This window comes from Triplophysa rosa, linkage group LG14 (genome assembly GCF_024868665.1).
Source record: "Triplophysa rosa linkage group LG14, Trosa_1v2, whole genome shotgun sequence".
Lineage (NCBI taxonomy): Eukaryota > Metazoa > Chordata > Actinopteri > Cypriniformes > Nemacheilidae > Triplophysa > Triplophysa rosa.
This window is the reverse complement of record NC_079903.1, coordinates 4,947,086-5,091,264: the sequence shown is the minus strand read 5'-3', so window position 1 is coordinate 5,091,264 and position 144,179 is coordinate 4,947,086. Positions and strand designations below refer to the sequence as shown.

The 144,179-nt window shown below is 38.7% G+C and overlaps 8 protein-coding genes and 1 long non-coding RNA gene across 17 annotated transcripts in view; 6 read left to right on the top strand and 3 right to left on the bottom strand.

Moving 5' to 3' along the window:
• The window catches only part of LOC130565046 (uncharacterized), a 2,170-nt gene extending 1,493 nt beyond the window's left edge, over positions 1-677 (bottom strand). Inside the window, exons 1-2 of one of the 4 annotated variants that reach the window (XR_008964332.1) lie at positions 594-677; positions 188-246 (exon numbers count right to left, since the gene is read on the bottom strand). This is a non-coding gene — a long non-coding RNA (uncharacterized LOC130565046). Of the gene's footprint in view, positions 1-182; positions 247-593 lie in introns of all 4 variants that reach the window. The other 3 variants (XR_008964331.1, XR_008964333.1, XR_008964329.1) reach the window with 3 other exon arrangements.
• Positions 678-6,729: 6,052 nt separating this feature from the next.
• panx1a (pannexin 1a) lies at positions 6,730-26,277 on the top strand. Its single transcript, XM_057351900.1, has 7 exons — positions 6,730-6,810; positions 6,922-7,135; positions 10,825-10,949; positions 13,549-13,757; positions 21,411-21,912; positions 22,204-22,351; positions 24,620-26,277. The coding sequence occupies exons 2-7, from the start codon at positions 6,952-6,954 to the stop codon at positions 24,694-24,696; spliced, it is 1,245 nt and encodes a 414-aa protein (XP_057207883.1). The 5' UTR covers positions 6,730-6,810; positions 6,922-6,951; the 3' UTR covers positions 24,697-26,277.
• Positions 26,278-30,726: 4,449 nt separating this feature from the next.
• Positions 30,727-41,992, bottom strand: LOC130565348 (G-protein coupled receptor 83-like). The gene is made up of 4 exons (XM_057352001.1): positions 41,140-41,992; positions 40,204-40,329; positions 36,470-36,603; positions 30,727-32,984 (listed from the first exon to the last, which is right to left on the bottom strand). Exons 1-4 carry the CDS (start codon positions 41,524-41,526, stop codon positions 32,309-32,311), a joined length of 1,323 nt encoding a protein of 440 aa, XP_057207984.1. The 5' UTR covers positions 41,527-41,992; the 3' UTR covers positions 30,727-32,308.
• A 3,323-nt stretch (positions 41,993-45,315) lies between these two features.
• Positions 45,316-104,029, bottom strand: mre11a (MRE11 homolog A, double strand break repair nuclease). Of its 2 annotated transcripts, none has more exons than XM_057351592.1 (20): positions 103,952-104,029; positions 103,642-103,694; positions 103,288-103,420; positions 103,020-103,180; positions 102,741-102,828; positions 102,100-102,241; positions 80,455-80,569; positions 77,909-78,094; positions 77,489-77,660; positions 70,989-71,069; positions 69,533-69,662; positions 69,190-69,293; positions 62,976-63,149; positions 59,406-59,465; positions 58,903-59,092; positions 54,277-54,357; positions 53,508-53,569; positions 48,743-48,810; positions 48,223-48,310; positions 45,316-46,815 (listed from the first exon to the last, which is right to left on the bottom strand). In XM_057351592.1, the coding sequence occupies exons 2-20, from the start codon at positions 103,662-103,664 to the stop codon at positions 46,777-46,779; spliced, it is 2,097 nt and encodes a 698-aa protein (XP_057207575.1). In that variant the 5' UTR covers positions 103,665-103,694; positions 103,952-104,029; the 3' UTR covers positions 45,316-46,776. The 2 variants fall into 2 exon arrangements, with proteins under 2 accessions (XP_057207575.1, XP_057207576.1); XM_057351593.1 differs by having other exon boundaries at positions 103,932-104,013.
• A 94-nt stretch (positions 104,030-104,123) lies between these two features.
• ankrd49 (ankyrin repeat domain 49) lies at positions 104,124-109,320 on the top strand. Of its 2 annotated transcripts, none has more exons than XM_057351598.1 (3): positions 104,124-104,194; positions 105,012-105,217; positions 106,886-109,319. In XM_057351598.1, exons 2-3 carry the CDS (start codon positions 105,014-105,016, stop codon positions 107,336-107,338), a joined length of 657 nt encoding a protein of 218 aa, XP_057207581.1. In that variant the 5' UTR covers positions 104,124-104,194; positions 105,012-105,013; the 3' UTR covers positions 107,339-109,319. The 2 variants fall into 2 exon arrangements, with proteins under 2 accessions (XP_057207581.1, XP_057207582.1); XM_057351599.1 differs by lacking the exon at positions 104,124-104,194 and adding an exon at positions 104,203-104,496 and having other exon boundaries at positions 106,886-109,320.
• An 859-nt stretch (positions 109,321-110,179) lies between these two features.
• Positions 110,180-113,446, top strand: LOC130565058 (alpha-(1,3)-fucosyltransferase 4-like). Its single transcript, XM_057351594.1, has one exon. It carries the CDS (start codon positions 110,279-110,281, stop codon positions 111,383-111,385), a length of 1,107 nt encoding a protein of 368 aa, XP_057207577.1. The 5' UTR covers positions 110,180-110,278; the 3' UTR covers positions 111,386-113,446.
• Positions 113,447-113,888: 442 nt separating this feature from the next.
• amotl1 (angiomotin like 1) lies at positions 113,889-127,853 on the top strand. Of its 3 annotated transcripts, none has more exons than XM_057351591.1 (12): positions 113,889-114,068; positions 117,587-118,598; positions 119,553-119,874; positions 120,015-120,159; positions 120,478-120,558; positions 122,030-122,175; positions 122,853-122,984; positions 123,215-123,405; positions 125,011-125,127; positions 126,481-126,674; positions 126,755-127,123; positions 127,243-127,853. In XM_057351591.1, exons 2-12 carry the CDS (start codon positions 117,652-117,654, stop codon positions 127,344-127,346), a joined length of 2,748 nt encoding a protein of 915 aa, XP_057207574.1. In that variant the 5' UTR covers positions 113,889-114,068; positions 117,587-117,651; the 3' UTR covers positions 127,347-127,853. The 3 variants fall into 3 exon arrangements, with proteins under 3 accessions (XP_057207574.1, XP_057207572.1, XP_057207573.1); XM_057351589.1 differs by having other exon boundaries at positions 113,890-114,068; positions 122,853-123,002; XM_057351590.1 differs by lacking the exon at positions 113,889-114,068 and adding an exon at positions 116,090-116,235 and having other exon boundaries at positions 122,853-123,002.
• Positions 127,854-132,189: 4,336 nt separating this feature from the next.
• Positions 132,190-134,574, top strand: her8.2 (hairy-related 8.2). The gene is made up of 4 exons (XM_057351601.1): positions 132,190-132,330; positions 132,410-132,505; positions 132,636-132,714; positions 133,725-134,574. Exons 1-4 carry the CDS (start codon positions 132,265-132,267, stop codon positions 134,075-134,077), a joined length of 594 nt encoding a protein of 197 aa, XP_057207584.1. The 5' UTR covers positions 132,190-132,264; the 3' UTR covers positions 134,078-134,574.
• Positions 134,575-142,329: 7,755 nt separating this feature from the next.
• Positions 142,330-144,179, top strand: part of her13 (hairy-related 13) — a 3,414-nt gene continuing 1,564 nt past the window's right edge. Inside the window, exons 1-4 of one of the 2 annotated variants that reach the window (XM_057351597.1) lie at positions 142,330-142,729; positions 142,830-142,916; positions 143,051-143,126; positions 143,212-144,179. The exon at positions 143,212-144,179 is cut by the window's right edge and continues 1,564 nt beyond it. In XM_057351597.1, coding sequence (XP_057207580.1) covers positions 142,649-142,729; positions 142,830-142,916; positions 143,051-143,126; positions 143,212-143,627 — 660 coding nt within the window. In that variant the 5' untranslated portion in view covers positions 142,330-142,648 and the 3' untranslated portion in view covers positions 143,628-144,179. Of the gene's footprint in view, positions 142,730-142,829; positions 142,917-143,044; positions 143,127-143,211 lie in introns of both variants that reach the window. The other variant, XM_057351596.1, reaches the window with a different exon arrangement.

The window sequence follows — 144,179 nt, the reverse complement described above, 5'->3', positions numbered from 1 at the left end:
TACAAGTGGGTTTTTAAACTACGAAGTAGTTTATAAACCTAAAAACTTTTAACTTTAAATTATTGGTATGAATCTTTTGAAATTGCACATTTATTACATGTTAAAAGCTGTAGTGTGGACCATTATTAGTATTTTGACAAAATAGCTGGCTAAATCAAGTTTAAAACAGTATCAAATCTTACTTTACTCGGTTGTTTGGAAAAGATGAAATACTGCAAGACCAGTGGCACTTGAATGAGCTGTAAGCTGCAAATACACACACCAACAGAACACACACGCGCGCACACACACACACCACACACACACACACCACACACGCACACACACACACACACACACACGCGTATCATAATATGATTAATATCTTAATATGACATGAAATAATTAGTCTACCAGAACTAAAGTTTACTGATACAAGTGGGTTTTTAAACTACAAGTAGTTTATAAACCTAAAAACTTTTAACTTTAAATTATTGGTATGAATCTTTTGAAATTGCACATTTATTACATGTTAAAAGCTGTAGTGTGGACCATTATTAGTATTTTGACAAAATAGCTGGCTAAATCAAGTTTAAAACAGTATCAAATCTTACTTTACTCGGTTGTTTGGAAAAGATGAAATACTGCAAGACCAGTGGCACTTGAATGAGCTGTAAGCTGCAAAATAACACACACACAACAGACACACACACGCCGCACGCAGCACGCACACACACACACACACACACACAGTATTTTAAGATTTAATATGATATGAAAATTATCTGAAACAACATTACATGGGGAGGTGGAGAATATATGTCAAAATATTAACAAAAGACTCAAACTATACCAGAAGTTCAGTGTAAAAAAAACAGGTAACGTTAACGTTAGGCCTAACATCAGTTTATCTCGCCTGCTATTTTACTGGAAAGGGGAGAAAACATGCGCTCAGGGTTGGATTAAAATCCGATTGAATCACCCCACCTCCTAGAAGATAAAGACATTCATAAAGTACTCAAAAAGCTTTTACTCAACAAACGCTAATGACAATGTGCTGAAACTTGGCTTGCAAAAATCACTTCAGAATTAAAAACATCAAGCAAAGCAATCAACGTAATGTTACTGGCTACGTAACTGTACAAATAAAGCATTTTGAACTATTCTTACCATGTTCCGTCCTCACCGACCTACCAGCTCCAGCGTTTCCACTGTGTGAGGATATGGATTAAGTTATGGAGTTTAAATGACCCAAAACTCACGCGCATGGAATCCGCGCGCGCACGCGCTATGCAAACGCGCATAATGATAACCACGCGCGGAAAGCTGCTCCGCGAGGGCGCATTTAAACTCCGCGAGCGAGCAGAACAGTATCCGCAAGCGGAAAAGAACCTCGCGCGGGCGCATTTCTGCTCCGCGAGCAAAAACTCAGTCCGCGAGCAGAGGCTTTGACGAGCGCGCGCGCGATTCTCTCTTGCTCTCGCAACTGCTCAACACTTGCTCGCTCGTTGAGTTGACTTCTGAGACTTTGGAGGCGGGACAATGCATGTTAAAAGTTGCCAATCAAATTCATTTGATTGGTAACTTTTAACATGCACTCACCTACATGCAGTCACCTACAGATTACATGTCTTACTACCGAATGATTAGTGTATTACCTTGCCTTAGCTATGTGTTAGTATTTTAACAAGTGACATTTTGATTTCTTACATCTGTCAACAAAAATTATGCTATATAATATAGCAGTTAAACTTACATGTCATGTATGACCTATTTAAAACATACTATAATAATATAATTAAATGTCTCCTGTAGTCATTAAATTTGAGTTATCTAATATCTGTTTACTGGCATAGCCCGTTTTAATATTTTCAAAACAAATAAAGCAAAACAAATAAATTATTTAAATTAAATTTTAGAGAGTACATCATATTGTAATTTATAATAACTTGTGCTTTGAGTTATACTGTTGTAGCCATTTATTAATTCTCATTTTATAACAATTTCATGAAAATTATTAACAATACAAAAGCAATTATGAATACACATACCAAACTATTTATTTCTAACTTCCTGTCAAGATGCCAAATATGTAAATCCAAAGCCAAGGGCATACATAACACTGTAACCCAAGTTTAAAAACGGAAAAAAGTATCGTGTTATGCCAAATTAAGACGTCTGTACAACGGGTAAGATACATGTCGGAGACTGTAGGTGAGTGCATGTTAAAAGTGACCAATCAAAGGATCAGAAAAGTCTGCCATTGTCCCGCCTCCAAAGTCTCAGAAGTCAACTCAACGAGCGAGCAAGTGTTGAGCAGTTGCGAGAGCATAGAGAGAATCGCGCGCGCGCTCGCTCGTCAAAGCCTCTGCTCGCGGACTGAGTTTTTGCTCGCGGAGCAGAAATGCGCCCGCGCGAGGGTTCTTTTCCGCTTGCGGATACTGTTCTGCTCGCTCGCGGAGTTTAAATGCGCCCTCGCGGAGCAGCTTTCCGCGCGTGGTTATCATTATGCGCGTTTGCATAGCGCGTGCGCGCGCGGATTCCATGCGCGTGAGTTTTGGGTCCATTTAAATTCAATACTGGCAGGCTCTGTAAGAACATAACTCACAATGGCGTGTAAGTTGCACCCCTGGGGTGTAAGAGCCCCCCAAAATTCCCCATTGACTTATAATGGGACAGGAAATGTGCCCATATAAGGCGTCATAACTGTCCCATGTTGAATAACTTCCCAGTACAACCACTTAGAGACAAGGAGGTGGTCTTATTTTACTCAGACAACCAATCAGTCTTTCAAGATCATCATGACGCTATGAAGCCACGCCCATAGCAACCATTTACAGGAACCTAGCAACCGTTCCCATAGACTCCATTATAAAAGAACCAGGTGGATATATTTGCAGTACAGTGTCGTAGAGACAAGGGGGTGGGCTCATTTGACTCAGGCAACCAATCAGTATCCCTGAAACTTCAATAAGCTACGAAGCCACGCCCATAGCAACAAAACATGTTAACTTAGCAACCATTTACAAGACCTATAACTCTACATCAGAACATCGTAGAGACATGGGGGTTGGTTTGTTTTACTTGGGGCTTGAAGCATCATCAATTGGCTTCGGCTAAACCACGCCCATAGAAACCAAACAGGTTAGTCTAGCAACCATTTAGCAATGCCTGTGTCTCTGTGTCAGAACATTGTAGAGACACGGGGGCTGGTTCGTTTCACTCATAGCTTAGAGCAGTGGTTCTCAACTCTTGCCCGCGAGATCCGTTTTCCTGCCGAGTTCAGCCCCAACTCTGATATAAAACACCTGAACAAGCTAATCAGCGCCTTTAGGAATAGATGTGTTCAACTTAATGCGGTGCTGCGCAAATCTATCAGCGTATGACCAGTGTTTCATGGCGTCTCCTGATTGTCTAATATTGATGTCCAGTCTGTACAAAGTAAAAACTGGTTGAAATTTTGAGTTTACACATGGAAATAAATTAAGTGAGACGCTTTGAAATAAACTGAGTTGAATGATTTGAGTGCAGTAAGATAGCAAGCAACCATTGAATCAAGGTTAAAAATTGATGATTTGTCAATGTTCACTGCATTGAATCAGTATCACTTTTGTACCTGCAAAAATCACCATTAGTGTGATCTTTTTTAGCTTTAGTTGAGCTCTTGGCTCTTCTATTTTAATGTTAAATTAGGTTTCCTTCAGCCATAACTGTGTGTTAAAATAAATTAGTTGTGGCAAAGAGATGACTACTTCTGAATGGTAATGCATGCATTTTGAAATAGTTTAGATCACTGTTAATAATTGGGTTTGGTTTATTAATGTGTCAACTCTGTGGATCTGTAGTTTGATATACTGTGATTTTTTAGGAATGAACATATTCGCAATCTGTTAAACCACTTTAACACACAACGACATCAAGAATCTGCATATGAAACTCAACAATGATGACAATCAACAAAAGAAAGCTTCATGCTGCAATGCATGCTGGGTGATCTGTTTATCTGAATTATTTTGACGATTGTCATTATTGTTGAGGGTTGTATGATGAGGGTTGATGTCAGTGAAATATGTTTGTTTATTTTCTCTCAATACTTGTGCATTGACTAGCCAGAGTCAATCAATTGACCAGTCATCAATTGATCAATAATGTTTAAAACTAATGCATTTTATTACAGCCTGACAATTTCCATGAAAACAACCCCAACTTTTGTAAAAGCATGTCTGTCTTTCACAGTGCACAAGTGTTTTTATAACACTATTACATGACCTGAACGAATTAATTTAACAAAAGTCAAGGATCAAGAGCCCAACTAAGGCAAACACTGATCACAATAATGGTTATTATTGTGGGTACAAAACTCATTACACAGAGTCTCATTTCATTTATTTCCATGTGAAAACTTAAAGTAGTCTGATAAACTCCAGATTTGAACCAGTTTTTACATTGTACCAAGGTCCCCTGTACGTCAATATCAAACGTTCAGAAAACGTAATAATGGGCCAATAAAGGGACGTCTTTTTCAACATCGGAAGATGCAGAAAAGACGTCTTTTGGACATATCTTTGGTCAGGGGGAAGTCATAATTGTAATAAAATTACATTTACAACACTCAACACAGGGCCTTTTTTACCCTCAGCTAATAATATTTTTAAACTAATATCAGTCTAAGTAAATAAAACACAGTGTACATGCCATGGTATATTTAATGCACTGAGCACTCTATGAGCTAGCTGATTGATGTTATGCTAACCTCGTGTAACACAACAGGACACAAACAGTTTTATTGTTTCCACCAAACATTTAACATATTCTTGAAGATTTCTATAGGTCTCGTCTCAGATCTCTTGTCCTAGGACTCAGACTTGACTTGGACTCGACCCTCTCTGGACTCCGTCTTGACTCAAACTCAACCTACTCTGGACTCGGTCTTGACTCGAACTCGGCCTACTCTGGACTCGGACTTGACTCGGACTCGAATGAGCTGGTCTCGACTACAACACTGCATATGACATTTAAGTACCGCGATAGCGATTCAATTGCAGATTGCTCGGTACGCATTTAAATCGCTCTCGTGGTACTTTAATGCGATATGCCAAACAATCTGCGCAGCCCAACATTAAGTTGATAGCACCTGTTCCTGAGGTCGCTGATTAGCTTCTTCAGGTGTTTTATCAGAGTTGGGGCTAAACTCGGTAGGAAAATGTATCTTGCGGGCCAGAGTTGAGAACCACTGGCTTAGAGTATCATCAATTGGCATATACCAAGCCACGCCCATAGCAACCAAGCAGGTTAGCCTAGCAACCGTTTAGCAATACCTATATCTCTGTATCAGAACATTGTACAGACATGGGGGTTGGTTCATTTCACTCACGGCTTGGAGCATCATACTAGCAACATGCTAATTATGCTAGTAAACATGCTAAACGTGTTAACATTATGCTAGTAAACATGTTAATCATGTTAGCATCATGCTAGTTAACATGCTTAAAATGTTAGCATCATGCTACCAACATGATAAGCACGTTATTCATGCTAGCAAACATGCTAATCATGCTAGTAACATGTTAATCATACTAACAAACATGCTATTCATGCTAGCAAACATGCTAATCATGCTAGTTACATGCTAATCATGCTAGCAAACATGCTAATCATGCTAACAACATACTTAGCCCGGTTTTTACACATTTGGCAGCCTGCCGCCGTTTTCATAATACAAGTTTTAAAGAGGACTAAAGTGATCTTGAATTTTTTAGGGGGGCTAAGCTAGAAATATAGGGTGGCTAAAGCCCACCTAAAAAGGGCCTAGCGACGCTACTGTGTGACACAAAGATTCAAAGCGCGTATCGAGTGCGCAGCTCAATTTCACACGAAGCTCGATCGCTCCCGGAGCGTGTGTTGTTTTCAGAGTAGAGAATGAAAAATCGTGTAGGAATGTTTGAGTGGAGGGGCCGGTTTCATAAACTTCTAAAACTCGTTCGACAAATTGAGAAAAAGTGACAGTAAAGATAATGGTGCAAACATCCATTTCAAATAGTGATATAATATATACAATATATAATAATCAAGAAATCCACAACAAAAACGGGTTTCAACATTGATAATAATAACCAGCATTAACTGAGCACCTTCTCTAGGGAATCTAAAGATATTTTATCTGAGAGTTTTAGGCCTATTCCATCTCTTCAGGCAGCAACACATTCAAATCCCAGTCCCAGAACGGACAATTGATAAAGTAGCCTAATCCACGTGACTCCAGTGGTTTAACCTCAGGGTTATTGCGTCATTATTATCATATTGAATTTATTAAACACAATATGTGAATTATATTATCAGAAAACTTTACATTTAGCGTTGTTGTGCTTTTATTTCTAATGGAAAAAACCGGAGGGGCAACTTTTTGGTGCTACAAACTCTACCTGACACACGATGGCACTGTTTTCGTCACTCCTGATGCTGAAAATGTGAAAAATCCTACTTTTATAAAATTCGTATGTGAATTTTAACATGTATTATATATAATAGTATAATAACAAATATAAATATTTTTTGTAGAAATACAGCTTTTTTCATTTTTTGTAATATGTTTATTTTCCTTCAATAATAAACTTCCCCATATTATGGACTCAAATGTTAGATTTGTGGAGATATTGGGGGATTTTTGTACGAGTGAGTGATTTCCCTAGGGGCGGGGCTCTGGCGTAAAATGATATGCTCTGGCATCTGATTTGTCGCTCAGTTTGTTTGCATCAAACAGGAAGGAGCGTGCGGCTACTCGCGCAAATCACAATGGGATTGGGAGCAAATGTTTAGCAAAATCTTCCAAAAGTTTGTTTATATACTTATACTTACAAAGTATTTCTTTTAACGCGTCAAAGTCTACAGGAGGATGTGTAACGTTACTTTATGAAATATCGCCGTCTTGGTTTCTTTCTCAAGGAATCGAAAGTTGGTTTGTGATCAGTCATCATGGCTATAGCGCACGCCGCCACTGAGTATGTGTTCTCGGATTTCGTGTTGAAGGAGCCTGCAACAGATAACAGATATAAAGGCATCAGGTTAGATTTGGCTATGGATAAAATGGTCACCTGTATCGCGGTGGGTCTTCCTCTGCTGCTCATCTCTCTGGCCTTTGCTCAGGAAGTGTCTGTCGGTATGTTGTTTACTCACGCTTAACGTTAATGATATGTCAAGCACACTCCTCTTCTGTTTACTGCGATATGTTCTCTAACGAACACTGCTTAACTACAGTAACTTTAGTATTTTGGTCTTATATTCATCGGTACGTTTCAAACCTTACCATATGATTAAAACTCATATTCCTATTTTTAACCTTATCGTAGTACATATTAAAGTATACTGCAGTTTATCAGTTCATTAAATACACAAAGTAAGAAGTATAATGTACTACAATATAGTACGGTTTACTATTATATTACTGTTATTTAATTTTTATCGGGGTCGTCTGGTTTTCTACCTGTTGATTTACACACATATGAGTCGAGGGCAGTAAAAGCATATGGCCCTATATTTCATAGTAATAAATGACTCTGATAAAGGGATTGACAGCTGGCACTCAAGATAAACATTGTTTGGCTTTTTTGGCATAAAGCGCATGCATGTTTTTCCTTTTCTGCTTTTGTCACTTTGCTTTAGGCAGAGGTGTGGTGTGTCTCAGATGATTTAAAGGAATAGGTCACCCAAGAGTTATTATATATCCCTGTTCCTATTATATATACAGACGTGCTCAAATTTGTTGGTACCCCTCCACAAAAAAAAATGAAGAATGCACAATTTTCTCTGATATAACTTGAAACTGACTAAAGTAATTGGCATCCACCATTGTTTATTCCATGTTTAATAGAAATCAGACTTTGTTTTTTATTCAACATAATATTGTAAATAATAAAACAAATGAAAATGTCATGGACAAAAATGATGGGACCCCTAACCTAATTAGATTAGATTAGATTAGATTCAACTTTATTGTCATTACACATGTACAAGTACAAGGCAACGAAATGTAGTTTAGGTCTAACCAGAAGTGCAATAAGCAAGTGCAGGATATACAGTTGTGCATAAATACAGGATAAAGCAAAATTATGAAGAATTTAAAAGTGGGAATGTACTATGACCATTATATACAGATGGCTATTTACTGAAAACAGAAATTTACTGATGGATATGTACAATATAAATTAGACTATGCAGAACAGTAGTGCAATGAATATAAAGTGTGCATAAATTATGGACAGCAGCTATTAAGTTAAAGTAAACAGTGCAGTAGATGAGTTATTGCAGTATTCAGTATATAGTACTGGAGTGCAAATGATGCGGTATATGTGTAATAATCCAGTAGTGCAAATAACATTAGTACATAGTACTGGAGTGCAAATGATGCAGTATATGTATAAATAGTCCGGTAGAGCAAGTAAACATGTAGTACATGTGTAGACAGTCCAGTCGTGCACTTGACAGGCCTGTAGTGCAATAAACAAAACAATATAGCAGCATTAAGTAGAGGTATATGAGGGGGTTGTGGAATCAGCGGGGGGTAGAGTTCAATAGGCAGACAGCTCTGGGAAAAAAGCTGTTTCTCAGTCTGCTAGTCCTTGTCCGGAGGCATCTGAGGCGCCTGCCAGAAGGCAGGAGAGAAAACAGTCTGTGGGCGGGGTGAGAGGAGTCCTTAAGACTGCCGCGAGCTCGACGCAGACAGCGTTTCCTCTGGATGTCCTCAATGGCTGAAAGAATGTTTGTGCACAACCTTTAGAGGCAATCACTGCAAGCAAACGTTTTCTGTAGCTCTCAATGAGACTTCTGCACCTGTTAACAGGTAGTTTGGCCCACTCTTCCTGAGCAAACGCTCCAGCTGTCTCAGGTTTGATGTGTGCCTTCTCCAGACTGCAAGTTTCAGCTCCTTCCATAGATGTTCGATGGGATTCAGATCAGGACTCATAGAAGGCCACTTCAGAATAGTCCAATGTTTTGTTCTTATCCATTCTTGGGTGATTTTAGCTGTGTGTTTTGGGTCATTATCCTGTTGGAGGACCCATGACCTGCGACTGAGACAGAGCTTTCTGACACTGGGCAGTACCTTTCGCTCCAGAATGCCTTGATAGTCTTGAGATTTCATTGTGCTCTGCACAGATTCAAGGCACCCTGTGCCAGATGCAGCAGAGCACCCCCAAAACATAACCGAGCCTCCTCCATGTTTCACTGTAGGTATGGTGTTCACTTCTTTGAAAGCTTGATTTTTTCATCTGTGAACATAGAGCTGACATAAAGCTCCAGTTTTGACTCATCTGTCCAAAGAACATTCTCCCAGAAGGATTGTGGCTTGTCAATATGAATTTTAGCAAATTCCAGTCTGGCTTTTTATGATTTTCTTTCCTCCTGTGTCTTCTTCCATGGAGCCCACTTTTGCTCAAAAAGTGACGGATGGTGCGATCAGAAACTGACGTACCTTCACCTTGGAGTTCAGCTTGTATCTCTTAGGCAGTTATCATTAGTTCTTTTTCTAGCATTCGCACGATCCTTCTGTTCAATCTGGGGTCGATTTTCCTCTTGCGGCTACAATTCCATGGACCTTAAACTTCTTAATAATATTTGCAACTGTTGTCACAGGAACATCGAGCTGTTTGGAGATGGTCTTGTAGCCTTTACCTTTACCAGGCTTGTCTATTATTTTCTTTCTGAGCTCCTCAGACAACTCTACCCTTTGCTTTCTCTGCTCCATGTTCAGTGTGGTGCACACAATGATACCAAACAGTCATGTGTGATACTAATTAAAGAAACTAATTAGTTTGAAATATCACTATAATCCAATGATGTATTATCTTTTCTAAGGGGTACCAACAAATGTGCCCTGGCCATTTTAGAATATCTTTGTAGAATAAGCAATAATTCATCTCTTTCCACAGCTTCTTTGCTTTATTCTATGACATACCAAAGGTATGCAAGTATACATGATACAATACCTTTTAATTTCATCACTCTTCAGGAGGAATGAAGCATTAGTTCAATGAGCTGTAAGGGTACCAGCACATTTGAGCACGTCTGTATATAGTTCCTTCTTGTTTAAAGTTCCTTAACAACCTGTATGATTTTCTTTCTTCTGTGAAAACCAAAAAGAATAATTTAGGACAACCTACTTCTTGAATTTTAGAAGAAATGTAGACATTTAGAAGAACCTAATTCTTGACCATCATTCTACATCTGCCATGATTTTATTGTCATGTGACCTCTTCATATTCCTTACTTAACCATGGTCAGTACATTTCTTGTTGTTACCTATAATTAAAAACAATAAGAATAATAACAATAACAATTGGCATTATTATTATTATTATTATTATGATTTATTATTATTAAGTGTAATAAATGATCATGAAAAACACAACATTAAAATAAAATGATGACAAATTCGGTCATATTGAACATAGAACCTTTATTAACAAAACAAATAAGAAAGATGACATGGCAAAGCCGTATAACACAAATATAACACAATCTTAAAATGACCAGGTATTAGCATATTAACTGACCTGGTCACTATAATCTTCCACAAATGTAAAACAGTTTTGAGAAGTAGTCCTGACCTGACCTGAAAATTGTCATTAAAAGACGAAACTCTACTTTCCGTTCACTGACTGTTCCTGTTTTCAGCATTAAGACAGCGGACACGAACATGGATGAATTATGGGTTATCATTGTGGAAAGCATATGATAACGGCAGTAAATAGAAAACGAGGAAGAAATGAACCGGAAATTACAGTGGCATCATTTTACATTGAACTGCTTTTCCTCACAGTCATGTACACACTCTGATGTCTTTTTCTTCAGGTACACAGATTAGTTGTTTTTCTCCCACAAAGTTCTCCTGGCGTCAGGCTGCTTATGTGGACTCGTATTGTTGGGCAGCAGTTCAGACGCAGGACACCGGAGGCCTGCCATTATGGCTACATAAGGTAAACAAATCATTTCAAATCAATGAAAACATTGTCTTTAAAATGGCATTATAAAAGCTATAGAGTGATGTATTGTGTTGAATTTGCTAATAAGAGTTAAATAGAGTTTTAGCTTAAAATGCTCTATGTACACACTAGCGTTTTCTAAGTGCTGCCAATCCACACAGAAACCACAGAAACTTTGAATAGAAACTAAATAAGAGAAAGAAGGGAGAAGCAGAGCATGAACTAAGAACGGCATGATAAATCAGGAAGCAGTAGGCGCGGGGTCAAGACACGAGACAGAGGAGCACATAGGCCACAGAAAGCACATGAACTGACATCCCTCCCCACAAGAACATAAGACCCAGAGCATGAGTTTAGACCCTGACACCAAGACAAGAGTCAGGATCTGTAGACCGTTTCATCGGACGCGTGTGCGCCTGACCCCCAGTTAACTTCTGGTTTGTGTTTGGCTAGTGTCTAATAATATAACTATTTATATTTTATTTAATTTATGTTAATATTTATTTGTATTATTATTTTACTGTATAATAATTGTATTAAATAAACGATTTGTTTGAATTTTGGTGTATGTTCATTTTATTAAATAAACAATTTGTTGAATGGGTCCTGTAGTTCGGTGGCATTTAAAGAAAGCGTATGGTACACTGACATCTAGCGGTTGAGCTTGGTATCGCAGTCTAAATTCAAGATATTGGAGAGACAAGTTTAGCCAAGTAACGGTTCTTCTCGGTTTCTTTTGATTGTTATCAGAAATAATATACAGGCACTCTTTTGTTTGTGAATGTGTACCGGAAGTTCAGTTAAGTTTCACAAAAGGTTCTGTGTGGCAAAAAAAGCTTTTTCAGATTATAAAAAGGCAAGAAAGGATGGTGCTTTGACTGAATTGTTCTTTGTGGAACCAAAAATGATTATTTTATGGCATCGCTGTTAAGACCCTTTTCAGCACCTTTAGTTTTAAGAGTGTACTATACAACACTGATGTCTTCAGTGCTTTTTATACATGTAGAAGTCGAAAAAAAACAGTTTTTTCTCAGAGTGAAAATGTGTGTTGTTTTTTTAACTGTGGTGACAAGCCGTTCTGCAGCCGATGGCAAAATGACAAATTCACTCCTCTTTTTTATCATGCTTTAAAGGGATAGTTCAACCAAAAATGAAAATTCTCTCATGAATTACTCGACCTCAAGTTGTTACAAATGTGTACATTATAAGTTACTTCGTTCTGTTAAACGTAAAGGAAGATATTTAGAAAAATGTTAGCAACTGAGATTTCTGGTGCATCATTAACAACCATAGTAGGAAAAATTATTGTATCATTTTATTGCTCTGTTGAACACAAAATGAGATTTTTTGAAGAATTTAGGAAATCAAACAGTAGGGCTGTCACGATTTTTAAATAATCGTCTCATCACGATTGTTTGACCTCATCGCAATTATTGCACATCTCTATAGAAGACACTAGGGGGAGCTGTAGTGCATCTGCATATTGCATATTTTATTGTATATATTGTAACTAAAGCATGGTAATACTTGTAAAATGTACCACCACAACACAATCACTAAAGCATATACCATAAAAATAACCTGCAGTACAATTTAATATTATTTCAGTGTGAAAACCAGTCTACCAAAATCTCATTAACATAGAAGTAATCTTTTCTTGTAGTCTTGCAAGTGAGAAAAAAACAGACTAGAAGCTTTTCTATGACTGATAGCATTTTAATGGTGGCTTCAATTCACTCCTGATCAATTTACTTAATTTACAAGTATTTGGCGGTTGTGTTATTGACAGGTAAAAGCCTAAACCTTAAGTATGATTGATGACCCAATTTTTACCGATGTATTTCCAAGAAAAAGAACATAGTGTTTATATTCAGAACAATATGGTCGTTTCAAAGCTGAATAAAAAATGTATGAGAATTAAAAGTCAAAGCTCAAAAACAGACAATTAATCGTCATAATCGCAATGATTTATTAGACAATTAATCGTCAGCCAAATTTCATAATCGTGACAGCCCTATCAAACAGTTCTGGGGCACCTATTACTACCATCTTATTTTTTCTACTATGGCAATCAATGGTGCCTCAGAAATCTCTAAATATCTTTCTTTGTGTTTAACAGAACAAATTAATTTATACACTTTTGTAACAACTTGAGGATGAGTAATTCATGAGTGCATTTTCATTTTTGGGTGAACTATCCCTTTAAGATTTTTTTTTAAATTAAGCTGCAATTGACTATTTGCTGCAAACACAGTTTGTTCAAATTGCTTCATGAAATAGACTTCATATAAACACTAAGTATTGTATAGTATGTGACATTTGTTATAAGTCTGTTGACAACTCGGTGTCAAGAAGTTGTCAGGCTGTATTGTTTTTGCAAAATTTTTCGCAACATATGAATTGATACGCATCGGGCTCAGTGTGCAAGGTTTCTGTGCGTGACGAGTTTTTAGGATGACGAATACGAAAATACGTATACGATTACGAACATTTCGGACTGTATGTGCAAAGACCTTCAATCTTAACATTGGAGTCTCAACAACTACTTATCCAAATACAAGAAAATGTAACAAGCCTTCTCTTCTCTCTGCAGTTTTTTCCTTACATCCTGTTGCTGGTGGCAGTGTCTGTGTACATGCCAGCTTTGTTTTGGAGGTTCACGGGCGCCCCTGTCCTTTCCTCTGATTTAACCTTTATAATGGAAGAACTGGACAGTTCTTATAACCGAGCCATCAAACTGGCCAAGAGTCTTCACACCTCCGGAGTACTGGACTCAGAGTCAGCTCGCGTAGACTCGCAAAGGTAAAACACGAACGCACACAGCAGACTCCGTGTCAGTCCTTCTTGTTTGAGTTTTCATGTGTGCACACATGCATAACAACATGTGAGATATTTATCTGTTGAAATTGTTGTACACCCTTGCCTTTATTGCAATGAACGATTGTTCAGGAGTGTTGTTCTTCCTCGTTGTACACTATAGAGGTCATTCTGGAAGGGAGGCATCACTGTCACATGTGGCATTGTCCTGAAGTTGGTGATGGCTTGAATGCCTTCCTTTATGTGCCCCTTCGTGTTGCCGTCTTGTGGAATTTTTTGTGTGCCATTTTCCTCTCTGATGACACATGACCCATTCTCAGGGCTGCTTTGTTGTCTGTTTAGAAGACAGAGTCAAGTGACGTGTGTCAAAATCGCATCTGCTCCGTACACATCTCTGATGGAGTTAGGTTGAGGAAAAGACTAGTAAAGGCCAAAGCTGAACGGTTGGCATACAGGACTGTTCATTTGCATAAAACAATTTACCTAATCCCAAAACATCCAACAGACCATACAAATGTCTACCAGAAGCCTTCATGACATAAAGAGAGAAAGTACTGCCGCTGAGATCTTAATATCCACTGCTGCACCAATAATGTCTAGAAGGTCATCTTTAATTTAGTATTATCTGCTACCAGCCGTGATGCTCTAAAGCCTGATTCATTTTATAAATGCCGTGGCCTTTAGTCGTGAACATCTTCTATTTATATTGAATTGAGATGCACTTCTAATTTCATCTCAAAAGGTCTAATGTTTGCTTGTGAGTCTTTTTTTTAATATACGTTTTTACAATATGTGACCCTGGACGACAAAACCAGTCTTAAGGGTCAATTTTTCGAAATTGAGATTTTTACATCATCTGAAAGCTGAAGAAATAACAAACTTCTATTCTAAATTTGATTAATCACGATTCATCGTTTGGCAGCCGTAATACATTTATTAGTAATAACTTCACTTCAACATGTACTAATACATTTAAAAAGATTACAAGTTGTGTCTGTTCCTGTACAATGCACAATAATTAACATAAACAAACAATGAACAAATGTTTTGTGTTAACTAACATTAACAAAGATGAATAAATGCTGTTCAGTGTTTCCTCTAGGTTTACGGCTTTGGGGGGGGGCTGCGGTCTCTATATTTTTTTTGCGGTGACGGTCCGGACAATACTTTTTTTAATAAATAATGTTAAATCAATCTAATGTTTTATCAGGCCATTTACTTTATATTCTGATAGCCACAGTCTGTATGAAACATAGAAGGTCTGGTAACTGAGAAAATGTGTTGTAGGCTCTGGTGCTGAAGCGAAGTCCCAGTGGTCTATTTTAATATTTAAAAAAACTACTGACAACAAACTGTAACAACTGAAATTAATATATCATGAGCAGGAGTACTTACAAAGTTACTAACAGCCTTTCCATGCCATTCATACTAGAACTGATTCTAAATATTCTTTCCAATTAAAACATGATTCACAATGAAATGCTCTTAACATGCTGATTATTTATGCTATTAATATCATAAATGTTGTATGTAGATACAAGACGTTATGTTTTATAATCTGTCACAAACCTATATAGCAAACAGTAAACTGACTGACAGCTAAAAATACTTTATTACTGCTGCATTTTCGTTACAGAAAAAGTGTCCATTTATTTACCCTGGGAGCGTTTAAAAACGCAATTTTTTATCACATTTCAGGTATGGGTCACCATATCTGACTAATAGGTCACTTTCACTTTATAGGAAAGGTAACCTTGAATGACTTCTCTTGTGATCCAACGCTACATAAAAAATTAAATTAACTTGACCTTCAAGGGGGGCGGGAGGTGCCGTTGGAGGGCCAGGGCGCCCCCCTAAGGTAATGGTAGGGGAAACGCTGCTGTTATCGAGGAACAGCCCTGCAAAAAATAAGCGGAACCCATTGCCAACAAAACACAGACATATGACTCAGTTACACTTTCCGTGTGCGGTTCATGTCCGGCATCTTTTAGCGCTGGGACCGCGAAATCTGTCAGTTTCAAACGATCCTCACGATATGAATCGCGATACATGGCTCACGGTGCCGATAATATCACGGTGCGTGCTACGGTAAGCGGTATATTGCTTGGCAATTCTATAACGGTATATCACGGCATCTGTAAATGACGGGGAAAAAGGCATCAAAAAGTCATATGATGTATTTAACATAGGGGTGGGTGGAATGACCATACATCTATTTCACGGAATGAGTAATTTTATTTCACGGTAACGATATATTTCACATGAATAATCTCCCATTAAAATTCTATATTTTATACCTAATTGTTCTTAGATTGACTTAATTTATTTATTTGTTACAGTTCATTTGCATGCTCACCATAGTTATAATGTAGGCAAAAAGTTATGAAAATGTACTAAAGATATCAAATTAAGTTCTGATAATGAGTAAACAAGTAAAACAATGAAGTATGAATATGCACAAACAATGAGAGTACAGTATACGACTGGTGTTATAAACTGTGTTCATGGTGTCTGTACTGTAGGTCTTCATCTTTCTTTACTCTCTATTAGATGCACATTTTTTATGTGTTGCGACTCTCTGTCTTTGTTTGTTTATTCTCGCGCTTGTCTTTGCACTGTGAGTCTCTTGCTCACATGAGTCTCCCAAAACGGGGATTTGTGGCGCGTCACGTCAAAGCACTCACGTTAAGAGCATCATCGCACATTTCAACGCAAGTTTCGCCTCGGCTCGCCTAAAGTTGAACTTTATTAAAACTATTAACAGTTTACAAAACAATCTGACTTCTGCGGGTGAGAGAGAAAGTGCCAGACTTGAGCGGATCATGAAACTACAGACTGAAAGAAGGTCAAAAGAGTATTTGATTTGTTACTTTGTTATGGGTGCATTAATTCACATGTTTTTTCATCATAACTCCCAAATTGCAGAGCGCCGAGTTAACCACGCCTAATTACAGTGAGGGAAATAATTCTTTGATCCCCTGCTGATTTTGTAAGTTTGCCTGCTTACAAAGAAATGAAGGGTCTATAATTTTTATGGTGGGTTTATTTTAACTGATAGAGACAAAATATTTTTTAAAAATCAGGGGAAAAAATGTATATAAAGGTTATAAATTGATTTGCATTTCAGTCAGTGAAATAAGTATTTGATCCCCTACCAACTAGCAAGAATTCTGGCTCCACAGATTGGTTACGTGCCTATAGGGACGGCAGATTAGTCCTGTCACTTTAATAAAGTACTCCTAAATCAGCTTGTTATGTGTATAAAAGATGCCTGCCAACAGAATCTGTATCTTCCAGTTCAACCTCTCCAACACCATGGTCCAGACCAAATAGGTTTCAAAGGATGTCAGGGACAAGATTGTAGACCTGCACAAACCTTGACTAGGCTACAGACAGAAGCTTGGTGAGAAGTAGACAACTGTTGGTGCGATTATTTGGAAATAGAAGAAATACTAAATAACTATCAAATGCCCTTGTTCTGGAGCTCCCTGCAAGATTTCCCCAATGGGGTAAAGATGATCATGAGAAAGGTTAAAGATCAGCCCAGAACTACACGGAAGAAGCTTGTTAATGATTTCAAGACAGTTGGGACCACAGTTAGCAAGCAAACCATTGGTAACACGCTATACCACAATAGATTGAAATCCTGAAGCACCCACAAGGTCCTCCTCCCCAAGAAGACCCGTCTGGCTCGTCTCAAGTTTGACAATGAACATCAAAATGATTCAGAAAAGGCTTTGGAGAAAGTGTTGGTACTGCTGTGAGACCAAAATTGACTCCTGTTTTTGGAGGGAGAGAAATGCTGAATATGACCCCAAGAACATCATCCCTACAGAGAAGCAGTGTTGGAAACATTCTGCTTTAGGGCTTTTTATCTTTGCCATGGGTATACAGGATGACTTCACCGCATTGAGGGGCTGAGGGACGGGCCAGTGTACCGTAAAATCTTGGACAAGAACCTCCTCCTCTTAACTAGATCACTGAAGATGGGTCGTGGATGTGCCTTTAACATGACAAAGACCCAAAACATATGACAAGACAACCAAAGAGTGGCTTAAGGAGAAGCACATCAAATGTCCTAGCCAGTCTCTAGACCCTAGTCCTATAGAACATCTGTGAAGGAGGTGAAAACTCCAGCCAAGAAACCTTAAAGATTGACAGAGGAGTGGACTAAATGTATCCTGACACATGTGCAAACCTGGTGACCAACTATCAGAAATGTCTGACCTCTGTGCTTGCCAACAAGGGTTTCTCCACCAAGTACAAAGTTATGTTTTGCTCTGGGTTCAAATACTTATTTCACTGACTGAAATGCAAATCAATTTATAACCTTTATATAACATATTTTCCCTGATTTTTAAAAATATTTTGTCTCTATCAGTTAAAATAAACCCACCATAAAAATTATAGACCCTTCATTTCTTTGTAATCAGGCAAACTTACAAAATCAGCAGCGGATCAAATAATTATTTTCCTCACTGTATTTACATTCACTATGAAATCCAAAGTGCGCCCAAACATTTGATTTAAAAGACGCTGGCCAATTGTTGTTGGTCTGCCATTACGCTCATACTTCTTCTTCGATGTGAATAACAGTTTCCATTACGCTCATATTTCTTCTTCGCTGTGAATAACAGTTTCCATTCATCTGACCATCCGGAATCTGGGAGCGCTACCACAAGAAATCTGGGGGTACTGCTGCTCCAGTAAACACAGTGTAGGTACGGATTTAGATCTTTAGTATGTGGAAAAAAATCGATACCTGGTGCCAGAGTATCGACAACGTCTCGCGGGCCAAATTATTGCGATAAATCGCCATATCGATTTTTTGTCCCACCCCTACCGTTTATATAACATTCCTCACCCAAATGCAGTGAACAATAGGGCAGGGCGATGTGACGATGTATCGTATATCGCCGATGTTTTGCAAATATCCCGGTGTCGATTACAACAGACAGATACCAGACGATAATTGATAATAATGGAAAATACGCGTTATAACATTATCATGCGATGTAGGCTTTAGCATGAACGTTAATGTTCATTTGCCCAGGCAGCCAGTAACAGTGACAGAATTTTGGAAACGCTGTTTTGTTCGGTCAGTTGAAAGTGCTGCTGTTTTCTGTCGGTCGCTGCACAGACAGACCAAGAGAAAGACGAGCTGCGTCGGCAAAGCAAAACCTCACGCTCCCAGGTGTTCGAATTGTCCTACCCTGTCAGATTTTCCTACCGCAGGGCAACACTTAATATAATCTGGTAGGAATTAAAAAACAGGTAGGATGATTTTACAATGCGAAATAATCTTAAAATAAACACATAAAATAAATTTACAGCGTAAATACCCTGTTAGATGACATGTAGGATTAATTTACAGCGCAACACCCAATCAAATTGTACTATAGGTGTCAAATAATATGTAGAATGATTTAACAACGAAAATACACTATCATATTACCGTAGCAGTATAAAATAAATGGGTAGAATGATTTTATAGCACAAAAAAATGATGTAGCATTGATTTGCGCGTGCCTGGTAGGATAATCTGACGGGTAGGATGAAATTTCAGGACACCTGCAACATTTTTCTACTGTATAAAAGATATGGTTTATCTACGCGCTTTACCTGATGAAAGAAGTCACTGCAACACTGGTTTGTACGCATGGCGCGCCTGTGTGTGTGTGTGTGTGCGCACGCATCCCTGCATGCGTGTTTGTTTGGCACTTGCCGGATCCGGAACGAATTCCCTCCCAGTCCGTATCCACAGATTGATCGTCTGCGCAACGTTGCATGAAGTCAAACACACCCGATATTATCGGATATCGCGATGATTTTAAAGTCGATTATCAATCTTTTTTTTTTAAACATCGCCCAGCGAACACAGATGAACTTCTCGAACGCAGTGCTCTTTGTCTCTCGCTCCAGCTGGTTGACGTGTGCGCATGCTCCTTCTCCCGCTCTCCTTGGTTGACCCGTGGGCGTGCACTTTCTTCTCGCTCTGGTGGGTTGACGCGTGGGTGTGCTTTTCCGGGAGAATTGTCCAATATAGGACTAAGAAAAGTTGATATGAAACGGATTTTCATGTTAAAAAAAACTTGTTGACCATGTTAAGCATGAGAAGCCAAGCACATGTAACATTGTAAAGAAGTCAGAATGCATGAAACACCGTTGCACAACCCCTTTAAAGAATTTGATATCGTATTGTAATGTTCTCCCATTTTATTTTAATATTGTAAATAAACTGCTTTGTAAAGGTGGAGTTATTATAGTTTTTAGTTTTATTATTTTTTAAATTAGCTTTTTTTTGTTTTATGTTAATTTTTGTTAAAGACGCACTGAATCGCCTTGGAACCCGCAGCATTATTTGATGTGTTGACATAATATATCAACTGAAACATACAGAGAACGTGAGACATATCGAGTGGCCCCTCCCCCTTTTAAAATAACCAATAGCGTTTTGTTTACAGCACAGTCAGCCTGGCAAAGCTGCATTTAACAGTGTAATAGCCATAATGACAGTGGTGTAAAAGTCTATTGAAAACATTAGGGAAGATCAGTGAGACCAGCGATGTGTCATTTCAAGCTTGTTATTTACTTTGGTGAGTGACACTGGCGTTTGTCTTCTCCTTTACTCATCAAGGCTGCGATGTCCGATCTCTTCCATTGAGCCTTAACATTCAACATTTTGTGTAGACTTGAAACGGATCAGATACGTTATGTTTTCTCAGCAGATTTGCACGTATGATCAGTTCTGTGCTATCATGTCTCTGAACCGGAGGACACTCACATGCAACCGCTCGCTCGCGTGACACCAACACGAAATTAAGACTTTAATGTTAATGTTTACACTGTCTGGATTATCCCCATCTAGGGCACTATGCGTCATTAACCATGTAGCACATAATAAATTTGCGAACAAATGGCTGATATGAGGCGCCGCTTCAGCAGCTCTGCTAGTGAAGGGGGCGGGGCTCTTCAGATTCTAAATCGGATTTGATTGGACAAGAAATTTGATGAGTGGCTGAAGTGTAGCGTGATGTCATATAATTTTAGATTTGCTTGAGCGCACGTGCCAGACTGTCAGTTTTGAACGCTTATATCTTCCAAATGTGAATTTTGTCAGCGCTTAATAGCATTTCAGTTTATTGATGTCCTTAAGGCCAACTTATTTTTAATAAAAGCAAAAAAAACTTTCATTTTGATTTTTACTGGGGCTTTAAAGTTTTAGCAATTTTGGTATATGCTTTTGTCTTTTTATAATTTATTTGTTTTTTTATGTTGCTGTATATAAGATAGCTTTTTTTAGTTTTATTTTAGTTTTTGTTTATTAAAATTTTACTGCTTTGAGCATATTTCAGTTTATCTCTTAGCCAACATTTAAATTTCTTCGTTTAGGTTTTTCCAATAATTTTTAGGCAAATATTTGATTTGATTTCAATGAACAGAAAGGTTTTCAAAGTTTTAATTTTAGTAAACTAAAATAACCTTGGTAAAAATGATGGCTTCAGTGTTTTGGGTCATCATGTCAACCGTTGTAGTCAAAGAATCTGATCAAATAAACATCACACATTAACAAAGATTAATTTCTATTGCTTGCATGTCTATTACATACATGTTTTGTGTATTACGTTTTGTTTTTAGCTCTGTGCTGGACCTCACGGAGAGCTGCTTCAAATATCCTCTGGTGGAACAATACTTGAAAACCAAGCGCTACTCCATTGGTTTACTGGTCCGTTACATCATCTGCCGTGCCGTCACCTTCTTGGCCCTCCTGTTAGCCTGCATCTACCTGTGCTATTACATTCGTCTCTCCGTTACAGACGAGTTTCAGTGTAATATCCGTTCGGGTGTGATGGTCAATGACTCCTCAGTACCTCCTCTCATGCAGTGTAAACTGATTGCTGTGGGCATCTTCCAGCTCCTGAGCTACATCAACCTGTGCATGTATTTGCTGCTGTTGCCATTGTGTCTGTATGCCGTGATGGTTCCCTTCAGAATGACGACGGGATTTTTAAAGCCCTTCGAGATGCTGCCTACAATAGGAGTGATGCACTTTGAAAGAATGGCCTGGGATGACCTGGCACTTTATCTGCTGTTTCTGGAGGAGAACCTCAGTGAACTGAAGAGTTACAAGTGCTTGAAGGTGTGTTGGATGGATTTTGTGTTCTATGTTGGGAACGTTTGAGGAAAGCCAGATATAATCTACATTTTAGTAAAAAATTACAATAAGGTTGTATTTGGTAACAATTAGTTCATGTTACTTAATGCATTTACTAATGTTAACAAATAAAACCTTGTTGTAAAGTGTTACAGTTTTTACTATATAAGCATCATAACAAAGTATGGCAATACATTTTATTTAAATATGTCGTACAATGTATTTGATTTCATTTGATTTTTATGACATTATGTTGTAATGTGTTACTTTTTGTAGGTTATAGAGCTGTTAAAGGAGACTGGCGATGAGTCGATCGATACCATGCTGCTCTTACGGAATCTTGCGCAGGTAAAAACAGACGCGGTGGATGGCAGATCACCCAAAGATTTGAAAAACTCCAACAGCGCTGGCACTGAGATGAAAGGTTTGCGTGTTTCTCATTACTGACATGTGTAAATTCGCTATTAAATCACAAAACTCAGCTATGGATTGACAGAAAGTCACAGTATGCTATAAACCTGCATTTATTGATGTGTATAAAAAATCACTACTTGACCTACCCTACTTGACAGTAAAGTCGGATGCTTCCAAATACCTCAAAAAAGCCTAAAATGATATGCCAAACAGGGCTAGTCACCACACCAACATGATCACCAGTTCACATGAACCTACAAATACGTGAAAAGCATTCACAACTACAGTGATGTATAAACCTCAGGCTGTGAACGACCTGAAAGTCAAAGCACAAACACCTTCTTACACTAAAGAGAAGAAGATCTAAGCTGACATCCCATATGGCATCTGACTAAAAGCAATGCCTATCTATTATTGGACCTATTCAACCCTGTGGGTGTGAGGTTTGGAGTATCCTTACAGGTCAAGAGTTGACTAAACGGGGCAAATACCCGATAAAGCGCCTGAAGGCAAAAATATGCAACATGTACAGGGCAAATCCCTAAATGATGTCTGCGGAGCATAATTAGGACTGTACCCACTATTTATTAGAAAAAATGAGCCGTTTAACCCCATGTCCAGGTAAAATGATAACACAAAGTAACACAAAGACCCTTCACTACTATATGTTTAAGCAAAATTTTCAAACAAATAACGCATCCAGAGAAAAAGTTTGTGTTTACATAATATATGTCTGCGCACTGTGCATTTTAATTTTGTATTGTAAACACATACACATACAGGTACGTGTCATAGTTACTATAGTTTGAATTTAGGTTTATTAATATTTTAAAGTAGCTTTTATTTTTATAATTTATATGTTTATTTTTTATGTTGCCATATAAGATGAATTAATTTAATTTTTTGGTTTATTATTGTAATTTTGGTGCTTTAAACTTATTTCGTTTTTTTTTTTGAGACAACATTTCAGTTTTTCATTTAGTTTTAAGTTTTTCCAGTAATTTTTAGTTCAATAGTTTATTTGATTCCAATGAACAGAAACGTTTTCAAAATGTTAATTTTAGTCAACGAAAATAACCTTGATACGTGTATATGTTTAAGAAAAATATATAATATATTTATAATATAATACATTTTTATACATTTTTATATATATGATTTAAATTATATAAAAATATTAATATATACATGCAGATATTTCCTTAATATATACATGTACGTGTTTATAAATACAAAACGAATATGCACAGTACACAGACATATATTATGTAAACACACTTTTATTCTGCATGCTATTAATCGCGATTTATCGTTGAACAGCCCTGGCCAGTGCAGTAGCTTTTTGTCCTTACACAGGAAAGGTGTTGAAACTCCAAACAGCGCATCCATCCATCATAAAAGTAATCCAAGCGTCTCCAGGGGATTCATAAAAGTCATCTGAAGCAAAACCGTTAGCAAGAAAACCATTATTAATCTCATTGGGGTTTTGCATGTCTAGTTGTTGTGTGATGCAATATTTCCTCACAAGACATGCAAGAACCAAAGAGATTTGAAGTCAGATGAATGTATGTGCGCTTCCGAGCCTCAAAACCTAAAAAATGACTAGAAAAAGTCATGACACATTTGAATAAAAAATATTCCGCTAAAAAAAGGAAGTTCTATACATGTCACACGGCTGATGATTTGGAAGCTTTCTGTTTCACATGAACTATTTCTTCAACACACTCTCTTCATTCTGTAAAGATCAAAAGATCTGACTGCTTGAAAACTCTGCTTTAATTGCATAAGGGAATTATACCACATTTAAAATTTATAGCAAGTACAAATAGTCTCCTGCAAATCCCTCGCCCGCTTTGACACCTGCCCATTTAAAACCCTTTTAAAATGAAACTTGAAGAAGTCAAGCATTTTCTTTTTAATGCCAGGTGCTGTTGCCTTCCCCACACATACATACACCTGCTGTCTGTTTAGATGCTTTTTGTTTGCCTGGTAATGACGTCATGTCTGTCTAAATGTTTGGCTGCGTTTGTACACGGCTGTAATGGAAAGTCAAATAAGGAGAAAGCTGAAGAGAGAGGCGAAATGCTATTCAGTTTGTGTATGATGGCTTTTAAGATTTGATTCCATCATTAATTCCACACACACTCATAAAAACATATATCCTAACAAACAAATATATTACAAAATGCAAGGACAGTGTACGTACAAGAATGTGCTAGAAATGTTTGTGTACTGTATATTAATACATGGTGTTTCTCTCTGCCGTTTGTTTTCCCAGAGGTTTCTCCACTCCTGCAGGATGACCGCTTCAAAAAGTGTGAAGATGATAAGGTTGTTCATAAGAGGACCGTCTGAATGGCTGTTTCTATAGGGTACACACTGCCAGCATCCTATAGAGGCTTCCAACATCCGTAAAAGCTGGAGACATACACTTGGGAGGAAAATGACATTGGATAGAAGTCTCTCTTGTGCTATCCTTTTTTAAAAGCACGACTGCATTACTCTGAACACAATCCTCATCTGGAACTATTCACATTTTCTGTGTTTGCTTGTGTGCGTGCGTGCGTGTAACCAAGCTGCCTGAACTGAACGTTTGCTTTAGCACAGTTAGAAATAATATAAGATGGTACAGTCAGATTGTGTTCAGATTGTGTTGAGTTAAAGGATACTTCACCCAAAAATGAAAATTCTGTCATCATTTACTCACCTTCGAGTTGTTCCAAATCTGTATAAATGTCTTTGTTCTGATGAACACAGAGGAAGATATTTGGAAGAATGCTTATAACCAGACAGATTTTGCCCCCCATGGACTCCCATTGTAGGGAAAAAATACAATGGTAGTCAAAAGTGCCCCAGAACTGTCCTACATTCTTCAAAATGTCTTCTTTTGTGTTCAACAGAACAAAACAATGATAAAGTAATTTTTCCTACTATGGGAGTCAATGGGGGAAATTATCTGTCTTGTTATTAGCATTCTTCCAAATATCTTTCTCTGTGTTCATCAGAACAAAGACATTTATACAGAGAGATTTGGAACAACTCGAAGGTGAGTAAATGATGACAGAATTTTCATTTTTGGGTGAAGTATCCCTTTAGTTTCGTTTTGTGTGTATGTATGTGGTGGAAGCTCCAAATTGTGTTATTTACTTTAATTCTCCTACAGTGTGATGCTCGAAACACAGAAAATGAATGAGAAACTATGACTTGAACACTTTGTCGTTATTACTGTAGTAATAACAATTTAGACCTGTTCTGGTACAATTAAAATGTTAGTAGCATTGTTTGTCGGTTATTGCAATTCAGCATAAAGAGTTATAGCTGATCTGTGCTGACAAAATACTTTAAACCACTGCCAAGAATGGACATAAATCACTAGTACATATAAAAGTTTTATATTTCATAGGCATCCATTTTCGTCTGTTTTTTGAACCCTATCCACATTTCACATTGCTTTTGGAGTTGTAAAATAATTATTTATAATATTTTTATGATGACCTACAGGATAAGTTGTACGAAATAAGTGTAGAATTAGAAATGTGAAAAAGCTTTAAGACTGCTGCCCCACTCCTATTTATATATTAACTGTGATAAAAAGAGAAGTGATACGACACGGTCAGTTGACTAAACCTTTTATCTACTTTGATCAATGTGGGTAACTGCAAAAGGTTAAGCTCTTGCAACAAAATCAAGCAGCAGATAATCACATTGCAAGCATCATGGAAGATCAAGTGACTTTAAAAGGAGTGGATTTTTTAAAAGTGATTTCAATGGGGAAATTATGTGTGAAATTACACGGGTGTTGTTACGTGGTGCATGTTTATTATTTTTTGTGTATAAGGAAAACGTGTGTGGGTTTTTTTGAGATATCAGAGGTATGTTCTGCTTTGTATTTGTATGGTCTCTGTGCTGTAGCATTAAAGTGGATTGATTTTTGTACTTCTGCGTTTTCCGAGGTTTTATCTATTATGATGAGAAATCTTAACCATATTATCATATTGTCACACACTTTACAGTTTTTTTCAATTGCTAACAAGCGTTTAACAATACTTTAAGTACTTTCTCTAAACTCTTAACACAGTAACACACCTACATCACACAATTAGCCAAATAGTACATTTTCTTGCCAAAACCACATTTTGTTAAATAAATACTTAGTCTACATTTCAAAAAGCTGAATGCCTTTTTCAACTTTTCTAACTTTTTCAAAACACAGCAGACCCGATTCAAAATCTAGTCATTCAGTCAAAACATTAGCACTAGTTTTCTAACCAACAGGAACATATAGTCAATCATAATGCATAGACTGTCAAAATGCTAACAAATAATGACAAAACAAAAACTGCATTACTTGTCATGTTTCAGTTCGACCTGTATAGAACATACAATATATAGGATGGGTTGCACCAACAAGGATTAGGCTAAGGATTGCACCAAACTGTAAACCTTGTTAAAAAATAATCAGGTTTATATTTAAGATATCATTTGATCCAGGTTTTAATTTTGCAGTAAATCTAGATTCATTTTAATTCTGTTGCTCCATTATTTTAAACTCTGATTTATCTCTCAGTTAGGGGTTATCTTTAAACCAGCTACTGAGGAGGTTTAAATAATTAAAAAACACTGTAGCGAGGAAGGCGGGACGAGAGCCGTGGGGCAGGAAGGCGGGGCCGGTGGCGTACAGCTGATACTCATTATCACTCACGCCACCGGTCCGTCAGCAGTCCTGTCGCTCGTCCTCTTATGCTCCCGAGCTCCCCCGTGAGGCATGCGGGACCGGTGCGCGTACAGCTGATACTCATTATCACTCACTAAATTGATGTTATTGATCTCATCTGTAATAATACTTGGAAATAATAAAAATGTGTTCAAGAATGCATTTTACATATTTACTGCACTTTAAGCCAATAGCTTGTCTAATAAATACATAAATGATTTACAGAGACATATGTGGCAATGTTTTAATGACATCATCAATTTACTTTGCACAGTCCACCATCAGTGGCCAAAAGAAATCAAAGTGGCTTGACATACTTTGCAATCCTTCTGCCAAGACCATGCTTGTGCCTGTGTACGTTGACAATCAGGACCAAACTGATGACCTACTTTCACCTCACTTCATTTCTGGACAGGACACCCACACAGTGACACAATCAAGTTTATTATGGATGTCCTTTTTCCAGAGGGGGGTCCTGTGTTAGCTGTGCTCAGAATTATTTTGTAATTGCTTTAAAAGAAAAATTTGGTTAATGTAGAAAGGACAAAGTTTTGTTGTACAAAAAAAATACAAAATAATTTTGATACTGAAATGATACTACTTGTTTGGGGTGTGACCCATCTTGACTTAACTCTTTCTTTGATAGTCCATCATCTGTTCCCTTGCTGGTTTGGAAAATCTCACCATGCTGGAGGCTGAGGAGGAATTTCTACAAGGGCCTGTCATTGACATAAGGTATGTAAGGATGCTATAAAGGAGAAATGGTCAAGCATGACATCCTGCCATTATTTCCAATAACAATTTTGTCTACAACTTTAAACTTTCGTTTATCAGTGAGCGGGAGCAGTTTGACAGGAGGATTAAGAACATTTTGAAGAAGAGTGGCAAATTGGCAACCCATAGGTGTCATGAATTGAATTGAAAATTAATCGCATATGGCGGTTTAAATACAGGTTAAAGTTTTAATCCACGATTTGTTCATCTCTGTTTAAAATTAAGTGGTGCAACGCAATTTGAATTAAATTAAAACTAGGATCAACAAAAACCCTAGATTAGCTCTAAACTCTGTTTACTTTAATCCTCTCCCTCGTCCAACTTCTCCTCTCCCTGGTCCATCTACTCCTCTCCCTCATCCAACTTCTCCTCTCCCTGGTCCATCTACTCCTCTCCCTCATCCAACTTCTCCTCTCCCTGGTCCATCTACTCCTCTCCCTCGTCCACCTTCTCCTCTCCCTGGTCCATCTACTCCTGTCCCTCGTCCACCTTCTCCTCTCCCTGGTCCATCTACTCCTGTCCCTCGTCCAACTTCTCCTCGCGTTGGTCCAACTTCTCCTCTCCCTCGTCCAACTTCTCCTCTCCCTGGTCCATCTACTCCTCTCCCTCGTCCAACTTTTCCTCTCGCTGGTCCATCTACTCCTCTCCCTGGTCCAACTTCTCCTCTCCCTGGTCCAACTAGTCCTCTTTCTCGTCCAGACATTTTACCTGTGTTGTTCTGTATCCAGAGAGTGCCGTTTACCACATGGTCTATTATGGTGGCTCTTATTTCATCTGTGACAACAGCTCTTACTCTCCTTTGAACTGCACCACGTATTCTTGCTCCTCTCCCCCTACCTCTCATTCTCCCTTGTCCTGGTCCAACAACTCCTCTCCCTCATCCAACTTCTCCTCTCCCTGGTCCAACTTCTCCTCTCCCTGGTCCAACTTCTCCTTTCCCTGGTCCAACTTCTCCTCTCCCTGGTCCATCTACTACTCTCCCCCGTCCAACTTCTCCTCTCCATGGTCCATCTACTCCTCTCCCTGGTCCAACTTCTCCTCTCCCTGGTCCAACTTCTCCTCTCCCTGGTCCATCTACTCCTCTCCCTGGTCCATCTACTCCTCTCCCTGGTCCAACTTCTCCTCTCCCTGGTCCATCTACTCCTCTCCCTCATCCAACTTCTCCTCTCCCTGGTCCATCTACTCCTCTCCCTCTCCAACTTCTCCTCTCCCTGGTCCATCTACTCCTCTCCCTCGTCCACCTTCTCCTCTCCCTGGTCCATCTACTCCTTCCCTCGTCCACCTTCTCCTCTCCCTGGTCCATCTACTCCTGTCCCTCGTCCAAACCTCTCCCTGGTCCATCTCTCTCCCTCCCGATCCATCTACTTCCTCTACCTCCATCCAACTTCTCCTTCTCCCTGGTCCATCTACTCCTCTCCCTGATCCAACTTCTCTCTCTGGTCCAATTTCTCCTCTCCCTGGTCCATCTACTCCTCTCCTTCGTCCAACTTCTCCTCTCCCTGGTCCATCTACTCCTCTCCCTCGTCCAACTTCTCCTCTCGCTGGTCCAACTACTCCTCTCGCTGGTCCAACTACTCCTCTCGCTGGTCCAACTACTCCTCTCCCTCGTCCAACTTCTCCTCTCCCTCGTCCAACTTCTCCTCTCCCTCGTCCAACTTCTCCTCTCCCTGGACCAACTTCTCCTCTCTCTGGTCCAACTTCTCCTCTCCCTGGTCCATCTACTCCTCTCCCTCGTCCAACTTCTCCTCTCGTTGGTCCAACTTCTCCTCTCCCTCGTCCAACTTCTCCTCTCCCTGGTCCATCTACTCCTCTCCCTCGTCCAACTTTTCCTCTCGCTGGTCCATCTACTCCTCTCCCTGGTCCAACTTCTCCTCTCCCTGGTCCAACTAGTCCTCTTTCTCGTCCAGACATTTTACCTGTGTTGTTCTGTATCCAGAGAGTGCCGTTTACCACATGGTCTATTATGGTGGCTCTTATTTCATCTGTGACAACAGCTCTTACTCTCCTTTGAACTGCACCACGTATTCTTGCTCCTCTCCCCCTACCTCTCATTCTCCCTTGTCCTGGTCCAACAACTCCTCTCCCTCATCCAACTTCTCCTCTCCCTGGTCCAACTTCTCCTCTCCCTGGTCCAACTTCTCCTTTCCCTGGTCCAACTTCTCCTCTCCCTGGTCCATCTACTACTCTCCCCCGTCCAACTTCTCCTCTCCATGGTCCATCTACTCCTCTCCCTGGTCCAACTTCTCCTCTCCCTGGTCCAACTTCTCCTCTCCCTGGTCCATCTACTCCTCTCCCTGGTCCATCTACTCCTCTCCCTGGTCCAACTTCTCCTCTCCCTGGTCCAACTATTCCTCTTTCTCGTCCAGACATTTTCTCTGTGTTGTTCTGTATCCAGAGAGTGCCTTTTACTATAGTGTGCATTGTCACATAATGAAAAGACTTGAAACTAATTAAGATTGGAATCAGCTGTTTCTCAATTATTAGCAAATAAAATAATTATTATCAGCTCTTCTAAGCTGCTGTTTTTTGCAGAAGTAGAACCTTTATACTATTTTTTTTTTTTAATTTGGAACATTAGGTCTTGCTGTGCTTAAGCATTTGTAAAAAAGATAAGAAAGATACATAATTTTGGTATGGCATAAGCTTGTGTGAAAAGAAAATGTAAGCATTTTAGAAATATGTTAATCGACTGAGTATTGTGTACAAACAACATGAATTGACTTAATGGTATGGTCACAACAGACAGATGTTGTGCTAATTGTGTTTAGAGTTTTTTAAATGTGACTACAGATTGGTCAAAGGGATGTTAGCAATCGAAAAAACTTTAATACTGCAAGAGACTTGAATTACACATGCTTTGTGATGCTTAAAGATGCTTTACTTAATCCACAAAATAAAAACACTATTTAAAGACCACATCAAACATTTTGAAGAGTGATGCATTAGGAAAGTATAATTCATATATTTTAATATGTTTAAGGGAAATATAAAGGAAATAAACATTTTTGAATTTATTGGCAAATCTGTTCACCATGAAAATATACATGCTATGTGTAGTGTAAAAAAATCTGTAGAAATTACAGTATTACTGGCAGCAGTTTGCCAGTAATTTACTGTAGATTTACATTTATGTAATTTACTGGCAACAGTTTGTTCAAAAATAAATTAACTTTAAACATTAATAAGTCTTTATCTTTACAGAAAAATAAAATAAAATGACAGCCTCGTGCAAAGCATTCTGGGAACCAGAAATCCTCATCAATCTTTTTCTATACAATAATACAATAAACAAATAATACAATAGAACATTCATTTAGAGATTGTTTTCTATAATAAAACCAACAGCAGAATCAAAGTTCAATGTTCACAGCACATGTAATGAACATTAATGTACCTTTCTATTCATAAGGAAAAAAAACATTTTATAGAAACGAAATGCCAAAGCTTTATAAACTACACTTTGACATTTACTTTCTTCACACGTCTCCTGCATGTTTTAGATTTAAATGATGAAGCAGTACAGAGTGAGTCACAGACAAGTCAGAGAACAGGGACATAATAGCGTCATTCACAATGAGCTCTAGTTCAGTAGTCAAGGTGCTTTGATTAACATTTCCATTTTTGCCAGAAAGACAAGAATTTAACAGATTATTTTGATAACTAATCACTTTGCAAATGATGATAAATCAGAACATTTTTCACAATGATTCTTGTGTTTACAATTTAGAAGCAAGAAAGTCACAGGAGTCAATACAATACGCCGGTATTGACAATAACAATAATATTGAAAACTACACTGTAAAAAAGTTAATTTTAGATAAATTTACTGTTATTTTTACAGATTTTTCTACGTGTAACGTAAAAACACTGTAAATTTACAGATTTTACAGTTTTTGTTGTATTTTTTAAATACATGTCAAATGACTGAAAAAGACATAACATTTACAAGAAAAACATGAAGAATATTATTATTTGACATTTTTTACTGGCACCCCAGCTGCAGGAATATTTCAGTTTTTTTCTCTGGGAATTTTTTACAGTATACGATTATCAATATCATGTAAATAGTGTACAGCAAATATTATGATCAATTTAAAATAATTCAGCCCCTGTTTTGCCTTAAGAGACACAATGGTAATAAACTCAACCATTTGAGTTTTAACAACAACCTCTCCCCATCAGAAAGAAAATACAGAGTGAGAAGGAATGTGCTTTTTTTTATATGTATCTAATTTTAAAATGACTCATTATGTAAATAATACTTGAAAATCACTAAAATACATCAAGTAGGCTACCCAAATTATGTTTTTCTTGAAAACAGCTTGTGCCCTAAATGCTAGTTGTGCTGACAAACGTCATACTTTTTAACACAATGTTACTCATTAGTATATTTTTGATCGCTTAATGTTTGTTTGAGAACCTCTAGCTGTTTAGTTTAGATCACATTCAGTGTCATGTCCACGAAGGACCTTCGAGAGCTCAGCTCACAGCAACAATCGGCTCGACCGAGAGAATGTCAGTCTTCCCCGACTGGCCGAGAGAGGTCGAGCGAACAGCGCAAATCTCTTTGGGATTGGACTGCTGCAAGGAAGCGTGGCTCTCGGGCCATGCCGCCCTGTGAAACCCAGCGCTGGGTGGGGCCGATGGCTCAGGCCCCTCCCCCTGACGTCTACAGTGCGTCCGTCTTCCTTGGCCCCGCCTCTGTCCGTTTCTGCACATGCCCAACAGGTAAGTGAGTTCGGCTCTGAAGCTCTGGTTCAGCCAGCAGTAAATGAAAGGATTGTAGCAGGTGGAGCTCATGGCTAACCAGTGGAAGCTGAAGTAGATGGCGTTGTTGGACTGAATAACTTGACTGGACAGCAGAACCACATAGCAATTCAAAGGAAACCAGCAAACGGCGAATATCGCCACGACTAACATCAGCATCTTAATAGTCCTCTTCCTCTTCCTGCGCTGAAGGACGTACTGTTCGCTGGTGACGTCACCGATGGTGTTGCGGCGCCAGAGGCGGCGAGCGACGGCGGAGTATGCGGCCGTGATGACGAGCAGGGGAAGGACGTAAAGTAGAATAAACGTGCCCAAATCCAGATACTGCCAGTATAACTCGGACGGGTCGGGGAAATCAGGCACGCACAGAGAGCGCACTATGTCTTTGCTGTATTCAAAAGATAAAGTGATAAAAGAAGAGTGAAGAAAATAAAAGATAGGGTAAGTAGGGTAAGGTGGATTTAAAATTGAAGATTCTGGGCTACTAGTTGCACCAAGCAAAATTGTAGATGCAATATAGAGGTAATTCAGTGGCTTAAAGGGATATTTCACCTCAAAAAAAACAAAATTTCCCCATATTTTACTCGCCCTCAAGCAGGGGCGGACTGGGAACGGCCCTGGAGTTTTCGGCCCACATCAGCCCTCCACCATTTCTGTCGACGGGGGGATGGGTTGTATGTAACGTGTCATTGCGTTACACGTATACGTTTCCGTCTTGCTAATGCCTTCGCTTGGCGTGCATTCGTGTTAATAACTCCCATACATTAGCGGACCACCGGGAAAAATTCTGATACTCCAGATGGTTGGGCCTCACCTGGTCACGGCCGTATTTGTATATGACTTTCTTCTTTGATAAATCATGCAGTCGGAGTTATAATACCATGTATCCTGGGTCTTCCAAGCTATAAAATGGGAGTGAATTGTGGAAGAGATTTTGAAGCTCCATCGAATGTTATTTTGGTGTCTCCTCTGCACTGCCGCTTTCATCACCAGAACTTACAGTACGACTGGAATGACGACCCTCTTGTTCACGTACGGCCGAGGGATAATGGAAGTTAGACATTATCGTTAATAAAGTTGTCAATATGAATTTTTCTCTTAAACAAAAGATTCACATCAGGGTGGAGCAGTTTTTTGATTGATGGATGCACTTTTTGTAGCTTTAAAATCTCATCCACAATTCACTCCCATTCTAAAGCTTGGAAGACCCAGGATACATGGACGACATTATTCTGAAAGAAGAAAGTCATGTACAAAAGGGATGCCATTAGGGTGAGTAAAACATTGGGAAATTTTGTTTTTGGGGTGAAATGTTCCTTTAATTATTTAAATAAAGTTCAAAAACTCAATTATAACAATTATAACTCAATTGTAACTTTTGCATCTCTGTCGCTATCTCTGTTCAAAATATAAAATTACAGGTTACTTTGGGTACTTTTCTTCATGTAGGTTGAAGTCAACCGATGTTAAATTCACATTTTACACAAAATCATACAGCTCAACTTATAAATCACTATTATAAGCTTACCGTTGTGAATCAGGGGAAAGAAGGCAGATTTTAAACACAAATCTTTCATTACTTGCCCAGTAGCTGAATTTTGGTTCATTTGGTTTACTGGTTAGGTTAACTTTTGTAGCTAAACCAATTAAGTATAGCTTACCTTTCAAGAAAAAAATCGTCAACACTTTACATAGCATATATGTATAATGGATCATACAAGTAGTTTAAATGTGTTAATTATGCCTTGATGCACCTTATAATGCATTTTAATGTCTCATGAACAGCTAATTGTAACTTATAAAACACTTAGCATTTTTAATTTGGTTATAATTCTTTACAACAACATTTAATGTATTAAAACACACATTATGAACTATTATAATGCATCATGCCCTTTAATAACCCTTTATAATGCATTATACATAAAGGCTTTAAGTAAAGTGTTAGCCTACCAAAAAATTTTCAATTTCTTTTAATTCTTTAAAAGCATGCCCATGTTTACTCTGGTTTCATTCTGTTCTGTCTCTTATATAGACCGCTTCTTCGGAAACGTGCACTGGGACTGCAAGTAACTTCCGGTCTGTGTTTGTTTATCGGTCTGGGGTGCGTTTCCTGAACAACGACATAACTCGCTGGTTAAGCACCATAGTACGATGCATCGTTGGGGAAATTAACAATATAGTTACGACTGTTTCCCGAAACCGTAGTAACTCTGTTCAGCAATCTAGTTGATGACGCCACGCAGGTGGTGGAGTAATGACGTCTACTAATAAATAGGTTCAGATCGAATTAATGTCAAATTCTTACTGTAAATAACACGCATAGCATTTAAGGACTACTTTTGTTGCACAATTTTTGTTATCTCTTGTTTTATTTCACAATATTTAATTAATTTATAAGTGTCCTACGTCATTCCGCCCAGGGATTCCCTAGGGTCCTAGAGCACGCATCTACACGCATGTGCACTTTTCAAAAAACAGCACTTGTATTTTCTTGACAAACTAAAAGATGTAAAATTGAATTTGTATATATTTAGAATGATGTATATGGAATGCACTGCATGTTGCTCGCTTACTTTGATCAAAAGCTTGATGCATGTAAGTCTATATGTCATAATCATAAGGGAACGATGCTTCTAACCACAGCTCTAGACCTGTAGTTCCAACCACGCAACTTTGCGATGCTGCTTGTGATTGATCGTTGGAATGAGGGTTTTGGGAAACACTTAAATCGTTGAACTACACTGTAAAACTTTGCTGTAGTTTTGCAGCAGGTTTGCCAGTAATTTACTGTATATTTAATTACTACTTAATATACCTTCCAATTAGTACTGTTTTCAATTACTTTAATCAAAATTAAACCACTTTGACTTTTGATATTCAAAATGAGCAAGAAGAGACTGGAATTAGCACAGCAACACTGCAAAAAATGACATTCTTCCTAAGCAGTTTTCTCTTGTTTTCTGTAAAAATGTTTAAAGCTTCTTAAATTACGATACATTTACATAACAAGAAAAGTGACCCAAGATATTTAGTCTTGTTTTATGAAAGAAAAATATATAAACTAGGTAAGTTTATGCTTAAAACAGAAGTGTACATTAAATCTACAGTAAATTACTGGCAAACCTGCTGCGAAATTACCGCAAAGTTTTACAGTGTATGCTAGAACGACAGAACTTGCGACCATAGTTTGATAACTATGCTTTTGGGAAATGCACCCTAGGCTTGTGTCTAACTATTTATATTTTTAAAAAATTATGTTAATATTAATTTATTTATTTTCTTTCTTACTTATATATGTCTACATATAATAATTGTATTAAATAAATGATTTGTTGAATTTTGTTGTATGTTCATTTTATTAAATAAACAATTTGTTGAATGGGTCCTGTAGTTCGGTGGCATTTAAAGAAAGCGTATGGTACACTGACATCTAGCGGTCGAGCTTGGTATCGCAGTCTAAATTCAAGATATTGGAGAGACAAGTTTAGCCAAGTAACGGTTCTTCTCGGTTTCTTTAGCTTGTTATTAGAAACAATCTACAGGCACTCTGTTATTTGTGAATGTGTTATTTACAGTGTCTGGCAGGCTCAGTGTTTACATTTTTAGGGGCAGTAAACCTCTCTCTTAAGTGTATAAATGAGGTATAATGTGCAAAGGAAAAGTAGAAAATAAATTAAAATGATAAGATGAACTATAGGGAAGGGCCCAGACTAAGAAGTAAAACTAGGGGTTAAAGTAAGCTATAGCATTGTACAAATGTCATGTTGTTCTGTAAAGTTACATTTCTGACATTTATTGTGAAACTACAACAAGTAATTAAAATGTCTTACTCACCTCAGCACTAACACAACACAAAAGTAAAGTGCTTACCTGTACACAAAAGTAAACAGTTTCTGGTAAATGGCATGAGGCAGTGAAAAACAGCTGGCCATGAGCCAGAGAAACACAATGCAAATGGCACCCTGACCCATACACATCCGAGGCTTCAGGGGATGCAGGATTACCTGTGTGAACATGAACCAAAAATTAGCTTTAGCTGTGCATCCCTCTCTCCACACACACAGCACTAATGTGTGGAGGCCGTGCTATTATTGTCAATATAGTCACAATCCTTTCAGCTTTGAAGGGACAGTTCACCCAAAAGTGCAAAAATTCTTTCATCATCTTTTCACCCTCGATTTAGTCTGATTTAGCCCAAAATTCTCCACCAGCACCTTTTCTATAGACCGTTTAATTGGACGCGCGCGTGCGCCTGACCCCCAGTTAACTTCCGGTTTTGTGTTTGGCTACACTGCAAAAAATGACTTTCTTACTTGGGGTAAGAAAAATAATCTTGAATTGAGTGACTAAGAAAAAGGTAAACCTTAATTCAAGATTATTTTTCTTACCCCATTGGCAGATTTTTTGCTTGTTTTAAGCACAAATTCACTGAAATTTCATATTTTTTTTATTAAAATCAAGACTTATTTTCTTAGGTCATTTTGCTCATCAAGAAAATGCATCTTCATTCAAGAATTAGTAGACATTTTTACTGGAAAACAAGAAAAAAAGACTAAGTAAGAAAGTCATTTTTTGCAGTGTAGTGTCTAATAATATAACTATTTATATTTTATTTAATTTATGTTAATATTAATTTCTATTATTTTACTGTATAATAATTGTATTAAATAAACGATTTGTTTAATTTTGTTGTATGTTCATTTTATTAAATAAACAATTTGTTGAATGGGTCCTGTAGTTTGGTCGCATTTAAACAAACCATATGGTACATTGACATTCAATTCATTTCAATTTTATTCACAATGTGCATTGTTCCGAAGCTGCTTTATAGGAGAAAATAAGAAAAACTGAAAAACACAAAAAAGGTAAAACACAGCACAGTGCATGGTGTTTATAGAACAAGCAAGATTATTCTAGTAAATAATATCTAATAAATGCAGGGCTCCAGTGGTTTATTTAGCATATTTTGCATTAAGTGAATGCTTGGCTGAAAAGATGTGTATTTAATCTAGATTTAAATTGGGAGAGTGTGTCTGACCCTCGAATAGTATCTGGAAGGCTATTCCAGAGTTTAGGTGCTGAGAAAGCTCTACCCCCTTTGGTGGATTTAGTGATTCTAGGTGTTATCAAAAGTCCGGAGCTTTGAGATCTTAAAGAGCGTGATGGCTTGTAATAAGATAGAAGCTCTTTTATGTAGGTAGGGGCTTTATAAGTTATTTAAAGAACTTCAAAGTCAATACGATACTTAATGGGTAACCAGTGAAGGGTTGATAACATTGGGGTTATGTGATCATATTTTCTGGACCTGGTTAGAACTCTGGCAGCTGCATTCTGAACTAACTGTAGTTTGTTTATTGATGACGCAGGACAACCACTAAATAGTGCATTACAGTAGTCAAGTCTTAAGGTCACAAATGCATGAATAAGCTTCTCTGCGTCAGCAACACATAGAATATTTCGTAATTTGGCAACATTTCTAAGGTGGAAGAAGGCTGTTTTTGTGACATTTGAGATGTGATTTCCAAATGACAGGTTGCTGTCTAATATAACGCCTAGGTCTTTAACTGTATTTGTTGGAGTAACAGTGCAGCTTTCAACTTGCAGGTTATAATCCGAAATATTCTTCTTATGTGTCTTTGGTCCAATAAGTAATATCTCTGTTTTGTTAGAATTTAAAAGAAGGAAATTACTAGTCATCCAATGTTTTATATCTTTGATACACTCTGCCAATTTGGATAACTGGATGGAATCATCTGGTCTTGATGAGATATATAGCTGAGTATCATCTGCATAACAGTGGAAGCTAATTCCATGTTTTCTAATAATGTTTCCAAGGGGCAGCATGTATATGGCGAATAACAAGGGTCCTAAAACTGAACCCTGAGGCAATCCATAATTTACTTGCGTTAGATTTGATGATTCCCCATTTAAATGGACAAATTGATATCTATCTAATAAGTAAGATCTAAACCATTGTAGTGCCTGTCCCTGATTACCGGTATAATTGTGTAAGCGATCTAGAAGTATTTTATGGTCTACAGTATCGAACACGGCACTAAGGTCAAGCACCTTTATCTGATGCTACAAGCAGGTCGTTTGTAATTTTAACGAGCGCAGTTTCTCAGTACTTTGATGCGGTCTAAAGCCTGACTGAAATTTTTCGTGTATGTCATTATTTTGTAAGAAAGAGCACAACTGATTGGACACTACTTTTTCTAGTATTTTAGACAGGTAAGGGAGATTTGAAATCGGTCTATATTTTCCTAGTTCATTGGGGTCTAAGTTTGGTTTCTTGATAAGAGGCTTAATTACGGCCAGTTTAAAGGGTCCTGGGACATGGCCTAGATTAATTGACCAGTTGATAATGTTATGGGCTCAATTGCAACGGGTAATAACTCTTTTAATAATTTAGTTGGTATGGGGTCTAATAAGCAAGTTGTAGGTTTAGATGTTGCAATAAGTTTAATTAAATCTTCCTGTTTTTTTTAGGTGAAAAACACTGTAGCCTTTCTTTTGGGGCGATGGTTGGTACTAATTTATAGGACAGACTTGGAGGTTGAGTTTTTACTATTATGTCTCGTATGTTTTCGATTTTCTCTGTAAAAACAAATCATGAATTCATTGCTACCAAGGTGCGGCGGAATACCCAGGTCAGGTGAAGTCTGTTTATTTGTTAGTTTAGCAACTGTACTAAATAAAAACCTTGGATTGTTTTTGTTAGTTTCTATGAGGTTACGGGGGTGCTCAGCCTTTGCTGCTTTTAGTGCCTTTTTATAACAGTTTGCACTCTCTTTCCACGCAATTTTAAAGACCTCTAATTGGGATTGTTTTCATTTGCGCTCCAGTTTACGTGTTTCTCTTTTAAGGGTGCGAGTGGTGCTATTGTACATGGTGCTATGTGTTTCTCATTAATCTTTTTTTACTTCATAGGTGCGACAGCTTCTAATGTATTAGAGAAAATAGTGCCCAATTTGCTGGTCATGTCATCGTGCGATTCTGTATTTATTGGTATGGTTATTAAAGGAATCAGATCTGGCAAGCTCTTTGCGAAACTATCTTTAGTAGTCGAGGTAATTGTTCTACCCTGTCGATAACGAGTTAAACGGCTGATTTCTGCAGTGCGCAGTGTACATGTTATAAGATAGTGATCGGTGACATCGTCGCTTTGAGGTATAATATCTATATTGGTTAGATCGGCTTTTTACATGTAGTTTTGGGACCAGTTCAAAATTGATGTTTTTTCACCATGCGTCTTTTCATTTTCTCAGCCTTTCACATTGCAGGTGGGTGACTTTAGGTACTTCCAGAGGTTTGTTTCTGTTGAAATTCAACCAACAGTGGAATGGAATAGACACAATTCATGCAGAAATGAAATGCTGATTAAAGGCAAAACTTAATTGGTGTCTTATTTTTTCCACAGATGTATTTGGAAATTGCAATGCATGGTATTACCATCAGACACTATCACTGTTGTATGGTACAGAAAATATCCACAATATACTCATAAATGTTGTCTGAAACACAAGAGTTGAAGAGGCTGTTCAGTGCTGCTGAAAAATAAAAGAAAGTTGCAGTGTGAAGGTAGTGTGTTTGTGTGTGTTTACCTGGCGTCTGTCCAGAGCGATTGCAGTGAGAGTGAGTGTGGAGACGTGAAGGGAACAGTACTGCACGAACCGACTGATGTGACACATGCCCCTTCCAAAAACCCAGGTGCTGTTTACAAACCTCACCTACACACGCAAAACGGTAAATGCTTTGGATTAAAGCGGCTGGTAAAATAAATAAACATGTATAAAAATACACGTGTGTGTTGTTTGAGGGTGCTCTGAATAAAAACACACCCCTGCTGAAAAAAACCCAATACAAATTTTAATGGTTTCCATTATAAAGACCATAATAAATAAACTTTTTACCATTAAAATCATTACACAGTTCCTTTATATATCGTGTGTTTGGCCCTTATTCCAGTAGATTAATAATAAGACATTTACCCTTACAGAAGAACCACATACTTTTCACGTGTGATCACATGTTTTAATTATTATTATCATTATCATCGTCATAATAATAAATTACCATCGTCTCACTATAGGGACCATTGATCATCATATTTGTAGTTGTAGTAAACAATTGACCAGAAAATATGTTTACTAAACTTGGTTCATTTTCATTCTACTCAATACTACATAATAATTACTACTACTACAACTACTACTTATAATATTACTACTACTAATATAACAATAATACAACACTAAAATAATCAAAATAAAGTAAAAATAAAAGCGTAGAAATATAAATAAACAGTAGCCTACATAACAATAATAATAACAATAGTAATATTAATAACAATAATACTAACACTAAAATAATCAAAATAAAGGAAAAATAGAGGAAAATTTAAAATAAACAGTACAAAATTATTATTATTATAAAATATAAACAAACATGACAAAATAATAGCCTATATAATAATAATAAATAACTTTCACTACTAATGCACAGAATAATAATAAAGCATAAATAAAGTATAGACATACCAGAGTGAAAGGTGTATTTAAAAGCGTAATAAGTATGTCCGCAATAGCCAGATTGACTATGAAGAGACTCGTGGCAGAATGCATGCGCTTGTTTTTAATGACCACATGGCACACGAGGATGTTTCCAAACAGTGAGATGACTATGATGACAGAGTAAGAGAAGATGAGCAGAGCTTTGACAGTGGAGTGCTGGGACTCTTCTCCGTGCCGCTTCTTCCAGAGCAGCGAGCGCCAGTCCGCCAGCGCGCTCTCATCCAGCGCGTAAAGACGCGTGCGGTTCCCGAGCATCTCCTCCAGCAGCACGGACGCGTTGTATCCCAGCGCACAACAACGCTCTGTGTGCACTGTCAGATATGCCAGTGCCATTAACACCCCGCTCCAGAACATGTCTGAGGTAACATACACAATCAAACTATAACTTTAAAGTATGGATCCCCATGAGGACGGCCAGTAGAGCACTGGACAGCTGCCTGAGTACCAGACATGTTGAGATGGTCACTAAGAGTGCTGCTGAGCATCTGCAGTTCACGATGAGATCTCAGCACTGCCATTGGTTAGACATGTATCTGTACTCGTGACGCAAACACAAAAACGTTTCACATTAAAAAAGTCACATTATTTGCATAATTATTTGCGTCTAACTATTAATAATTACCACATAAACCACAATAATGACAAAAAGGGTTGTGAAAACGTAAATAAATAACATTCATATAATGTATTTATGCTGTGGTGTTGAAAACTTGTTACAGTTATAGTTTTAAGTTGAGCTGAAAAGGTTTTTAATTAAAGGAGTCATATGACACGGCTAAAACGATTATTATCGTTTGTTTTAGATGTAATGCAATGTGTATACACGATTTAAGGTTCAAGAACGCTGTATTTTCCACATATCGTGCATGTTTGTATCTCCTCTTTGCCCCGCCTCTCTGAAACGCGCAGATTTTTAACAAAGCTCATCGCTCTGAAAAGCGAGGTGTTGGTTGGTCAGTTAACCAGTGCGTAGTGATTGGTCGAATACTGCAAGCCTGTGACGGAAATGTAACGCCTCTTACCATATTTGGAACATCAGGTTCCAAAGCAATTGTACTGACAGGTGATAAATTGTCATCGGTACTTTCCTTATCAATTCAAGCCGGAATCTGATCCGGAAAATGAAGATGATCACGCCGATATATCAAATTTGCCAGCGCGACTTGAGCAGGATGTAAAGGATTGTTAAGATTTTTTTTTAAATATTATGTTAAATAGCTAACTGTTTTACCTTTTACATACGACGTTATAAAGATTTGCCGTTAGTGATCAACCAGTGTTACAACGTCGCGTTGCGACTCAACAAAGACAATAAACCCCATTATAAACACGACATTTGTTGCCTCTAGTTGGAACATAATTACTGATTATTAGGACTTATGTTGTCTTTTTTCACGTAGCGCGCGTGTCTGCATTTGCAGATCACACAAAGAAACAACATGTGCTACAAACACACGACAAACTCAACTCGCGTTAGTCCGTAACAAAGTCTTTTACAATGAAAATATACTTACAGACTGCGAATCTGAAGCGCCAGACTGTCCTTGCGAAGTTGTAATGGTTGGAATTGCCCCACATTTTAACAAAAGCTTTCATGCACAGCCGGCCTTGATCTCTCCCAGGTTCATGAAACAATCATCTGTGAAATGCGCTGCACACACTTGAATATTCGGATTGTATTGTTCTGTATTGTAAATAAAATGTAACCATTCGTTTTTAGCTGTCTCATCTTTTGGAAGGGCAATCAAAGAGGCTTTCTTTTCGCAACGAAACACACAGCGTCTCCACGACAAGGCTACGGCGGTGACGATACAATGAGATTTACAAGTACGCCCAACTTACTTGCATATAGATTTGGGTGGTCTTAGTCAAATGATACCACGAACTAACGTAGATTTGTGGGGGTGTGGTTACACGAGGCGTTTCAGGCAGGTCTGGGTGAGCATTCGCTTTTAGATAGAATGCATCTTTTGTTCAGACACTTTAGTTTTTGCAATTTTACGTGTCTAATACATGCATGGGCAACTTATAACACACCAAAGACACAGAAAAACATGTATTCGCGCCTTATGACCCCTTTAAGTTTACCAACTAGTCTCAAGTTCAGCCAACGAAAATATGAATAACTGACCTACGGCTATTATATCGATTTCTAAGTCAAACCTACAAGGTCAAATAAAAACTGTGAGAGTCTGAAGATCTCTCCAGAGACCAGACTGAGTTCTAATACTTCATCTACATCAGCTACATATACATGCACGGCCCGAGGGAATCACATGTGCTGCACATCACATAAATCTGCACATTAACTGGCTGAAACGATGAGCAAAATCAATTCAATCAAATGTTTGTTTGCTGCAGGGTCTCTCTCTACCTCCAACAACAGATTCTGAGGTCTTGTGGTACTCTGCTAGGCTTATAAATCAGCCTGCCTTGGATTTTACAAACACATGCAGCTTTACAGCATTAAAATTTAAACGTTTTAAAAGGGACCTGCATGAAGGTCTCATTCGTGAGCTCCACAGGGTCTCTGGCACTTAATGCAACCAAGCATCTAGCCATATCTGTAGCACGGCAGGGATTCATGGCTCATGCTAATGGAGACCAGAGACAAGATTTGGTTTGGTTTTCCCATGTCTTCTGGTTTGGTCTTCACTTGAGGCTTTTTCCAATTGGTGAGAAATTCCATTCTCTTCTCTTCTGTGTGTGTGTGAAATGAATACTTCAGAAAAAGAGGACGAGTCTTCGAAACATCAGTAAAGTGTTGGGGAATACATATTTTGAGAAATGTCTCAGTGGTTTTGTTCACACAATGGAAGTCAGTGGGGTCCAATGTTGTTCGGTTACCAACGTTTTTCAAAATATCTTCTTTTGTGTTCTGCTTAAGAAAGAAAGTCATACAGGTTTGGAATGACACCAGGGTTGATAAATGATTTAAAAAACGATACACATTTCATAAGATCATCCCCATTCTCCGAGTTTAATACAGGCCAAAAGTATTACTGTAATTTCTGCTTATTGAATAACAGTAAGAGATGTAAAACTACTGTAGACCATCACCAACGAATCATTTGAATTATACATCAACAAAACGTCCCATGAAGATGCTGATGCAGAAACAAATCATGTCTTAAATTCAACAGGGAGACTATAGGAGCATTTAGAAAAAAAATATTTCTGACAAACATTTCACCCTGTTGGAAACGCCAAACAAGACACAAGGAAAATGAGCTTTTTCAATCATCAACAGAATATCAATAGATGCGATATTCTTCGGTGGGAAAACAAGTGCCGGGTTGGCCTCAGAAATTGCTTTGTAACAGAAACAGGCTTGTGGGCTTTTTGTAAAATTGCACTATTCTTTCAGTTGAAAGATAATTAAAGATTAAGGGTCTTAAGGTAGGGGTCTTATTTGCATGTCCACAATTTCCGTTAACATGATTTCAAACGTGAAGTGTGTTTTGGTTCCTGTTGAAGGTTCACTTTTGCTTTAACTTTCAGACAGATGGCCTCACATTGTCTTTAAAAGTCTTTGACAATTGACATGATGCAGAATTTCAAGTTGAATCAATGAAAGCTGTCCAGGCCCTAAAGGAATTTTCATCACCGTTCTTCACAGATGTTAATAATGTGTTTTTCCTGAAAAGCTGTTTTTGGTCTGCTTCACTTTATTTAATGGTACAGAAAAGAACAGTTTAAGACATTTTAATTATAAATAAATCTTCATACGGCTTTGGAAAAACAACAGTAAATTTTCTTTAAGATGGCTAATGTCTTTTTGATATTTATAATAACGATATTATTCTTGTCGTCTTTCAACCAGTCAGGTTATTTTTAACCACAATCTGGCACTTGACTTTCACCGCATTCCTCTATGAACTCCAGGGAGGGTCATGTATGAAAATCAATTCTCCAGAAAATACTATATGTTTGGTGTGAAGACTAACAGAGCCAGGAGTTAAGTGAACCTGAATGTAATAACGTGTTAAATACAAGACATTCAAATTCCATATCATAAAACAAAATGTGATTTTTTTTCATAATTCAGAATTTTGCAGATGTTTTCATAGATTACTTGCTGCTATACAATATATATATATATATATATATATATATATATATTTATACATATTATACAAATAAATCGTATGTGTGTCCTATGCTGTGACAGCAAATTCAGATTGATAAATTGAAATTACATTGCTTTATACTAGAGATGCATCAATACTAAATTTCTCCACCGATACAGATTATTTTGAGTGATATCTGCCTATGCCGAAAGTTTGGTGGTGATATTAACGCACATTAACTGAATTCTGAAGATTAAATGATTATTTCTTAGTTTTATCAATGTTATTAATTCATATAATGTCTATTCATATTTTACATATTTGTTGCTGACGCAGAGAAGCTTATTCATGCATTTGTGACCTCAAGACTTGACTACTGTAATGCACTGCTTAGTGGTTGTTCTGCATCATCAATAAACAAACTACAGTTAGTAAAGAATGCAGCTGCCAGAGTTCTAACCAGGTCCAGAAAATACGATAACAACTCCAGTTTTAACTCCAGAGACCTGGCCCGCCCGGCTGAGACTGGTTTCTCCCGAGGTTTTTTTTTTTCCGTTTATTTATCATTGGAGTTTGTGTTCCTCGCCACAGGGCCGTGTTGGCTGGCTTGCTCACCGGGAGACTGCATTTATTAGATATTATTTACTAGAATGATCTTGCTTGTTCTATAAACACCATGCACCGTGCTGTGTTTTACATTTTCTGTGTTTTTCTCCTGTAAAGCTGCTTTGGAACAATCCACACTGTGAAAAGCGCTATATAAATAAAATCGACTTAGTTGCAGTCACACCATAGGACAAATTTGCTTATCAGTCTGTCAACTACCCATTTGTATTTTGTGTCAAGACTAATATAGTATGATAAAACTATAAGTGCTCTACACTTTGGTAAAACCGGAGTAAACCATTTATAAGAATTTATAAGCCTAATTCAGACAGCTCAAACTACACGTATTGAGGTACAACATTCAAACTATTTATTAAACTATTAATTAAAAAGAAATATGATTAGCTGTACTGTACAGTATTGTATTCCCAAGTGCATATTTGAGGCATCTTGAGCAGTCAAGTCAAGAGTGTTTTCCTGTGAGCTTTTTCATTCATCAACAGACTCATAACGAAAGTTATGAAGTTATGATTTGATATTGTTTTGATCATGTAGCTCATCACTAAACAACCTGTGGAGAGGAAAAAAACTGGAAGATTATGTGACTAAAAATCATATTCCCTAGTTATTGTGAGGTAGACAAAAGGAAAAAGGGACAGTCTGTGCTTTTAATATCAAGAAAGATAATCTTGAAACACTTTTGCTCTGATCAACACATAAACGCATGAATAAATCCCTGGGACAACGATGTACTATACTATAAATGACAACATTGTTTAACTCACATTGAAAAAGTTTTTTATACTAAACATATGTTCAAGTTAATCATAAACTTAAAACAAGTTTGTTATTCAAGTCTCTGAACAAACGGCGATATGAACGGCATTAATGAAGAGAAGGTATTTGGATTCAGTCATCTCATCTCATCTCATCTCTGTCGTCTTGAGCCCTTAAACGGATCAAACTCCTGCATGGACGAAAGAAAGTAATGATCAAAGAAAGTAATGATCAAGAAAAGAAATAACTGAGGATGGACTATGTTTCAAAGTAGATGAATTTCTACAGACCTGAGGCCCATTCACACTAAGGATGATAACTAAATTACTAATCGTCTTAAATTGAAAGGGGTCATATGGCACGAATACGTGTTTTTCTGTGTCTTTGGTGTGTTATAAGTTGCCCATGCATGTATTAGACACGTAAAATTGCACAAATGTAAGTGTCTGAACAAAAGATGCATTCTATCTAAAAGCGAATGCTCACCCAGACCTGCCTGAAACACCTCGTGTAACCACACCCCCACAAATCTACGTCAGTTTGTGGTATGATTTGACTAAGACCGCCCAAATGTATACGCAAGTAAGGTAGATGTACCTGTCAGTACAACTGAAGAGGAACCTGATGTTCCAAATATGGTAAGAGGCGTTACATTTCTGTCACACGCTTGCAGTATTCTACCAATCACTACGCACTGGTTAACTGGCCAATCATAGCACACCTCGCTTTTCAGAGCCATGAGCTTTGTAAAACATCCACGCATTTCAGAGAAGCGGGGAAAAGAGGAGATACAAACATGCACGGTATGTGGAAAATACAGCGTTTTTGAACCTTAAATCCTGTTTACACATTGCATTACATCTAAAACAAAGATAATATTAGTTTCAGCCGTGTCATATGACCCCTTTAAGAGAATAGAGTCCACAAATCAATAACAATATCAGAATCTCACAAATGAAAAATGAAGAGAGCATCATATGTAATCATCAATGATGTAATCATCATTTCTACAAGTATTGTGGCCATTCCAGTCCAGTGTCTGATGAATTTCAACAAAATCAAAACTCAGGAGTGACAAAGTCATCCAACAGCAATGTGCAAGACGTAGGACCAAATGTGAGAAAAATCAAGGTTATCACATAAAGAAATCATTTTTTAACTTTTCCTAAATACATGTAGAAATATGACTTGTTTTGCTTAAAAGTGAATATGAACTTGTTTTCTTTGCAGTATTTGAGTCTGAAAAAACACAGAGCATCTTTTCTGTTATTTTCACCTGCTTTACAGCTTTCATTTTCTGCAAATAACAATGTTTTTATTTGAAATTGGGAGGAAATATTGTTATTAGTTCACAGAAAGAACCGACAATGATCACATTACTAAACACATACCTATAAATAGTACATTTTAACATCAGAACAACGGTCTCTGAAATGGTCTCTTAATTTTTTCCCTGGCTGTATAAAATGTGAAACCGCAACGCACGAGTTTAGAACAAACATCTTTATGGTTATCATTCCTGGTGTGAACAAGCCTTCCCTAATACATTATTCTAAATATGTTGGTAGTAACAATAGTAAGTGGATGTTAACCAGACCTCATCGTCGCTGTCATCAAAGCACACTCCTTTAAAAGACTGACTTTGGCTCTGGGAACCTCTTCCTCTGGAGCTTAATGAAGATGTCCTATTGGTTCGATGGAGAGAAATACATACGTCATGTTCAAAATGGGATACTTTTGATAAATACAGTAGACATTATAATAAATATTTCAGACTGCAGTTTGCTACATCGATATCATATAACCTCATTACACTGCAGGTTTATTTCAGAAGTCTCCAATTGTCATCTCAAAAACAAATGATTATTTGGCATTTCTGTCGACTTTCTCTGTTTTTTGGCAGTCCATTATTTAAATAACATGTTAAAAATGTGATGAAATTGTATACACAATATTGTCCAAAGTTTAAAATCTGACTTCAATGCTGTGTCTTCCACTACAGAGGTCTTGATCTCCAAACGAATAAACATCATGAGACTTCAAAGATGCAAACTAAGTATAAATAAATCAAAATGCTCTTACATTTCAAATGAATACGCATGAAAACAACGTCTTACTTATGTGGGGCCCGAGAAGCCTTGCCAAATGATACGTTGTCATCTGAGTCACTGTCCTCTATAGTGATCTGAAGAGAAGATTCCAGACAAATGAAAATGAAAGCAAATTACATGTGAGAACGGCTAGACCACTTTCTCCATCTCTCAGTACTGTGAACTATAAACCTGCTCTCAGTCTCTTTCCTTTCATGTCAACCTCTATTAAAAACTAAGGCATGAATGCAAATGGCTTCTTCTATAGAAAAACATAGAATAAAGGACAAATAATTGACATGCAGCTCCTGGAAACCTCCTCTTGTTATAAAGAGAGATATTCGAGTTCAGGACACGACTAATGCTCTCGAATGACTGTACTAATGTACAACACCAACCAGATTTTCACTACTCAATTCGACCAAACTGTCATAATGCTGCCAAAAAAATGATAACAATATTATTGCAATATGTATTTAAATGTTGTTCATATTAAGATTTGCTGAAAACAAATATAGGGAGGTAGAGCGAGAGAGTTTGTAAGAATAACTCTGGCTCTTAAGGCAAAATGTTAAACGGGTGCAAAATCATTTTTATCGTATTAACATGATCATGTATTTTAATAGCACCGTTTTTGTCAATACCTGTGTATATTGCCACCCCTACATTTGACAGATTTGTAGAAGGAAACGCACTACTACGTTAACTAACCAATCATAAACTGTTATGTTGCATTCACACCAAACGCAAATTAAGCGATTTGCCCGAGTAAATTACACACAAAGTCAATGCAAAGACGGCAATGATGCGAAACGGCCAGCGCGATTGAAAAATTTCAGCGTGAATCCACTCCCCGTCGCACAATGTTTTGCGTTCCAGAATAAACTATTCCCGCGAGTAATAAAGAGCAAGGAACGCGATTGTTTGCGTTTGGTGTGAACACAGCATTAAGCCCATTGCACATTGAGTACGAAATTTGCGTCCGAAATTTTCACACGTTCAAAAATAAATACGACCTCACGTTGTGTCAATCACATTTACACACTGCCTCCGATATTTTCGTCCGTCATAAAAAAATTCGGACCGGGTGCGATTTTCTGCGTTTTTTGCATCCGTCAAGCATTTTGAGTGGCCTTTTTTAACAATTTAGAGACACCGTACAAACGAGAGCCAAATACGAAAAAACGCATACAAAAATTTCAGACTGTATGCGCAAAGACCTTTAGTCTAAAATCAATTAACAGAACCCATGGCCTACAAACTGAGCAACTCTTCATTTTATTTCTACTGTATACTACTTTCCACAATCTCAAATCATTCCTGCAAAGCTGTAAAGATGATGAAGTGAAAGCCGCAAATGTTAAACTGTTGCCATGCCGACCCAATTCAGTAATCCTGACAGGAAGCTGTATGCATACGAGTGTCAATTCAATACAGTTTTATTTCTATACCGCTTTTAACAATGTGTGACGCTAAAACGGCATATCCATATACATGCCAAGTGTCAAAAAACGCTTCATAGTTTGTTTTACCCAGTAAATATACCCATAAACACCTGCCAGAAATTAGCTCAAAGGCTTTTGCAGAAACAACTTTGTCTTGACTTTGATTGTTATGGTTACCTCAGAATTAGATTGTGAGACTTTAACCTAGGAGCTATGGAGTGGATTTACGACCACATTGTGTGATCTGCAGTGAACAAAGCCTTAAACCTTTTAAAATGCGAGGCTGCACACAAAACCACTTGATGTTTTCTAGTGAAAACAGCAGGAGCTGAATACTGAGAACTGAGAGTGTGCTGGTGTTTACTGAAGTACAAGTACAGCCAGGTTCATCATTTCATCTCATCATCTATCCACACTCAACCATCCCACTGAGTGAACCGTCGAACGTCAATGTTTTTGGTATTTTAAAATATGTTTTGTCAGAATTTTGCAAATGTTGCAAAAACATGCATATACAGTTTAAATTTGATTACAAATATTCATGCATGAACCTACAAATGGGCTCTTAACTGGACAATTAGCCCCCAAAAATACATTCTGTCATCATTTACATGCCTGCATGTCACTCCAAACCTCTATGAATTTCTTCTGCAGAACAAAAAAGAAGATATTTTGAAGAATGGCCCATTCACTTTTATTGCACGGACACAAAACCAATGCAAGTCAATGGGGTAACACCGTTGTTTGGTATCATTCTTCAAAATATCTTCTTTTGTGTTCTGCAGAAGAAAGAAAGTCCTACAGGTTTTGAAATGACACAAGAGGGTGAAGGAACGGGGAGCTTTTGACCGGTAGTGTTCTCATTCATTAAATTCTCTGAACCAGCTACACTGCTGTATTTGACATGGCTTTGTAGTTTAGGATAGAAGGAACGTGTGTTTTTTATTAACTAGTGAGCACTAAGCATTAAAGGTAAATCTCCAAAGACCCTGCGCCGATTTGATCATTTAGCCTATAATTTTCAGGTTCAAAAGAAGAGATCAAAAAATTCATTTTCATGATGCACGTCATCTGACTGTTCCACATGTATAAAAAATTAACTGCATGGAGGCAATGAGTTGCATGTCTGAATAATCCAACGTTTTTCTCTGAGAAAATGAATTAAATAGCAACAGCACAGACTTGATTTAAGTTTATTAAAGAAAAATTCAGTGTTAAGTCAAAAATGAGTTCATGTTTTAATAAAATAAATATTGGATAGCAAAAATCACCTTTGAAGATTGTCATGTTGTCTTATTGTATTTTTATCTTAACTTGTGCCTCTTTTAAAATGTAAAATGGATCCGATTCATGTTCAGTCAAATTAATTTAATGCAGAAAAACTATTTTGCGATTGACCAATATCGGTATCGGAATCGTTGTTCGTTAAAATCGGTATTGGCCCAAAAAATCCTATCGGTGCATCCTTAATTCTTCTTTTTTCATGTAATACTATAGTGTTTATGAAGTGATTTATTTGTGCGAATAATCGTGTTCCCTCATATCTTACATATTCTAATCCAAGTCAGAAACTTCTTAAACAACATCTCTTCTCTGTATGACGTATGTCTCGGCCTGAGGGCGGGACTATACTGACTGTCCAATGGCCAGGCTACCAACAATCTAATTAATTCTCAAATCTCTCTCAGCTGTAATATTGCTTTTTTCCAACAATTTGACTCTGAAAAGGTTAATGTGTATGCAAACGCTAAACAGCAGTGTTTCACGCATGATTTCTTTCCTTCACGCAAATCACGCCCCTTATGCAAAAACCCCACCGCACAGCCATGAGTCACGCCTCTGCCTCAATTTCACAGGTCAGCTACATCACAGCGTGGATTGGTCAGACCACGTTAAAACGTTTTCACCCATCTCTTTCCTTTACATGTCTAAATTTCTGTCGGTGCAATTTTGAGCGATGCCTCAAAACTTGTGTGCATAAACAATATGTGCAGAAATAATAATAATACCCTAAATAAACGAAAAATACGCATGATAATAAAATAGTGTTATTGGCTGGCTAATCAGTTGGTCAGCGAAAGATCCATCAAACGGCCTTGATTTGATGCCTAAACTTTTCAAGTGAATACGTAACAGAGTTGACCAAAAAATCAAGACGTGAGTCATGGCTGCGGGGGTTTTAACATAACGGGCGTGGTTTGTGCTTAACGGTTTGAGAAAAAAAAAATCACGTCTGTATCGCAAATATAACAATTCAATCGAAGTCTTCTTCCGTTACTGACAGTCAAGTGAGCCAGACTTGAATTTAAATGCACAGCAATGTTCTGTGCAGCTAAACAAGCTGACATCAATGAGCCCGTACGCGAGAAAAACTTCTTTGAATTTGGAAAAAATTAGAAGAGAAAAATAAGAGGGATGTGGGAAAAGAGAGTGTGTTGCTGGACGTACAAAGAATAAGATCTTTGGGCACTGCAAGGTTTGATCTGAATAAGATGATCAAATGCTAGCCTGATCAAACCCTTGAGAAAAGAGATGATGAAATCATCAAAGATTTTCGTCTTTAGAAAAGAAGCTAAATTAACCCAATATTATTCTAAATAGATTGAATAGCAGAGAAAGTAACGTGTGTTTGTATCAGCAAGAGAGGAAGGCCCAATCCCAATTCTACCCCTTCCCCCTACACTTTCCCCTACCCCTCCGTTTGGCGTGTTCACGTGAAGGGCTAGGGGTTGGTCTCAATTCTCTTTTGGTTGGAGGGGTAGGGGTAAGGGGAAGGGCCAGATAGCCCTCAAACGAAGATTTTTCGGGACCTCACTTCAAACGAAGGGCTAAGAGAAATTTTCCAACATGGCTGCTCACTCGAGCAAACAGACCCAAATGTAAGTCATTTTTGCCATTAATAAGGATTTTTATGACAATTTTTCATTTTATGTATGTTACATTCAATCTTGTGTTTGTATTTACGGTGATGCTCTTTTAACGTTTGCAAAAAAAATCGCTAAAGTTTGCTAGCGGACAGCACTGATTGCACGATTATATTAGAAAATATATTTTTATGTCATATACCCGGTGCATCGGCGCATGTCCTCTGACGTAACGTTAGGAGCTAGCAACGATGTATACCAGTGTAGTAGTGGTGTCCCATTTCTTAGCGGAAAGTTTGTAGCCCTTCCCCTTGCCACTTTGTTTCAAGAGGCAAGGGGAAGGGGTGAGGGGTAGGCGAATGGGTAGAAAATAGAATTGGGATTGGGCCTAAATTCATCTCTCTTTGTACATCCCTGTCTGTAATCCAAACAAACAAAAAAAATATTTTTTTAACACCATCCAAGACATTTAAGAGCACATACCTCTTCAGCATAGGACTTTGGCACGCTCGCACGAGAGCTCCTATGAGTCGGAGCCTGGAAGGCTGTGGATAAAGAGAAAAACACACGGTAAACAAAAAAAACCTTCTTGGACGCTCTTTTCTTTTAATGTGAACTTATTCACTATATGACGGATTATATTGATTTAGCACTTAAAACACCACCAGTGGACTCGAAACAAAGCTGTGGCTCTCACAGCACAGATACGTGAAACAAAACTCCAGGCTAACGCAAGAATAAAAGAAAAATGACAGGAAAGTGAAAAGAGCGGAAAGCCATCAAAAGTCTATTCTTAGAAAAGTTCACATAACCCCCCGTCATTTCCATCAGAGGAGTGTCAAGGTAAGAAAAACCACAGCATCGGAAGATCATAAGAACAGCGAGTAAAATGGCGCTCGGTTGGATCCACAACAGATTTGATTTTCAATTCAACATTGACGTGGCAGGTCGACAGATCCAGTACATTGTGTGAATGTGGGTTGTTTTCTTGAGTCCAACAAAACCCACTTACGCACATTTACGCCAGATGCTTTTATCCAAAGTGACTTGCGGTGCATTCATTCTACACATTTTGTTTGTATCAGTATGTGTGGATGAGTCATACGTTTGACCTCTGAATTAATGAAATATTGTGACAAGCGAGGTACGCGAACACTTGAGAGACGTGAACTTTAACAGAGCTAGCTTGTATTTTCAATTGTTTGTCTGAGACGTTGAGTACAGGAAAAATCTGTATGTGTTATTATCTTACCGTCCATTATTGACTTGGATTTCACTGGACTTGAGAGAGATTTCTGTCCACGTCCGCCCCGGCCCGACTGCGACGCAGCACCTAAAGGACAAAAGAACAGAGCGAAGTTAATAACTGAAAAACTGCGATCATTATGTGTACAGCAGAGCTACAAGTGGGAACAAATATGTTATGAAAGAACAAAAAAAGAACAAAGTGATGTAAGGCCCGATTCACATTTTGCGTCTAAAACTGTGCGGAAAACGCTTTCTCTCTTCAAATGACCCGCGGTGCGCGCGCGGCACTCCAAAAAGTTGAACTATTTCCGTCTCGATGCGGCGCCGACGCGCCTATAAAAATGTGCGCGACGCACATTCGTTCTCCCCTATTTGCGCGCGCCTGCTGCCTACATTTAAAATAAGGAATATGACGCAAAATGTGAATCGGGCCTAAGAATTCTGGTATGACGAGTCACTCTTACATATTTTTTTTGTTTTCATTTCACTAAATATGTTGAAAGACATCCATTTTTTACACACTCTTAATGACATTTCACTGAAGTCCTTTGGATTACTTGAATGACGGATGTCTGTGCTTTTTGGATCGACAACATTTTGGGTCCCATTTCCTCTTATAATAAAGACATACAGAGATTGCATATAAAAAACAACAACATGGAAACCGAATTTGTCTTTGCTCTTGGGTCCAATATTTTGCAACACTGTAAGGGACTCGATACAAAATTATTGGTCAGATAATAAAAAGTCACCGTCTCCCTTGCTATGCTGTGGGACGCACCTAAGGCTACAATCCAGGAATACACTATTTCTTATAGTGCTGCACATGAGAAACCCCCGATATCTAAACGTCAAGAACTAGAAAAGGAGGTTAAAAGACCAGAACGTTGTAGGGCTGTCAAACGATTCATCCTGAAAAATCGCTTGCAAAATAAAAGTTAATTACTTTTTATATATTCATCTACATAAAATATGCGTGTTTACACCAAGAATATTCCAGATGAACTGTTATTTGGCAATAAATAAATAAATAATAATTATGTATATATAAATGCACACACATACATGTATAATTTTAAGAAAAATTATATATTTATATATGAAATAGTTATATTTAGATACAATATAAATTACATATAAATATGTATATACTAGTGCTGTCAATCGATTAAAAAAATTAATCGGATTAATCACACATTTTTTCTGTGATTAATCACGATTAATCGCACATAACTATTATATTTTAAAATATACTTTTACATTTGAATAATTTCACATTTAATCTTCAAATTGATGTAGAAACAACATATTTCTTTAACAGCATCATTTTATGAAAGCTAGCATTTTGATATTAGTACTGTAACTGATGTCTCTATTAAATTGATTATTTTAACATGAATTATAGCCATTCAACAGTATAATTGAGAGCTCATGTAGGAAACATACAGGAATTGAAGGACACTTTACAGTCTTTATTAATGCTAAATTATAAATTAAATGCAGAAGAATTCTCATTAAAGCTACAAAATCACATTGATTTCTTCTTTTATTTTGTTCTTTGATTAACATTAGTGACAGGAGTCACAGCAGCACACGTTTAAGAACGTGACCCCTTTAAGAGCTGTCTCAGTACGCAGACCTGACCGTCACCGCACTCCCATTTTCACAACTCTTTGCATTCATTTAAGATTTTATTTTACACTTTGAAGTCTGTGCTTAAGAAAATGCTAGACAAAACGGACTTTCTGACATAATCTTGTGTGGTTTTATCCATTCAAGCACGAAAGAGAACTTAACACGGATGCGCTGTCTGACAGAGATTCACCGACTGTTTACACCAGACTGGACCTCGCGTTGCGTTTTGCCGCGTCCCACAGTTTAGAAGCTGTCTATCTCCATTGAACGCGTCAAAGCAACTGTTTCAAATCGCGCTTAAGTGGTTTAAAAGCCTGTACACGAATAAGAGTGTGATTACATAATGTAACGCTAGACAAAGGATGTCAAAACAAACGGATGCTGCGTTAATTGCGATAAATATTTTCTCACGCGTTAATTTGAAAAAATTAATCGCATGCGTTAACGCGTTAACATTGACAGCCCTAGTATATACACATGTAAATATTTCTTAAATATTTTTTAAATATATTGTGTGTATTTATATAATACATAATTATTATACACAGCACACACGCATATTTTATGTAAACGAAAACGTTTATTTTGCAAACGATGTCTGCTTCATGCCACGCTAGGGCCAAACTTCATCTCGATCACACTAATCATATCAAAAAATTATTCTTTCTTTCTAAACAATATTTTTATGAGCACGCAAACAAACCTGGCAGACTGTTAGCATATGAGATGAAACAGAAACAGTCTGAGAGAGCAATTAAATCTCTAAAGATGCCAGATGGTATCACTACATACGATTCTTTACTCAGAAACGATACAATTCGAACCTATTATGAATTGCTTTCTTCCTCACAAAACAGTGCCTGACAACTAAAATTTCTAACTTTTTTGAATAATATATCCCTCCCAGGTATTTGCGATGAAGACAGAGATAACCTTAACTCGCCAATACCGTCAGAGGACCAGGACCCTGATTTTCCTTTAACGTTGCAGAAGATTGGTCTTTCAGCCTGGAATTTCTCAAGCAGCTTATCTTTTTTCAGAGGGCACCCTAAAGACTTTCCAGCAGATTGTGGAGCAGATTTTTAATGCTACTGCTAAGTGGAAGTAACGAAAGACCTTCTTGGACTGAACTTTGATATGATCCCAGCTTTCTACTCATTGAATCTTAATGCAAACAGTCTGTTTAAAAAAGATGCAATACAGTCATTTATTGTCCTGGTATATTGAGCTAAAAAATGCATTTTGTTACTTTGGTCTGCATCACAGGCTCCATCGTTTAAGATGTGGATATAAATCCACATGACCCTAAACTCTGGCTGATATGGTTACCCCTATGGGAATATATAGAAGACTTGTCTTGAAGTTAGGGTTGGGTACCGTTCACTTTTTAGCCGGTACCGGTACCAAAACGGTACCTGGAATTCGGTGCCGGTACCAAACGGTACCTTTTTTCGGTACTTTATTTATTTCAGTGAAAAAAAGTCCAAACCTCTCAAACATTTTGTTGAAATTTTACACAAAGACTATAGAAATAACTACAGCATTATTATTACAACCAGCTTATTCTATTTCCTCCTCACACACATAATCATTTATTCATGCAGTGTGATAATTTACCTAAACCATGAGGCCTCCACCATTAACAGACCATTAGATAATATAGTAAAACAAAACTTGAAAAGTCTACAAAACATATTTTTAACAGCATCATTACTGAAAATAACAGATTGATTTGTAATATACATTTTTAACACAGACAATGAAAGAGTTACATATATATATATATAATGTTGATCATACAATAATACATGATGTAAATGTGCATCAGTCTCCTGCGGCGCTGTTCACAGCTTCAAACTGCACCTTGACGGTTGGCCTCACTCACCTCTTTCCATCGACTGCTCTAATCTGTCACTAATAACTTTGTTTCAGGACTTCATGAGATGATTTTATTCATTGGTGGACAGAAAAGACAAAGCGCCTTAACAAACTTAAATGTTCAGCGCAGTGTTATGTGTGTGCGTGCCGGCTGCGCCTGAGCGCGCATTTCCGTAACGCGATTGTATGCTTAATTCTCTAAACAAGAACAAGTAAAATAAATAATATAAATATGATAACCATATGTAGAGTCGAGTGTTTATTTTCATCTTGTACGTTGATAAGGACAGCCTGCTTTATTAGCAGTTTTAGTTTCGCTTTGCGTGAAGTAAAATGTTCTCTCTCTCTCTCGTACCTGCTCACGCGCAGTACCCGATGCGTTCTCAAGTACCGAAATTTGGCACTGATTGATTTAATGTGAATCGATACTCGGTAGTACTGACGTAATTCGGTCGGTGCCCTTAAAAGTACCGAGTCCGGTACCCAACCCTACATGAAGTACAGTACATATAGGATTGTTTTTAATCTCCTTTAACTTTCTTTCAATTTTGCTTTAAACATTGCTCAATGTTGCCATGTTGTGATACTGTTAATGTTAACTTGATACTATGTACAAACAACAAAAAAAAGAAAATTGTCAAATGCATTCTGCTGTTTTTGGATGTGTGAGATCTGCTGGTGTGCGCGGCCGAAAACAACCTTATCTCCGAAAATCTTTTTAAAACTTGCAGCTGGTTCTGATGTCTCTGCTGTGAGTAAACATGAAATGTATATTTTTTGGGGGAATTATCTATCTCTCTGTTTGGGGTTTACCTAATGAATAAATCTAATACTCGTTGCTGAGCAAATTGGTTTGACTGAGAAAAAGTTTAAAACTTCTATATGATACATTTTCCATTTCATCTTAATGCTGTACTGATTTGAACTGGGCTACTTGGTATTAAGAAACAGCTACAGAAACTGAACTTTAACCCTGCCTCTATTTCAATTTAACTGAACACTAGACACTACTTATATAGTGTTCCCGACCCCATAAGGTGAAGTAAATTACCACTGACTCCTTAATTCAAAGAACATCATGTGTTTTAGTCGTTCCATAATAAACGCATCATTATACCTCGCGCTCTTCCTCTTTTGCTCGTACTTTGACCTCTTGCTCCTCTGGAGCCCCGCCCCCTTCCACGGATTGGAGGAGCAGGAGCGGCTTCCTCATCCGTCTCCATGGCAGCAGCATCATCCGATAGATTAAGATCATCATCTCTCACAGGATCACCGCGGTCCCTGTGAGCTTTCGCACGATTTATAGCCTGAAACAGAATGAAGGAGCACTATAAAGGCTGATTTCCAGATTAACGCAACAGCATTTATTCACTTTGACATTGTTTTGCAAATTCTGCATGAATAGCCTGTTTTTCCTGAGATATTACACACAGAATAGGATTTATGTATTGCTGTTTGACTAAAGGCATTTGCTCCCCACTCTTTCAAATCACAATTTCAGTTTATAGCCGATAAATCGTGCAGCCACTAGTTGCTATAGTAGAAATATATGGCAGCGAGTAAAAAAAGTGAATACAAAATGCTCTGAAATTAAAGACAACTGAAAAAAGTGATACAGACCTCTTTTACTTCCTCATCCTCCTCTGCTGTGTTTTTCTTTGATTCTCGAAATCGTCGAATCTGAGGACACAGACGAAGAGAAAGAGACTCAGTAATACTGCCTGTGCCATTATTAATGACACTGAATTACTATCATTTGTGTAATATGGAGATCAATAGATAATTAGATATCCAGACAAAAACACTTTCCAGGTATAGTTTTCAGTCACGTGACCTGTGTGGAGGCCTGGAAGGCAAAAAACAGCAGCGGTTCATTTTCCTTCTCTTAGCATCACCTCTCAACAGAAGAAAACTAAAATATGAACACAAACTGCAAGAATTGGGCATTTGCGATCCATATATAGCACCCGTCGCTGTATAAAAGTCACAAAAAAACACCAGATTCCTGTCAGGGCTCCACTTCAGCGTCTGTGAAATCCAGGCTAAAGTCTCATCTAATTTTAAGAAAACAAGCATCATAGTTTGATTTCAAGCATTAACCTCACTATGATTTCAATCGTTGACATGACCTTTCTCAAATTTCAAGTTTATATTTTTACACAATGTTCTTTACATTATGTATGGTGTTTTATATAGATACGAAAAAGACGCTTTTTGATGAACTGTTTGAACAACTGTACATTTTAATGTAATCAAGGGTGTAACTTTGGTTTGAGAAGTGGGGGGACACAAATGGGGGAAAATGTTTTTGATTTGAATCCTATCACAAATTCAAAATACCTATGTTTTGCATTGTTTTTGATTGTTTAAATTGATTAAACCATGAAACCAAAAGGTGTTTTTATTGTGTAGCAAAAGTTGATGTTCATGAAGGGGGGAAATGCGAGTATTGACTGAGAAACCGAGGAAAAACATGGTTGGTAAACCTGAATCTGCGGTCGGGAGGCGACGAGCCGGATGACTTTCTAAAATGCTTAACGAGGTTTAACGTACCTATACACCGACCAGGTGAGCTCTAATTTCCTGCTCAAGAACCTTGCCATGAACACTAACTGCTGTTAAAAGAACGAGTCCTTGTCAAAAGAAAAAGTCCCAGTATAAGGAAACCCCTTAACCTAGCCTACCGAAACAACGACCACGTAAAAACAAATTTCTATTAAATTCAAATCAAAACCATGTGATTGAAAACAATCTTTCAGTGATCTATTTTTAGTGTGCACGCGACGCGTGCATTGACACAGGCAGACTCTCTGTGTCCTGCTAAGTCCTAGTACTTCTCCGTGGCGATGACGGCATCGTCGGCATGTGGTTAAAAAATCATTACAAACTAATTTGAAAGTGAGGGGGACACGAACGGGATTTTGAAAAGAGAGGGGGACATGTCCCCCCTGTCCCCAGTGGAAATTACGCCCCTGAATGTAACAGTTAATCGAAAAATGAAAATTCTGTCATCATTTACTCACCCTCAAGTTGTTCCAAATCTCCATAAATGTCTTTGTTCTGATGAACACAGAGAAAGATATTTGGAAGAATGCTTGTAACTAAAGCGTTTTTGGCCAACATTGACATCAAATTTCTTTGTAAAAATGTTTTTTGTTCTGTTGAACACAAAAGAAGATATTTTGAGGAATGTAGGAAAGCAAACAGCTCTGGGGCACTTTTGACTACCATTGTCATTTTTCCTACTATTCCTACTCCCTTTCACGGTCATCTCAAATGGATGGAAATCTTGATTCCTTATGATCTGATCTTTGTAAAGGTGATATGTGCGTCATGTGAACGCTCTGCCGTTACCTTGCACACAAGTTTCAAACCTTCAAAATATCATTTGGTGGGATTTTAAAGCAAGCAATGACACAAGGACAAAGCTATAACAGAAACATTTAAACTCTGCTTTAAAGAGAAAAAAGCAATACTGTATTCAGTATTTGTTTTGGTCACGATGCATTTGGAAATGCATAGACATTCAGTGTCATGATGCTGCCTTGAAGAGCAAAGCTATAGTACATACAGTGCCGTATGCAGACAAAACAAAGAACAAGAGAGACGTCTCGGAGTCGGACTACATAAATCGCTTCATAAAAAGCCACAAGGACGGCAAATTGTAGATTGAATTCCACAGTACAAACTTGTTAAGGCTCAAACCCAAGACAATCACTGCCAATAAAATGAATTTCAGTATTTGTTCAGACAGAATTGTACTATTGCCAGACTGCCAGGCAGCGAACCAGGAGACATTCACAGACCACCTGAAGCGTAATGTACAAAAGAATGGCAGGAGATTTCTGAAAAAGCAGCGAACCGGAGATTTCCAGGAGTGAGGGTACACGGCTTAATCCATCACAAATCCATCACATGCTATCAGGACGATGTGCACAGCAGATTTTATTCCTTATCTGAATATACACATTCATACTTTATGATTTATTTCGTACATTATTTTGGTGTTACGTTGTTTATTTATTATGTAATTCAATAAGTCAACGAGTAATTTTATTAATAACCATGATGTCAATATTGGCCAAAATAACCGTGATTATAATTGTTGTTATTATCGAGCAGCCCTAGAAATGTGCCATCAAATCAAAGACATTTTTCATTTAAGCGTCAACTTAAGTCTCAGATGTCCGAAATAAAAACAGCAACAATTGAGACAACTGTTCAAACACATGAGGAGTATAGAGCTGTAAAATGAATGTAGATCAGTTTGGATTTAGGTCAATTTGATGATACGTCTTGGGAGTTCTTACTGAAATCTTCAACCATATTGACTTTTCATTGTGTTGGTCCGAGACATATAAAACGTGTGTCCAGTCTTACTGCTTCCACCTGCTTTAATCTCACCCTTATTTCCTCCTACCTGAGGGTTTTCCTTCCTTCCAATCTCAAGATTTTTAGATCCTCTTCCACTGAAACTCTTTTCATCTCACTCTCTGCTACCTATCTCCTTCAGACATACTGTACCTCTGTTAATGCACCATCTGCTCCCTTTTCACTCTTTTCTTTTTTTCAGTAAACACATTAAACCTTTGGTCAAAGTGCACCGTGAAGTTCGCTCAATTGCTGAGCATGTGTCGTATATGAAGGTTCTTCTGTGAATCATCCTTTGCGTCTAAATGTAGTTTCACGAAACCATCCGTAAATAGTTTTTTAAGGCTCAAATAGCTTATATCAAGTCTTTGATATTGTCTCAATATGTCTGGGCCCTGAAACCACTGACGCATGATTGCAGTAAAGATTTTAATTATAAAACATGTAAATCAGGATCACGAAAACGATCATAAAAAACATAATTGTGCTCTTTACCTGGCACAAAGCACAATTTTAACATAGAAATGAATTATTTATGTATTTATTGCTTTGTCTGCTGAAATTGTCATTACCATAACGCATCCCGATGTGCATTATATGTTGTAATATAAACGGTAAAATTAAAATATTCTGAAAAAACAATTAGATGTTCTACTAGAACAAGCTAGAAAATTGACTGTTTTATATGGTTATGGTAATGAGACTTTTTTGTAAAAAATGTTCAAAACTGACAGTAAACATTTTTTATTTTATGCTTTTGAATGTGTTATCTGTTATTTTTAATGAATAAAAAGGAAACTTGTTTTTTTGTCCTCTTACCTCCTCATCGATCTTCTCCTCTGTGGCCTCGACTCGTCGTTCTCGCAGGTGGCGCTGCGTTTTCTCCAGTTGGTAGTTTATGAGTTCTTCGATAGCATCTTTTTCTTCCTTATCCACAAACTCTTGCACTGCCTTGCCCATGCCTTGCTCCGTCAACAGAGACAACTGCACATTCTGCACACACAAACACGCAGAAACGCATTCAAAAACAACTAATATTACCTGTGTACCCATCTAACATATCGACAACCCTAAACTCGACGCAGAGTGGTTTGGAGGTCACGAAAATGATGAAGCGGTTTAATATTACGAAGCAATTATAAGTGAAAGTGATATTTTTCCAGACAAATATTTAACCCTAGCCCACAACCTAGGACCCCGAGGGCACCAGAAGTCATCAGTTCAAGCTCCGGTTCTGGTCTGACGATCTTCCAGTTCAGCCAGACGCTCGTGGTGATGGGGAATCCACCTGATGACAACTACAGCCTCAACCTACAGTCATCCAGAACCAGAATAATATTGGACAGACCTAAATATCTCTTTTTCTATCCACACTAGTTCTTTCCTCTTTTCACTTACCAGCCCGGCTAAATATTCCCGTCGCATTTTAGTTTACAGTAATTATTCTCTCTGAAGTTGCAGCAGTGCTATTTTAATATGCCAGAGGAGAACTGGCTCTCCCGGCTGAGTCTGGCCTATTCCAAGTTTTTTTACATACATACTGTACACATACTGTATATAGTGGAGTTTTGGTTCCTTGCCACCGTTGCCACTAGCTTACTCACTGGGAGACTGCTGATTTTGTTTAATCCATAAACGACTTGCGTTTAACAACATACAGTGAGGGAAATAATTATTTGATCCCCTGCTGATTTGAGACATGTCCAGCTGCGGAACCGCAGCAACAGTTTCTGAACAGCAGCCACAGAAAGGAGGGGCGGAGCTTGCGTTCTTACACGAAGTCGCGCCACCTAGAGTCTTGGAGTGTGATTTGCTATTGTGACAAGCGAAAACGTCATATTCTTAAATAAGGCTACTTTTCAGGTCTCACATGTGTAAGTTATAATAATACATTAAGGTATAGTACAAAAAGCCATTTAAAACATCAATCTTGTGTAGAATTATTGTATAATGAATGCGTTTCATTTTATTAGCTTATGTGTTCTTGTTGATGGTGTTAGAAATAATGTTTCAAACTTGAGGCCATTCACGGAAGTGAGGGCGGAGTTATTGACGACAAGCATGGCGGAGACCACGGTGAGTTGTGTGCAATGTTTTCTGAATTTTGTATTAAATAACGATCGTATATGACGTTATTTGCTAAATATTGAATTTGTGCATGACTGTATCAACGAAGCTTAAAGTTGTTGCCATGTTTTATTGTACAGAACATTTTTTTCTGTAGACGTTTCGATTACTTTTCGGAGCACATGTTGTAAATGGGCATTACCTTTATTCTAAGAAATATGTATGGGGTTAGTTGGCGGATTAATCGTACATGTGTCATATGGTGTGACGAAGCAAAATTTAGAAAACAAGATGTTAACATTCCATTGTTTTAATAATGGCTTTATTTATTGTATATAATAGCATAAGGGAGATTTATCTTTATAGTTATTTTACAAATTTGCATATTAGTCTATCAACTACCCGTACATAGTTTATTCCACTTCCCTTTGTTATATGCATTGTTTGCGAGACGATTTTACTTATCGTCGAGTTTTTTCATCGCATTTGTCACTGCTGATATCATTGTGTTTTGCATTTATCTCTTGTAGAGACATATAACGATCCAGCGAGGTGATTCTTTACCCGAGTTGCAGCAATGCAACAACAGTTTTTAGGATGAATGAGGAGGACAGGAAAGAGGCCCTCAGCAATCTGATGAAAGGACTAGAAGCTTCCAGAGAGCCCTTTACAATTCATTTTATGTTCGGGCACGACATGGAGTTGTTTTTGCAGGAATGTCATGACAAAATGGGCCTAAGAGTAAATTGTTCATTTGTTCAATTGTAATTTAATAATTTGTTTTACACCATGTTTGATTGTTTCATTTAAAATAATGCTGCTGTTTTTTTTTATTAAAATGTCTGCTTTCATGTAGAACAAAGCAGAAAACCATAAAACAATAAAACTAATACATTCATACAAAATGCCCACAAGTTTGAAACATTATTTCTAACACCATCAACAAGAACACATAAGCCAATACAATGAAACGCATTCATTATAAAATAATTCTACACAAGATTGATGTTTTAAATGGCTTTTTGTACTATACCTTAATGTATTATTATAACTTACACATGTGAGATCTGAAAAGTAGCCTTATTTAAGAATATGACGTTTTCGCGTGTAACAATAGCAAATCACACTCCAAGACTCTAAGTGGCGCGACTTCGTGTAAGAACGCAAGCTCCGCCCCTCCTGTCTGTGGCTGCTGTTCAGAAACTGTTGACAGTATTGGCTGATTTTGTAGGTTTGCCTGCTTACAAAGAAATGAAAGGTCTATATTTAACTGATAGAGACAGAAAATAAAATAAAAAACAGGGGAAAAAATGTTATATAAAGGTTATAAATTGATTTGCATTTCAGTCAGTCAGTTTGATCCCCGAGAAAAAATAACTGTACTTGGTGGAGAAACCCTTGTTGGCAAGCACAGAGTTAAGACATTTCTGATATTTAGTCCACTCCTCTGTCAATCTTTAAGGGTTCTTGGCTGTCGCTCAGCAAATTGGAGTTTTAGCCTCCTTCACAGATGTTCTATAGGACTAGAGACTGGCTAGGACATAAAGGGCTGGTTTCACGGACAGGGATTAAGACTAGTCCTAGACTAAAATAAATCTTGGAGCTGTCCAAAGTGATAACAACTTGCACGGACATATCTTAAAATACATCAGTGCCATTGTGTTGTCTCAAAATGCACACAAGTAATGTTTTTAGTGTGACATGTTTGTTAAAATCACTTAAATTTCATAATTAAACTAAGGTCTAGTCCTGGTTTAAACTAATCCCTGTCCGGGAAACCGCCACTTAATGTGCTTCTCCTTAAACCACTCTTTGGTTGTCTTGGCAATATGTTTTGGGTCTTTGTCATGTTAAAGGCACATCCACGACCCATCTTCAGTGATCTAGTTAAGGGGAGGAGGTTCTCGTCCAAGATTTTACGGTACACTGGCCCGTCCCTCAGCCCCTCAATGCGGTGAAGTCATCCTGTATACCCATGGCAAAGATAAAAAGCCCTAAAGCAGAATGTTTCCAACACTGCTTCTCTGTAGGGATGCTGTTCTTGGGGTCATATTCAGCATTTCTCTCCCTCCAAAAACAGGAGTCAATTTTGGTCTCACAGCAGTACCAACACTTTCTCCAAAGCCTTTTCTGAATCATTTTGATGTTCATTGTCAAACTTGAGACGAGCCAGACGGGTCTTCTTGGGCAGGAGGACCTTGCGGGTGCTTCAGGATTTCAATCTATTGTGGCATAGCGTGTTACCAATGGTTTGCTTGCTAACTGTGTTCCCAACTGTCTTGAAATCAATAACAAGCTTCTTCCATGTAGTTCTGGGCTGATCTTTAACCTTTCTCATGATCATCTTTACTCCATTGGGAAAATCTTGCAGGGAGCTCCAGACCAAGGGAATTTGATAGTTATTTAGTATTTCTTCTATTTCCAAATAATGGCACCAACAGTTGTCTCCTTCTCACCAAGCTTCTGTCTGTAGCCTAGTCAAGGTTTGTGCAGGTCTCCAATCTTGTCCCTGACATCCTTTGAAACCTATTTGGTCTGGACCATGGTGGTGGAGAGGTTGAATGGAAGATACAGATTCTGTTGGCAGGCATCTTTTATATACATAACAAGCTGATTTAGGAGTACTTTTTTATAGTGACAGGACTAATCTGCCGTCCCTATAGGCACGTAACCAATCTGTGGAGCCAGAATTCTTGCTGGTTGGTAGGGGATCAAATACTTATTTCACTGACTGAAATGCAAATCAATTTATAACCTTTATATACATTTTTTCCCCTGATTTTAAAAAAATATTCTGTCTCTATCTGTTAAAATAAACCTACCATAAAAATATTAGACCCTTCATTTCTTTTTAAGCAGGCAAACTTACAAAGTCAGCAGGGGATCAAAGAATTATTTCCCTCACTGTACATGCGCGTAAACATACTTTAACAAATATATTCTTTCTGCACGTTTTGGTATTATTGCAAATTGTTCTGGTATATTGTATTTTTAGGTTCCCAGTCCTGATAACAATATTTAAAATAATAATATACCTAAATTAAATATACTTTGTTCGAATAATTGATAGTCCCCGACAATACAACGTAGCATGTATTGCAGTTACGTTTCATCAGTGTACACTGCATACAGGAAAAACTTGCAATAATACCATGTCTCTTAATACCATGTACTGTCTTTAATTTTTCCCTTTTTTAAATATGATGTATGTAAAGCTGCTTTGCAACAATGAAAATTGTGAAAAGCGCTACATAAATAAAATTGAATTGTAAATTGAATATTTATATGATTTAGGAGAAAGAGAAAGAAATTCGGGACTTACTCTTTATTCACATGTTTTATAAGGCTTTAACGCTGGCAGTTCAGTTTGAAGAATGGCTAAATATTTGTATAAAAGCAACCAAAAGATTGTTCTGAATGGAAAGACTTAATCTTATGCTCAAGCAACGGCATAACAGGCTTTCAAACAGATCCTTGTTCTTCCACACCTCAAATAGTTTTTTCTTACAAAAACACCTCCCTTCTCTCCTCATTGTAGAGCCTGAGAGAGTTTTATATAGAACAAAAAACATTTACTTAAATATCCATTAGAACAAAACGGTCAGAGAAGGCTTTTAAAGAAAAAGAAAAAGCAGAAGCACTAGAATAAAGACTTCAAAGCTTTTATGGATTCGCAATTTCAAATACAAATAAGCACATCGGTCGGAAAAAAAGAATAGACACACACAGACTCTATTTGATCTCCCTCTCTTTCCGATTCACAGGTTTGACCAATGAGATCTCACATATATGAAATGCAATAGCGTCATTGTAGCAGCCAGCAACAACTTCAAGCAAGGAATCTGTGTTTATAATAATGATTTATCATTGGAGCTGTCAGGTGGGATTTCTCGGAAAATGCCAGTTTGTCATCTTTGATTTCAACCCACATACAGTAAACATAAGTATGTAAAGTAACGGCCATGGCGATATAAAGGCAAAAGTTACTGATTGCAGTTTAAAGGGGTCATATGGCGCAAATACATGTTTTTCTGTGTCTTTGGTGTGTTATAAGTTGCCCATGCATGTATTAGACATGTAAAGTTGCACAAATGAAAGTGTCGGAACAAAAGATGCATTCTATCTAAAAGCGAATGCTCACCCAGACCTTCCTGAAACGCCTCGGGTAACCACACCCCCACAAATCTACGTCAGTTCGTGGTTGACTAATAGAGCATTCCCACCAAACACGCCTTGCGCGAATAAATCGCGCTATTCACGCATAGTTGGACGCTTGAACATTTTGAGTTTACTCGCTTCATTGAAATTCACTTCACAACAGATGCAAATTCGCTTCATGGGAGGGGCTTCTGCCAGGCGGCTCCAGTCTCGTATATATAGCTCAAATTAAGTAAAGATCGTTTTTTACAACTCACCAGATTGTCCGACCTCCTCACTCACTTTCTTCCAAGCAAGATCCTTTTTATTCCCGTTTCGATAAAAGTAAGATGTATCATACAGCTCCGGGTATTCACATACAGCGACGATGATTTTGTCCTCCACTGCCTCCGATTTCTGCCACCGCTCGCTACATCATAATCACGTCACTATTAGAGCAAGCTCTTGATTGGTTAACGCGGCACAAATTTTCGCCAAAGTTCAGATTTTTCAAAACGCGCGTCAAACGCCAGAAACGCTCAATTTGCACGAATCGCGTCATTCGCAGGATGTCCTATCACGTCTTTGCATTGACTTAACATGTAAATCACTCGCGCTTAACGCTTCATTCGCAGCGTTTTTTAACCTTAAATCGTGTATACACATTACATTACATCTAAAACAAACCATAATATTAATTTCACCCGTGTCATATGACCCCTTTAAAGCATGATATTTTAGTCTTGGACTAATGGACTTCAATGTAGGGTTAAGAGAAGAGAGTTCATGACGGAGCTGTATCCTTTATAAACCCAAACAACATACAAACCTTCTCGGCAGTCTGGAAGTATTCCTTCACGAGATCTTCCACTCTCAGCTGTAAAACCTCCGAGGCAGGACGAGAGAGTAATGCTTCAAAATCCATCCCTTCTTCTGCAGGACACACAAAGTTAAAATCTGATCATTTTCGGTGCATGTCATTCATGCCATCACGATTAAGAACTAAACGATTGGAAGATGTTACACTGATTTTTTACTGCCGCTGAGGGTTGTCCGGTACAATGCAGAAAATGGTCATCTCATTACCACATCAGTTTTTTTTTTTCAATAATTGTCTGTCGTTGTACTCTTTGTGCATGCTGTAGTGTAGTGTACACGTATGTGTGGCTTGCCTTTAACGTTGTCTTTGGCCTCTCTGTGTCTAATAAAATGCAGGATATCTTTAGGGTTTGCCACCCGATCGACGAACTTTTGACAGAAGCGCATGGTATTAAACGCTTCAAAACCCCCACTATAATCCACCTGAGGCACAAGAAAGAGGGATGAACATGAAACAGTGAAATTATGCATTTTTAAAAAGCAATTCAGTGCCATCATTACTCGGGCTAATATGAGATGAGATTTTTACTTTCACAACACATCTGGTTTTGAAAGGGAAATTCTTCATGTCACTCCAAACCCGTATGACTTTCTTTCTTTTGCAGAACACAAAAGATATTTTGAAGAAGGGCGGTAACCAAACAACACTGGACCTCATTGGCTTCCATTGTATGACCACAAAACCACTGCGACATTTTTCAAAATATCTGGGTGATTCTCCCGATATCTTGGTTTCAAGATGTCAAACATGATTTTCTTAAAAACACTCGCATTAACAATTTTCCTTTTTAGTCATTGAAAAACAAGGTATGACATGTTTAAAAGCATTCATTTCAAAACGTTTACAGACAGTTTAACACAATTTTGAATATTTTTACAAAAAAGCCTTAAAAATTCTCATTACCGTAACCATTTAAAGCTGTCAATCCCATAGCATGTTTTGCTAAAAAAACAAAGCCATGATGCCTGCACGCTTTTATAAATCATACATAAGACAACAAGGAAGTATATTTTAATAGAAAATTATACATGTAACATTTTTTAAATGCGGAAAACTACCTGTTGAGAAGGAATACAGTCATGTTCACATCATGAAAAGAGAATATTACGTTTTTAAGTAGAAAAATATCAAGTAATCTGTTAACCTGTTAGTCATTTGAAAGGTACTGGCAGATGTGTTTCTTCAAACAAAATCAAACTTTAATACAAATATCTTTGTGTGTAAACAGTCTTTTAAAAATATTACAGAGGATGAGAATATCAGTCATGGACACTTCTCATTTCCACGATTTCTTCATTTTTTAATAATCATGAATATTCTGTCAATGAATTTTTTGTCATTTTTTGTTATTTGAGATAACAAGAACATCCAACAATTGTTTTATATAATATAATGTAATGCACTCAGACAAATTGGGACGCGTTAAGGTAATGAGAATTTCAGCAGAAAAAGCAATAAAATACACAATGATGAAATGATGCGTTGTGCAATGTAGAGACACATTTGTTTATTTTGATCATTTTTGTGTTACCAAATTATACGTTTTATAACTAAAATCTTTCCTGCCATGATGTTTCAGTGGTTCCGTGAGAATGACCCATCTTCTTTTGTGTCCAACACAAGAGTCATATACAGGTTTTGAATGACATGAGGATGAATAAATGATGACAGAATTTTGATTTTTGCCTAAACTGTCCCTTTAATGAACTGAGAAAGCCGTAAACAAGAAGAGATGGTGTGATACAGACCCGGAGTCTGATGAGAGGTTTCTCAGGGGTTAGTGGGTTTCCGAGTCTCTCTCTCTCTGCCTCTTCGAGCATCTCCTCAATCTGACACAAAAGATTAAAAAAGTGCATCACGATTACAAAATGCTCCATTATTCCTGTGTGAATTCTTTCCCAAATTTAACATTCACTGGACCTTAATGGTGTAATGATATTCCTACCTCCATCAGAACTATATAAAGTACATCTCACAGTAAGTTTTTAACAAGCCCGTCCATTTTATACTTTTCCTTTTGTTTCACAACCCTATTCCTGTTACGGTCTCCCTCAAACGAATCACTTTTGTTGCAGCGTTCATCAAGACACTTTGAATAAAAGCACCTGCTAAATAATAAATGCCAATGTCAAACAGCTAAAATACATCTAAAAACAAAACTCATTAGCAGCTCTTTGTAGCCTTGGCAACACGGTCTGCTGGTTTTCACTGGTTAGATCAGGATCAGATGTCATACTGCCACATTCACCGTTAATCTTGCTGAAAAATGTTTTCCAACCAGAGTTAAGCTGTGCCTTCACTTCACAATGCTTGCTTTCAGTGAAAACTCAAAACAACTCAAAATTGTTTATCACTCCATCAAATGTTCACATATTTTAGGCATGTTTTATTATCGCAAAAACAACATCTACACTGTGGTCAATATAACTGTACCATGACATTTGGATTAAGCTTCCCATGTCCCCGCCTTTTCGATAAAAATAGTATTTTTTCCAAGTATTTCAGCGTAATTTATTCATTATAATATAATTAAAGTGAAGCAGATATTGGCGAATGCATGAGAACACGTTACACCGAAATCCATAGTCCTAACGCCCCGTTCAGACCGCCAGCGACTGGCAGCGACAGAGAGACGAGATCTCATTAATTTCAATGGAAGCACGGCTACTTCCGGCAACACCAGCGACGGTGACCGTGGGCGACAGGAAGTGGGAGTGTCTAGCTACGTGACAAAGTTGAGATTTGCTCAATTTAATAAAATGATGAGCGACTTTCGGGAGCGACAACCAATAGGAGTAAAGCAGCCGAGCTCACGTCATCCGTCCCACGTTAGTTACTGCAGGGTTTGTTTATAAATGTTTCTAAGACAGCCAAAGCTAGGAACGCCTTCTAACGACCTCATAGCAAGAGACTGGTGATGCACAGCGACAAAGTCCCTGGCGGTCTGAACCCAGCGTAACTAACTTGTTTTTATTCATCTGAAATGATAAAACGCACATTTTGCAGTCATTACAAATGTACCATTTAAAATCACCTTTTGTTGGCAAAGCTGCTGCAAGACTAAGTCTCAAATAAAAATGGTCTAAATCTGTTCCAGGCAGATGCTGCCATCACTATCATGTGTGAAACACTGGTTCATCTTTGTTAAATAGTTTGTGGTGACAGAGAATGAGCGAGCGAGCCCACTCATATGTACGCTTCATTGAGTTCCATCTCTCATAATGCAACTGTATTTGTTACACAATTATAGCCTTTGTGTTCATTATACCATTACAATTTTCTCGCTCGATTGGCTCGACCAAGTGATGAACAGCTTAGGTCTTTCCATTTAAACCTACTGCACAGGTTCTTCCAGTAATAATAGTTTTTATGCATGAAAACAGTTTTTCACGGATCTAGTACAATTCTCAATTTTGCTTTTATGATCTCCTACTGTAACACTGTCAGATAACCAGTAACGCTCATTACGTAATATACAGTATTTGTATTAATTTGGTGATTTTACTGGTAATGAAACTGCAACGTCCCAGGGCACGTCATTTCATTACTATCAAATTACCAATTGACAAAGTTGTCTTTATGATCTCCTACTGTACATTTACAATAACGCCCCGTTATTTTAATAGCATTAATATTACCATGTACATTACTACTATGTACAATACTATCTAGTAGTGGTGTAAAGTGCGATTTTTACTTCTGCGTCAGACCTACGCCGTAGCCTGACGCGCACAATGTGACACGGAAAGCAAGCGCTGTGATTGGTCTGCTTGAACCCCCTCCCTCCAGGTAAAAAAAACTCTGCAATAGCATCGGGTTTACTCATACAACTTTCTGAATTAATTATCTAAATAAATTACGTCTTTTTCTGTAATTAATAGCTGAAGCTGCAAAAGTGACTGTTTACGCTATCACTGCTAAATGCTTCTCAAATACGTACACAACGAACCGCTTCTTCTTCGGCTCATGTCTTGGTTACACAAGTAAGAGGCCTACGGCATAGGTCTGACGCAGAAGTAAAAATCTGCATTAATAGTACATACAATTTACGGTTCGGTATATACCTCGGTTTTTAAGTCATGGCTCGGTTCAGTTCGGTACAGTTAAGGGAAATAAATGCTAAACAAAATTGCTTGTCTTTTTGAATTAGCTTTTGTAAACATCAATAGTTTACATTTTTCAAAACGCAAGTTTAAATAAAATGCCAGCTTGGTTTGAATAAAAAATAAAATTTTGCTGATGTCCTTTTGAAACATTGTATCTCCATATTTTGTGATTTTTATTTTTTTGCCATAAATCATTATTAGCAGTCACCCTTTAAGTTTGTCACTAGGTTTAGCAAATATCTAACCAATAAAAAGCATTAAAAAGTGCTTGTCAACTTTGACGACAGAATATTTAATTAATGTAATTAAAAAGTACAGTGTTTTTCCATTTCCTAAAAAACTGTGAATTTGAACATCCAAGGTTTCGGAAGTATGGAGGACTAAACCTGCAAAAATTATAAATAAATGAATGTATAAATAAATAAATATATAAACGAATAAATGTAATAATATGAAAATAAATACAGGAATGAATGGTTTGATAAAACAAAATAATTCGTTTTAGCTATTATTGATCTTAGCTTTAACTTTTCTTTTCATTTTTTAAATTGATTTATTATTTTTTGTGTCCATTTTTAATTATTTTTAATTATTATTATTTTTTATTTTTAGATTATTTTATTTATCATTTCCTTTTATTTTTACATTTATTTATTTATACGTTTATTTATTTTTATATTTATTTATTATCGCATGTATTTATTTCCACTTTTATTTATTTATTCTTGAATTTATTCTTACTTTTCTGTGTCTTGTATGATAATTAGATGGGTTGGTCTTGCCTACTATTGGTTCAGCGTAGATTGAAGCGTTTGATCGATTACTCTTGACTTGTTTTGGACTAACGTCACGTCACTCACTGATCGTTTGCTTCGTGTATAACGTTAAGTAACTATGGCGGGCGCACAATTAGCTAGAGAGTTACAGCATTTAGCCAATGAAGTCGATAACCATGCATCAAATGACTATGTGTCATTCAGATTAGATGCATTTATTGATGATTTATTACAGATTGACGGCGAGATAAATGACAAAGTTCTCCCTCGGTTGTTAGCCTCTTTGCAGCACATTCAAAGTCTGTGCGAGTCAGAGGGTGCTATGGTATGGTGGCGTTACAGTTCAACTGGTGAAAATCATAAAGCACAAAATGTAATAAGGTTTAACTACACAGATGAGCTTGTAAACCGAAGTCGCAAGCTAACGCTTTGTCAAAGTGATAGTTATAAGCAGCCTTTCGGTTAGAAAAAGCGTAAAGATTTAATGTAACATGATGTAACATAATGTAAATGAATTGAGACATAGTGAACTTAAGTCACAAGTTAACACGGTAGTAATGAGCATCGTTCTTTCACTACAGGGGCCATCAAATGGAAACCATTCCTTCTAAAAAGACGTGGTTACTAAACGGTACTCGTAAACTACATTCCATAAGAGATAAATAACACAGAGGTCACAAGTTAAAACGGGCATATTCCCTTGATTCATCCAGCTGCATATTGTTGTGTGACATCTTGATATTATTGCAAAGATCCGCAGCAGCTAGCATTGCGAAATAGCTTAGTGTGATTGTTACCGTAGTGACACGCTGCCTCACTTTATTGTATGGGTACGAATCCCGTGTCAAATCGCTTTATTTATTTTTTCACCTCGCTTCAGCCGTTACGGGCGATCATACCAATAATTTGCAATCTTAACAAGAATGTCAAAATCATGTAACAAGAAAGTCTGTGTTTATTAGACATCTTAATATCAAGTCGTCTTGTGCTTTCAGAATCGACGAATCTGCTGAGGTCGTTCATGCACCTCTTTGGCAGAGGACCTGTAACCGGAACTTGGTCACCACCTTAGCACCCCCTGACTCGCACAGATTTTGAAGAACTTTGTCATTTATCTCTCCGTCAATCTGTAATAAATCCTCAATAAATGCATCTAATCTGAATGACACATAGTCATTTGATGCATGGTTATCGACTTCATTGGCTAAATGCTGTAACTCTCTAGCTAATTGTGCGCACGCCATAAACGTTATACACGAAGCAAACGATCAGTGAGTGACGTGACGTTAGTCCAAAACAAGTCAAGAGTAATCGATCAAACGCTTCAATCTACGCTGAACCAATAGTAGGCAAGACCAACCCATCTAATTATCATACAAGACACAGAAAAGTAAGAATAAATACAAGAATAAATAAATAAAAGTGGAAATAAATACATGCGATAATAAATAAATATAAAAATAAATAAACATATAAATAAATAAATGTAAAAATAAAAGGAAATGATAAATAAAATAATCTAAAAATAAATAATAATAATAATTAAAAATAATTAAAAATGGACACAAAAAATAATAAATCAATTTAAAAAATGAAAAGAAAAGTTAAAGCTAAGATCAATAATAGCTAAAACGAATTATTTTGTTTTATCAAACCATTCATTCCTGTATTTATTTTCATATTATTACATTTATTCGTTTATATATTTATTTATTTATTTATACATTCATTTATTTATAATTTTTGCAGGTTTAGTCCTCCATACGGAAGGACAGCGACGATACAAATAAAATAAAATACAAACATTGAATAAGTAAATGTAACAATTCTTAAATAAACGAAAATATAAAATGAAGTGAAAAATACAATCAAATGTAAAAGATAGGGATAAATAGTTACTATACAACAGTAATATTTAATTTGACTAAATGAAAAAATACTATCCTAAAAAATGTACTCATAAACCAGGGCCCAGTTGCATAAACTTAGCCGCTAAGTTCAGACTGTGTCTTAACAGCAATTCTTACAGACTAGGAATTAGTTAGGATTAATCAGTATTACTTTTCATATTTCAATTATCCCAATTTAACTTTTTATGTAAGTGATTTAAAGAAGTTGACCAGTCTTGAAGAAAAAAAATGAGATGACTAACATCTAAGGCTAGTCCAAGCAGTTTATGCAACCGGCCCCTGGGGTGTCCAAAGTCGGTCCTGGAGGGCCAGTGTCCTCCAGAGTTTAGCTCCAATGTAGCTCAACACGCCTGTCTGGAAGTTTCTAGTCTGCCAAGTGAGATCTTGTTTACCTGCTTCACATGTGTTTTATTAGGGTTGAAGCTAAACTCTGCAGGACACCGGCCCTTCAGGACTGACTTTGGACACCCCTGCATAAACCATAGTAATAGGTACTACAGTATTTTTATTATAAGTGCACAAAAATTTTAGTAGTATTTTAAAATGATTTTACTACTACAATTACTACTGTCATAATTTGCTCCAGTTAACCAGACTTTTATTTTGACGGGTCGTCGTAAACACTTTTGAGTTTTAGTGCGTGTTTGATGTCTTTGTGTTTGATGATAGCTCAGATAGTGAAATGCTTGTGAAGTAAACTAGTGTTAGACATTGCATTCGGTACACATACGTTACACCCCTACTATCTACAGTACATGCCATTCATTTATAAATTTGCTTGTTTAAAGGGGTCATATGACACAGCTAAAACAAATATTACAAAGGAGGTCTTAGTCAAATCATACCACGAAACTGACGTAGATTTGTGGGGGTGTGGTTACATGAGGCGTGTCAGGCAGGTCTGGGTGAGCATTCACGTTTAGATAGAATCCATCTTTTGTTCAGACACTTACATTTGTGCAATTTTACGTGTCTAATACATGCATGGGCAACTTATAACACACCAAAGACACAGAAAAACACGTATTCGTGCCATATGACCCCTTTAAAACATTTTTCAGTATACATTGGAAATCTGTCCCGTTCGTACCGATGGGAGAATGGTTTCGATACTGTGTGATATGGAATCAGAATTGAAAATGCTACTGCCAGAAACAGAAGCTGTCAGATAGCTGGCGTGTGGGTTCAAAAGCACTTTACTTTTACTTGCGCTCCATGATCTGAACAAATGAGACACATTGATTTAACCCTTCAAGCAGACAGAATAATGGCTTCCAGAAAAGCTTTTTATTTTCTATACTCTAGGATATACATTTTCTTGCTTTTCTGGGAAAGTTGTTAACAAAGTGCTTTCTTTGTCAATACCGAAAAAATGCTTTCAAGGAAAGACTTCTCTATGAATGAGACCCATTTATTTGTGTACTCTTGTGTGAGTTACTCGCGCATGTTGCTGTACCTTCTCCTGGCAGAAAGCTTGGACTTTCAGCGTGACGTTGGGTTGCTCTGGACTGAACAGGTCAGGGTGGTCAGAGAGAGTGACATCCTGAATGAAAAACTGCCTCACGGTCTGTAGGGGAATTTTCTGAAGGTTCATTTTTTTACCTTTCACTCGCAATAACCCAATGTGCCTGCGGAAATCCAGAAAAACACAAAAATCCAAAAATCGCAGACACATCTATAAATCAGACACATATGGAAATGAGTGTAAAATGTTTGAGAATGAGACATCAAATGCAATTCAATGCAAAGATTAAGAAAGACACATTTGAATTTTTCACAAAATACAAGGGCAACAAAAACTGTAAAATAGTTCCTATGAAGTGCTTAGAACGCAGTCAAACTGTGTGTGTTTATGAAAGAAAGCGTGCACACAAACTTTTTGACGGCTTCTCCTGGTGACAGCGAGGTGACCACGGAGCTGCCAGGCTGTGTGACATAAAACAGCTGCTGTTCGTTACGGACCGGAGCGATCTTACATTCATGCTCATGACCCCACACCACCAGATCCAGGAAATCATCTAAAAACTGCTCGGGGATGTAGTTAGTCGCCCCATGTTTACTCCTGCAGACACGCACAAAATCAATGCAAACGCATTTTCAAAAGGTCTACAGACTGCATTCAGCTTTCTCCCGTCTGAGCAGAAATAAAACACATTGACCGTTCTGAGAACAAGACGGCCATCTAAATACACACCCAACGTTTCCTCAATAAAAATCAAATCCAAGTCTTGAGAAAATGTTTGAAAAAAAATTTCACAGCAAGACAAACATTTTCACCTACATTTTAGTTAAGAAGAGCAGGTTTTTTTGTCATGTACTGCCAAAGCAAAAGTCACATTACTTTTTACGAAAACAAGGACTGACAGCCTGTCTAACATGCTACAAGCAATACAAACCGTGCATGTATAACCGTGTCAACTATCATGGCGTAATGCTATAAATGGATTAGGGCTGTGCAAAAATATCGATACATGTAACTATCGCAATATTCTTTTTTTCAATAGTGTATCGATAGCGATACCTCTACTATCGATCATTTTTTAAAAATCATGTCATATTCATACGGCCAAAAGTAAGTGGAAGCGAGCATGGCGAAAAATATAAGAACGCTTGGAGCTCTCAGAGCTGATGTGTGGGTGTGCTTTGGTTTTCAAAATAAGTCATGGAGTAATGAGTTATATGAAATAATGCTGTGTGAAGGCTTCGCAAGTCACTTGGCTACTGCAGTGCATTAGACAAAAAGTTTATTAAGAAAAGTAACAATGACATTTATTGTGCTTTCACGGATGTGACACCAGCGCATTTACAGCACGGATGAACCAGGGTTTATACTGCCCATGTTCAGTGTTTTAACTGTAATCAGGGCTCGACATTAACGCTTGTCCGGGACAAGTAAATGTTTTGTATGGGCAAGTGAGAGAGAATTTTACTTGCCCGACCGGACAAGTAACTTGAAAAAATGAACAGTGCGACATATATGTAGAATAATAAGAATATATGCATTAGCAGAGCTGCGTGTTTGTCGCGGTTGTGCTTGTTTGTGTGTGACAATAATCAATGGCGCACCGCACTGAGTCCACGCGGACGAGGAATCCTGTTATTTAAATGTCATCTGGCTGTTCTGGGTGTCTGAGTGAATTATGTGCACAGTTTAACATACAACACGAGTGATGGTCGAGTATTTATCTGCGCTGCACTGTATGATGATTTGAACACATGAACTTCATCTCCAGAGTTGCTCTGAGAGTTTATTTTACGAGCGTTTTAGTGTTTGAGTGAAGCTATCTGCAAACAAGCGTCTTCCCAAAGATCCGTCAAAATAAAAGTCCCGTTAAATTGAACACTGAGACAAAAAATACTGTATTGTACTATTGAAAATTGAAGTGCCCTTGTAGTAAATTGATAAACACTGTATACTATAGTAAATTTCAAAAACAATATAGTAGGAATTTTACTGCAGTTTACTATAGTAAATACTATAGTAACCTACAGTAATTTATGTGGACAAATATACCACTATTGCATAGTAAAAAGGAAAAACACAGACCGTAGAAATATTAAAACAAATTTAGGTAATCTAAAAATGATACGGCCCTAATTTATCCATCTGTATGTAACATTAATGTCTTTTGTCAGTCATCTGCCTGTTCATGTTGAACTACACTTGCACATTTCTGCCTGTGCTACCAAACTTTAAACCTCTCTAGCACCAGTGCTATGTGCAAAAAAAGTTAATTTACAGCCTTAAAACTAATAATAATTTTCTGCTTGCCTTTGTTTTATAGCAGTCACAGAGAGTAACGGCCTATAACCAAATTCAGGCGGCCAAAGCGGACACTAGTTAAAATGCTTAGAAGCAAACTTGACCAATCTAAATCCGAAACAATTATATTCATTATATTATATTATAATTCAAATGAAATATCATTTTTTTATCTTTGGACAAGTAATTTTTGTACTCGGACAAGTGAATGTCAAATTTACTTGTCCGAAGGACAACCACATGACAATGCTTAATGTCAAGACCTGTGTAATGCACCACAACAGCCAAGTGACTTGCGTGAGCCACCTAATTCCCCTGTGCAACCCACTTGAGGGGTGCAATCCACAGTTTGAGAACCCAAACCTCTGATCTAAAGGTCCATGCATCACACATCATGGCCACTCTGCAGAGGTAAGGGATGTTTTTACACTTATCCTTACAGAAACCCCCCGGTGGTGCACAGCATGTTGTATTTCTAGCTCTACTTTTGACATTTTCTATTTAAAGTATTGCAATATATCGCAAATGTGTACCGCATCGTATCGTATCGAAATACATAGCAATATATTGTATCGTGACCCATCTATCGTGATATGTATCGTATTGGGAGGCACTTACCAATACACAGCCCTAAAATGGATCAAATCTGAATGAATAACCTGTTTTGATGGATGACAAATAAGTTGAACCAGCTCTCCTCTTCTTCTCTGGGTCTGAGCATGGTCACCTGATTATTAACAAACATCCGGTAGAGCCTCTCGTCTGGAATTGAACCTGAAAGCACAGAAAACCTTATTTTACAACTTTTATAAACTCAATTTTTACAGCCCTAGTTATCAGGACAGCGCTGAAAGTTTGTAGAAACCTTATACAATACGTCAGGTATGGTACTGTATGGATGGCCGAATGCAATTTAACTGAAACTGACCAATGTTCAGCAAAATTGGACTTGACCAATTTTATTTTGTATTACTGTATTTTTATGACTGTTTTTGAAATTAATTTTATTATTACATTTTTAGTTATATATTGTTATATCCATGTTACTTTTAGTTTAAGTTTGAGAACTATTGAGCAATTGCTAAATAAATGTGATGGTTTTATAGAAGTATTCCTCGCTCTGACTTCATCTGACTAGAAACTGATTCAACTGGTGTTATTAAACTAAACACAGTCAGTGCTTCACAACATCACGTACAGTAGTAACATTGCCAAGCGATGAGATTGAGACCATCATTATTTGTAAAGACAACAAAGCACATGACATAACAGGGTTTTTCCTGGCTCAAAATGAGGCGGAGATGGTGCCATCCTGATCTTGTACACACACACGTAACGTTAGGCCTACCGTACCTTTAAAGTGGCTTAACCAAAGTGACTTTGAGTTTGACATATTAAAAGTTCTAATAAAATTAGATAAAAATGACAATTATTAAGTTATATAAAACATTACTTTTATTCAACCAAACAGAAATGTTTTTTTTAATCAAATAAAGCTTTTTTATCATTTCAACTAACTTTTCAGCCCACAATAGCCAACTGAATTAACCAGTCTTTCTAAATGAGCAAAGCTCATTCACATCTTGCATTCTCTGTGGTTCACTTTAAATTATTCAAGGATCTCTTATATTCGCTAGTGACTGAGGTTCAATAATTGAAACGAACCGGTTCAAATGAGTCATTCGTGTGCGAGTCGTTCTGAACGCAATGTGCGGTCATACTGGCGAACTCGCTGTGTTCAGTATACACTGATTCAACGATCCAACTGCACAGCTTAAGACATTACAATGATGTACGTCATGTTAATTTAATACATTTCAAGAAATTAAACGTACTTTGATACAAAACAAACAGCCGTGAAACACAGGCTGGCTCTTGTTCTGCAACTCTTTTTAGCGCCTCAGTGTGCTCATAACGAAACAGCGCCTCCACTGTGGCGTAATGTCGCAACTGCAGTTACAATTGACAGTCTGTTAAATGCACGCAGCATTTCTTGTGAAGACTCGCAACATAATTTTGGCGAGAGCCTGAGGCGGCACGACATTTGACGGAGGCGGCCGCCTCCAATTTCTCTATGCAGGAAAAACCCTGCATAATATTAAACAACAGGAATGAAAGGAATATTTAAAAATGAATATGAAACTTATAAATGATGCGCAACACAATATTACGTCTGTGCTTCAGATGTGAGAATTTCAGTCACACGCAGGTTGCTTCAAAGAAACTTAAATCTTAAGATCCCTCAGTTCCCTGAGGATTAAACCCTTGACTTTGTCAATGTTAGTGTCGTGCCCTACCAGCTGAACTGCAGAAAGCCCATTAAACGAATCGAATAATGTCAACAGTTTTCGGTTCATTCTGTTTGTCACAGGGCCAGATTTACTAACAGCTTGTGCCAGGACAAACGCCTCTTTTGGTATTAAAAACAACACATCATCACATCATCCCTTCGTGTTTTGTACATTATGCACGTACACGCCGATTGCCAACAAAACACAGACGTATGACTTAGTAATGACTTTCTTTTGTCTGCAGAACACAAAAGAAGATATTTAGAAAAATGTTGGTAACAGAACTTCTACTGTAACCAATGCAAGCAAATGGAGGGCTGTTACCAACAATCATTCATAATATATTATTTTGTGTACTGCGGAAGAAAGTCATACAGGTTTGAAATGACAAGAGGGGGAGTAAATGATGACAGAATTTTCATTTTGAAGGTCCTTTAATTTCACGTCAGTGTCACGCGAGCGGTTGCACGTGAGTCCAGTTCAGAGACACTATAGCACATAGCTGATCATATCCAAGATCATACGCGCAAATCGTATCTGATCGGTTTCAAGTCTACACAGAGTGTTGAATGTTAAGGCTCAATGGAAGAGATCGGACATCGCAGCCTTGATGAGTAAAGGAGAAGACAAACGCCAGTGTCACTCACCAACGTAAATAACAAGCTTGAAATGACACATCGCTGGTCTCACTGATCTTCCCTAATGTTTTCAATAGACTTTTACACCACTGTGGCTATCACGCTGTTAAATGCAGCTTTGCTAGGCTGACTGTGCCGTAAACGAAACCCTATTGGTTATTTTAAAAGGGGGGCGGGCCATTCAATATGTCTCTTGTCTCTGCATTTTTCCATTGAAATTATGTAAACATAGCAAAAAATGCTGCGCGTTCCAAGGCATTTAGGCGGGTCTTTAAACAGGATTCTATAAATATGCACACCTATAACACTCTTTGCCATGCACCCGCGTTCTGTTCTTGTTAAATGAGCTCGACAACGACTCGCATGCTGAACGAGTCACCTCCCGTCATTCTGTTTGTTCATGAACAGATGACTGATTCGCTCATTATGTTCACGAACAAAGATGTACGCCTGCATTCAAATCATTGATGAAGAACAGCTCTCTCTTATTCAATGAAGGGCATATGCATTCAGATGATATGCATCTTCACAGCCCGCACTCCAAAGTTATTAGCATTGATTTATTTACATTTAAGCATTTATCAGAGTGTATCCAAGGCAACATATGAAAGAGAAGAGTACAAAGAAGCGATTGGGTTTACGGACCAATCACAGCAGTGATGAGGGATTTGCACATCTCATATATAGGCTACTGCTTTTAGTCCCTTCTGCATCTCTTTGAATCTGCAAGATGCCGGCAAGTGCGGCGAGATAACTCATTTCTCATTTTCAGAGAATATAACCTAGAGATATCTTTCTTTTTTTATATTTCTATTTGTGCAGTATCTCGCTATAGGGTAATCAACTCCTGTACTGCAGACGTGAAGCAGATAAGCTCAAGCAACACAGTGCTGTGAATACAAATGAAGACTACCAATGTAATTCTGGAAGAATAGATGAGATGGATTTGAGCGCTTATTATTATCTAAGTATCATCTAACCTGGTCTAACTTATTGATCACATAATTTAAAGTAATAGATTTAAAGTACATTTTTTGCGTCATCGTTTTCAAAAGCCTCTGTTTTTAAGTCCAAACTACAATGTGAAAACTGCATTTATCCACTTGAATTTATCCACTTTGGAGAGTGTCTTCAAAAGGCTGTCTCATGTGGACAGAAAGCCAAACTGGAGAGCAGTTTTTTTTCCATATCATCATTTCTTCTGTTATTTTGTATTTCTGTTATTTATTCCATTTTGTTTTATACTGTTTTTGTTGCTGTTAATTATAGGTCATATATTAAAACATGAACACAAATAGTGCATCCAGTTTTTGTTTACCCAAAAATGAAATAGCTGTTAATTTGCTCACCCCCAGTCCCCCAGTACATCCAAGATGTAGGTGGCATTGTTTTTTCAAGAAGATATTTATGAAGATATTTGGTTGAATTAATGAAAGTCAATTTCATAAAAGTCAAAAACGTTAATACATTCAGCACAAAAGTAATCAATGCCCCTTGACGTTAAACTGGTGTCTTATAAAGCGAATCAATTGGTCTGTGCAAGAAACTGAACACTAATATCATAGATATGGCTATTATCGAATCTTCAGGTGAATTCAAATCGCATTCATGTGCCCCACACACTTATATAAGGTCAGATCCTTTGAAGTGCAAGTTCTGGAGCGAGATGAACAGCTGTTTTCGTAAATATAGCTGTTTAAATCATACATAATGAATGCAGTAATAAAAACAACATAGTTTTTCCCTTATCTGAGACAACAGTTTGTGTGGAGTACCCTTCCTGCAGTTACTTTTAAGGGCACAAGACGCGCTTTGGAACGCGACCTATCGCGTGCGCAAACCGATTGCAGACTAAATAACATTAAGTTTCTTGGACAGACCGATCAAATCGACATATGACGTCAATCGTTATGAGCCGCGGGAATTACTTTTGTATTGAATGTAGCAGCGTTTTGGACTTTCAAAGATGTGGCGTCTCAGGACATGCATTTCTTAAAGCATATAGTCTTAAAGTCTCTCCACTTATTTGAAATGTTAAGGCGGGTGAGGTAAAGATGATTGGTGGGCTGCATTTGGCCCGCGGGCCACCAGTTGACTAGCCTTGATATAGGCTATGAACAACTGACTTTTTTTGAGTTGAGTAAATAGAGCTTTCTAGTAGGGATGCACCAAAATGAAAATTCTTGGCCGAATAAAAATAAAAATTAATAAAAATTAAACACTTGGCCGAAGGCCGAATATGGTTTTTCGTATTTCTTCTATATATTTAGCCAATTTTTTTCACGTTAGCATAAACTGAATGGTCAAAATGCGCTTTTTATATTTTGTCTTGCTTTTCAATATAATACAATATAACTTAAAATAAAATTGAGCAAAACAAGTAGGCTAAATCAAAACAAAAATTGACCCTCTCCCTTCACGAATAGCCTATATTAGGCCTATAAATGAGTGCTGAAAGAATGTACTGTACTCTGTACCCCTACAACAAAACACTTCATTCTCTCCTCCAAACTCCGCCCACAAAGGCTGACCGTTCTCTCAGAAGGGGAACTCGTGGCCGGGATGCACAGAACAAACTTTGACAAGTTGTTTAGTACAGGGAACTGTGTGTACATGACCACTGTATGATGTCAAAGGATGTCGCGAGCGGTGGGGCTACTGTCAGACCACCTGCTCCAGTCTGAAGTACAAGTTACCGACCAGTAAAGACGCTTTCATTCAGAAATCAGACGGCTTCATCTATCAGTTTCAAACGATCTCCAAATCCAGCGTTATATCCACCATTTATATAACATCCATCACTGAAATGCCGTGAACAAACAGACACACCTAAACTTCACTATCACAAGAGTATTGAGCTGCAGCGCTGCGCAGCCCATCTTGACGCAGCGCAGATAACATTGATGGTAAGCGGGTGTCGCTCGACGGTTGGCATGCTTTTGGCCAATTAAAGGAATAGGATCCCTGTGATACAGGGATGCAGAATTAGAAAAAACTTTCCGAAACAATTTGGAGTGCTGGGGGAGTGTATCAAGTACAGAAATACTATGTCATACGTCCAACTCGTTTTTTAACACGTTGACCATGTTAAGCCTGAGAAGCCAGCACGTTAACATTGTAAAGAAGTCAGAATGCATGACATTGCATGATAGCTCCGCTTTAAAATGCTCCACTAGGGATGGGGAGTCGACTCCCAAAGCATCGATTCCTCGACTCTTAATGTCCCTAAAGTCGGATTCGACTCCTGGGGATGCTCATATTGACCGTTTAACCTTTAACCGATCGAAAAAATTTTGACCGGTTAATGCTATCAGTTAAACGATTTAAAAGGTATGTTTATTTTAAGTAAATAATATTAACAATATTTTTTTAATAATAAAATTAATTTAATAATACGTTTTTAAATAACTATTAAATCGTACATTTTTTTAGTTTTCTGTATGGTGAAAGAAAAACATGCTAAGCATTAACTCACGGAGCGTGCAGACGCGTGCGACTAGGTGTAAATGCCCTTCCGGTGTAAATTCAAATCCGATCACGCACAAGTCACTTGAAGAAACTGGACACGTGTAATTCATCTGATTGTTGAGGCCACATTTGTCAGGGCTTTACTCCTACAAACGGAGTGCCACTGCCAGCCTTGCTCAAGTTCTTTGTTTTAAATGTAGACACGGGACAATCGTGCTCACAATGTGCTGTGACATTCTCTGTCTTCCCGGCGTGTCTACGGCTCAGCAAAGCTAATAGTGGAGCTACTGCAAGGGAATTTCGGTGCTAGCCATCAATTTATCCTTTACATAAACTTCTCATGGATGCTTAGCATCGGAATGCGCTTTGGAAAGGAGAAGAAAATGGCGCGACCGGTGGTTTCCCTGCCTTCTTTTAGACATGATGTAAAAATATGAATAAGTCAAAAATAATGTTTGTATTTTGGGTGGTATAGCATTTCGGATTTATATATGTTTAGCTAAGACTGGCTGGTGGAAAGCAAATGTGACGCGCTTCCCGAGGCGATTTCTCTACATTCCCGGGACATCAGTGCCATCTGAAAGGGTGTTCTCTGCCGCGGGTCTAATTGTCAACAAGCTCCAGACTGTCACCAAAACACCAAATTGGACACCAATTGTCCAAAACGCCGCTGGTTCGTGAATATGTGAATGCAGGTGCTGTTATTGATGTATTCGTTATGCTGCTGTTTGCATGTTAAAATAAATCAGTGAAAAAAATGTTTGTATTTTTAACGTGTCACAGACCCTCGTCAACTGTAGTTTTGTTCTCATTTCGAAGTCTGCGTCCATCGGATGTCGCATACTAAGGCGTATTCGGCAGACAAACGCGACCTCCGGAGGAAGCAGCCTTCGAAATGAGATGCAGCATGTATTTTTATTTAATTCCAATTTATTGTTAGAATCTTATCGGCTAAACGTTAATGTTCGGATAACGAGTGTCGGTTCTCGGTTAGGGAAATTAACCGAAATGAGCATCCCTACGGAATCGACTCTTGTCGACTCTTTTTTGACTCTGTAGTTTTTAATCTTATCATTGACTCAAAACTATTTAATTGTCTTTCTGATTGGCTAAAAATCATGTTTAAGGTAAAAGTCATACCTCCACTCTCTCTGATTGTACACATTTACATCTGATCCAAAACAATGCGGTAATCAGAGCATGAGCGACGCCTACAGGTACTCTCACAAAAGGGCACGCAATATTTCCTGTTCATTCTTCACCTTCAATCCGAAACATTAAATTCTCACATTCTTATCAAAAACTCTCCTATATTTCGTCTGTCCCTATTCAAGCTTTTATTTCTCTAAACAACTGTTAAGACTTTGTAAGTTGCTATGCTTAAATGCGAGTCATAACTGGACACAAATCAAAATCAAATTGGTGGAAACAAATTATATAAAAGCATTTCTTCCATCTTAAAAGCGTAAAAAATCAGCAACAGCAAGGAAGTCACAAATCATATATTAAGTTCTTGTTGCTGGGTTATTATTATAGCATATATTGTTGGTTTTAAAATGACAAGTTGATCTTTTTAAATACTTTTTTTTGTTAAATGCCCAACACAGAAAGGCAATGAGACATTACGAAAAGAACACAAGGTAGGCTCAACGTCTTTTCTCCTTTTAAAAAAAAGTGTTGAACTTAGCCTAGGGTGAATATAATAATGAATTCTTAAACAAAAATAAATAAAATATGTTTTAGGCTTGTTTAGTGCACATTTACAGAGCCTTAATACAAAACAATGAAACGCGGTGTCTTTAAAGGTCTAATCAGACGAGCACTTTCAACAAGTTGGTATGATTTATTAAGGTCGTCATGAAATGTCTGGAACATATTTTGCTTAAAAACACTCAATGGCTGTGTAAACAAAACCCTTCTTGCCTCGTCAAAAACAGCTATGCTCACAGCAACCGTTTTGGTGCATGTCTCTTTAAATGATAATGAGTTACAGCGAACCCCACCCCCCTTCTGTCCGGCATGTCAACACAACACACGTGCAGTGGCAATGGTTTAGCTAAATTATATTTCCAGAATTCCTCTGCGATTAGTTTCGTCTTAAATGTCTCAAATCATTCGTCCGGAGACCAAAAAATAAGTCACAGCAAACAGCTAATGCGCTTATGTTGTGCGTGTATGCTTACCTAAAATCCACAGAATCCACTGCAGATCTCAGAGGAATTACATGGATTTTAGCGCTGGTCATTGACAAGTTATAACGTTACACACACAACATGAGAGCTAGTTTGCTGTGACAGATTTTTCAGCCTAAGCACAAATGATTTGAGACGTTTAAAACCAAACTAACCCCAGTGTTCGCCCCTGTTCATTACCAAAACAGCTTGCTGCAGCTAAACATATTAACGCACATAATGTAATGTATTCATACAGCTAAACTCCAAGTGTCCATCTGCACTTATATACAGTAAGTTTAACACTGGCTTTGAATGTTCTATTTAGCCCGTGACTGACTTAGCTCCCTTCACTATCATATGCTAACGTTATCCTCCTATATATACGGTACATTTACGTCAATTCAGACTGTTGATAAATATTACTTACATCGGTAGTTTTCTCTTGTTTAGTCGGTCTCGATCCCTCTTGAGGAACAACTTTGAAGCTAATCCTGGTTGTAGTGTCCCAGGTTGAAAAAGCACTCCGGTTTGAAGTGATTCGCACAAACAAGCAGGTTTTTACTTATTGTTTCTGATGGATTTCCACTAAAAATAAAATAAATCCACTCCTGTCTCTTCCTAGGTTTGGACTCTGTGCAGCGACTACATTGCATGTTGTCCACGAACTTTAGCCATGGTGTCACGTACACCGCTGTCGCTTGTGAAAACAACAATGGTGGAGCGCGGTGGGTGGAACTGTGTAGATTAAGGGGCGGTAACATTATAATAAAATCCGCTTTGGACGTCACAATCGGAGCGAAATCTGAACGGCTCGATCAATCACATGCTTGCAGGGAAGGGCACACCAAAACAAACTTACTGGGTTCTTATTTTTCACGTTTTCTGGGTTGCTAGATGCACCGGGGACCCGATTATAGCACTTAAACACAGAAAAAGTGGGGTTTTCATCTGATGTCTCCTTTAAGTAAAAAACGTCATTTATGTGACTTTACTCTGCAAAATCGATGCAATATAAAAATTATAAAAATCTCTCTCTCTCTCTTTCTCTCAACATCTGCATTCGCTCTGTTTCTGAACACCTAACAAACTCTGGCATGAGCTTTGACATTTGGTGAAAGTGTTTCTCTCTCACATCTTTAAATTGATTACAATGAAGGAGAAAGTGTCTCTGTTTCTGCCTTTCTCTATGGCCAGACTGCGATCACTGAGGCTGTATTTGGTCAGGATCCGTCTCTGTTTTACATCTCCAACAGTGTAGAGATAATCTGCCAGATTGTATATTCTGTTTAGGGTCCGACAGCATTCTAGTTTACTTTTGTTCTTACTTTCCTTTTCCCAATGATCTAAATATGACTTTTTACTTTCTTTGATAATTTGGTTTATTCTGATTTGGTTCTGTTCCGTTGTGCCGGTGTGAAGTTTCAGAGCCAGCTGGCAGATGGGACTGGCTTTAGGTCTCAGCTCTTGGGTTTTAAGTGCTTCATATTGAAGTGTGTTAGGAGGACTTGAATTAAGGTGTGTCCAGAATTTGAGGGAATGTTTTTGGATGTGTATTATCAGGGGGTATCTGCCTAATTCAGCTCTGCATGCATTATTTGATGTTCTTCTCAGAACTCTTAAAAAGAATTCAGCATGCAGGGATTCTATGGGGTGTTTATCCCATTTGGAGTAATTTGTCAGACACAGTGGACCCCAAACCTCGCAGCCATATAGACCAAAGCAGACCAGAACCTCCTGACGCTCTGATTTTTAGGCCGAGATAATCGTAGTGTGTTCTATTGTAATGTTTCCCAGAGTGAATGTGTATCTGTTATCCTGTAATCTGGCTTTTTTCTGGAAAATCGTAATTTTAGTTTTTTTCCGATTGAATGTCTAGGCCCAGTTTTGACAGTATTTCTCTAGCAGGTGTAGGTGTTGCTGTAGACCAGGGCTAGTCAACTGGTGGCCCGCGGGCCAAATGCGGCCCGCCAATCATCTTTTCCTGGCCCACCTTAACATTTCAAATAAGTGGAGAGACTTTAAGAATGGTGTGCTTTAAATGCACGTCCTCCTGAGACGCCACGTCTTTAAAAGCCCAAAACGCTGCTACATTCAAAATGAAAGTAATTCCCACGGCTCATAATGTTTTACGTCTTATAAAGCGATTTGATCGGTCAGTCCAAGAAACTTAATGTTATTTACAACGTTATAATCAGCAATGCATTGCACAGCCACAGGCAATCGGTTTGCGCACGCGATAGGTCGTGTTCTAAAACGCGTTTTGTGCCCTTGAAAGTAGGCTAACTGTAGGAAGGGTACACCACGTGAACGGTTGTTTCAGATAAGGGGAAACGGTGTTGTTTTTATTACTGCATTCATTATGAATAACGGCTATATTTACAAAAAACAGCTGTTCATCTCCCCCAGAACTCGCACTATACAAAGGCTCTGCCCTATAAGTGCGTGGGGCACATGAATGCGATTGGAATTCACCCGAAGATGTGATAATAGCGTTCAGTTTCTTGCACAGATCAATTGACTCGCTTTATAAGACGAGAATTTAACATCACAAGGGGCAGGGATTACTTTTGTGTTGAATGTATTTGCGTTTTTTACTTTTATTGATTTAACTTTAATTAATTCAACCAAATATCTTCATAAATATCCTCTTGAAAAAACAATGCCACCCACATCTCCATGTACTGGAAGACTGTGGGTGAGTAAATTAGTAGCAATTTTTGGGTAAAGTAACGCAGTAAGGAATATAAAATACAATTAAAAAGACAATATCCCTTTTAATTTAATATCATGAAAAGGCACAAATACTGGATGCAATATTTGTGTGCATGTTTTAATCATGGCCTATACGTAACAGCAACAAAAACAGTATAAAAGGAACAAAACGCAATAAATAACAGAACAAATGAGAATATGGTAAAAACTGGCCCGCATCCTATTTATACTTTTAGAATCTGGCCCTCAAAGAAAAGTATTTGAAGACCCCTGCTGTAGACCTTCGGCGGTGTCTGACAGCAGCACCAGATCATCAGCATACAGAAGACATTTCACCTCGGAGTTGTTTAATGTGGGACCGGCTGTTGCAGATTGTTCCAGTAACACGGCTAACTCATTGATATAGAAGTTAAACAGAGTTGGACTCAAGTTGCATCCCTGTATTACTCCGCGCCCCTGAGTGAAAAATTCTGTTCTTTTATCGCCAATTTTAACCCCGCATTTGTTTTCTGTGTACATGGATTTAATGATGTCATAAGCTTTTCCTCCTATGCCTGATTGTAGAATTATATAATATAGGCCGTCATGCCATATTGAATCAAATGCTTTTTTTTTATAAAAAAAATGATTTATGAAAGTGACCTATTACTCAGATATGGTGACCCACACCCGAAATGTGACCTCTGCATTTAACCCCATCCAGAGAGTAGTGAACACACGCACAGCAAGTGGTGAACACACGTACACCCGGAGCAGTGGGCAGCTATCACTACAGCGCCCGGGGAGCAAGTAGGGGTAAGGTGCCTTGCTCAAGGGCACCTCAGTCGTTACCCAAGTCGAGTCCAACTCTCTAACCAGTAGGCCATGACTGCCCCAATTTATGATGGACGTGCTCATTGATTAATGTCTGTAGTGTGTAGATGTGGTCGGTGGTTTGGTAGAAATCCGATCTGACTTTTACTTAAGACATTGTGTTGGGTAAGGAAAGCTAGAATTCGAGTATTCAGGATACTACAGAAAATCTTCCCCAGGTTACTGTTCACACAAATGCCTCGGTAGTTATTGGGGTCAAATTTATCTCAGCTTTTGTATAGTGGCTGTATTAAGCCTATACACAGGATTTAGGAAAGTGTCTAGATGTCTGGATTTCATTGAGAGTATGGTTAAGGTAATGTTGTTTTTTGTAATGGATTGTATTTTTGTAGTCCCTAAGTGCTTCGCAATAGTTTTGTCTGATTTCTGGTTTGTGTGGCTCTCTGTGTTTTAGAATTTTTTTTAATTTTACATTCTTTGTCAAACCAGATTTCATCACCAGATTTTAGTTTAGTTTTCTTTAATTATACACCTATCATAAATAAGATTTATTTGATGTACAGCAGTATTTATGTCGGTTTTGCTCTTCCGCGTTTCACATTGAAGTTCTTGAGGGATGGCAATATAATTTCCATGTATCCTGTAGGTCAGTAAGTGTCGATGTCTGATCTGAACCACGTTTCTTGCAATTTCTGGGCTTGGTGTTTCTGGGAGTGCTGTGGGGTCTGATGGGTGAGTTTTTGAGGACAGTGCTGGGCTGGCTGTGTGACAGTGTTGTCGTTGGTCCTCTGACAGTTCTTTGTAGTGGTTTGTTCTTTGTCTGTCTGTGATCCAGTGGATGAGCATCTGAGAGAGTTCGTTTGAGTGATTTTAATAAAGCTCTCCAGCTTTGCATTAATGTTGTGTATGAGAGTGTCTTTTTCCAGTAGATCCTTCTTCAATTTAGACATTTCTTCAATGACAAGACATTTGAGAATCTTGTTGTATTTTGGAGGTTTTTTACAGTTGTCTCTAGTTCTCCTATTCTGATATCGTTCTCCTCTTTAAGGGCCTTCATTTCCTCTCTTAGCTGTTGAGAGGTGTCTGCTTCTTGGAGTCTGCTTTCATTAAATTCAGTGATTTCCATCTCCAGTTGTGAGAGGCATTCCTGAATGCGTTGAATAGACACAGTTGATCTGGGTGTGTAGGGTGAGGGGGATTTTTGTGCTTGTGCCGGTGATGTCATTTCTTCATCTGTTGCTGTTGTTGGAGGTAGAGAAGACTTCTCTATCTCTGCTAGAACTTTCAGGCTTGCAAAGTGTTTCTCAAATTGTTCGAGTCTGTCTTCTGAGCCCTGAATCATAATAGTGCCATTGTGGTACAGGTTGGTGTTGAATTTTGGTGTGGTGTCCAGATATAGTTGCCTCAGGCTTTGTTTCCACCCATTTTAAGATCTTTGTAGGCAGAGCAGAGTGCTGAATGCCAGGCATTTGGGTGGTCTGTGTAAAAGAGCAGGTCTGCTTTTACTGTCCTATCATTTACTTGCATGAAGTCTGCTTTCAGTGTTTTTGGGGATTCTTTGATCAATTTAGTTTTGAATTTCTTTTTTGCAGTCTCACTGGTTATGTCATCAGGGTAAGTGATGGTCAGGTTGCTGATGTCCCATCCCTCTGATGAAGTACAGCCATCCATCCATCCATCCTCTTTCTTTCTCTCTCTCTCTCTCTCTCTCTCTCTCTCTCTACCTTCCACCAATCCTTCCCTGACTGATCATTATCACAGTCCAAAAGTAATATGCTAGACTAAAGCCATTTCTCACCAAAAGAAGCCACCCTGACCTCTTAGAAAGACACAGAGAGACGGGCAGGTTGTTCTCACTGTCTCTCTTCATCATTTTCTTTCTATGTGAGAAAAATGTGGTGGGACTGCTCTGCACACCTTCACTGAATAATGACAGAGATGAGGGTGCAACCTTGCCCTAGGAAACCACTCGACATTTCTCAGACAGAAAACCAAAGAAGAAAAAATTTGCATCGAGTTCACTATTAATGTGAGTTTTTATAAACCGCAAAATGAGAGAGGAGGACAGCATGTTCCCTGAAACACGGAATCCATTCAAACGTATTGAGAAAAGTCATGAAAGACAATAAGAGAACATCAGAAAAACAAATCTTAAGAAGCACTAGATACACTCTGGGGTTTCGTCATTTACAACCTCTTGGACAGAAAATAGGCAGAACACCAGCCTACTGAATCAAATGACGAACCATAATATCCACTTCTGTCAAAAAAATCTCTATCAGATTCACAACATGCTTTATGATAATAAGCAAATAATAATTTTAATAGGGCTCCAACAACTAATCGATAAAATCGATAATAATCGATAATGAAATTCGTTGTCAACGAATTTCATTATCGATTAGTTGGTCTGTGACGTCACTTGCGAGCTGCGCAGTTACAAATCAAGCGCGTCTTCTTCCCTTTTAAATGTGTCTCTCCGTGCAGCATGAGCTGCGCAGTTTTACATGTCAGACGTGGTTCTCCGTGGATGCGTCTCTTCGTGCAGCGCGAGATGCGCAGTTTTAAAGTCACACGTGTCTCTCCGTGCAGCGCGAGGTACGCAGTTTTAAAGTCAAGGCTTCTTTATACTAGACGCGTCCGCAGGTTCGCTTGGGTGCGCGCGGCAAACATGACGTCATCGCGGTGTTGGCGGAAGTTCGCTTTGAGTGCGCGCGACCTCATTTCGCGTGGCGGTGTGCACGGCTCTTTTTATGATGTTTAATTAACAAAGTTCAGGAGGAGACGGAGCATATAATCAGCCAGGCTGGTCTACCATCAGTAATCACCGCATCTACCCAGCATTTAATCAGCCCGGCTGGTCTACCATCAGCAATCACCGCGTCTACCCTATCAGCTCAAGCAAGCACTCTTATAAATAGGGAAACCATCTGACCTGCTTCATCTCTTCAGATCAGCATCAATAAGTTTCGTTCGATGCTATGTCCGAGGATCTTTACAAGTAGTAATCATGTCTTGGACGTTTCACAACAGCGTTGCTCATAGACGCACACGCAAAACAGCAGCTTGTATGCAATACACGGTTCTTTTTGCTTTTCGATAAATATTCCCAAACGAAAACCAAACTCTAAAAGGATTTCATTAACTCAGGAAGGACGTAAGGTATTCAAGGGATCCTACGGATTTTAAAAGCGCTGCAGCCGAGCAGCAGGCTCGATCTGTAAGCAACATTTCCACTTACATTTTCCTCGCAGTTTCGGGAAGTGATTCCGTATCCCCGCTGGTTTACGTCGCGCACGTCACCTCGTTCGTTCCCAGATGCAATTGCTGCCAGTATGCTAGCTCGTTGCTAAACGCCGGCTCGCTGCTAACGCTGGCTCGCTGCTAGCTCACTGCTAATGGGACACGAGTGTTCAGACGCCGGCACCAGTAAACATATGCTAGTCAGGCTCGCAAGATCACCGTATTTCGACCCAATCCAATAACGACACGCTAATGCCAACATGTTAACGTTTCAATGGCTGTACACCCATCTTCTGCAAAGAGAAACAATCATCTTGGGTGAAACAATTCATACTGTCGTTCCATGCAGTCACTCTAATCAACCCCAAATTCTATGACTCATTTCAGTTACCTCACAACGTACGATGTAAAAACTGAGTTTACTAGTGTTTGAACCGCCGAACTCGCTGTTGCGCAAGAAGCTGGGTGAGTACAATCTTTTTACTTGAAATTACATTTTGCTTTATCCACTGTCATGCCGTTGCCACTGCTGCACTCAAGAATGGTATATCGATGGCCAGCACGGGTGCACCTCCTCGGCGCCCGTGCTGTTCAACGAACAACAGTCAAACAACGTAAAATTCCAGAGATTAGTAACATAATCGGCACTTCCGAAAGGGATTGTTGGTTAACTAAAAATTTTTTCCGTATCATACGGTAACTTGCTCACTCTCAGCGTCTCCCTGCTCGCACATAAAGCTAAGCATCATGCACACACTGGAATAACTCCTTCTTCAAGCACAGGTATCACCTACACAAGACTTTATCACTATCGATGTAAACTTGCAACTATTGTTTTAACCTTTGCAAACAGACCTTGTGCGTTCACTGAGGTGTCAGAGACATTTATACGCTCACAAACTCGCCATACGAAACTAAACATCGTCGCATACCTGCAGGTCATATGGATTCTCGGGCAGTCCCCAGCCAGAAGCGAACAATCCCCAGACTTTTCAGTATCATATTCCGGCTACACAAGACGACATTCGACCACAACATGTCCAGTTCAAACCCCTGCTCACGAGAAAGAGCCTACGATCGTCAGGTCGCAGCAGCAGGCCACCTCAAGCCACCTCAGCAGCGCAAGCAAGCCACCAGCCAGCATGGGTAGCACCATGGATTCCTAGGACGCCATGGACCACCCAGTCGAGAGATTCCAGCAGCTCATCCCTCCAGCCGCATTGCAGCGCACGGCTCCCGCCAACGCCCCATCAGTAGCTGTCACTGCTAGCCACCCAAGCTACGCCAGCTTGCTACCACCCGGAGCCCCAGCTCACTCATACCCCTTCCCCGCCCCAGGCTCTTGACCACTAGCGTGAGGCTGCCTCCGCTAGCGACTCAGGCGCCGGTCCCCGGACCTTACACAGCCACTTAAGAAGCCGCTGCTAGCGCGAGCATGCCTCCGCTAGCCACTCAAGCGGCTGCCATTCCCTCCCTTCTCTCTTTTCCACAGGCCCGTCCGCAATTCTCTTTGGCCACAGCATCAGCGATGCCCATGCCAGCCAACGCACTGGCATGGAACCGCCTCCCGTCTCAGGAACCATCAGATCACAGATTCTGGCAGAAGTTCAAGCTGCTGGTGCCCGAACTGGTACCTCCCTATCAGAGCTGATCTTCCAATAAAACTCCCCCTGAAAACCCTCCTCGATGTCTCTCTCAGCTCCATCATTCAGGCCATCTCCTCTAGGACCCTCCAAGCATATCTCACCGCATGTAAAAGTTTCAGGTCTTTTCACCAGGGGTACAACATCCCCTTTCCCGATTTCTCTCATCACCATCACCTCATTCATCTCCTTCCTCAACATTTCAATAAACCTTCAGGCCAGCTCAATTAAGGATACCTGAGCGGAGTCCATTCTTCCATAAACTCATATTCAACTCTCAATCACCAGCCATAGCAAGCTCACAAACATCTATGATCATCAAGAGCATCCAGAGAACCCAGCCCACCCGTCCAGATGCCAGGCAACCCATAACCTCGGAAATACTAATCAAATGCACCTCTACCCTCCACAAAGGATACCACTCCAGGTACGTCGCCCGCACACTCGACGCCATGTTAATCCAGGCATTCTTCGGTTTTCTAAGATCCTCGGAAATCTCCACTCGATCCAGAGACAATGTCATACTCCATCAAGCAAAGCAAGACTGACCAAACCAGGAGAGGCCATTTCGTCTATATTTTCAACCTTCAGTCACCGATTCAACCTTATCAGACCCTCCTAGCCTACCTTCACTTCAGGAAATCCCAAACCAAAACCACATTGGATCCTCTCTTCGTCGACGAATCCAACCGCCCAGCTACACGTTTCTGGTTCCAAAAGCACCTCAAAGCCGTCCTGCTCCTGTCCGGCATCCACGCAGACCACTTTTCCGGCCACTCCTTCCGCATAGGCGAAGCAACCACAGCCGCCCAAAAAGCCTCTCGCAGTCTCAAATTCAAGCACTAGGGCGCTGGACATCGGAAGCTTTCAAGAGCTACATCAGGTCAGATCGCTCCATCATCAGGGAAGTCCATCGAACCCTCATTTCCCGAATCATCTAAAGAATCCATCCTTCACCTGCACGGGCTCGAACCTCCACCACTTCGGCCTTCATCTCCCTAGCGGGAGACCTCACCACCACAGCAACCACCTCAGCAATCACCAGGGATTTCATTCAAGACCCGTTGCTTCAGACCGCGCCCGCAAGGGCCAGCGCCCACGTCTCGGGCTCTGCCGCAGCAGACTCTACAGCAGAAGCCAACAGCGCAGCAGCGACCGCCTCGGCAGAGGCCTGCGCTTCTATCGCAACAATAGCAATCAGCATCTTCAAAGCCACATCAGCAGAAGCCAGCACTTCTTCTCAATGTAGAAACCAGCATAGCCACAGCGACTGCCTCAGTAGAGGCCAGTGCTTCCATCTCAAGCGTAGAAGCCAGCATCGCGACAGCGACCGCCTCGATAGAGGCCCGTGCTTCCATCCCAAACGTAGAAGCCAGCACCGCAGCAGCGACCGCCTCGAAAGAGGCCCGCGCTTTCATCTCAAGCGTAGAAGTTCCATCTCAAGCGTAGGTGCCAGCATCGCCGCAACGACCGCCTCCGCAGGGGCCTGTGCTCCCCTCTCAAGCGGCGAAGCCAGTATCGCCGCAGAGGCCAGGCTTTCCATCTCGAATACAGAAGCCAACATCGCCGCAGAGGCCCGTGCTTCCAACTCAAGCGCAGAAGCCAACAGCCCAGCAGCAACCGCCTCGGCAGAGGCCTGCGCTTTCATCACAACAATAGCAATCAGCATCTTCAAAGCCACATCAGCAGAGGCCAGCACTTCTTCTCAATGTAGAAACCAGCATAGCCGCAGCGACTGCCTCAGCAGAGGTCAGCACTTCCATCCCAAGCGTGGAAGCTAGCATAGCCGCAGCGACCGCCACAGCAGAGGTCAGCAATTCCATCCCAAGCGTGGGAAGCCAGCATCGCCGCAGCGAATACCTGGGCAGAGACCAGCACTTCCATTTCGAGCATAGAAGCCAACATTGCCACAGCCTCAGCCGAGGCCAGCTTTTCCATTTCAAGCATGAAAGCAAGCGCCGCGACAAGAAGCATCCAAGAAGCCCGAGCTTCCATCTAAGCGCAGAAGCCAGCTTCGCCGCAGCGATCGCCTCCGCAGAGGCCCGTGCTTCCATCTCAAGCGCTGAAGCCAGTGTCGCCGCAGCGATCGCCTCCGCAGAGGCCCGTGCTTCCATCTAAGGCGCTGAAGCCAGTGTCGCCGCAGCGATCGCCTCCGCAGAGGCCCGTGCTTCCATCTCAAGCGCTGAAGCCAGTGTCGCCGCAGCGATCGCCTCCGCAGAGGCCCGTGCTTCCATCTAAGGCGCTGAAGCCAGTGTCGCCGCAGCGATCGCCTCCGCAGAGGCCCGTGCTTCCATCTCAAGCGCTGAAGCCAGCGTCGCCGCAGCGATCGCCTCCGCAGAGGCCCGTGCTTCCATCTCAAGCGCTGAAGCCAGCGTCGCCGCAGCGATCGCCTCCGCAGAGGCCCGTGCTTCCATCTCAAGCGCTGAAGCCAGCGTCGCCGCAGCGATCGCCTCCGCAGAGGCCCGTGCTTCCATCTCAAGCGCTGAAGCCAACGTCGCCGCAGCGATCGCCTCCGCAGAGGCCAGTGCTTCCATCTAAGGCGTCGAAGCCAGCGTCGCAGCAGCGATCGCCTCCGCAGAGGCCAGTGCTTCCGTCTCGCATTCTGCCGCCTACAACTTCTACGGAAGCAAGCATCACAGCAGCGTTCACCCCAGCAGGAGCCTCCACTATTACAGCTGGCTCCCTCCTTCAGTCGCCTCCTTCCAGTATCAGGCTTAACCCCAGGGACACCCACGAAGCCATGTTCATTTATGGTTTCTGAAATCCCCATATTTACAACCTCTATGTGCACTACTCCCAGCCGCTCATGGATTCCAACTTCTCATCACTCCAGCAGGCACCCTCACTGCATATCAGTCTCAACCATCCTCCGAGGAACCCCTACCCCATTCTTGTCTCATCTCAACCTCATCTCCTAAGGAGCCCTCATCCTATCATCTCTTCCCGAACGCAGGTCACCACCTCCGCAGCCCTAGCATCACGTCTTGGGGGGTTATGCGTACTCCGGCTGCTGTCCCACTTTTTCATGCCTTTGGGGGGTGTGCTCTGGGCTCGAGCCGGTTCCGAGCTCGGCGCACTTGCCCTGGCCAGGGTAGAGTGCTTCGAGTTCGGATAGATCCGGCAGGTTCGGAGCCCGCTCCCTGGACAGCACGCCAAATACGCATAAACCTTTATACCCATGCTCTATCATTATTATCCCTGCAACATCGCTGTTATCTGCGCAGGTGAACTCGTGAAGTAACTGCGTGCGCGGCAAGGCATCCGAAAACAAACGAGGGGGATACGAGTCTAGCCGAGCAGGCACGTCTATACATGCATCTCAATGATTAATCCACGCAGAACAATGCAGACTCTTTATCCAATACATTTTAAACAACATACGTAAAGTTTAATATGTGAAGCACTTCTTATGAAAGGTAACTATGGTTTTACTATAATACAAGTGTAGAAACATGTTTTGGGGGGACTGTTCTGTTTATATTACCATAGTTTTATAAGAAACATAATATGTGCCTGTAGTGAGACAATAGTAAATTTATGGCCACTATGATTTATACTATAAATACAAAAGTAAAACCATGGTAAATTGCGTTGTTCAAGCAAACTACTTCTTCTCCACGCTAATACGTGCTGGTTAGTTGAATCGATTACTCCGAGTCGCCCTCTGTTGTTTCAAAGAATAGCACATCGGCATGCTCGTCAACTATAAACGCCTCGTCCGTTTGCGGAGGTACGCGTGCAGTCAGCGGAGGCTCGCATAGCGGACCTAGGTGAATGTATAAATCCCGCTTCACACGTGTCTCTCCGTGCAGCGTGAGGTACGCAGTTTTAAAGTCACACGTGTCTCTCCGTGCAGCGCGAGGTGCGCAGTTTTAAAGTCACACGTGTCTCTCCGTGCAGCGCGAGGTGCGCAGTTTTAAAGTCACACGTGTCTCTCCGTGCAGCGCGAGGTGCACAGTTTTAAAGTCACACGTGTCTCTCCGTGCAGCGCGAGGTGCGCAGTTTTAAAGTCACACGCGTCTCTACGTGCAGCGCGAGGTGCGCAGTTTGAAAGTCACACGTGTCTCTCCGTGCAGCGCGAGGTACGCAGTTTTAAAGTCACACATGTCTCTCCGTGCAGCGCGAGGTACGCAGTTTTAAAGTCAGACGTGTCTCTCCGTGGATGCGTCTCTCTGTGCAGCACAAGTTGCGCAGTTTTAAAATCAGACGTGTCTCTCGGTGCATGCGTCTCTCCGTGCAGCGCGAGGTGCACAGTTTTAAAGTCCGATGTGTTCTGCATGCATCTCTTCAAGCTGCGCAGTTTTAAAGTTTAAAAGGGAGAGGTGTTTAAATGACAAAATTAAAGATTATATTAGTAAAACCCAATTTGTGGCGTTTGCACTTTGCAAAGTACATAATAGGCTAAATACCCTGATTTGGTGGTTTATTTAGTTCAGAGGTGGGTAACGAAGTACATTTACTTGAGTACTGTACTTAAGTACACTTTTTGAGTATTTGTACAGAACTATTACTTTTTCTGTTGACTTTTTACTGTACTTCACTACATTTGAATGACAAATATCTCACTTTTCATGGCATAAAAAATTATTTCCTTGGCCGACCCTCCCCTCGCTCCCACGTTTGGGAGAGACTATTGTCAGTTGCTTCTAATCAACTCACCAGGTGTGTTAATTGTGGAGACATTCACAACATTTTGGGAGAAGGCTAATGAGTTCAGTTGTGTATACTTTTCCCATATCTGATTTACTTATTATAAGCATAAGATGTAATTACATTTTTATCCGATTAACCAATTAATCAAAAAAATAATCGTCCAACTAATCGATTATCAAAATAATCGTTAGTTGCAGCCCTAAATTTTAATTTAATTTACACTTAGCAACTAAGACACTGAGATGCATTTAATCATTTAGTTTCCCTAGATTAATAGTCAAATACTCAAAAAACTCAAAAGCTGTTTTGACACAAAATATGTTTTTTGTATTTCTAATGTGTTGTCTACTATATATATGGGAACTAACAATCATTTCTAACCATCTACTCATTATTTTAATTAGTCTAATAAGTGGAATTAATTAGTAGAAATAACGTGCAAAACTCCACACATTTGTCTATAAGATTGAATTTTACAAACAGTTTTTAGAAAACTTCAGTTTTATGTTTTTTAATGATTCATTTGCACATGGTTTGTCTTAAAGCATATTAAAAACACCACACAGACATATAAACAACATTAAAACGTGACGTTCTTGAATTGTACATTTAATTGAAATTTTTCTGAAAGCCTATCATACTTTTATTGGCGTAACATTAAAAACTCACCGATGCCGTAAAGTGCAATCTTGGTGCTTCCTTTCTGCAGGAGAACCGGACTGATCTCAAGTTTTTCCACTGATTGACTGCGGCCAAAATGATTGACCAGACCAGCACAGCTCAACAGGTCTATAGCACACAGACCATCAGCCTGAAACACACAAACAAGAACCCACAACTCACTGCAAGTGCAAGCAACAACACAACTCGACTCTTTTTAAAACCAGAGGCACAGATGTTAAACTTTGTTCCTTCCTGCACATTTCAAAAACCTGCGCAGTGTTTACTTCTAAATGCAAATTAAAATACCAGAACCACATAACCGAGCCCTGTATTTAAAAAAGCATCTTTGGGGCTTTAAATCTAAGTTCCACACAAAGAAACAGTTTAACTACACTTTATATTTATTACTTAATATTAAGACATTAAGATATTAAATAGCGGAATCTGTTTCTCGAACTAAAAAACATGAACTACTCCTTAAATAATCAAAAACAAATTATGACTGAACTAAAAGGACAAATGTATTATAAAACTAACATTTGGTTTGCTTAACATCAGATACCTGAAAGAAAGCATCTGACAACAGTTATTTGTTATTCTGAGTTATTTGTTTGTTCAGGGTTGACTGAACTGGCATCTTCTCTTACCCCTGTGGGGTCGTCATGGTTACCATGTACACTGAAAACAGGAATGGAGATGTTGAGATTCTCGTCCAAGTAGTTAACCCATGGAAACCTGACATGAGCACAGGGAACAACACGTCATCAGACCTATATTTGGACATTATTCTGCACATCAGTACACAATGTTCACTGATCAGGTGAAAAGAGAAAAACAAGTACCAAGGTATGAAGGCTGTTATGTTTGTTGTTTCTACTGTCAGGACAATTCTAATTTATATAGGAAATTGTCCGCTCCTGACTTACTTGCTGTGACTGAAATTGACAGCCTGATCGCTGAGGATCTCAAAGACAATTGGCCGGTCACCCATGCAGTACTTCCTCATCACCTCCATGCAGCAGTGCATAGTCTTGCGGGATGGCTTGTTATCATGAAACAGATCCCCGCCCAGCAAAACAAAGTCAACCTGAGAGAACGTAAACGTGTATGCATAAATGTAAATAAATGATGCATATTTATGTGTTTAAAATAACCTAAAAATAACACAAACTATATGTGCACATTCATTCCAACCTCATTCTGCATGGCATATTTCATGATCTCATCAAACGTCACAAACGTGTCATTTCCCCTGACAGCATCTTTCTCCAGGTAACCCAGGTGAATGTCTGTGGCAATGAGGATCTTGAAAGTGTCCTCGTCATCGCTATAAAAAGAGCATATGACATTCAGGATAAATGCTGCCCTGTAATGTCTCTGGATTAAAATGAAACTGTATAAAATTATACGGGGCGGGAACATTTGTATTCTGCCTTCAAGCTTATAACTCATGTAAACAAGACTAACATCTACATTATTTTCTACATTTACCTTCCTCTAAACCGGATAAACTACGTTACATGCTTGCATAAAGTTATTAATACTCACCAGGTGTTTCCAGCTGATGTCATGTTGAGAGACTGGAGACAGTGCGATATCGACTGAGTTGACAAACACAGAAAAACCACGAATCAATCAAAATGTTGTGATGTATTTAATGTAGAAAAACGATGAAACATCAGTTTCATAACACTCATGTGCTTCATAATCAGCACATAAACGTGCTGTTCAGAGAGCCAAACAAGTGATTATAAAAACTTGAAAAGTGTTGCGTTTCAAAAGCACTTCGAACAATTTCTTATTTTGTATGATCAACAACAAACAAAACATTTACTCACAAAACTGTAGTTTATTTTACCTAACAGGAGATTGTTTCCAGTCAATGTTCACATCTCTACCGCGCACACGCTCTCTCCCGCCTACCGCGGAAGTGTCTAAAAGCGAATTGGTTTAGTCCTGGGAAGTGTAGTTTTACACGTGTAAAATGTAATTCATTTGGAAGGACAGGAAACGACATTTCCCAGTCTACGTAGCGCCAAAACAAACCGCGTAGACTGTGCACATCATAACGTGAGCGAGGCTGAGTTGCGTTCGTTGTTTGGTAAGTCAAATGTGTTTTATTTGCGGGCACGTAAGAGTTTATCGGTAAATGATTAACATTGTTTGGTTATTGGTTGAACTGTTAGATCTCACCCTTATAAGTATTGTGGGGATATCGATAACAATACAGTGATGGTATATCAAATGGCAGGACCATTTACAGAAGTCATAACTGTTACTTACGAAATGAACCCTGGTCTTTGTTAGTAAAACTTTGGTAATCGTGCTTATTTGCCAGATTGATTACCATTTTTTACTATAGCAGTATCGTGGTTAAACTGTGGTCACTGTAGTAATACTATGGTAAGTTTGTGGTTAATATTGTTTTACTTACAACAACACAGACATAACATAAACACGTTAATGTCACGTGCCACAAACTTAACTTCCGGTAGACCTCTTCTAAGAATCAGTAACTTCGTGTTGAATACATAAAAATAATTTAAAACACTAATACACAATAAAATATTAATGTTAGTATAAATTAAATATAAAATAAATTGTTTGTTATATTGCCAACCAAACACAGACCGGACGTTAACCTTGGGCCAAGCGCATACGTCTGATGAAACCGTCTATAAATAAAAGCAAAAACTTTGGTTATTATTGTTAAACCATAGTTCATTTTCACAAGTGAAGTCCCTTTCCGGTTTGCAAGTTGTTACAATTTGTAATAAAATAAAATAAAACTTTGGTCACTGAAACATTGAAACACAAGTATCTCCTATTCCGTGTAAATTTCAGACAGGCAGTCTTTAGGCTGTGCTAAAATCCAACATGTCTTTTGCATCTCTGTCTTGTTCTGGAACTAAACTCAGTGATGGAGTTTCCCGAGGGGTTCAGTCAGCTTGACCTGCTGGAGTCTCATGGCCAGATGATCCCGGTGGGGACGAAGAGCGGATGGGAGGAAGAAGGCGATGAGGAGGATGAAGGCTGCCAAACCGAGGAGTGGTATCAGGAACAAGAGCTCAAATTACAAGACAACCCCACTGAACGGATATTATGGGCTGCTGAGAGGAATAGAGTAAGAGATCTTTATCTAGCTTTTCATGTGAACTGTATGTTTAAGGGTCCAGTGTATGAAATTTAGTGGCATCTAGCGGTGAGGTTGCTAATTGCAACCAACGGCTCACTCCCTCCCCCTCCCTTAGATGCACTATGGTGACCAACACAGGGATAAGATGTTTTTGCTTCTTTGGCGAAGGAGATAACGTATTTACGCAACGCGTTCTGTAGAGCAGTTTGATTCCCCATGAAATCTAAATTGAAGTTGTTTTAGTGTGTTTTAGCATGAGTTAGTCTTAAAAAAGGCTAAACATTGTCTATAATCATTCAAAGCTTAGTCTTTTACCTCTGCCACAACGGATCAGCAATTTTTATGACATCAGCAACAATGTTTTGGAACATAACAGTTTATAGATCTCCTTAAAGGGAAAGCTCAAGTATTCGAATGAAAATCTATGCACCGTTATGTTATGTGGAACACAAAACAAGATATTTTGAGAAATGCCTCAGTGCTTTTGTGAGCATATAACGGAAGTCATTGGGGGTCAATGTTGTTGTTTACCAACATTCTTCAAAAGTATCTTCTTTTGAAATAAAATCGCACATGTTTGCAATGACATGAGAGAGTGAACGTTTTTTTTATCTTTGGGTGAACTTTCCCTTTAAGGCTAACATATTCAAATGAAAACACTTTTTCATGGGACTTTAATAAACAGGATTTATGGTACAGTTAATGTCAGGGTATTACCAAAATATTGATCTTCCTCCATTCAAGTAGATAGAAGTCTTGTTTGACTGAAATAGCTGCCCGGAGGTGTTGTTGAATGTGATGGGACTTTTTGACCAAGGCCATTGATGTATGAAAATGAATGCCACCAAAATGTTTACATTTGGACACAACTGGCTATTACAAGTACTTTACCCGCTTTGAATATAGATGCATGTTAAAGATTGATCAAATGTATCTCAGCCTTTGAGTCCATGAAACAGGTCTCGTGTGTATTTTCTAGCTGACACATAATTTTATTGAAATGAGCTGATATTCATCTCCAGAGAGCAGGCTCGTCTTATTGAAATACCGAATGCCATCGGCACGCTTCCAGCCTTTTCACCACGTTAGGAATACAAAATACGTTGACTGTCAATATTTTATTTAGCAGGACATTTTGAGAGAGAACTAGCTTTATTTTAAATAATACTGTACATTGATGCTGTTCTGAGAGTAAAACGTTTGTACTGTAAATGTTATTTGTGAAAGTTAAAGAAATATTTAGTGTTTACTGTTTACCACAGAAAATAATTGACAATTTAAAACAAAACGCTAGGACTGTCTATCCATTTAATCATTTAATCACAACATATTGCATGTTGTCATAACACATTTCATTCCAGGTATAATAATTAACACTTTACAATAAGGTTGGATTTCTGAACACATTAATTCCCTACGAAACCTTATAGTGCACAGTAAAAACCAGTAAACATCGGCTGTTCACTTATTTGAAACAATATCATTGGTCTACAAGTTGTCCGAAATTAAGTACAAGCCCACATTTACAAACTTTTAAACATGTACATTGAAGAGATGAATCATATATATATATATATATATATATATATATATATAGCTGTACAAGAAATGTTTTACTGAGGCATTTGTGTCTCTCTCTCTCTCTGTCATCCACAGTTAGCCACAGTAGAACATCTCCTTGCGTCAGACACAACCCTTGCTAATTGTCATGATAGTGATGGTTACACCCCTCTACACCGCGCTGCCTACGGTGGACATTACGCTGTGGTCTCGGCTCTTCTAGATGCCGGAGCAGATCTTCACACGAGAACGACGGACGGTTGGACGCCACTACATAGCGCCTGTTGCTGGGGTCACACCGCCGTGGCTTCCTGTCTTTTGAGGCGAGGAGCAGAGGTCAATGCCATGACCGCGGGCAACCTCACACCCCTGCAGCTGGCCGCAGGAAATGCTGCAGCAGGTCAGACTATTGAGCTGTTGCTGTCACACCGCACCCTGCAGACAGGATTGAAAAACAGCGCGGGAGAGACGGCGTATGACATCGCACGCCGCACGAGTGCACATCACAGGCTGTTTGAGATGGCGGCGCCTTGTAATAACATCTGCTGACACCAATGTGTGGACATTCAGCTTCTGATCATTAAGCTGAAACATATGAATGAATCTTGATGTGGTTCATTAATGGATAGTTGGAACTGTTAAAGGGACAAAAATATAAATTCTGTCATCATTGACTCACTTTCATGTCATTGTACAGCTGTATGAGTTACTTTCTTCTGCGAAACAAAAAAGAAGATATTTTGAAGAACGCTGGTAACCGAACAACATTGGTCCCCATTGACTTCCATTGTGTGGACACAAAATCACAGAGACATTTCTCAGAATATCTTCTTTTGTGTTCCACAGAAGAAAGAGTCGGATATAGGTTTTGTATCACATTAAGGTAAATAAACGATGACAGATGTTTTGCTAACTATCCTTTAAATTAAAATGCACATAATAACAAATACTAAATAAATAACTTGACATTTTAATACTGTTGCTGCATAACACCTCAAATACAATTATACAAAACAACTACCAGATAATGCACTTTATTTTAGGTTGTCAACATCTTATTGCAGTGTAATTACACAAATGAGAAATATAAACTCACATGTACTTACTGTAATGATAGGTTTGGTTGCTTGGAATTATGCACAATTTACGGTTAATACTGTAGTAAGGACAAAAACCAGACAAGCCTTTTGACTGACAGAAAAAATGTGATAACCCAGCAACACAATCTTGACATCAGGTGGCTCATGAACAGTAAATAAAAACAGATCCGCATGCAGTAACTTCACATACCTGTATATAAACATACACATAGAAGTTTGACCCCTGAAAAGCCGGTCAAAGTCTATGTGCCCCAGGGAATGCTGGGTAGAAGATTTTTCTAGATGCTGCACATGTTCCCTGATGCTAACTGAACTACACGCCCTGCATTGGAACGTGCATACTTAACTACAACATACTAAGCAAAATTACTGTAGTATATCATACAAAAACAGCATGCAAAAAAATTCCAGTTGGCTCACGACTTCTGCTGAGATGGTAGATTTACCGATCACACGACAAACATGATAGATGTAGTATACTCGAAATGTATTCATTCTACACTTTAGGGCTGTGCGATGTTAAAGAAAAATGTGAGATATAAGTTGCTAAATATTGCGATACGATAAGTCTGTAAAATCAATTTAAACTATCAAAATTTAAAAAACGAAAATGATACAACTAATATAGCCTACATTTTTTTACATTCTAATTATTGATCGTCTTCTACAAATCAGTTCCTGCTATCTGCAGCATATTTAAACTTTGATTAAGCATAACTTTTTGAATTTTTTTAATGATTTGGTTATTGCAAAATATTGCGATTATGCACATTTGCAATATTCCAAAACTTGTGATATGTTGTGCAGCCCTACACACATATGCATGTTAATTGTACATGCACTCAAAACAAATGGTGGGTTATTTTCAGCCCAGCATTGGGTCAAAAAGTGGCAAACCTAACCGTTGGGTTGTAAAATAACCTAATCCAACATTTTTTAGAGTCTACTGTATGGTTGGTGAGCACTGCGTTGCCAACTGTTTGCAAAGTACCTAAAACCTTCTCAAAGTCACTAAATGTCATCAGATGACGTCGTGCTCTTATGATGCTGTCTGGTCATATTTCCATTCTGTCTAGCGTCGGCACTTTACATGCTTTGATTCTTTCCTATTCTCTGTCCTCACAAATTTAAACCGTTGAATAAAGCCCAATAAAGTTGTTCACTTGTATGTGCACTACTAAAAAGTTTGCCTGAAACTCGCTTGATTTGTCGCTATGCGCTTTTTTAAAGTTGCTATATGTAGCAACAAGGTTGCTAAGCTGGTGTATAAGATTCACTGGTTACTACAGAAACAATACTATTTCTGCTGTATTGAAAGTTTATGGTTCCTCCCAATATAACATTTTGAGCATGATAATTATCTCTGGGTAATTAGCTCGCTGATTTAATTACGAATAATTATGAAGGGAAAGTTAATGTTCAAGTTTCCAGAATAAAATTCATTTATGATCATTTTTAGGGCAGCACAATTTTGTTTGTTGTTTTGTGTTGTCTTTATTTGCTTGGCCTTTAATGTTTTGAACCCAAAAACCAAGCTGAAAAAGACAATGACAAAAACAAGTCATACATGTTTGAAATGAAATAAGGGTAAATTATGTACTGTATAGCCTATTTCATTGCTGTCTGGGCAGAAAATGATTTTCAGCTATATGTAAAATCTCCTGACAAACAATGTCAGATATATGTCAGTTATAGTTTTTTTTTTTAGATATTCTACATGCATTTTATTCTGGGAATGAGCTTATAAACTCTGTCCGGGAAACGGCCTCTACAGTAGGCTAAATGTTAATATTGAATTGTTTATTTTAAGCACTGCATTTTAAGACCTTATTCATATTTTACCATTTGTAGCTTTTAATACTGTTTTTAACACTACAGAACAGTTTCTACCCACCTGCATGAAATCTCTCTTTTCACAAGGTCTTTTACAATACTCCGTAATTTGTCTAAGGACCATGTTTGCTTTTAGGTGTGGTATTTTGGAATTTCAGATTCACCTGAAAGCTTCACATTAGTTCATATTCATCAGTATAAAAGCTCACTGCAAATGTAGCTGCACTGCCGTTTAAACCCAACCCATTGCACTTTATGGGTGTAAACAAAGACCCCTTTAAGCCATGACCCTATTCTGACCCGGTGCCACGTCGAGTTGCTGTATGACTGTGAGGTCAGATTCAGAAAGCACTTCGCCTTATGAGCTTTATAGGGAGAGTTCTCAAGATCAATGAGGAACCCGTTCAAAACTAGTTTGTCAGGGAAAACAGGTTGGACTAATACAGTATGCTGTATGTATTGCGCATATGATTTAAGCTTTTAAACAAGATCAGATGTGCTCCGGCGGCAAGTTTTTACTGACATTGCCACTTGGATACATGGATACCCGCTCCATATGCGGACAGACGACACATCACACCCAACTACTCGAAGAGTAAACGGTGCGCACCGACAAAAACAATGTCGCTCTCGGAGATCATACCGGTGGGTGTTTGCTCTACCGTTTGGCTCTATTGTGGTTTTGTTCGTGTTAACCCTAATGTATTTGCCCCCTTCGCGGGAGGATGCGCCCACCCACGTAGTGGTTCGAAACGAGCCCCCCGGTGTGACACTCCTCATCTGGTGGAGACCCTTCGGTAACCGGGAACCCCTGCCCGACTGCGCCGCGAAATACGGGATCCAAGGCTGTACACTGACGGAGGAAAGATGCGCGTATGACCGCGCCGACGCCGTGATCGTGCACCACGCAGAACTGACGCGCAACTGGAGCGCGCTACCCCGCGCGCCGCGACCTGCGCGCCAGAAGTGGATCTGGATGAACTTTGAATCTCCGAGTCACTCAGGCTGGCTGGCCGGGCTGGCCGGACTGTTTAACCTCACCATGTCATACCACCGAGGCTCGGACATCTTCATGCCCTACGGGTACCTGCAGCCCCGGGGTGGAGATGGAGATGCCCCGCAGGTGCGTGCGCGGCGCGGGCTGGTCGCGTGGATCGTTAGTAACTGGAACGAGCAGCACGAGAGGGTGCAATATTTCAGACGTCTCCGAAAACACATACAGGTGGATGTGTTTGGGCGCGCAGGGCAGGATTTGATATCCGACAGCGTGACGCGCACCGTATCCCGGTACAAATTCTATCTGGCTTTCGAGAATTCCATGCATACGGATTACATCACAGAGAAACTGTGGAGGAACGCGCTCGTATCAGGGGCCGTGCCCGTGGTTCTCGGGCCGCCGCGCGAGAATTATGAGCTCTTTCTTCCCGCAGATGCCTTCATACACGTGAAAGACTTCAGGAGCCCGCGGGGGCTCGCTGCGTACCTGAAACACCTGGACCGACATCCCGCGCTCTATCAGCGCTACCTCACCTGGAGGCGTCACTACAGCGTGCACGTGACGTCATTCTGGGCGGAGCATTACTGCATGGCCTGTAGAGGTGTTCAGGCCAGCAGACACCAGAACAAAGTAGTCACTGATCTGGCTGTCTGGTTTGAATCCTAATGTGTGTTTGCGTTTGACAAGCAAACACCACACAAGTATTGACTGTGTGCCATTTAGTTCAAATGGAATTTACCCAAAATATTTTAGGATTGTTGCCAAAAGTTTATGGGGCCCAAGACCAAATTTATACTGGTGGGCCTTCTCTCACCCGGGCCCAGAAGAGGTTACAGGTGACTGTCATGTTCAACACAATTCAATGACAACGTCATGTTTAGACAGCATGAAATTATTTAAACTTATATTTTATATATAGTTGTCCTTTTAAACTTTCATAACTGTATGAGTAACAGAAATTGCTGGTTAGAAGAATGTCAAAACCAAACATATTCTTCTCAAAGAAACTATTTATAAAGTCTATGAAAGTGAGCCTTGTGACATTTATCCTTTTTCAAATCTGATAATATAACATCTAAACACTGTAGAGTCTTTCAAGTAGAGTTTGTTTTTGTGTGTATCGCACGCAGCCTCACCCACTGCTTTCTGTGTAGAGATAGTGAGAGTAATGTGATCTCTGCCCACATCCCTTTAGAGCAAACATACTCCATTTATTCACCCTCATGTCATTCAAAACATGTGACTCTAAATCAGCGAAACACAAAATAGGATATTTTGAGAAATGTCTCAGTGGTTTTAAATGAAAGTCAATGGGGGTAAGTGTTGTTTGGTTACCCACATTCTTCAAAATATCTTCTTTTGTGTCCTGCAGAGGAAAGAAAGTCAAACAGGTTTGAAACAGCATGAGGGTGAATAAATGATGACAGAATTTTCATTTCTGGGGAACTCTCCATTTAAGTCTATTGCTTTCTGTCATTTTGTCTCACCAAAGGACTCTCCGGAAAACAAACGCGTCATAAAAAATCCATTTGGACATTTAAATGATTTTAAATCATTAATTGTTGAGCCCTGTGCAATTTGCAAATCACTCTAGGAGCTCTTCATTTGAAAGTCAAAGCAGATGCGTGTAAAGAGCGTGAAGACTGATGATGATGATGTGCTTCTGTGTAACCTTTCAACAAACAAGGCGCAATCAAACCTGTTATCCTGAATTTTAATAGATGTGGAGGATGATGACATTCTTCTAATGTTCCCTAAATGTAATATTAAAACAGCTAGAAGTCTCATTTTTTATTTTTGTTATCACTAAAAGTCCAGAATCTTTTCATTAACACGTGACATGCAGTTCATTTTTAAAAGCAAATAGTTGTGGGCAGTTTACATTTCCTCAGAGATTAATATAATATGAAGAGTTCATTTGCAAAAATCAGGTTTTTTATTATGTTTACATGCTTTTATTGTGTTAGTTAGCTGTATTTTTTTGTCGTTATTACTTAATCAAAACAACCCAACTGCAGTTTGATTGTTATTAATTGGAATGCACATTAAAAAAACAATATTTTTAATAACGGTTTTAAATCTGTTTTTGCAAATGAACTCTTCATATTTTTCTACTGTTTATTTATGTTACAAAATAGCAAATGAACAAAGAAAAATGCTGTTAGATGGTAAGCCCAAAGTTAATCAGTTGTTTTTTGTGTGTTGATTGAATCAGTCACAGAAAAAGTCTTACGTCAGTTTTACCACAAGGGGGCAGTAACAGCACGAAAATGTCAGCCCTGAGCTGAATTGGAGTCTTGAATTTCTGGTCTTGGTCTTGAAACATCTCCCATATAAAATGTTTGGCTTGGATCTCAAAATGTTCCATACAGTCTGGTTATAAGTCTAAATTCATGATCTCTGACTAAAGTAAAGCCTCAATAGCTTAAGAGTGCAATATCTGTATTTGACTCCACACAGTCATATCCATAAAATAAAATAAAATCAGTAAAAATGTGTGTTTGGTTTAGTGTTTTGCTTTGGTTTTCTATTTTTATTAATCAGTATGTTTTTAGTTTTAGCCATATTATATAATATTGTACTTTTTAAATAGATTCTATAAACTTTCAATTTGTGTTGTTTCTTTGTTTTGATGAGTTCACTATTATTCCAAAATGTAAAAAATACTAAAGAAGAATGATCAAGTGACTCTTACCTTTGGACTGAAGTGTATACTGTACCCATAAAATGCCAGCCCGTTCACAATTGCTGTTGTCTGTCTTCTTTTGTATGCATTAGCCAAATAAAATAAGCAAGCAAATAAAATAAAAAGCAGCGCAAATGTCCACATGACCAAATAAAGTGGAATGTGTGTGTACAAAGCGAAGGCCACATGTATAATTATGGTCAAGGGTGGGAGAGCACTGAAATCCAGGATGGCTAAAAATGTCCACTGAGAGAATCAGAGTTATGTACTGTACATGTATTCAAAGCTCTGTAAGCTTCAATATACATATAAAGTTATGTTTGCATGGTTTGTGCCTTACTTTGGCTCTTATCTTCCTCGACCGATGTCTCTTTCTCACACTCCTTTGTTCCCATTCCAAGGTCTTTTGGCTTTGCTTACCCTTGCATGTCTGGGCAGAGGATGTGTGTGACTTGGACTGGCATGTCAGGACACATGCGCCGCAACATATTTCGAGTCGTTTTGGTGTCAATGCTCACACATAAATACGTGGATCCCTGAATACCACCCTCTTTCCTTCATTGCCGAACACATTTTTACAACAGACAACTATTGATCACTCAAAGCGACTCAGACCTCATGTAAGCAGCGGCAACGACAACATCTGAGGAGCAAAGCAAGGAGGTAGGACACAAATTACCACCAGGGTGGATATAAGTAACAGGGTGGACATAAGTAACAGAGGAAAGATTGTTTAAAGAATCTACTTTTTTATGTACCTGGTTTAAACACACTTGTGGAAGGATGTTTAACATAAGTTGTTTGGTGTCCCTGCTCCGCGTGAGTTCAGATAAAGTAGACAAGCAAATAGATAGCTTGAGGGTGTATAATCTGTACACACACGCACACACACATGGGCTGTTTGTGTATCTTTTAACCCAATTCTATGTTTTAATTGAGCATTTTTTACAAGTCACCGCGTTGAAAATCTTATTGTTCAGCAAAAATAACAATGTTTATATTTATGCAATGTTTATGCAACCATAAATATCCGCAGAAAAAATATCTCTACAGACCTTCCAGTAGACACAAAGTACAGCTGGTCAGAGATAAGACGACATTTTGTATCCAGAAATGCATGTTTTGGTTCTCTGATAATAACTGTTTATGTCTGTTGTTTGAAAAGTCTGATAAATCCAGCCCTCTGGACATGTTTCATTCCTTGAGCGTATCACACCCTGATGACTAGGAACTAAACTATTCCTCCTCACACCGTTGAATGTGTGAGAATGGTAAGGTCTGTGTACCTACGGATTCTCCATAAGACCTTAATGGTGCTCTTCGGTCAACGAGGCTATAATACATCAGATATCCGATGTGTGCCATAGTGTTGCCATGAAAGAATGAACACTGTGCCACTGAAACAACGGTAGCCTAAAAAAAGTACGAAAAAGTGTACGTTTTGAGATGAAACAAAGTTCCATTGACATTTTAGTAAAGGAATTTCTTAAACGTTTTAAAGAAAGCTGGCTGAGGAAGAGAATTCTGGGATCTTATTTAGTGCAAGGATTATGCAATAGCAACTATAAGCAATGCTACAGAAGGAAAACATAATAAAGAATTTCTAGGCAAAAATGTGACACAAATATCTTGCATCATAGAAGCCACATCAGCTTTTTGCAAAATGCTTTTGGCTTTCTCATTTGGGGATTGGTAGGGCACTACAGCAACATTGGAACAATACTGTGTAGCACACTACATCTGGCAGACGTCTATTTGACGTCTGTATTTTACATCTGCAATACGTCTCAGAGATGTCTGCTGTCAGATGTCATATAGACATCTAGAAGACATCTGGAAGATGTTTATGATGTAGAATGGATGTAAAACTGCTCTTTCTAAGAGGTTTACGCACAGACATCATATTTTTCTCTTGATAAATTTGACTGTCAAATTAGAAATATACATTAGGCTTCCTATTAAGCTTTTCAGGAGCCGACAGTAAAGAAAAACAGATTTTGGCAGCATTAAAATAAATAAGTAAAATGTTTCTTATCACTGTTTGTTCCTGAATAGCGAAACATGGGACTTCCAACTCCAGATAATTCTGATCCAGATGAAACTTTTTGAACAACTGGCCCCCGATCTTTAGCAGACGTCCGTGTGCTGGCTGGGATTGACAACAAAATTGAATAAGTTAGATGAATAAATATGATTCATTCAGTTTGATGGGTCTTAGCCATATTAACAATATTGAGTGTAATTGGTTGGAATTATGTTTCAGTTTTGTTCAATTATCAACTAGATAATGGCCTGGTTTCACAGACACGGTTTAGCTTAAGCCAGGACTATGCTTTAGTTGAATTAAGATATTTATGTCGCTTTTATGAAATTGTCTTAGAAGAATACATTACTGGTGTGCATCCTGAGACAAAACAATGGCACCGATAAGATATTTCAGGGCAAGTTATATTCAGTTAAGACAAGTCACACATTCATTTTAGTCTGGGACTAGCCTTAAGCCTGGTCTGTGAAACCGGGCCATAGAGTTGAACTAATGTGACATCATAGGGGGATTTTGGGTAAAATTGCTCAAACTCCCAAATGATAAAACTCTTAAAATGCTACACAAGCCGTTAATGGACCCAACTCTGTCGGCGCTAGGACCTGGGAGCGCGCGTTGGCTAGCGGTACGGGCACACGCACATTCCTGTCATGCCCCAGTGAATGGACGCGATTGTCCGTCAAACGCGCTCTGCGGACCTCCGATCAGCTCCCGAGGGTCCCGGGAAATTCACTCTTAAAACCTCTCACCCTGACAGACTGATAATCCGTGTCAAGGTCTCACCGGGTAACGCGTCAACATTGAAAACTTTAGTCTTGTTTTGTGCAGTTTATGTGTTGGATTCGATGTAGCCGATGATGCGATCGATGTAACTCATGTGACTCGTGTTTACTAACTCGCAGCTCTGCCGTTTACGAACGTGTCAGCTTGTCAAACACCAGGATTTGTTTGAATTCATATTGGTGATGTTAGGGTAAATGAGTTGTTTTTGTTATCATGTAATAATGCATTCAACGTTTCTCTTTAAACTTGTATGCACGCAGACTCTACATTAATGACACGTTTCGGCTCGTGAAAGTTTGTCGGCGTCTCATGCAGTCTGCTGTAATGTGGGTTTTTAAATAGTTGTCTACGTAATGCTGAAGTTCATTTGCTGATGCTATTTTTGGACTTGTTGAATGTGTGTCAGCATGTGTTGCTGGTCTGAGGATGTTTCCCTGCTCACTCTTTCTCTCGTTTCTCTTGTAATTGTCTACAAGATCAAATTGGTTTCCTTTGTTATAAACTGGAAATGTACACTAGACATGTGCAGATGTACATTTGTTCCTGATCTGCCTCTTAAATAGTAATGCTTTTGAAGAAATACCTCAAATAATACTTGTAATCTAATGGTGGGAAATGATAATCAAATATATTCAGATTTAGGCATATTATGTAATCATTTAATTATATAAAAATATAATTGGTTACAGTATTACAGTAAAAACCCTGTTTTTAGCAGATTGCCATAGTTTTATTACGACTATACGTTAAACGCGCTAACCACGTTAAACTGTGGTTACTGTAGTTACATTTGTAGTTAATATGTTTTTACCGCAAAAAAATAATGTAATTAAACCGTGGTTTATTTTCACAAGGGTATAAGCTAAATTACATTTAAAACAATGTTAGGTATATTTTGTTTTATATTATATGACCACAAAAAGTACATTTTAAGAATTATATACATGAACACATTCCAGAATACCTTTCAATGAGGGCATTTACACTGCATTTTAAATTTGGTACAAACAATAAATAAAAACATCTGAAAAAGATTGAATTTAGTAGATTTGTTATTTGTTTCCTGTTTGAACCTACATGAAAAACTTGAATGTAAAAATGTTAGTAATCAAAAACAATTTATTACGTTATATTATACACATTGTCCAACTTTAAAACCCTTGGTAATCATGAATGATGTATTGTATGACATGGCACATACACATCAATATATCAAAACTCTCAAAAACGACAGTAGATGCACTGTTGTAAGCGTGATTTGGTCATTTTTCCTGTCTTATTTTCGACGTGCTGTCAAATCATTTGTGTGTGCCGTTTTTTGGATTATTAGTTGCTCCTTTTCTTTTTTTCGCAGGTAACGTCATCTAGTTCCTTGGTGAACATCCTTGCTCCCCCGTGTCCACCTGCACAGCAGCAGAGATGCATGGTTCTGAGGACAGCGCTTCTGGAACCGTGCTTCAGAGACTCATGCAAGAACATCTGCGATACGGAGCGAGCGGACCCAAAGAAGCCACACAAGGCAACAGCTCTCACATGCCAAGCAGTCCACCGTTTACAGAGAACCTGGAGGATCATTTGTATCAGTCTGTACTTCCACAGAGTCAGCCACGACAAGAACCTCAAGGTCAGGAGCATCAGGTGGATAGCAGCACTATGGAAAAGACTGCTGCTGGAGTAAGCCAGGGTGCGGGTGGACCCGGCTTTGATAACGTGCAACTTCCATCTTACGAGGAGGCTAAAATCCAGTCTCAACTATACAGAGGACAGCACAGTCCAACTGACCTTCAGTCTCAAAACCAAGGCCACCAGAGTCTCGAGAGCCATGAAAACCATCAGATGTGTTTAACAGTGTCGGACAGTCCCACGGGTTCACACTCCTGTCCTCCGTCACTGTCCAGCGCATACTCGCTGTCATCCTCTCCATCTCTGGCGTCCTTGTCCACCTCTCTCCCCGCGGTTCCGGTGAAGGCCCACGCGGAGAGCCGACCCTGGTTCCAGCAAGGAGGTGGTGCGTCTCTCCCGGACGAAGGCCTGACAGAGTTGAAACATGGTCACGTTCGCTCGCTCAGTGAGAGAATCATGCAACTCGGTCTGGAGCGCAACGGAACTAAGCAGAGCGTGGGATCTTCTGGGTCCTCCAGCGCAGGAGACTCCTCTCATGGGGATGAAAGTGCAGAAAATTCACCACCTGCACCATCTTCCTCCCCAAAGTGGTTTTTGGAGGAAAGAGGTCCACCGCCAGAATATCCCTTTAAGTTTAGGGTACAGACAACGCTTCCACCCTCTTTGAATACTAATATAGGGTCTCTGGATTACGCTCACCTTCACAATGACACTTTAACGTCGGCCATGCCGGAGCAAGCCAGGTAACTTTATCACATCCCAGTTTCAAAACCATCGAGACATTTATCAAAATGTCTTCTTTTGTGTTCCACACAATACACGTTTTGAATGACAGATTGCTTTATTTAGTTCACCCAAAAACTTAAATTCTGTCATCATTTACAGAAAGGAAGATATTTGGAAGAATGTCAGTAACCGAGCCTCCCATTTACTGCCATAGTAGGGAAAATCAATACTATGGTGGACGAGATCTTCTCGGTTCTGTCAATCTGAGGGTGAGCAAATGATGACAGAATTTTCATTTTTGGTCGAACTATCCCTTTAACTCGTTCTACACAGACATATGTTTGAACAATTAGGATGCGCTGGTTGGTTGGTGTGGTATTTGTCCCGCCCCTCCTGCACTGTGATCGGATGGCTTAGAAAAGGTGACATTAGCGAAACACAAAGGAAGATATTAGGAAGAATGTCAGTAACCAAATCGATCTCGTCCCCCGATGACTCCCATAGTATTTATTTTCCCTACTCTGACAGTCAATGGGGGATGACATTCTTCCAAATATCATTCTTTGTGTCTAGCTAATGTCACCTTTTCTAAGCCATCCAATCACAGTGTAGGAGGGGCGGGACAAATACCACACCAACCAACCAGCACATCCTAACCCAATTTACACGGGTTTGGAACAACCTGAGGGCGAGTAAATGATGACAGGATTTTCATTTTTGGGTGGACTGTCCCTTTAATAATTCTGTCCCCAATAATATCCCAACTCTCTGCGAAAGCAGATATTAATATTTTAATATTATTTCAGAGGATATTCAGTATTATAACAACCGAAAAGGCCTGAAAAACACAGCCAATCACCCAAAGCCAGCGTTTTAACAAGTGCGCCTGACATTTAAAAAAAAAAGCTTTGATGTGCAAATGGCTTGATATGTTAACACCTCTCACCTACAACTTTTTTGTTTCATTACAGACCGTGCCCAGTGTCTCTCGGTGCTTCACAACAGCAGAACAGTCCAGTGTCTGAGATGTGTGTCCTGCCCTCCTCACAGGCTTCTCAACAGCAGTATCAGCCTATATCCCAGTCTCGGGCTTTGGGATTTCCTCCAGCTCAGGTTGAATCTGTAAACCACGGGCCATCTGTTCGTCTGGCTCCTTTAGGACAGCCTTTCCCGGGGGAGGTGTTTGCCATGGTGAGCCATACCCAGCAGATGCTGGAGATCCTCAAAGAAGAAAACCAAAGTCTCAAACAAGAACTGCAAAAACAAAACGAGAAAGCCAGCAGACTACAGCGGGTACCCCACACTTTCATTCCCCCTTTCTGCTTTAAAATGCATCTGCTATTTTATTTCTAGCTACTTGTGAGTGAAATGTTCATTTAAAATGTCATTTGAATGTTAACATGAGGGAATGTTTTTTGGATCTCTGTTTACAGTTGGAGCTGGAGATTGAGCGTCTGTCTGAGACGTATGAGAGTTTAGTCAAGAGCTCATCCAAAAGAGAGGCTCTGGATAAAACCATGAGGAATAAACTAGAGGGGGAGATCAGACGCCTTCACGACTTTAACAGAGACCTGAGAGGTGACTGTGAATAATGTCAATGCAAGTCAATATTGAGCAGATTTTATTATTCCAAAGTCATATTTAAGATTTTGGTTTTGCTCAAACAAAAGCACTAAAGGTGTATAATCTGTTGTTTTCATCACTGCGTTCTTCTTCTCCACTGGGAATCTGTGGCAGACCCAAAAATGTGTTAACAACAAAATGTATTACTTTGAACTATGACTATGTTTGCAGCTGTATCTTGTTTGTGTGTTTCTTTCATTTCATTTTTAAAGCAACTTATTGTTATGTTGTTGGGCACTTGGTATTAAGATGTTTTTATAATATGGTTTTTAGATCGTCTGGAAACAGCGAATCGACAACTTGCCAATCAGGAGCTGAAGGTACAGGAGGACGGACACTTGTATCTTTCACAAAGTGAGAGACTTTATACTTTTCTCTTTGTTATACATTATTATAACTATTATAAAAAGAAAGGTGTGCACGCTTTTGTTCTCTGTGTAACATTTAGTTCTCTAGAAGTACTCTACCCAAATGATTTCCTGCGTCCCTCCCTTAACTTCCTGTTTCACTTTATCTCTTGCACTCAATTCTCTTTCTCTCTCTCTCTCTCTCTCTCTCTCTCTCTCTCTCTCTCTCTCTCTCTCTCTGTGTAAACAAGCATACAAAATTACCCCATCTACAGCAAAATACATATGACAAACACAGTACAGAACGACACTGAGAGATATTTCATATTACATAATAAACTTTGTCCTTATAGATTTCTGTTCTAACAAACAGTGAGCATTCAGTAAAACGATAAGTGATCAGTGACCAGCGGCTGCCTCCAAAAAGAACAAAAGAAAAGAGTGACTCTCATAACAAATGACTCAGATGGCTCTTTTGCTATTTACTCCAAGTCTTGTGACTCAAAATTATGTCATCATTTTATTCTCAAAAATCTCAAAATATTTACTCTCCACCACAGCTTTTAGGGAAATTCAAGGAAAAATAAAGACGACTTTGAGGACAATTTTATCTGTCATTACTATTTGTACTATTACTATTTTGTCCTCTCATGTGGTAATATTTTGTTGTCAGTCTTCTGAGTCTCGACTCAGTCAGTCTTCTGAGTCTGCTTTGCTCATGTGTTGTGTATAATTGTTTTGCCAAGCCTCCTTAAATTCTTCTCAAAGCTGATCTTCAGTTTACAGTTCAGTTTACAATGTATAAGAAGCAAAGATATTTCTAAAGTTGGATATCACTTTAGGCCAGTACTGTAAAATATGTATACAGCAGTTGTTATATTTATATGCATATAAATATTGTTATATGCAATGTCTATAGACCGTTTCATTGGACACGTGCGCCTGACCCCCAGTTAACTTCCGGTTTGTGTTTGGCTAATGTCTAATAATATAACTATTTATATTTTATTTAATTTGTTCATATTAATTTGTATTATTGTTTTACTGTATAATAATTGTATTAAATAAACGAATTGTTGAATTTTGTTGTATGTTCATTTTATTAAATAAACAATTTGTTGAATGGGTCCTGTAGTCCGGTGGCATTTAAAGAAAGCTTATGGTACACTGACATCTAGCGGTTGAGCTTGGTATCGCAGTCTAAATTCAAGATATTGGAGAGACAAATTTAGCCAAGTAATGGTTCTTCTCGGTTTCTTTTGCTTGTTATCAGAAATAATCTACAGGCACTCTATTGTTTGTGAATGTGTACCGGAAGTTCAGCTGGGGGTTACAAAAGTGCGCATGTTGTTAAGATGAAACTATAGTCTATACTGTATATTTAATATACAATCATTTCTTTTTATATTTAGGTACAGTAAGTATCTACAGTGTACAGAACATTGTAATAACCATGTTGTCATTGTTTTTCTCCTCAGGAAGAGAAAGTCTAAAGGATCTTGAGAAATTCCTGGTAGAGGTGGCCAGTCTCCGATCAGCCAATGAGGATCAGCAGCACCACATTGATATTTTAGAACAGGCTTTGGATAACGCTCAGAGTAAAGTTGTCAGACTAGAGGAAGAAGTAAGTCATTATACTTACACTCATCAACATACATTCAAGTGATAGTGAATTATATTGTATAATAGTTGAATGTAGTGCATAAAAAACCTAGAGACTACTGAATAGCCGCAGAAGAAATGAAGAGACCATTGCAAATTGTTCAATTATGCAATTATTGTGTCCATTTTAGTCCAGTGTCTGTTGTATTTCAACAAAATCAAACCTCAGGAGTAACATAAGGTCACCCAACAGCAATGTGAAAGACTGACAGCATGACAAGACACATGAAAACTAATGTGATAAAAATCGAGGTTATCACATAAAAAAGTCATTTTTGAACATTTCCTAAATACATGTAGAAATATGACTGTTGTATTGCTTAAAAGTGGATCTGAACTTGTTTTCTTTGCAGTGTTTGAGGTGTGAAAAATACAGAGCATCTTTTCTGTTATTTTCACCCGTTTCTCCAGTTTTCATTTTCTGCAAATAAATGCAAATAGAAACAATATTTTTATTTGACATTTGGGAGTAATATTGTTAGTAGTTCACAGAATGAAACAAAAAATATAATTTTACCTAAACACATATGTTAACTTCAATAAAGTAACATGTTAGAAACATAGAAAAGGTGCTAAACAGATAAAACACCCACTAAACACCTACTTTCCTGTCACTCTCTCTGTCTGTCTGTGTTGTAGTTGAGTAAGAAGCAGATGTATGTGGAGCGGGTGGAGCGTCTGCAGCAGGCACTGGCGCAGCTCCAGGCCGCATGCGAGAAGCGAGAGCAGCTCGAGAGACGTCTGCGTACTCGCCTGGAAAGAGAACTGGAGGTGCTGCGGACACAACAGGCATGCATACGAAACGCTTTTATACCCTTAAGAAACTCACAAGCACAGTTTGTTGTGTTCTTAACAGGTACATCAGCACACACATTTGAGGTGCATTGTGTGTTTCCTTCAGGAAGGGAGTTGTCAGCCGCAGCAGGGCTAAATGTTACAGGGCTGCAATTATGCAGTCGGGCAGTTCCCATAATCGCTGTCTGTCATGTGTTTGTGTGTAGCGTGCTGGTGTAGGCGTGCCCCTCTCTGTGGGTGAGTCCAGCGCCCCCGCTCTGCTGGATTTGCTGAGGGAGAGAGAGGAGAGGATTCTGGGATTAGAGGCTGATATGACGCGCTGGGAGCAGAAGTATTTAGAGGAGAGTGCAATGAGGCACTTCGCCATGGAGGCGGCGGCTACGGCCGCAGCACAGAGGTCAGCGCACGCTGAATCAGTTTCATCTCGAACTGCCTGAGATGGTTTTGTCTTTAAAGGCACGCACAGGCTCCATATGTGATCCATCAAAACAGCAGATTACTAAACATTGTGCAGACGCAGACCAAGTAAAATCCTTTAAAAGGTATTGGAAAGCCAGTAGACATTCGTTATGTAACGTGTTTTGTCGACTGTTTAACGCTATGACAAACCCAAAGGTTCACATCTAAGAAATTGTGCTCTGTTTATTTACCCTGTGAAGTTAAATTAGCACATTTTGAGCTTTCGGTCCTTGTTTTGTTAGATTTGAGGCCATGAAGAGAGCACACCAAAATTATTTTCAGTTTTTCTGAATTAGCTTTTTATAGTTATGTTTAAGTAAAATAAGCATGTTTGTTTAATTCTGTGAACTTGTGCCAACATTTCTCCCAAATTTCAAATAAAAATATATTGTTTATTTGCATCAGGCCCAGTACAAGGCTGGTTCGACGTGGGGGGGCATCCCATATTCTGGTTAGGCAGATGTATAATCTAGTTCACTGCATGAATAATGTTTACATTTTCTGTAATTAAATAACAGATTATTATTTAATTAATAATACAAATTAGTATTTAGTAAGTTTTTAATAGTAAGTATTTCATTTTTAATGATTTTAATTGTCAGCTGGATATTTTTGGAGGGGCCCAAGAATAATCTGGGGTAGCAATGTCCCCCTAGACCCCCTAAGAGCTGGCCCTGATTTGCATTTATTTGCAGATCTATTTGCATTTACTTGCAAATGAAAACACGACAAACTGGTGAAAATAGCAAAAAAGATCAAATGCATCATGAATACCGCAAAGAAAACAGGTTCATATTCATGTTTAAAGTCCTAGTGAAATAAAAAACGACCATTCTCATTTTTTCATGAAATATTGCAGCGTTTATGGTAAATAGTTTATCCATGTGGGTCGTTTTCTTTTTAAAATTTATGTACCCTTATACCCTTCAGTTCAGTTAAAATCTGAAAATGCACTTCCGCCCTGAAATTTATCTCAAATGACGTAAATTAGACGGCTTGGGCGGGGCATCCATTAACTCCTCCCCTTCAACTGTCAGTCTGCTGCCAGTTACATTTCAAAATGCAACAGCTGTTTTCACACATCCAATCAATTCGCAGTGAAAAATGCAAGCCACGCCCACAAAATGTCTCCTTTGAAATTCCTTTTCACTCGGAAATGTGTCAGAATACGAAGTAAAAACGATCGTAACTTCCGGTTCACAGGGACTTTAAACAACACAATGCCGTCAACTTTCATGTGTCTTTGCATTCTCTCAGTCGTTCACATTGCTGTTGGGTGGCTTCATGTCACTCCTGAGGTTTAACAGACACTGGACTGGAACTGACACAATACATGCTGAAATACAGTGATGTTACCACCAACAACAAATAACAGATCAAGCCGTGAAGGAAACGAAAGATTGTTGGCTATTGCAAAAATAGAGAACACCTTCTTTCTATCAGCTTATCAGCAGTGTCTTAGTTTCATGTTTTACTTTTTTCTTTACTTTAAATATTTTGATGACCCAATGACAGTGTGGTTGTGTGTTTTGTTGGTTTTCAGAGACAGAACTATAATCCAGCACTCTCGCAGTGGCAGTTACAGTGATGGCTCACTCTGGCAGCATGAAGACGACAACAGACCTCAGAGCGGCCGACGCTGTCAGGAAATGGAGCAAAGGTGAATTCAATAAACATCATATGCTCACACACACATACAGTATATATACATGGAAACACTTTTCTAGTTATGTTTCTAATCATCTTAAAAATCTTTTAATCTCAAGGTGTGTGCTTAAATGTTAAATGTTAATTTTTGAAGATTTATTTTTGGCTTTTTTTGCCCTCACTTCGAAAGTAAGTAAGTGGGGCGGGATTGGGACATGAAGCTGTGCTGCATGTCAGCGCACTCGCCCACTAGGCTATTGGCTCCCACTTAAAGGGGTCATATGACACGGCTAAAATGAATATTATCGTTTGTTTTAGATGTAATGCAATGCATATACATGATTTAAGGTTCAAAAACGCTGTATTTTCCACATACCGTGCATGTTTGTAGCTCCTCTTTGCCCCGCCTCTCTTAAACGTGCAGATTTTTTAAAAAGCTCATTGCTCTGAAAAACGAGGTGTGCTATGATTGGCCAGTTAACCAGTGCGTAGTGATTGGTCAAATACTGCAAGTGTGTACGTGTTCAAGCCATATGACCCCGTTAAATGTTTGACCTTTTGTAGACCGAAATATAATTGTAACAACATAAAAGTTTCCTTCATTACAAAACAAAAATGGCTGACTTGGACCAAGCAATGAAAAAATAGCAGCCGATAAGAGCCCAGAACAGATCAAATCTCCTTAAATACTCTTTAAAAAGCTTCCCAGCTAAAGACCTCAAGAAGCTGAATGATAAATGTCAAGAGAACCATTTTGTAAATTCTAGGGGTGGCAAATTCGAAGTGTTGGGTGTAACTAGTTACTAAGTAATTAGTTACTGTAGTTTAATTACTTTTCCCTTGAAAAAGTAAAGTAAGGGATTACTCTTATTTTTTCTGTAATTTAATTACAGTTACTTCTGATGTAATTAAACTAAATACTTTGTGTAATATGTGTGTGTGCAGAAGAGAAATTTACATCAAAATTCAAAGTCTAACTTTAAAATCCGTGCTTTAATGTATAATTCTCACATTTGTAATTAATAATAATACTTTATGTAGTTTTATATTATTTATTTGAATGAATTAAAAGAGCCGTTTCATGTCTATCCTTGAATCACTTAACTAATCAAGGTTGATGTATGATATAGAAAGTAATTAGTAATAAGTAATTAAATACTTTTTGAAGAGAGTAACTTGTACAGTAATCTAATTACATTATCGAATGTGTAATTAGTAACTAGTAATTAATTACTTTTTCAGAGTAACTTACCCAACACTGGTGGCAACTTTGAAAATGGAAAAAGACACCATCTCGCCATACAGTCTTTCTTTATATGTAGGAAAAGAGATCTGTAGTAAAGCGTTTCCATGTTTTTTTTAACAGGATGAAGAACTTACACGCTCAGCTGCTGGAGAAAGACGCCATGATTAAAGTCCTACAGCAGCGTTCCCGTCGAGAACCCGCCCCTCTCCGTCCTGCTCGCTCTGTTCCTTCCATTTCAATCGCGACAGGGTTGCACGTACGACAGACATCGCAGACCGATCGCAGAGACCAGCACGGCTGGAAGGGCAGCACCAGTCAGTATACTAGTGAGATCAATTATATGCCACACCCCCTGTTTAGCAGGTTGCTAAAAGATTTGCGTTTATTTTGGTAGGTGTACTTCTGGGAAAAGATACAGTGGAGCACATCCTACCCTCGCTGCCCTTGCTTTCAGTCTCTTCTGTCCCTTCACCTCTCCCTCCATCGTTCTCGTCCTCTCTGCCTTCCTCTTTTCCTCCCTTCCTGGCCTCCGCAGGTTCAAGCACATCACTGACACGCTTATCCTCATGTCTCCCTCGCTCCAGTCCTCCCTCTTCCTCCTCCACGTTACCCCTGCCCTCCTCTTCCTCTCTAACACCCCTCGCATCGTTCTCTCTCCCCTCCACACCTCTCATGTCCCTTCACTCCAAATCAGCCAGCAGAGACAGCGGCAGTCAAACCGAGATGTTCCGAGCGGCCACCTCCACGAGACAACACAAGACAGGTCACATTTCCAGATTGTATGAAAGCAAACATGCATGAATAAAATTGATTTGTATGCTATTTTGTTGAGCAGTCAGTTCACCAGACATTGGCATTTATTTTCGGTGTGTTTATGTGCAGAATCCTTATCCGGTCAGACTAAAGGTGTCGAGGGTCGAGCACAGCTCAGTGGAGGACAGAAGATAGCCCTACCTGACCTTGACCTGCTTGAGATCCTCATCTGACAGAACAACTGTGGAAATCTCCAGACAGGACACTGCTGGAAAAGAAGTGATGACAAAGAAAAAAGCAAAAGTAACATTAAAGAGAGCAAAATGTATGTGGTGTGAAAAGAGAAGTGTGAAATGAGAAGACTACTTAAAGAGAAAGCGAGGGATCATGGAAGAAAGAGAATGTTGTGCCTTTAAAACACTGTGTTTGATAAATGATTCCTGAATTGTATTTGTGTTCACGTTTGACCTCAAAATAAACACAGACGATGACATTTGCCCTGTCTGTGTACTCAAAAGTCTTAAGCTGCCTTCTGTCGTTGGGTTTTTTTATGTGGAAAACAACACAGAGCTGTTTTCCAGCTAAAAAATGATTTATATGATTTAGAGAAATATTTTTGTGTGGATCTATCTCCAGAACAAAATATATGATTATTTGTACAGAAAAAAGCTACATTTGAAACGACTGAAAGCTGTGTTTAATGTTGTTGTTTTTTAAATAAAAGGCTTTCTATAACTTACTGTAAATAAGACTTGATGAATGATTGTTTGCGTGTTGCCTAAAAAATGCTATTGTTATTGTGTAAACTGTTTGTCTCTTTAATGGTAACCAAAAAGGGACAACTTGTTATATGTTGTACCTGTAGAGGTACAGAAAAGAGCCTCTAAAGGAACAGTTCAGCCAAAAATGAAAATTCTGTCACACTGTAAACCCGAATAAGTTGGGAAAACTTTAAAAATTTGAGTTAATCAGTTACATCAATTCTTTTGATTTATGATGTTCCCAATTTTAAGTAAGCAGAACCATAAAGTTTTGAGTGTGTTGTACTCGTGCATGTTAACTCCTTTTTATTTTGAACATTTGATAAGGTAAATTTTTAAATTACAGTTAAATAAAAGAAAGGTCTTATTGAGACAACTGAAACATTTCAGCTACATCAACACTCAACAAACAGTTTACACAGAGCGATGCATCACACAGAACTGTTTAGGCACCTCACACAAACTAAGCATAAGCACCACTCTTCTGAACAATGGTAATCCCAAATGTCAAGAATACAACATACTCTTCTAAATATCCAAGATAAATGAACATTCATCATTAACAAGGCTTCTTCCTTTCGAAAAACTCATAAAATAACACTTCATTTCAAAATGAACTCTCCTAATGCAGTCTCACGCAAAGTATGCTGGGAACTTAACTTCAATCTCAACAAATCTATATATACCAAATATACGATAAAATATACAATTCTTATATAAAATGAAGTTTACACTACTTCATTTAATTACTTTGAACATTTGGGTTTACAGTGCATCATTAGCTCACCCTCAGAGTGTTCCAAACCTGTCTAAATGTCTTTGTTCGGCTAAACACAAAGGAAGATATATGAAAGAATGTCAGTAACCAAATAGATCTCATTCCTCATTTACTGCCATTGTAGGAAAAAATAAATACTGTGGGAGTCAATGGGGGATGAGATCTGTTTGGTTACTGACATTCTCACAAATATCTTTCAGCACATACATTTGTAATAAATACCTGGTAACACTTCAGCATAGGGGGCAATTCTCACTATTAACTAGTTGTTATTAGTAGCTACTTATTGGCCCAGTTTCACAGACAAGGCTAAGCTTAAGCCAGGACTAGGCCTTAGTTAAATGGAATATTTAAGTTGCTTTTATAAAAATGCTTTAGAAAAAACATCACTGTTGTGCATCTTTTACCAAAATAATGCCAGTGACATATTTTAAGTTATTTCAGTTAAGACAGCTCAAACATTCATCTTAGTCTGGGACTAGTTTTAAGCCTTGTCTTTGAAACCGGGCAATAAAGCACTTATTCTGCAGCTTGTTTCATTTAAACTAGTGTGTTAGTGGCACCTGCTGGTCAATAATAAAATGAATTTACTAACACTTTGTTCATTCATTTTATTATATTATCACTCATTAACCCCAAACACCAAATAGCAACAAAAAAAACGAAGTAGTATTTATACACTCAGTCAGAAATTGTCCTGATCCATGAAATGAAATGAGAGATTCGGAGGTCATGTGATGTCGCATTTTATCATTTTTAAAATACTACTGATTTACGTGGCAAATGAGAACCTCTCACGTTGTCACTTTTTAATGACGAATTTATATTTTTTGGTTCTGGAAACTCAGTTAAGGTCATTCAATTAACATCATACATTAACAAAAGTGAAAAGATAGTATTTGGTGGTATAAAAGCCCCACTTGAACAACTACAAACGCTTGTTAGATTGACAGAGACTACAAATACAGAACGTTTCCTTTTCCCGCTACTGTGTACTGTGTATGTGCGTGCGCGCGTGCGTGTGTGTGTAAAAACTAAAGTTATTTGTAAAGGTCGACTGTTGCTGTCCAGCGTGGTGATTGGCGATTTTGCGGGCGTGCGGCTTTCTCGGAGGTCATGACGCGTAAAAGGGCGCTTTTGTGTTTCGTTGTTCCCACGCGAGCTGTGAATAGCGGGGACGCGCGTGACCATATGGTGCAGCTGAAAGGGATGAAAGGCCTCGCGCTGCCTGTTTGTTTTGCATTGTTTCGCATTGTTTCATGTTGACTTTGTGAAACTCGATTGGTGTCAGCGTTTTATTCTACTCAGTAAAAGTAGGCCTACTTTTATAGTCCTGTAGACAATTCTTTTTAAGTTTAATTGGTAGTACAAAAGTACCAATATTCAATAAGTACTTGTAAAATAGGCTACTATGTATTTTATAACTCTCCTGATTTTATACCATTTTTTCTAAAATGTTTCTCTTAGTCTTTTTTTGCTTAGTAAAGTTGCTTGGCAACACTCAGTGAACGACGCAACGTTGAAACGCGCTTTAGAAATAAATGGTAAGGTAGCATATTGATTTCTTATGGCCACGGTTTTAATATACACATGTTTTAGTTAAGGAATAGAATAGATTGTTGAGAAGTGATGTCAAAGTACACCGGTTGCCCCACAGAGAGAGAGAGGGAGAAAGTGCACCTGCTGACAGCACTGGACACAAGCCCCCTCCTCACCACGGGTTACTCTCATTAGCCGTGGATCAATGAGCGGGTTTGTCCTGTGGATTTTCCCACGTCCGTGTTCATGTCGCGTGGCCTCAGTCAAAACACATCCAAAAATATGTCCAGACATCTGCACGTGGCCGACAGCACTCCGACATCTGTTTACATTCACTGCTATACCAAATTACTATAGAGCTCCACTGGTGCTAGTCTCCGCAAACACAGAACGTTCCCCTAACGTTAGTTTTTGGTTATTTTTTTGGGAACCAAAAATTTTGAGAGTAAACTTATATTGTCGTGATTTTCGATTGATTTGACACATCTAAATCAACAGACTATGATGTAAGGACTGAAACTCAGGGCTTTTGATTGTTATATCTAAAGACAGAGTCGCGCTATACTTCTGTGGTGAGACAAGAATATTGTTAGCCTGAAGATAGTTAAATGTTTATTCTTCTGTCAATAAAAATCTGCTTTAAATATTGTGTTGAAGTCATTGGTTATTTTATTTCAATATCTATAATGTCTGATGTTGAGGTAGGCCTACACACAGTGTGGTTTTATTAGAAATGATATACTGTGCTGTTTAAATCGAAAATTAGCTACTTCATAATGAAAAAGGAATTATTAGGCTAAAAGAATAATCTAATGCATTAATTTCATCCTCCATATTGTGTGGGATGATGTATTTTACTTATTTTAATTAGATTAGACAAGCGATGGATAAAAACACAGCATGGATGTATTCATGACGTGTTGTGAGGCCAAACGGACCCGAGAAAAATATTTTAGGATAACCTTCTGGGAACGTTCTCCTAACGTTAGTTTCTGGTTCCCAGGAAGTTTTTTTAAGGTTTGTTTTTGGTTATCTTTACGGAAATAAAAGTTTCATGGTTTCTATAACGTTAAGGTAACGTTCCCCTAACGTTAGTTTTTGGTTCCCAGAACGTTATGGGAACCAGAAACTAATGTTCTATTAACGTAAAGAAAACTTTCCTGGAGAACCAAAAACGAACCTTAGAAAATAACGTTCTGGGAACCAAAAACTAACGTTAGGGGAACGTTCTGGTAACCAAAAATTGTTAGCTGGGGTGAAAGTGTGATTTGTGAATATTCTTCTGTGTGTGGTGTATTGTGTCAATTGTTTCCGTCTCAGTTGTATTCTGCACTGTCTGAAGCACGCGCTCAAAACTTTCATTTACAACTGCGCATGTGCTGATGATGTGAAAATAAATTACTTGATTTTCGTTCAATAGAATTTTAGTTCTATAAATTGTTTTCTCAGTTTTGCATTGTTGCAAAGTAGCGTTACATAAATTGCATTTTAGCACAAGTAGACATAAGAAAAACAGCCTATAGAAATAAGGAAAACAAGGGTTGTAATATTCATTTATTAGTGTTACCTAAAATGATGTGCCTTAAAATACAGTCATATGAGGAATATATGCAAAATGATGTAGCATATGTAAAAATCTGAGACTGTGTACTTTTGGGACTGCATTTGGTTTCGCTTGTAGACATTCAAGACAGCGCGTAAATGCGCACTTGGTCTCAGGTGAGTTGACTGGAATACTGGGAATTCTCCGCCCCGATGGAAGCAGCTCGTTTTTTTTTTCAACGTGATACACGGACAGAATGTGTAGTTTCTGTGCAAAGAATGCTTCTAGGCTGGACATCTGTCGTTTGCTTTGAGCGGGACTATGTGTGTGTGTTGGGGGTCTGCGGATGAATAGAGGCGGTGACCTGTCATTTGTGAGTGATGGGAGAGAGCGTGTGGGAAAATATCTCAGCCAAAGAGCACATGCATTCACATGCTAATACCTCTCCTATAAATACAGGCTGTGCGCAGCGCGGAGGGCCTTAGAAATACACGACAGTCACCCGGCGGAGTGCACAGAAATCACTGGAGATGACTGCTAGCAACCTCCAGCAGAATGCAGGTCAACAGCACATCAGTGCTAAAGAAGACAGAAAGGTAGCTTAAAACGACCACAAAACGCATTGGCTTTACCTGCCATGTGCTTGTCCTTGAGCTCTTTTGCCTGTCTTTTCAGCTCCGCAAACCCCTGATTGAGAGAAAAAGAAGGGAACGAATAAATCACTGTCTGGATCAGCTGAGACAAACTGTAGTTGGAGTCTTCAGGCTTGATGTAAGTAAACACATCATTGGATGCACAGCAGATCCAGAATTCAAAAGCTTGTTAAACATTCTTTAACGCATGCCAGTTGTATATGAATACAGTATATAGACTCGCCATAAACGTTTTGTCCTTTAAAAAGCAATCTAAATTGGAAAAGGCAGATATTCTGGAGATGACAGTGAAGCATTTGCAGAATACCAAGAGCAATAAAGTTTTTGGTGAGTGCATGACATTATACGCAGTATTACAATGAAGCCAGAATTCTTTTTACTTTGTTATATTTTGGCATATTCTGTTTTCAAGCTTTTTTGTTTTCAAATTTACCTTTGTTGCAAAGCCGCTTTACAGAGACAGGAGGACCATTGATATAGAAAAATGATATTGAAATAGAAAAGTGATGAAAAAACAGAATTTTTTTTAAAAGCCATGAAAACTTTTGAAAGTTTCTAGGTTTGTAATCAGACTGTTAAGTTTATATGTGGTGTTTTTATATTGAATTACATTGAAATTTAGTCATTTCCGAATTTCAACAAAAAAACTTTGGTTTCTTATTGAAAACTGTTGAGGATGTTGTATGCACTATAAAAAGGGAATATTTATTAACATAGACGGTTTCATCGGACGCATATGCTCCTGGCCCAGACTTAACTTCCGGGAGAGCTCCGCAAAGAATCTATAGCCTAACTGTTGAGTAGTTTTTATTAAATATAATACAATTAATATACAATAAAACATTAATATAAATTGACATTAATATAAATTAATTATAAAATAAATTATATTATACCCAAACACATACCGGAAGTTAACTTCGGGGCAGGTGTCTGCATCCGATGAAACCCTCTTATAACAATTTATTCCATTTTTAATTAATAATAATTATACATTTTTAATGTATATTAATTTAATGAACTGAAAGTATAACTACTCAACAGGTCTACCTGAAATTAAGTCTGGGCCACATAACGTTTGTGCCGCTGAAACCGTCAATAGTGGGTTATTCCTGCTAATTCTTAAAAATGACTTTTATTAGTCTCGACTTGAATAAAAGCAGTTAATGTAGGTTTTGATATACTCAGAAAATCTTTAACAGTAGTATACACATCCACTGATTTCAACAATACAGGCAATAATCCACAAGTACACCAACGTACGTTTTATTTTGTGTCATGGCTGGAGTCCAGATCATAGTTAAATATGTTTATGTCTTGATCTAATCATCATGCAGACCCCATCCTGGATGCCGAGGCCCAGCAGAGGTACAGTACCGGATACATCCAGTGCATGCAGGAAGTTCACAACCTTCTACTCTCCTGTGACTGGATGGACAAAACCCTCGGGTCTCATCTGCTCAACCACTTGCTCAAAGCTCTTCCGAGATCACCCGGGGACCGCCCCCAGCAACCCAAGAACTGCCTGACGAGCGACAGTGTTGGTTTCCATGCCGATGAAACGGAAAGCCCAGGAACTTGTCCTCCTTCTCCTGCCGTGTCTGCTCACAGTCAGTGCTCCTCTCCTGTGAGGGCACGTGCCACGGAGAGCCCGCATCTCGCCGTTCTGGAGATGTGGCGGCCCTGGTGAAATATCTGTTTGTAACTTCTACGTTTGTCAGTTTATGATGTATGAGTAACTTGGCTCATGTGATCCGAGAATGTAAATATGCTTGTGTGAATGTGAGTATGTGTTCACACAGTGCATAAGGGTGTGTGTGTATACACCCTCAGTGTGCTGTCTGTGGTAGAGCCTCCTCTAATATGTATCTTATAGATATGCTTCTGTGCAAGCGTGCGTGAGGTGGATCTAGTCCAGAGTAGCTCTCATTTCAGACCCGTCTGCTTCCTCTCTGAAGTTTGTCTACTGTAGCCTGAATTGTAGAAGGCCTCTAATAATCTCCTTATTTATTTTGATAACACTGTATATCGATTAATGAATCTACAGTATCTTCAATTTTAGAATATTTGTAATATAACAATAAAACGCTCTTTAGCTACTAATATTACTTATCTTTTCATTACCTATCACATTTCTGTGTATACATTGTAACCATTATTAATAAATCAGTTGTTTTTTCAAATGGATGTTTTTTTACTTTTCATCTTATTACATTCAAATTCACAGTTCATAAGATTTTGAATAGAATTTTTATTATATTTCCATTCATGCACAATTTGTTTAACTCTAAGCCTCTGACCCTCCGCATGGGGATGCCAGTTCAGGACTAACTCGTAGAAGACAAAAACTGCCATTTCTGTCCTAAGGGGCAAACCATTTCAATTAAATTCTATTTAATTGTGTTCATATAGTCCTGAGAAATATGAAGCAAATCAACCAAAATGCATAGTTAGAATTTTCCTCAATATGATGTACACTGGTAAAACTTTAAAGGAGTAGTTCACATTCAAAATGAAAATTATGTCATCATTTACTTACCCCTGTTGTCATTTTAAACCTGCATGTGTGACTCTCTTTCTTCTGCAGAACACAAAAGAATATTTTTTTGCAAAATGTTGGTCCGCATTGACTTTTACTGTATGGACACAAAACCAGTGAATGTCAATCAGGACCGATGGTTTTCTGTTACCAACATTTTTTTTAATACAAGAGGTGTGTAACGACAGAATTTTCAATTTGAAGGTGAACTATTCGTTTAATAAAGTGGTCAAACTGACCATTGGCAAATGTTTTCTCTTGTTTATAGCATAAACTCACTTCATTTTGATCTTTTTTTTCATAACACAAGATTTAAAAGAATATTACAGTGAAAAATAAAAACTCCATAATGTATTCACCCACGTGGTTCAAAACCTTTCGCTACCAGTGTTCTTCAAAATATCTTCTTTTGTGTTGTGCAGAAGAAAGTCATACAAGTTTGGAATGACATGAGGGTGTGTAAATAATGAGAAGTTTTACTTTTAAATGAATGCTTTAATATCGTATGTCATCTCGTGTAAATGTATCCTGATATGAGAATAATTTTATATTTGTACTGGAAAACAAGATGAAAATATTAAGTATTGCATTTTGTCAGTCCATTGACCTTTTCTCTATAGTTTTCAAATATGGTTTATGCTTCCAATGAATGTTGTGATTCATTATGAAGCAGGTTGGTTTAGTGGCAGCGCAGACTTTTCAAATCATCTCTTTATTGTTATCTTAAAAATGGATTTTACATTTACGCCTTTGGGAGATGCTTTTATCCAAAGCGATTTACATTGCATTATACAGTACTATACATTTGTATCTGAGTATGTGCAACCCCATGACCTTGGCATGGCGCTAGCAACGCTAACCACTGAGCTACAGAAAAGCACAGATTTTAATTTGTGAGCATGTGATGTGCATTTCTTTCTCTGTAAAAAGTGTCTAAAAGAATTGAAAGTTAGGTCCAGAACTATTGTTCGAAATCCTTCATGCTAATTCATGACGAAAGCAAGCAGAGAAACTCTAATGTGTCAGTCAGAACTTTAGCAAGATTCACTTTACACCTTCATTCTAACCAAGAACCGCCTACTTTTGACAGGAAGAGACCAAACACAGTGACTTTTGTTTAAGCATGCTGTTTAGATCTGAAATGAATTCAATTAAGGGATGACATATGAATGAATGACATATGCTAGTATGTGTTAAACCAGTGGTTCTCAAACTGGGGGCCGTGGCCCTCTGGGGGGCCCCAAGATGGATCCACAGATTTTGTGGCATTTTATGAAATATAGAAATTTATCATAGATTTTATGCAATCAAACATCAGATAAATGACACCACCAACCAAATGAATTGAGGTTCCAGCATTGTATAACTGAATGTTTTTGGTTTAATTAAAATTCTAAGTTTAAGATTATATGTCTTTATATGGGGGGGCCGCAAAGCGATGCACTTAACACAAAGGGGGCCTTACAACGAAAAAGTTTGAGAACCACTGTGTTAAACAATGCAGACATAATTCTGACAACCCTTACAAAAATAAGTTTAAATATGTGTAAGTGCTAATATGTGACCCTGGACCAGAAAACCAGTCATAAGGGTCCAATTTTCTATTGCTGTTTGACTTTCCATTGATGAATGGTTTGTTAGGATAAGACAATATTTGGCCGAGAGACAACTATTTAAAACTAAGGGGGGGCAAAAAAATCGAAATATTGAGAACATGGCCTTTGAGGTTGTCCATCAGAGGCGCTGTAGCAGGCTGTTGCTAAGAAGAAACAGGTTTGCTTTAAGGCTCTCTAATGGCGTACCGCTGTAATGACGTTGTGGAGAGTAGATGAACCCGAAAGCGGAAATTCTAAACTTTACATAGATACCAAACTTGAGTGGGTTATTCCCAAACAGCGAGCAGTAGCGAGTGAAGTTTGTAGGCGTGTTTCAGGCCATTTTGTTCATGATTTTGCTGCATCCACTCACAAAAATAAAGTTTTGATATATTTTGGGTAGGGAAATTTAAAAAATATTTTCATTGAACATGATCTGTACTTAATATCCTAATGATTTTTGGCATTAAAATAAAAATCCATAATTTTGATCCATACACTGTACTTTTGGCCATTGCTATACTGCTCCCCCATGCGACTTATGACTTTGTGGTCCAGGGTCACTTATACTCTAGTTTACTTTTCATGTTGACCTACTGACAGATAGGATGGTCTAAGTATATGTTTGGTTTATACACTCTTAAAATAAAGGTGCTTCAAAGGGTTTTTCGATGCCATAGAATAACCTTTTGGTTCCATAAAGAACCTTTAAGAACCTGTTTCACAAGAGGTTCTTTGTGGCGAAAAAAGGTTCTTGAGATTACAAAAAAGTAAGAAAAATAGGGTTTTTTTAAGAACCTTTGACTGAATGGTTCTTTGTGGAACTACAGAGGTAACAGGTTATTTCATGCATTTTGAATTCAATACAATGTTAAAAGTGCTGGCTTCTCATGCTTAACATGGTCAACTTGTCAAAAAATGAGTTGAACTTTTGACGTAGTATTTCTGTGCTCGATTCACTCTGCCAGGGTACGTACAGGTTTCGGAAAGTTTTTTTTTCGAACATGGATTCCCGTTTTGTGACAAGGGTTCTTAGTCCATTATGTGACCATTCTACCGGAGAAAGAGCACGCACACGTGTCAACCAGCCAGCGTGAGAAAGAGCACGCCCACGCGTCAACCAGTGAGAGCGGGAGAAAGAGCACGCCCATCAATGTCGCTTCACTCGACTGATGGAAGTTAAGCGGTGTTTGTTTGTTCACGGCATTTCAGTGATGGGTGATATATAAATGGTGGATATAACGCTGGATTTGGAGATCGTTTGAAAATGATAGATGGTGCGGTCCCAGTGCTAAAAGATGTCGGACATGAACTGCACGCGGTAAGTGAAACTAAGTCATATGTCTGTGTTTGATTGGCAATCGGCAAGTACGTGCATAATGTAAACAACACAAACTAATAGTGAATCAATGCGATTACGTATTGTGTGCTCGTGCTGTAGTTTCGCCCCCGCACGCCTCCAGGTGCTAGTGTTTTTCCGGAAATAATCGTACAGCTGTATCTGTCTTTTATAAATTTGATCAAACTAAATACTCTTCTAAGATATGAAGTATGCAGTACTACTGTATAGGCACTAAAGATTAATATGAGATTGTCAGAAACTTCGTGCGTTACCTCATCTTTAAGGACCTTTATTTTTAAGAGTGTACTTGGGTAGTTGCCTAATAAATGTGTAAATATGTTCTATGGTGTGACAGCAAAAATATAGAGAAAAGAATAGCATATGAGAGATTTATCTTCATTGTTGCTTTGTGTTATAAACACAGTTTGAAGTGGGGAAAAATATCCACAACAAATGATGAACGAATGATTATAATGTGAACTTGGTAACACATTGGTATCACATGAAAAAAAAACTTCATTATACTGTATATTTATTAGCGTGATTTCATTGTTACATGGTATCTGTGCCTAAAGGAAGTTTTCCATGAAACAAAGCACGTTATATTTTTTCAAAACATTGGTCTAATATTCCTGCCTATATTGATGCTCATGAAAGGAACTTAAAATGTCTTTAAGAATCCAGCATTCTTTAAAGGTATACTGTAAATTGGCGGGTGTTTGCTAAAGTCCAGAGGTGTAAAGAGTACCTGAAAACCATACTTGAGTAAAAGTACAGATACCTTGCAGGGAAAATTACTCCATTACAAGTTAGAAGTCACCAATTCCAAAACGACTTCAGTAAAAGTCTTAGAGTATCTGATTTTAACAGTATCGAGTATTTTACTCATACTGAATATAGGATCAAAGAAGCACTAGTCCTCAACCCTTAAGAGACATGTCAGTGAAAAGGAAGAAACGTGAGGAGAGCAATCGCATTTATTTTCTTAAATCATAATAAAACTGAACACCTCAAAATTGCAACAAATCATGGTAGACACCATAACCTACGTCTATTACAAACACCCAAGTCTCATTTAAGCTCAAGTGCTCATAAACCAAACTCCTTCAAAAATGTCTCTTCAATATAACAGATAAATAAAATAATTTTAAGTAGAATTAAAAAGTCAAAGCCTTTTTGCACTGGACATGTTGGTTTTGGCCCCATCGCCAGCTGCAGTCATGTCCTCATTTCACAACCGCCAGCGATTGACAACTACCTGATACTGCACTCATATTCACATAAAGAAGCCATGTTGACCAGTTTTAGTAAGTTAGGGCAAAATCCACAAGATATAGTACCTTCAATCCCCTGTAAATGGAAATATTATTTCTTCTTAAACTGCTGCAGAAAAGATAGGTGCCATGCAAAATGTAATGTGTAATTGCATTAGTCATTACAAATGTAGTGGAGTAAAGAGTACATGTTCAAAAATGTAATCAATTCAATTCAATTTTATTTATATAGCGCTTTTCACAATGTGCTTTGTTCCAAAGCAGCTTTACAGGAGAACATAAGAAAAACTGAAAAACACAAAAAAGGTCAAACTGTCATGGTTCTCTCCGGGTGTCTCGTCTCGTAGCCCCGCCCTCTCGTTCCCTCGTTAGCTTCCCCTTAGTGTTTGATCCCTGTCACCTGCCCGTCACCCTCCCTGTGTAATCATCCCTCGTTAGTGTTCCCCTATTTAAAGCCTCTGTTCTTTCTGTCCGGTCGGTTCATTGTTGCTCGTACGTCGTTCTATGTTTAGTATTCATTGTACTGTGGTCATCCCTCATTGTGAGATTTTATTTTGCTTAAGTTCCTGTTTTGCCCCCGAGTGGGAAGTTTTTGTTTTCCTTTTTGTAAGGAGTCTTTGGTTTATAGTGTTTGTTCCCCCATTGTGGGTTTTTGTTTTATTATTTAATAAATATTTTATGTTAACCCTTTAACTGCTGCTTGCGATTGGGTTCTTCCTCCACACACTTGACAAAAACACAACACAGTGCATGGTGTTTATAGAACAAGCAAGATTATTCTAGTAAATAATATCTAATAAATGCAGTCGCACGGTGGTTTATTTAGCATATTATCTATTAAGTGAATGCTTGGCTGAAAAGATGTGTCTTTAATCTAGATTTAAATTGGGAGAGTGTGTCTGACCCTCGAATAATATCGGGAAGGCTATTCCAGAGTATGAGAAAGCTCTACCCCCTTTGGTGGATTTAGTTATTCTAGGTGTAATCAAAAGTCTGGAGTTTTGAGATCTTAGAGAGCTTGATGGCTTGTAGTGTGGTAGAAGCTGTGTTATGTAGGTAGGGGCTAAACCGTTTAAGGCTTTATAAGTAATTAAAAGAACTTTAAAGTCAATACGATACTTAATGGGTAACCAGTGAAGGGTTGATAACATTGGGGTTATGTGATCATATTTTCTGGACCTGGTTAGAACTCTGGCAGCTGCATTCTGAACTAACTGTAGTTTGTTTATTGATGATGCAGGACAACCACTAAGTAGTGCATTACAGTAGTCAAGTCTTGAGGTCACAAATGCATGAATAAGCTTCTCTGCGTCAACAACACATACAATATTTCGTAATTTGGCAACATTTCTAAGGTGGAAGAAGAGAAGTAGAGAGTAAAAGTTGCTAATATCTTTAATACTCAGTACAACTACAAAGTAGCCCAAAAGATACTTAAGTACAGTAACTAATTACATTTACTCCAATACTTTACACCACTATGCTGGTGATAGACAGCTGGAACATTACTTAGCCAGTCTGTTCATTCTTTCAGTCGTTGTGATGAAAACGGTGTGTCGGGTCTCATTCATAGCGCTGACGTAGTTTTCCGAAGGTCTCTGCTGGTTTCATATTAGACCCTTCAGCCACTGGTGGTTTATTGTTTTTAGTGTTTTGGTTTGGCTTAGTTTGTGAAGACTGTGCTGTCCATCATGTTGTTCATCTAGCAACGATCAGCCCTCAACCAAAAAATAGGCATCCATTTAATCTTATATAGATACTGCAAATATGTGGTAACAAATACACCCAAGAGGTTTTTATGGATATACTGGATCCATTTAAGACTTATAAGACCAACACAGTGAGCAGGGTAAAGTTTATTGTGCAAAAAACAACTATCTACACTCTTAAAAATAAAGGTGGTTATAAAAGGTTCTTCACAGCGATGCCATAGAAGAACCATTTTTGGTTCCACAAAGAACAATTCAGTCAAAGGTTCTTTAAAGAAGCATCTCTTTCTTATCTTTTTATAATCTGAAGAACTTTTTTTCGCCACAAAGAACCTTTTGAGAAACAGAAAGGCTCTTCAGATGTTAAAGGTTTTTTATGGAACCAATAGGTTCCTCTATGGCATCGAATAACCTTTCGAAGCACCTTTTTAATGAGTGTATAATGTTCTTTAATCAACCAACCCACTTTCCTCTTATTTCTTTCTTTCTCTCTTTCTTTTCTCTCTCTCTCACACTCACTCACCTTTATTCTTCAATCTCATTCATCATGTGCAAGCGAATCCCGAATAAAGCACTTGACCAAGCATTAAGACACGCGGTTTTTAGTCCACCGTTAAGATTTTTTTCTTTTTCTGGATTCTGACAAACTGTAAATGAGCACAGAATTACAATCCAAAACATGATGGAATTAATAGTAAGAAAATAAATAATAGTAACAGGAATTTTGGGAGTACTTTAACTGTCAAAGCAACAAGAAACTAACAATGCGAATGAGCAATGGTCCTAAATAGGCCCTGTGTTCTTTATTCTTAAAAAAATAAAACTAACAAGTAAAAAATAAAACGTTTAAATGATCTTATTTCTGTTGATTTGGAGAGAATGAGCAGAGTCTGTAGAGAGAGGCCCATCAGGCGCCAGTGAACACCTGTCGCCCCCCACCCCCCATCTATTCTATTCAACTCGGTCCAGCGCGTGCAGCTGCCAACTGACGGCATTACGTTACACCCGAGCGACCCCTCGACCTCACTGAGCACACAACTCAACAGACGCAATGATAAACCCGCTTACACTGTAAGTTGAACATTAATATTAATGTAGCTAATAATAATAATAATAATAACAACAACTATAATAATAATTCTAGAGCACAATTCAGGATAGTTTTGAAATCTTTCTCATTTTGGTTATAACATTTCCCATGTTTCTATTTTTGTTTGTAAACATAATACAGGTTGTGCAGGTGTGTTAACGTTTAAGGTAAACAAACAAGAGGACCTGGTCATGGATGTGCATAGTACAGTAACAAGCATACTTACAGTAGTCTACATAACACCCCTTACGAAAATCATAACCATGTCTTTTGTGGTACAATGTTGTAGTAACCATGTTTTTGGTGTATTGATTACTTACGGCAAAACCGTGGTTTTACTAAAGTAATCATCGTTTTACTATGGTTCTTAAAAAAACATGGTTTCCATAACAGTAACCATGGTTCGTTTTCGTAAGGCATCATATTGTGCGGATAACAGTGATGCACTCGTGTTTAAAGCACATCTACATAAAAATACAATAAACCTGCAGCTTGAGTAATAAGCGCTTCGTGAGACGGTGACAAAAGCGCGCGCGTTGATTGGCCGGTGCGAGCGCAGACGACCGCACGCGAATGTTTCATTGACATGCAAATGAGCTAGTATAAAACCTCGACTCGAACCCTTCATAGATGAACAGCCAGTCCCGTCCGGTCCCCACACACAATAAAAGAAAAGCAAACACAGCGTCACCCTCCGCCGCTTTCCACCGTGATGGCTCCAGTGCTCCCACTAGGGAAAAACGGCTTCGGAGTTGACGAGGATGATTTTTATGCCATTAAAGGTGACAGAAAGGTAGGACCCTTTCCATTTACTGACGGTATAATGTAGGCGTACGTGCGTCTGTATTGCATTGCGTAAATGCGTCAGTGTGAACGCTTCTCTGTTCTCGCAGACGCGCAAACCTTTAGTGGAGAAGAAGAGACGAGCGCGCATCAATGAAAGCCTGCAGGAGCTAAGGACACTACTGGCAGAGAGCGATGTGAGTTTATCGACGACTTTTCCAAGTGTAAACACATTTGATCTGTTTGCGCGTTGCTTGGGATTCGAACACACAACCTCTGCGCTGTTCTCAACTACAAGATACCTCTCCTCTTACTTTTCATTCAGCTGCAGACGAAAATGGAGAACGCAGAGGTGCTGGAATTAACAGTGAAGCATGTCGAGAACATCTTACAGAACCGTACCCAGGGTAAGATGACGTCACGTTTCATTGCATTGATATGGAATTGGTTGTTGTGGTGATATTTCAACAGCTGCGCGTCTGGCTTTTGCAGAGGCTGAAACGATGAATCACGAGGCCAGTGAGAGATTTGCTGCAGGTTACATCCAGTGCATGCATGAGGTGCACACCTTTGTGTCCACGTGCCCGGGCATCGATGCCACCGTGGCCGCAGAGCTGCTCAACCACCTGCTGGAGTGCATGCCGTTAAATGAGGATCACATTCAGGAGATGATTGTGGATCTCTTGTCGGAGCCCCACACCTCCGGCGGACCATGGGCAGCCGAGGCACCGAGTCCAGGAGACTGCAGCGTGTCTTCCGTTCTGTCCCAGTCCCCATCTAACCCATCCAGTGAGGATCCCTGCTCCGATCTGGAGGAGACGGAAATGGAAGGGAGCCCGGCGTCAGCCGAGGACAGCCTGAACTCCTCCAACATCACACATGCCAAGTTCATGTGGAGGCCTTGGTAGATAGGACCGTGGATCTTACATTTTTTTTAAATGACTGACTTATTCCATCTATGGAAATCTATTCGCATGAGAAATTAGGATCTGATATGCTGGGATGTGGCACCATTCAATGGATCAGTATGGAATACATGCATATGGTGACTTTGATCACTTGGATAGCTACATAGTCATACCTGACTTTTCAATGTTCTTTTTTTAAAGGAATGGTATGTCTTAAAGCTGTTTTTGAAAGCGACTTCTAGATTGAATCGTCTTTAGAAGTGTAATGCGGTGTACTATAGAGACAAGTGAAAATGGTTTGGTAGAAGACGTTTGTTTCTTTGTAGACCTAGACTTGTGCACTAGAAATTCACAGATATTGTTGCATAGATTAAGCCTAAATCTGGCCTTTATTAGTATTAATACAAATGTTTTGAATTTGATGTTCTTATAAACAATAAAACATTATTTAATTGTATTATGAATAAGTGTGAGTTCACAGTTTGCAGATCATTCAAATGCACTATATGGCAGTTGCAGATTGTTATTTACTGATAAGAAGATGAGTCTTTA

Coding starts and splice junctions, on each gene's coding strand:
- panx1a (XM_057351900.1), top strand. CDS start 6,952: ATGGCTATAGCGCACGCCGCCACTGAGTATGTGTTCTCGGATTTCGTG. Junction 13,758..21,410: donor GCTCGCGTAGACTCGCAAAG/GTAAAACACGAA, acceptor TTTTGTTTTTAG/CTCTGTGCTGGACCTCACGG. Junction 21,913..22,203: donor AGAGTTACAAGTGCTTGAAG/GTGTGTTGGATG, acceptor TACTTTTTGTAG/GTTATAGAGCTGTTAAAGGA.
- LOC130565348 (XM_057352001.1), bottom strand. CDS start 41,526: ATGTTCTGGAGCGGGGTGTTAATGGCACTGGCATATCTGACAGTGCAC. Junction 40,330..41,139: donor TAAATACACCTTTCACTCTG/GTATGTCTATAC, acceptor TTGCGTGTGTAG/GTGAGGTTTGTAAACAGCAC. Junction 36,604..40,203: donor TCGCTCTGGACAGACGCCAG/GTAAACACACAC, acceptor ATGTTCACACAG/GTAATCCTGCATCCCCTGAA.
- mre11a (XM_057351592.1), bottom strand. CDS start 103,664: ATGACATCAGCTGGAAACACCTG. Junction 59,466..62,975: donor AGGAGAAGATCGATGAGGAG/GTAAGAGGACAA, acceptor CTGTGTCCTCAG/ATTCGACGATTTCGAGAATC. Junction 46,816..48,222: donor TTGATGACAGCGACGATGAG/GTCTGGTTAACA, acceptor TCGTCCATGCAG/GAGTTTGATCCGTTTAAGGG.
- ankrd49 (XM_057351599.1), top strand. CDS start 105,014: ATGGAGTTTCCCGAGGGGTTCAGTCAGCTTGACCTGCTGGAGTCTCAT. Junction 105,218..106,885: donor GGGCTGCTGAGAGGAATAGA/GTAAGAGATCTT, acceptor TGTCATCCACAG/TTAGCCACAGTAGAACATCT.
- LOC130565058 (XM_057351594.1), top strand. CDS start 110,279: ATGCGGACAGACGACACATCACACCCAACTACTCGAAGAGTAAACGGT.
- amotl1 (XM_057351589.1), top strand. CDS start 117,652: ATGCATGGTTCTGAGGACAGCGCTTCTGGAACCGTGCTTCAGAGACTC. Junction 120,160..120,477: donor CTTTAACAGAGACCTGAGAG/GTGACTGTGAAT, acceptor TATGGTTTTTAG/ATCGTCTGGAAACAGCGAAT. Junction 123,406..125,010: donor GCTACGGCCGCAGCACAGAG/GTCAGCGCACGC, acceptor GTTGGTTTTCAG/AGACAGAACTATAATCCAGC.
- her8.2 (XM_057351601.1), top strand. CDS start 132,265: ATGACTGCTAGCAACCTCCAGCAGAATGCAGGTCAACAGCACATCAGT. Junction 132,506..132,635: donor TTGGAGTCTTCAGGCTTGAT/GTAAGTAAACAC, acceptor TCCTTTAAAAAG/CAATCTAAATTGGAAAAGGC. Junction 132,715..133,724: donor CAAGAGCAATAAAGTTTTTG/GTGAGTGCATGA, acceptor ATCATCATGCAG/ACCCCATCCTGGATGCCGAG.